Raw genomic sequence first — 126,101 nt, forward strand, 5'->3', positions numbered from 1 at the left:
GTAGAAATGGATCGCCGCCATATTGGACGCCATCTTGAAAAATACAAGTTCGCAATTCTATAAAGTATAATATATAATAAGTAACTACCTAAAACAGTCATTATCTTTATTTACTACCAGCTGAGCAATTGAGTTCTCTTTGCCCTGCTTTTTTGAATGGCGTGCTTTATTTGTAGTTATTTATGACATCTATCTTAAGATTTGAAGCCTTATGGATCATTAAAATGTATGGTCGGCACTACCTTCGATATTATCCACTTTGAGGTACACGCCAATACAAGCTTATCAATAGTTTACTTTTTGAATTGTAATGTGAACGACAGTGTGAAAATGTAAAAAAGTGGAAGTTGTCAAGTTTATGGTGTCTCAGGTTTGTTTGTCATTTTACAGTTTTTATTGTAGATTATAATATAACATTGTAGTAACATCAGCTTATTAGTACGCCTCCTGGCATAGGATCTTTTATTTCAAAGTTGAAAAAGTATTTCATTTGTAAGTAATTGTAAAATCAATCCAAGAGTATCAAAAATAAGGTTCAAAGCAGTTTTATAAACAAACTCCTGCAGTCCATAAAATATATAGAAAAACGTTTTTGCTGACTAGGCCACACATTAAAATTTGATTGATGCTGTGCCGACAACAACATTGTTTTATTTTATATGTATAATTATGTAAGTCAGGAGGAAGATCATAAAAGTAAACGTGTTTAATACTTTCACATTAACTTATCTTAGTGTTTATAATTTTATTTTAATTGAGAAATAGTCAAACAGGAGGATCACACTGTTTGCTTTATTACTGTCTGTAACCATACAGTACAGTCTTCTTAACCTTTAGCCTGCTAAATTTCTAATATGAACTGGTGCATCATTCAATTTGGACAGTACCATTTATTGTTCAAAGAGGTCTTCGCTGAAAATTTACTGACTGAATAGCGACCAGTGCAGACCAAGATCAGCCTGCACATCCGCTAACAGTGCAGACCATGATCAGCCTGCACGGATATGCAGGCTGATCTTGGTCTGCACTGGTCGCAAAGGCAGAATCACTTGCCGCCAGCAGGCTAAAGGTTAAGTATATTTCTCTTTTCATGTCACATGTATGCTGCATGACGGGTAGGCTACAGTGAAACTCTGGTATTAAAAAAAATAAACAACTGGTTTGGGTCAACTTGACCGTAATAGCTGGATGGCCTTAAAGGGACACATTAAGTTTTTACTAATACTTTGACGTGTTAATATATCCGGTGTCCGCCCGTGATGAAATCATAACCAGAGGGGCACCTGGGGTCTTCTTATATCATCAAAAGCTAGAAAGTCAGCCCATGAACTTTACCTGGGTCGATGTGATGTTAAACTAAAACAAACAAACAACAACAACAACAACAGCAACAACTCAACTGCAACAAAATAACAACAAATAAACAGATAATTATTATTGTTATAATAAAACAAACGAATATTATAATTCGATTTCACCATAAAGCATTATATACATATATACGAGTTAAAATAACCGACACCAAACGATTTATGAGAACCCTCTAATATCCTTGAAGTTGATTTTTATCGATAAGGTTTGTAAATCTCCAACATTTACATCATAGTTATATAAAGAACTAGAAAGTTGTGTGTAAAAATATAAAACGTAGACACAATAGAAAAAACGTATTTGTAGCTTAATATGATAATGTATGTCCATGAAAATTGTCAGCTGGAGCAGTTCTAGAAAACACAGAGTACAAGGTAGCTGGTATTGCCACAGTCGCGTATGTGTTGCAATACGATTATACATTAGCCACTTTAACCTTTTTAGTTATTTTTGCTGCATGTCCATTGAGATTTATTTAAACAAATGGATTGCTGAAAGCTTCTACACCTTCTGTCCAAATATTCATGTGATGAAATGGCATTTGGAAGGCTAATATTATAATCAGCCTGATTGTGCGCAAAATACATAGCGGTCACATGTTCGCCAGTCTTAAAAACTGTATTTCATCCTTCAGTTAAAACAAAATATCGTCGAATAATGTTTAAAAGCCTTCAGAAAGTTATAGAATAAGAGTCTGCAACTGCCTTTGATATAATTCATGTAATAAATCAACAGTTCCATATTTTGCACTTCGGCAATTCAACACTTGGATATTCAGTCGAGGTCATCAACAACACCGCGGGCTTCTGCAGACGTTAATACACAAATCATATATGAATTGTCGCTATTCGTGCATAAAACATGAAATGAAGACTAATTGCATTCATTGTTTTCCTAGCAGGTCCGGTAATTATTTCGATTATCACTCTGTTGTTCTTGGAAACGGTCCGCATTTTTTAAATAGCAGAGGCGAACAATTCAACAAAACTATCAAAATCATGCATTCAAGATTTAAAAACGATCATTTTTACTTTACGTTATGAAAACCATAACTTTGTCTAACATTTTGCAAATCATTGGAAATTTCGGTAAACAGGAACACAAACTTATATTAGTTATCAATACGAGGGTGTTGACCTGCTTCCAAGCATTGTATGTACTTTGTTGTACTGTGAGATATAAAATAAAAGCATACTCGTTGTACTTCCCAAAATCACTGATATGATTATGGTTATCGAAGAACTTTCCCTAACACCCAAATCAGAAGAGATGAAAGAGGGGGAGTAAGCTAGCCTCCCTTGTGCTTCTGAATAAATATTCGGCTCGGACAGAGCATTTCATAACAATAAGAATTTGGCATTAAAGCATCTGATCTGCATTGTTACTGCGATTTTCCCCTTCATACATGCCTGGAACCAGGGACAAGGGCATTCGAAAGTAATGCAACATATGATAATGAAAAACATATTAATTTTTAACGGTTTATATACTGTATACAACATATAAACCTTCGTAGAGCATACACAAACAGCAAGAGACTTTGAAGTTTAAAACAGTAATTGGGCAAATATGAAACTCAAACTAAGAACCAACAAATCTCCGGTAAATAAGATCTACATATATATCTGTTTCATAAGATTCTATCATGTTAATGCGGTTAACTGTATCATTTTGCTAAAAGATAAACATTATGTGCAGAAAAGTTGATTTACGCAAAATTCATTCATCGCACAAATAAGTCCTGCTGGCTGCACTTTGCGATTGGTTTACATTGATATGTCTAAAGAACACTATTTATTACGCTTAAATATTGTCTCTTTATTTTCAGATAAATCAAGATAAATCAATTGGCCACAATCATGAGATATATTTATTTCGTCACAGTGTTACTAGCAAATGCTCACTATTCTGAAGGTACTTTGCTGTAAATATATAATCATCTTTATGTCAGCTTTGATGTATAAATATCTTGATTTCCAGAACGGGGAATATACCGATTAATTTGACATCCCAAATATTTTTACATACTTTATTGCAAAATAATTTTACAAATTTTTACACATTCCAGGGAAAATATATTGATCTACAAATACACTTACTGTATTCTGATTTCGATTTGTCTGTTGGTAAAACGCATTCATATAACATGCAGAAATCATAATAGCCGTTTAAAGTTATTGTTGATACTCCGACATTTAGACCATACTCACCTTTCTGAGCACTGTAGTTTCCTAGCTTACCGCTCACCATTAAAAGGATAGTACTAGGAGGCAGCAGCACTATAAAGTTGAGCACTGAGTTCACTGCTACAAGTTTACACGTCGTTGTTATGACCTGAAAAATTGTTGAAAAAGGGTTCGAACCCGAATGCTCTCACTGAGTAGGTCGTATGAGACAAAATGAGACATACATTTCTGACATTGCTACTGTTACACACTTGATGTTGTTTACTTTTCTCATCAAATGTGTGTACATAAAAACAGCACACATATGCATAAACAGAACACTGTGTGTGTGTGTGTGTTCGGGTTTAACGTCTTTTTCAACAATTTTTCAGTCATATAAACGACGGTGTCTACTTGTAGCAGTGAGCACAATGCCCAACTTTATAGTGCTGCCTCACTGGAATATCACGCCGTAGACACGTGGCATGATACCCCACACAGTCACATTATACTGACACCGGGTGACCAGTCCTAGCACTATCCCCTTAATGCTGAGCGCCAAGCGAGGAAGCTGCTAGTACCATTTTTTACGTCTTTGGTATGACGCGGCCGGGGATCGAACCCACGACCTCCCGCACTCGAAGCGGACTAGGACACTGTGTGACAGAATATGTTTTTTCTTTAGGGTTCCCGATACGGTTGTGGCCAACTAATGCACGTGGCACGGAAGGATTTGTTGAGGCTTTTTACAATGGTTATTGGGGCTTTGTTGGTAATCCAACGCTAAAATTTACCGATAAAACGGCAACATTCTTATGCAAAACACTGGGTTTGAGGTATCTATGGTTATTAGTACTTTTTAGTATGTACATGTACAGTGTTCATAATTTTTAATCAAATATAAATTTAAAAGAGCAACACTGCTAACACTGACAAGTTATATTGTATATCGATTGTGTCTACGTAGTTACTATAACTTATTGTTTAACATTTCAGATTACTGTAGACTAACATTGTTTGACATATACATATATACTGACAATCAGTTAGTTATTGTAATCAAAAATCTGATAGATGTAAACTTTACCTTTTCCCCTAATATTTAAGAAGCTTGTATAACAACCCATATATGATAAACACATGTGAGCAAAATATAGATACGCACCGCTCTGGCAATTAAGAATTCGGTTTTCATGCAAGATATGAAACAATCTTTTCTAAAATGTATACATTTCATTTGGCATCAGTTGTTGCAATAAAACTCCATGGGCGTTAGGAAACTGACTATGTAAGACATCTTTTGATTGCACGACATCACATGAAAAAGGTCAATGAAATATTTTTTTTCAGGCTTTGATGAAAAGTGCTACCTGTCGCGCAGTGACAAGGTGAGCATTTGTGACCGCTTGATGTCCATCGTCCGTCGTCTGTCAATAATTTATAAAAAAAAATCTTCTTCTTTAGAACCACTTGACCAATTTACACCAAACTTCACAGGAATAATCCTTGGATAGCCTCCTTTCAAAATTGCCCAAAAAATTAATTCCATGCAGAACTCTGGTTGCCATGGCAATCGAAATGAAAAACTTTGAAAATCTTCTCGTCAGAAACTGTTAGCCGGATTTCAAAAATATTTTGTAGAAATGATCTCTAGGTGACCCTCTACCAAAATTGACTAAGCCATTCTGTTTCGGTAAAAAAAAACATGGCCACCAGGGGCGGGGATTTTTTCCTTATTATGGCTATATTGTAAATTTCAAAAATCTTCTTCAAAACCACTGGGCAGATTTACACTAAGTCCACAGAAATTATCTTTCGGTGACCCCCCCCCCCTCCTCCCCGGGGTCAAATTAATGGTTTATAAAGACTTAAATAGGGAAAAGGTTTGATAATCTTCTTGTTCAAAACCATATGGTCTAGAGCTTTGATATTTGGTATGTAGCATCATCAAACAGTCCTCTACGAAGTCTGTTAATGTTTAATTTAGTCTTATATAGTGAACAACTTTGAAAATCTTCTTGTTCAAAACCGCAGGGCCTAGGACTTTGATGTTTGGTATGTAGCATCCTCTATTGGTCCTTTACCAAGTTTGTTCAATTCATCCCCCTAAGGTCAAATATTGCCCCGCCCAGGCCGGGGCCACATGATTTAAAGGAAAAGACTTTAAAAATCTTCTTGTTTGAAACCACAAGACCTAGGCCTTTGATGTAATGTATGTAGTATTGCCTTATGGTCCTCTACAAAAATTGCTCAAATTATTAACCTGAGATGAAAAGAGGCCCTTCCTTGGGGTCCATAGTTTTACATTATATTTATATAGGAAAAACTTTAAAAATATTCTTATATGAAACTGAAAAGCCCAGGCTTTTGATATTTGGTATGTTGCATTGCTTTGTGGTCCTCTATACCAAGATTATTCAAATTATGCCCCTTAGTGGAAAAGAGGCCCCGTCCAGGGTGTCCCAAGTTTAATATAGACTTATATAGGAAAAAAATAAAAAAATCTTGTCGAAGGCCTTTGATATTTGGTATGTATCATTGTCTAGTTGATTTCTTATAATATTGTTTCAATTATGCCCCTGGAGTGAAAAGAGGCCCTACCCCAACCTACTTCCTAGTTTTTTTTAAGATACAGCCTTGAAATTTAGGTTACATATACAGTTTTGCACACTGATCTTAAAACTGACTTTCAGTGACCATGAATGTGACATACTGACCTACTTTCTAAATATTTTAGCTTCGGTTGATATTTGATATATGTAGCTCATTTTACTCAGGTGAGCGATGCAGGGTCATAATGACACTCTTGTATTACGAAAACAGCCCATTAACATCTACACTATTTATTTGGTCTCCAAGCTGATATCGTCGAGGTTCCAGTAAAAGCTTTTTTCAATGTTTTCAAATTGTGTCACAGTAGACAAACTTAGCATGAAGTCTCGTTCATAACAGTATAAGAATAAATCAGCAATGAGTGGGGCCTAAGAGCTTTACAAACCAAATCACAACTCCATAGGGTGTATCTCTTAAATTGTTAAAAAGTTTGCTCTTGTTTCATTACAAGCCTTTTCACTTCTCTTAAAAATGTTTTCTCAATTAAAGCTAGCAAGATTAGGTGGTAAATAAGTATAAAGTGTAGAATATAGTCGAACATTTGAAGTGTTTGTCTATTAATGTTTTGAAAACATCTCCAGAGTTCTTGATGGACCAAAACAGATTAACCCCGAGTTCTTATATACGTTGGAATAATACTTCTTCACGTGGTCTTTCAAAAGTAGAGAACTAATTTTGTAGTGAATAAGCTTGGATTTGCAATGAATCGAGCTTTGTATGGAGTATTGTGTAGTTTCCAATAAAGAGTGGGGAGCTTCATCTGATTGTCGTCAAGTGTAGCATTAAAATTCAAACATTGATCCGCATGACATTTTACAATATTATTCTCATCTTGTAACAATAACTGATACGTTTTCGTATGTTTATATATTATGTTCATTTGTAATATTTCCGTGTAGTAAATGTGTCATATAATAATAATGATTATATTTGAGGCTTTGTCTGCAGAAGTTAAGACAAAATACGTATGTAGCTTAGATAAAGCTTTCTGTAAATTTCGAAATGAAAACTTGGGTTTAGGAGGTAATAAGAAAGGGTTTGGTTTACAAAATTTTACTCGAGTTTTTATGGCTTTAAAAATATTCTTTTTTTCCATTCAGTAAGAGCATTCGGGTCTGCATTTTCTTTCCGACACCATTTTAGCATAGACATCAATAGAGTTATTTCAGAGAGAAAAATTTCAAAGTTAAAAGACGAAGAAATTCTATATTTTTAACCTTTTATCATCAAAAATCTTTATATTACCCGCCATGATATGACCGTCTGGTTGATAACAGTATTAGAGTCTCCACAGTTACAACTGTCTGGAATATTAAGCTCTATGTCTAGATCCGAGATAATTTTATTTTAAATAAACAACGTTTCTAACTGGTTTATTATACTTGTAACAGAAAATAGGTGATTCCGAATTCTTGAAATATTTAGGAATAGAATTAACTACAGATTTTTCTCTAAAATACTTGGTAAATGAGTAAACTCAATTCCTTTATTTTTGAAAGATAAATGTAGATTGTTTCGTTTATGATCGGATTTTGAATCAATATGAGATCAAAGAAAGTGCTGCGAAAGACGCAGCTTCAAGAACTGAGTACGTATATTAATATTATCAGCTTCTTGATTAATTTGCCTCAGCGAACAAACAGGTAATGAGGTTAAACATGATAACTTAGCATATATACCAGAGTGTTTTAGTATCATATTGCAATCAGCAACGGACATTCGTTTGCGCAATTTACGTTTGATATTCCCATTTTGTCGAACACCATGAGAATGAGTTTTGCGTCTTCTTGGGGAATACAGAGCAAATATATCAATCCGAAATATTTTGAGATATTTCCCTTTTGATAAATGTTATCATTTAAACCTAATAGAAAGGGTGTTTGTAGAATGTTAATCCATTTAAGTTCATACACATGTTTAAGTTTAGCCTTGAAATCAGAAATCAGAAGTTAACTTCATTTCTTCGTTGTTCAACAGCTTGAACAGAAATATTTTTAACCGAATGTCCAGTTTTACAAAAAAGAAATTTCGAAATTTTTATTCTTACGAATTTTGTAAGTGTTCCTGAAATCTGGTTTTAAGAGGTCGTTTCGTTTGCCCAACATACTATATACCACAACTATGGGCATTTCATTTACGAACACAAATAACATCATAGGAATTTCAAGAAATGTCTGAAAGCTTTATTACACCAGTGTAAAATGGCTTTATTTTACACCTGCGACGTCAAACATGTGATAACCTGTATATAGTTTTGTTGTCACATATTAACGACAGTAAATTCCTCGGCATCAACAGAATGTGTTCGTATTATTCTTACTTTGTTATGAACGTACAGGGAACACAATTTGAATAACAAACTGATCTATGTAACGAACTGACTAAAAGCGAACATAAAAATATTTTAATTTTCTTTCTATTCTTTAAATGTGTAAATGATAAAATGTATTATTTTCGATAAATGTATGATTTGTTAGTTTCTTCTGTAATAAACATGAGCGAGAGAAATCTTAACATTTTCTGATGGGTTAAAGATACCTATTCCCAAAATCTTTAAACATAGCTTATGCCATGAAGCTTTTGAATGGGATGGGAGGTCTATGATGTAGAACAACGTAGGCTTAATCTATATTACATAATTATAATATTCAGATGTCATTGATGTGTTTTATATTTGTGTATTATCTCCACTAAATGCTGTCTACACTTGTATTTAAAATGTGCTCGGATATAGCATATAAAATCCAATTTCGATGATTGAAACTCAATAGTATACTACAGAAACCATGATGCGTCACTGAAACAGAATGTCTACTGATGAGACAGTGATGACAGTTCAAACAATGGAAGTTTCTGCAAAGCGGGAAAATTTTCAAATTCACCTGAGACTGTTGATGTGAGTAGTTTTATAGGTCAAACCAATTCAATACTGTATGAAAATGATGATCTGAGTTTGAATTTAGATGATCTATTTAGCTTAGAAGCCATTCGTAATTGTGACGGAAACGGTAACGGTACAAACATGGACGCAGACAAAGGAACCCATACAGAGCTAGCAGGTAGTCAGCCTTCAAATTCTGATATTATGGCTGTTTTACAGTCAATCACCAACAAACTCATAAATGTTGATAAACGCCTCACCACTCTAGAAAGACAAATCAGTGCGGACGGACAAAAGGATGGACTCGTTAGAAGAGAAATTCGAATCAACAGATTTTTCTTTGGGTTTAGTTAGTGACAAAGTTGTTCATTTAGAACAAGAGCGCAACAGTCTACAAAACGAGATTGTGTATTTACAATCACAGTCAATGAGAAACAATTTAGTGTTCGGGAATATGAATTAAAACAGTTTATGGTCAAGGAAATGGAACTAGCACAGGATCTAGCCGATCAAATGCAATTCGAAAGGGTGCATAGAATGGGCCCAAAAATGGGCGACGGCAGGCACAGAAAAATAGTTGCGAAATTTACACTTTTTAAAGAACCTGAATTTGTGCGAAAACAGTGGAAAACTTTACAGGGAAAACCGTACCACATAACCAAACAGTTCTCTAAAGAAGTAAACGATAAGAGACGTAAACTTCTCCCGCAACTCAAAGAAGCCAAAAAAGAGGGGAAACGTGTCTGGCTGGGGTACGATACGCTTTACGTTGACGGAAAACCTGTGGCAGCCGAAAAATAGGGATGCACCGGGGATGCGCTGAATATCATTTCATGGAATGTTAATGGACTGACTGCTGCAAAGAAATGTTCCGATGACTTTCTTAAATTAACTACCAAAGAAAAAAAAAAGATTTAATTTTTCTTGAAACTTGAAACTTGAGAATTTTCTTAAACGCCTATTTCAACACACAAAGCATCTTCAATGGCGTTGTACACTCATGCATTAAAAACAGTAAAAACAATTCATCAGTATTAACACAAAGTCTTGATTTGCTTCAATGTAATTGCTGTAGTATGAATTTTAGAACAATGAATAGTAGTCTTTGAAGAAGTGAGTTTTCAACTGCTTTTTGAAGATTTTAACTGATTCACTTTGTCTGAGATTTAATGGCAGTTCGTTCCAAAGTTTTGGTCCAACCGTACTGAAGCTTCTGTCACTGAATGTTTTTTTCTTGTTATAAGGGACAACGTAGCATCCTACTGATGATTCTGACGAACGTAGTGTACGTTTTGAAATTTTACTAGACAAAAGTTCTATGAGATATTGAGGAGCATTACCAACAAAGCAGTTGTACATATAAGTAAGGATCTTAAAATTGATTATTGCCTTCACAGGTAGCCAGTGCAAGTCATATAATGCCTGTTTTGAACTATCACGCATCTTACGGCTGAGAACAAGTTTGGCGCACATATTCTGAATACGTTGTAATTTACCTACTTCACAATTAGCAACACCATAAAGAATAACATTACAGTAATCCAAGTGAGAAATTACTAATGACAAAACCAATATTTCAGTGGCTTCTTTGGTTAGGTATTCACGGATACTTTTGATCTTGAAATAATTCAACATTGCAGTTTTACATTTCCTTTTTATATGCTCATTGAAATTAAGTGTGTCATCTAGAAAAGCGCCTAAGTATCTAATACAACTCTGCACTTTGATTTTATCACTGCATATTTCAATGTCTGTGGTGGAACACTTATTCAACTGTTGGCGACTACCAAACATTATAAATTCTGTTTTAGATATGTTCATTTTTAGTTTGTTACTGTTCATCCAATCATTAATAACAGTAGCACAATTTTGAAGGTCTTGAATTGCAGTCTTTTCTGCGATGATTGTTGGCTGAAAACGAACGTTCGCAGTATGGTCATCTGCAAATCCAAACACGGAAATAGATGGGGGTACAATGTCAAAGAGCGTCCCGGCATAGGTCAAATAGAGACAGGGGCCCAAACAACTTCCTTGCGGAACACTACATGTTAGATCACGCCGAGATGATGATGTTTTATCAACCCTCACACTACAGCTACGAGGTCGTAGGTACGAATCCACCCATTCCAGTGCTGAACCACACACACCATATTGATTTTTCAGTACGTCGACTAGGATGTCATGATCATTAGTATCAAATGCCGCACTAAGGTCTATAGCTATTAAAGCTGTTACCTCCTGATGTTCCATCCCATCGAGCAAATCATTCACAAGTCGGAGCAAAGCAGACTCACACGAGTGAAACTGTCTATAAGCAGACTGGTTCTTTGGGAGGAGGTTATGCTTATTGACATGATGATTTAGTCTATAAAGTGCTGCTTTTTCAATTAATTTTGATAAGAATGACAAGTTGCTGGCTGACAGGGCGATAATTGGCAAATTTCAGTTCAAGGCAAGACTTTTTCAAAAGTGGTCTGACAGTCGCCTGTTTCCATTTTATCGGAAACACTCCTTGTGTCAAGGAAAGATTCACAAGCCTAGTGATTGAAGGCAACAGCTCATTATGGAATGACTTGAAAACATTCGTAGGGAGAATGTCAAGTTCTGATGATTTTGTTTGTAATTGATTGATAAGTTTTCTAACTTCCTCATTTGTGAGTTCTTCAAAGTTTTCAAAAGTTGGCACATTTTTCACAACCGGACTGAAGTTTTCAAAATCTTTCAAAGACTCTCGTATTTTCTCTATTTTATCCATAAAATAATCAGCAAACTTATCAGCTAAGTTACTACCGTCCTCCACAGTTGGCATGGGGTTCTCAGACTTGCTTTCCAGTTAAGTCTTTTACAAAGCGGTAGAGTTTCTTTGAGTCTCCCTTGGACTCGAGTACTTTCTGGCTTATAGTTAACTCCTTTTCTCGTTTTAGAGCATAGTGATAGTTATTTAGGTCTGCTTTGAAAGTTTCATAGTCTTTGGGTTGGCGGTATTTTCTCCACAATTTCTCAGATCTACGGACCAGTCGTTTCATGGAATGAATATCCTCAGTGAACCAGGGTTTTGGAGCTCTATAAATTTGCATTTTTTCTTTTTTCGGAGGATGTTTATCAAGAAGTATATTAATTTCATCTTCAAATTGCTCTACGTACTGATCGACGGATTCGCTACAAATGGACATATCTGCGAGATCCTTAGCAAACTCAGATTCATCCATGTCTTTAAAGTTCCGAAAATCAACAGATTGCTGACAATATTTTCCTTTCCCACCTTAGTTACGATTTTGACAGCACAATGGTCGGACAAGAAAGGACCCGGTTCACATGAAAGTATATCAATGCCATTGGCAACTTCGGGGATTACTAGGTCAAGACTGTGACCGTGGACATGGCTGGGAAAATCCACATGCTGCGTCAAACCAAGAGCAAATAATGAATTTTTGAATTCCGCTATAGCATTACTATCATCCTGAATATGTAGGTTAAAATCACCCATGAACATGAGATTGGAATACTTTGGAACCACATCTTCTACATACTGGAAAAGGTCCGCCACAAACTGGTTGGTCGTAGCCAACGCAGGAGGCCTATATATACCCACACAGTGCATGGTGATGTTTTTGAAAATAAGTTGCCATACTCCGCACTCAAAACTTTGAGTCACACCGGTTGACATTCTACGCATGTTAATACCACTTCGACAAGTCAATGCAACACCCCCGCCAAGCCTGTTTTTACGGTTTGATACACTAATTTTATAACCATTTTGGTTAAGGTCTGAGGATTCAAATTGGTGTTGTTTCTCATCTGAATACTAAGTTTCTGTTAATATTGCAAAGTCAATATTTTCTTCGCGGAGCAATTGTCCAACAAGCACATGTTTCCTGATTAAGGACCGGCAATTTAAAGTCATACATATAACATTCTGTTTATAACTGCCTAAGGTGTTACAACGTTTTGGATACACAAAGTTATTTAGATTTACACCATTTTGTTTCTTAGTCCTTGGGCGACCTGCTTTTTTCCTTCTAAAGTTCAATATCCCCAGGCTTTTTAATCTAGTCAATACATTCTGATCAGGTTTAATCCATTGTCTAGGCACTGAAGACAATCTCACCAATTGGTCAACACTATACTTTATAACGGTAAATGTGATTTGGATCATCCATTATCATCACAGAGATGGAGTTCACAAAATTTAGGTCACTATTTCTATATGAGACTTGGACAAACAAAGATAGTTATATTTAATTAACTGAATATACCGGTCACAACTTTTACAGGAAATTTCAGAATCGCAACGCCAGGAGAGGTATGGTTATATATTTCAAAAACTCATTAAAAAAGGGGGTGTAAAAATTATTAGAACACATTACGACACAATAGTGTGGTTAAAACTGGACCATAACTTCTTTAATTTTGATGAAGATGTTTACATCTGTGCAACCTAAATCTAGGGCGAGGAATCGCCCCCTTATGCTATCGCCAATGTCAACTTATTCGAAATTATACAAGAGAAAATATTTCTAATACCGTGGTAAATTATATTTAGTAGGTGACTGGAACAGTAGAGTTGAAACCAAACCAGATTTTGTTATATGTGACTCTGTAGATAATTATGTAGATGGAGATGATTATATACCGGATTCATATATGTCCCGGGCCTCTTAAAGTATATAATGCGTTCGGTGTTAAATTGTTAGACTTATGTGAGTTTTGAAGGAGTTACATTGGAAATAATTAACTTTAAATAATTAGGTTTGATAAAATAATTAAAGAAATATATTGAAAATATAAGACAATTAACTGAAATATTAAAAATATAAAAAATAGATAGAATGTCCTTAGTATTAAAATATAATATAATAGAAAATCTCAGTAACTCTTTTAAAAATCATAGTAAGAAAAGAGAGAGCAATAAATCCTTACCTCTGGTCATAATAAAAGAAGGTTTTTAATTAAAAATACAATAAAGAAAAATTAAACAATTAATATCCGTCACGTATATTTTATTTAAAATAACCAACATGCTTTGTATATTCAATTTGCCATTAAAATAAAAAAAAGAAATACTTCAAAAGTAGGGAGACAGTGGTTTCTAAAAAAATGTAGAATAAGCATATACCTGCATACGAAAGGTGTTAAAGGTTATTAATCACATTAAAAGGCGTTGATTGGGCTCCGCGGAAGGTATTTAATTGCACGAGAAGTTGTTGACTGACCGAATGAAATGTGTGAAAATTTTCCACAACACAAGTAGAATTAAATGTGTTAGTAATTGATTGGAGTGAGGAAATTATTTGTCGTAAAAAAAGTTTAATAAAAAGTTTACTCTTATTCAAGGGTTTGAAAATAACCAGCATCAAATACGGACATTTAAACAGCAATCATGTTGTTCAACATAGCAGACTTACAAAAACAAATAGAAAAAAAAAACAACAGAAAATCTTCCTTGTAAAATCGATCACTTTTAAAGCAAAAAGTTCTCAAAACAAACGAAAACTTACGTATATTTTTAGCATAAAATATACTTATTTGAAAGAAAAAACCGACTTTATTTATCACACTTTGATTTTTTTTTCAAAATACGTTTTAAAAAGGGGGCCGAAAAAGGGGGGACGAAATGACCAATTTGAAATCGCCGAGGGGGACGAAATGATCAAATCGAGGACGAGTTGACTGGGGGACGAGTTGACTAGGGGACGAGTTGACTGTAAATCATTTTAACTCAGGTTTGTTTATTTAAGCGAGCAGTCACGGGGCTTCCGTGATTGACCTATTGTTGAGCAGAGAAAAAGATTTCATGCTATTGTATAAATTTTGTATCGACTCATTTAATGAATGGAGCGATCATGCCCCCATTCGTTTCTCATTGTATTGTAACACTGTTACACCTGTACATTCACAGGTAAACGATGTGTCCTTTAAATGGGACAGTAATAAAAGAAATTTGTTCCGCTCTGGTATTATATCGAATTTGCCAAAATGGAATCAAATTGTTAGTAATATTGAAATTTCTAGTAGAGAGTCTATAAACAATGTTCTGAATAGTTTTACTAACATAAGTAGAGAAACGGCAGATCCGTCTAGGTCATATTTTACTGAAAATGTCAATTGTAAAGAAACAGAATGGTTTGACAATGAATGTACGGAAGCTAGAAAGCGTTATAAGAAAGCATTATCACTCTTTTCAAGACTCAAGTCGAATGAAAGTAGAAAGCATTTTTGTGATTTGAAAATGGCATATGAAAATTAATCTAGAAAAAAAAGTCAGACTTTCTGAGACAAAAATTGATTGATATAGACAATTTGCAAAACGCAAAACCTAGTCCATTTTTGAGGTATTTCAAGAAAAAGAAACTGTTGAATTCAAATGAAATAACTCTTGATGAATTTAAAACTTTTTTTGAAAATATTGGTAATGACAATGATCAGACACGTAATACTGAACTGAGGCTGATGATTTTCGTAACAGTCATGATTTTAATAATACAGATTGTTGTTTTGAGGAATTAGATACAATTATAACTGTTGAAGAAATACTTTGTGCAGTGAAGACCTTAAAAAGAAATAAGGCCATGAGCAATGATTTTATTATGAATGAATATTTGATAGAATGTATAGATATTGTTTCGTCTCACCTTTGTGATATTTTTAATGCGGTATTGAACTCCGGTTTTTTCCTGAAAAGTAGACGGAAGGTGTTATTGTTCCTGTACATAAAAAGGGTGAACGTAATGATGTAAACAATTACATGGGTATTACGTTAATAGGCTGTTTTTCTAAGTTATTTACAATAATATTGAATAAACGAATATGTGCTTTTTGTGAAGATGACGATATTAATTCTGATGCTCAGTTTGGTTTCAGAAAAGGACGATCTACCATTGATGCTTTATATATTTTAATGAGTACTGTTCAAAAATATTCAAATGAGAATAAAAGGTTGTATGGTACTTTTGTGGATTTAATGAAGTGTTTTGAAAGTTAAGTCTTGCATTAGAAATTGTAATACTTTCTCTGAGTTTTTCGAATATGAGGTTGGCTTGAAACAAGGGGAGATAATGTCCTCGATACTTTTTTTATTATTCGAAGAAGATTTAGAACTAAAATTACAAGAAAATATAGAAGCTAGAATACTTATTGATGATGTAGTATTAATATTACTATTATCTGCAGACGACATGGTTATTTTAGCTATATCACCAGATGAACTTCAAAGCAGTATTGATTTATTAAACGGATATTGTTCAACCTGGGGTCTTAAAGTTAATACTGTCAAAACGAAAATTATGGTATTCAGAAAAAGAGGTGGCCTTCTTCCAACAGAGAAATGGACTTTTAATGGGATTACATTAGATGTGGTAAATGATTTTAATTATTTAGGTGTTGTTTTTAACTATACTGGGAATTTTAATCTGAATCAAAAACATCTTTCAAATAAGGCATTGAAAGCTTTAAACTTTTTGTTATGTAACTGCAGAAAATTTAGACCGAAGCCTAAAATATTGTGTAAATTATTTGATGCCTTTGTTGGCTCTGTTCTGAATTATGCGTCTAAAATATGGGGGAATTCTAAATCAAAAGAAATTGAAAGAATTCACTTAAAATTCTGTAAACAGTTGCTAAATGTTAGAGTAAGCACATGTTCAACAGGTATTTATGGCGAGTTGGGTAGGTACCCATTATTTATCAAAAGATATGTTAGAATTGTCAAATACCGGATAAAGTTATTAATTACAGATCATATAATAATGAAAGTTCTTTACTGTGACGCATTAGATGATTATAAAAAAGGATTTAGAAATTGGGTTTCTGGTGTGAAGAATTTACTTTGTAAATACGGTTTTGCCAATGTATGTACAGACTGGTAGATATTCAAGAAACAGAATCCCACGAAATCAATGATAGTTTTATGCTGTAACAGACTGGATTTGGAAGAGGAATATCATTTTTCTTAGTTTGTTCTTGTTTTACAACCTTAAGAATAAAATACATTAAGAAATATTATTAAGTTAGACCGAGCATGTATAAATTTATAGAGTTAATGCAGAAACAAGACAAACGAACTATTTTCAATTTATCTCTTTATATAAAACAAGATTTGAACTGTAGGAACCAAATATTAAATATAATGTAATATAGATAAAGCTAGCAAATATGTAAATATAAACATTGCATATGTACATATATATTTCTGTTTTATGTATGTATAAAAAGTACACTTTATCTGTAATCTGTAAAGTATATTACAGTGAGAGTTCTAAGTAAAATTCATTTGTTAAATGTATGAACGTTTCATATTGATGAAAGTAAATCAAGATATGTGTACATGCATGTATCTGTTTTATGTATGTATGAAAAGGTCATTGTATTTTTAATACTTGTAGACCGTAAAGTATATTGTAGTGGAAGTTTAACGTAAAAACACATTTGTTAAATGTATGTAACTGACGACACTCTTTATAAACTTATATCTGTTAAGACTTTTCTTGTGAACCCTCTATTCTTCTGTTGATAATTATCTTTAAATGTTATGCTGTACATGATATTTAAAATATAACCAAATCACATGTCAGATGTAAAGTACATGTATCACGTGATTACTATATTAGCTGAAATATTATTTGTTATTAAACACCATAAAATGAACATTTTCACCATTTAACATCGTGTTTTCGTTACTGACACATCAGATATTCCTCACGAATAACCAGAAAGAAAAACTATTATATCTAATATTGTCAAACAGGTGAGTTATGTCGGAGGGTGGGAGTCAAGAACTTGCCCATGCGCCGGTGGAGCAACTCAGAGAAGGGCCCGGTAACCAACCCGGGAGGATATCTGAGTCGGCCAACGCCAAGAGTTCTGGAGAAGGACCCGGTAACCATTCCGGGGGATATCCAAACTCTTGGCAACGGGTAATAAGGGCACGAAACGGAAGTTAAACACAATATCCTATGCAGAAAAGTACCAGGCTATTCTTGAGATTGAAAAGGTATATTTTACAAAGCTCTGCCAGACAAAACCCTGGAATAAAAAACCAAAGAATGCCACGGCAGGAAATAAACACAGAAAGATTGACAGCTTTTGTCTGTGCAAACATGTCCTGAACAGAACAGAAAAGCTGCCTTTACTTGTTCTAGGCAAATCAGAAAAGCCTAGATGTTTCAAGCATGTACAGACGCTGCCAACCGGGTACATGGCAAATACGAAAGCCTGGATGACGGCAAAGTTCTTCAAGACATAGGTTAAGAAGCTTGATGGCCGTATGGACAGGCCTTGCCGAAAAATCGCCCTTGTCATTGACAACTGTCCTCATCCAAAGATAAGCAGCTTGAAAGCGATCGAACATGTGTTCCTGCCTCCAAGAACCACAAATGTCACGCAGCCAATGGACCAAGGGGTCATCAAGAACTTGAAAGTTCACTACAGACGCCAAGTTCATGCCAAACAAAAACCAACTCGATGAAAAGATTGAGTTTGCCATCAATGTTTTGGACGCCCTACGTATGATGCGACGTGCCAGGTCACAAGTCAAACCGTCAACCATAGCTAATTGCTACCCATAGGCCGGGTTCGAACTGCCCGAACAGCAAGTGGTCCTCTCAGAAGATGACGTCGATGATGACATTCCGCTCGCTCAGCTCGGGACACACGATTCTGACGACGCTGATGATGACGTTCAAAAAGCTACTGCTGAATCTCCCAAAACTACCAAACGTCAAGCCAAAGTCACTACAAAACTTCCTCGAACAAGAATCCGCCGACGACGCCATTTTCTCAAACTTCGACACCATAGACCGCTACGTGACGAAGAAACTTATGGAAGCCAGGGCAAGAAATCAATCAGACATTCTTTATTATTTCAGTCGAGTATAGAAAATGTGCTCAGTGATATTTACAAGTGACTAGTGTTTATAGTTAGTTTCAGAGTTTCACTATTTCAGTAAAATTCATTCAGTGTCAACCATGATTATCCCACAAGGTTCAGAGCAAAAGCAAATGCCTCCCTTCATGGTACAGGTTTTTCAATGTCAGATAGTAAGAGATATGCTCTCCCAGTGGTCAAAGGTTTTGGGGAAAAACATTTGCTTATAATGGTTGTTGTTTATAGAACAGTTTGCCACAAAATGTTAGGGATGCCACCACCATGTATTCATTTAAATGTAAGGTTAAGGAACATTTTTTAAGCTTAATATGACTTTTAGTTAGATTGAATTATAGATAGATTTTTGCATTATGTTTTTTACTAGTCAATCATTTTTTATACTAGTCAATCATTTTTAAGCATAGGATTTTTATACAAACTTATCTTAAGGCATTTGTTGTGATTATTTTTTTACTGTGATAAATTATTCTTCCTATGTCATATACAATACTATATCTTGAGGACCACAATGGAAATAAGAGTTTATTTTAACTCTTTTTTTGTGTTATCCTTAACATATAATGTTGATTGACATGGCTATATTAATTCATACATGTTTGTTTATTGTTTGATTGTATGTTTTAATTATAAGTCGCCATGTAAATTGTACATTTTATGTTGAAATAAATCTATCTATCTATCTATCTATCTATCTATCTATCTATCTAACTTGTGCTTTCAATAAATACTTTTAATAAATGGGCTTATCAGTAATTATGTGCTTATCTGTAGCAATGTACTATGTACATGTATTTGTTTTGTATTACATTTTGTAACATGTTTTTTTCAAATAAAAGGAATAAAATCATCTTCGTTTTTATTTCTTACATGAATCAGACGAGATGCATCGGTCAAAGGAGGAGAAAATTTAGTTGTTTTCAACCCATGAGCGAGTTTCGCATCATGTGTGCGCATATCACAATATGGTGAAAAGAGGTAATTAGAAACCAGGAAGTCGGCTGCACAAAGGTTAAGATTTATACACAAAAAAAAAGCTTTATGATTAATTTTTGAAAGTAATGATCAATTAATATGTAAAACATGAGTTTGTATAAATATACAGTTTTTTTCTAAACAACAGTGTGTTTTTATCAACACGATACCGGTTTAAGTTGACCTTACTTCAGTTATCTCGATTTTTCGATATGTCGACTTTTTTCCTTGGTCCCGACGAAGTCGAGATATCGAGAGTTGACTGTATTTCATACATCTCTTTGGGAACTAGTTTCACCAATTACCTGGTAGAATAATGCAGGTACTTGGCCGGCCAACCAAGAACTCTTGTGTGACAAAATAGTATAAACCATGTTTTTTTTGTCTCTAAGATGCATCAGAGATGTTCTCCGGACCGTTTAGGTTGGGACTGACCCAATCATCCGGGACGGTTTGCGTGCTGTAATGCATTTAACAGGCATCATACTGGTTATTTCCGTCTGTTCAAAATGTAGGCTATATCTTGTTCTATTCTGTACTAACCTGTAACTTTGATAGATTAGTTAGTTTTACGCTATTATATTCTGTTTCATGTTTTGATCCTACTTATCTTATAAAGTATATTTCAAATTGTGATTCAATATTTTATACTTGGTGTATATTTAACTATTTTGTTGTTGTTGTTGTTTTAATTAGGAGTTTAATCTGCTTGTCTTTAATCTAGAACGCTATGTATCTTATTACCGTAATGTATTTTTGAATTCATTCTGTAATAGCTCAATTTCATCTTTTTCATTCATTGAACATTATATAGATGTTTTAAGTAAAGAATTTTTGAACGTATTTTATATAAAAAGAGTGCTATATAAATGTGGTATTTAATGATAATAATAATTCTGAATTAAAATTATTATCACGGGGTTCGTTTTAACGTGTTTTATTTAAATGTATTTTCTGACATTTAGACAAGAAAAGGTGTTGTGAATATCCGATATTTTGATGAAACCATGCTTGCTATAACCATTTTAATTTACATAGAGCAAAGAATGGCTTAAATCGAGACATTTGAAATTGTTCTGTATAAACGGAAATTCGTTGTAACCGTGTTTTTTTATTATGAAGTTTATTGTTTTACTTAAGTGTTATTTTTACTGCATCAGTTTTCTGACAGCTTTGATTTGAAAACTTTTTATTTTTATGAGGGTACCTTAAGAAATGAAACAATAAAAATCTCCCTCGTGTAACACGGTAGTGTCGTATGATTGGAAATTTGGCCGAAGCGATTGATTACGGTCAACATTCGTCGGCAAATACCCGCCTTTGCCTGAAATAATGTTTTGCAATAGGGATGCTGCACATTACTTTTTGAACATGCTCTGTCTAGTGCACCTTAATGCGCACATGTTTCACATTGTATTATTTTATTCAACTCGTTTAATAAATTCAGCTCCAACACTTGCTGTGAATGTGTATTCGACTTGCATCTAAGTAGATACCATAGTGTTGGTTTTACGGTCACTAAACTGCACAAAATTTGTAGGAAATCACATTTCTCTTACCTTTAATAGAGTTTATCTGAAGACTTTCTATATTCAATTTGGTAGGAATGTTTATTTTACAGTCAATTCGGTTTTGGTACTAGTTATACATCAATGGAAAATTACACAGGGTATTCGTGGCTGTCTAGTTTGGAATGTTTCGGAAATGAGACTACTGTTGATCAATGTAAGAGATCGTCCTGGTATTTGTACAATTACACAAGCAAGCCGTCATGGTATTACAGATACGGCAGCAGACTGTACTGTCCTGGTAAGATTTACATTAACAATCTCATCTAAATTTGGTTCTAAACATCAATCTAGATACGAGACTAATGGTTATGTTAAATCTTAATCCAGATACGAGACTAATGGTTATGTTCAATCTCAATCCAGATACAAAACTAATGGTTATGTTCAACATCAAGCCAGAAACAAAACTAAAATAATGGTTAATTTCAATATAGAGACAAAACTGGCTATGTTCAATCTCAATCCATATACGACACTAATGGTATTGGTCAATCTCAAATCAAATACAAAAAAAATGATTATGTTCAATTTCAATTTAGATACGAAACTAATGGATGGAGAAACGGAGAATACAGGTTTCGTCTATACAACATTTTCAGGGAAGATTTATACTATCTGTTACGATGGCTTTGATATGAATGCAGCTAATGTTGTGTGTAACCATCTTCGATACAAGTATGCTGTTTTTTTCTTTCTTTAAATATGGTTTACTCAGACTGGGCGTTGTTTTAATGTGTGAACAGCTTTGTTTAAACTAATTCGTAAGCCACATGATATTGATAAATTCTTACATATTCTGAACGAAACAGCTAAACTGCCATCTGTTGCTCAGATCTTAAAGACACTCTATGTTGTTATTTTTAAATTTAGCGTCTGCTAAGAACAAATATCAGTCAGGAAAACCAAACAATCTTATAACTTGACTCATTTTACGACTTCAACTCGCTTTCAAAACTTAAAAACGATACGTCAAAATGTCTAGAATGTACGAACCGCTGGCACCAGACCAGAAAGAAAGTACCACTACACATGTTGTACCCTGCCCTAAGGTATACTATATATAAAAACAATTGTCATTAATCGGAAAATGTTAAAACATATTTCAATCGCACATTTCTCACCTAAACGTGCAGTTCGGTAAATGGATACCGTACGTGGTAATTCATTTTCCATCGTGCAAAGTGTCTCAACATTTCATATCGCAGAAATACTCCGCGTGTTTTTGTTAACGTTACAGAAAAACATGGATGAACTTCCGTAATGAACTTCGATCTGGACAACACGGGCGTTTGCACATGTAACAAACAATAACAGAATGTAAAATATTCATATTTATACAATAAAACTCAAAAGATGAATAAATGAAGAAATCATGCAGTGGTATTCATTCGTCTTTTTTTATTCAATTCATTTTGAACATTTATGTTGCATTCTAGTGTACACGTGTAGTTAAACAACGACTGACATACATTTCCATAGCAGCCAGTCAGAATAATTTTATTATCTAGAATTTCAGGAAGAACTTCAGTAGTTTTTGAGAAATTTGCAAAGTAGCAAATGGCGACTTAGCCGTTTTATTCGGTAAAAAAGTATATGTATTAGGAATTATTTTTGTGCGTTTATATGGGAATTCTTGCAAATCCACGAATCTCTCTAGCGATTCTAGAGTGATTTGCAAAAGTCCCAATGTGCTTTAGAACCGTATAAACGCATAAAATAAGAATTCAATTCCTAATTTTCATTTTTACAGAAGCTGGCAACGAAAAGAAGTGGTTTGCTATCCATTAGCACTGGCACCAGACCAGAAAGAAAATGGAACTGTACATGTAATATCATACCCTTATGTATATTTTAAGAACCATGGTCATGAACGAGAAAAAGCAGTAACTCATTTCAATCGTTCATTTATGCAGTTTGATGAATGGATACCAAGCATTAATTTATCTTCCATTGTGCACCAGTCACATTGTCTCAATATTTCATATTGCAGAGATGCCCCATATAATTAATACTTTCGTCAACAATACAGAAAAAAAGCTTGCGTGAACTTCCCTAATAAACATCATGCACTTGTTAGGCGAAATGTGAACGAACAAAAACAGAATGCAAAATATTCACAGTTAGACAATAAAACACGAAATGATGAATGAAATTCATCTTAGAAATGATTATACATTTTGTACTTTAATGCTGCTTATACACATTTTAAATAGTGTACACGTGTAGTTAAACAACGTCTGACATACATTTTCACATCAGCCAATAAGAATAATTTTGTAATCTGGACCGGAACTTCATAAGGGAAGTTCATTCAAGTTTTTTTTGTAACGTTGACGAAACTTATAATAAACTCTGAGATAAGAAATATTGAAGGAACTTGACCGGTACACAATTGAAGATAAATTACCACTCGTTCAATATCTATAGTACACATTTACCGAACTGCGCGTTTTAGATGAGAAATGCGCAAATGAAATTGGTCAGTGTATCTCCCGTCCATGACCCTGTGTCTTAAAATAGTATACCCATGTGGTAGAGTAAACCATGTACAGAGGCATTTTCTTTCTGGTATGGTTCCAGTGTCTATAATCATCAGATTATCAAAATACAGAATATCGATCATTTAAACATCTTAATAGTACAACCAGAAAGACCCCACCAAACTCAACTAATTAAAAATACACTTCCTGGTTTTAACTTGAAATGGTTAAACCTAGTGAAAAGTTTATATTGTTGTGTTGATTCAGTTTTGGTCTTTGCCGTCTGAAAATATACTGACGAGATAAAGAAACGCCTCATTGAAAGTTAGCATTATTTTCGTTACATAGCTTGATTATGTTTGGCAATGTCATTTCAGCCTGTTAAATTCATGTACCTGCTCATGTTTCCTCGTGCAGCCCGTGTGTGTCAACCATGTGGTTTTATTGAGTGGATTTTTACATACTAGGTACATTTGTTATTTGATATACGACCATATTTTCAGTGATTTTCTTACAATTAGTCAGTTGTGATAATGCCGAGGCTAGAGTTCGAAGAGAGGGTACAAGTTTTGGCCATGCTCGAACGAGCAAGTCTAATAAGGCGTAAGACGTTTTAACATCTCTCCATTGACAAAACTGCGTCATGTTCGACGTGTCAGAGACACGGGAACGCTTTTTTATAGACCTCGTTTCATTTAGGAAGTGTCAGTAACGCAGGACAATTATATCTTTCAATGCCTTTTTACAGATTTGTGAAGGCTGAATCCACAGCACGTTTATTGTTAATTAACCGTAGACGTTCTTTAAGTCGACATACAGTGAGAAATCGTTAATGTCAGGGTTTGGTCTTTCAGCATTGCAACGCGCGACCTCATGTTACACGTATCACCAGGAACTTTTTCAAATACGAGCAACATTGGCGTTTTGCCCTGGCCGGTGTGCTCACCGGACTACAGTTTATTGAACACTCCTGAGATTACATTTGACGGCGGTTAGTAACAAGTAAACGTTAACCACAGCCTGACAACGTCCAGGACCTGATACAAGCGCTCCATCAGGAGTGGGCCAGAATACCACTTTCTCTGCTGCGTAACTGGTGCGGATCAATGAGGCGACGTTTGGTGCTGTGGTTATCAGTAGAGGTGGCCGCACGCGCTTATGATTGCATCAGTTAAATTCCTCTCACCAGTCTATTCAAGATTTGAAACATAATGCGACCATGAATGCTGTATAGTTAACCATAAATTCTTGTAAATCATTGAATTTGCGAATAATTTGTTCTTTTCTTATTTTGAATCACGGTTAACAAAGCACTGTACAACGAGTTTGAATGAGGCGTTTTATTTTCTCGTCAGTGTACTATTGTTTTTGAAATTTTGGAATCAAATCTTGAAAGATTTGTTTTTCAAATGACACTTCTTTTTGCATGTACACTATCCTATCATGACGTAAAATTGCGCGCTGTCTCGTGGAAATGTCTAGCCTTGATATCATTACGCCTATGTTGTTTATATTGATATATATCTATCTCAAAAGTGATATAAAAATCAATCGGACGGAATTGATTTGTAAGTTTGACATGACGTCAGATTGTACGCGCAATCTCCCGGTAAGTGTTACCCTTGATATCATAACGTCAATGTTGTTTATAAATCTTTGATTCAACCGGACACAAATTTCCAGCTGAAATAAAATTTATTATGACCAAACATTTGTGTTGTGTAAACAATTGAAAAAAATGATATAAATAAAGTTCTGTTTGCTTATACACTAATTTGTTAGTGGGGCAGTGAATTTTAGTAGTGGTGAACCTGGCTCAACTCAAATATATTACAAAAAACTAATCTGTGAAGGAAATGAAAGTTCATTAACAGAGTGCGACACAGCCGATGATATCAACTGTTCCAAAGCTGTTTATATCACATGCAGAGGTCAGTGTTGTATTCTACTTTAAACTTGATTTTTTACTTTTAAGGTTCAGTTTTGCATTTCTTTTGAGTTGTTGAATACGATCATATCATATTAATTTTATTAATGTCGATTGTGACGTCACTCATGACAAATTATTCCTGATGGAATCCATCGCCACGAAGGTATGGGTGAAGAGAAGCCAGTTTCCCTACTTTAATGTTTAACGCAAAAAAGGGAGTTACTGGTACCATTTCTCGCTTCTTTGGTACATGCATAACGCGACCGTGGATCGAACCCACAACCACTTGCAATCCAAACGGACGCTCAAGCATTAGGCTAAAGAGGAGGTTAAAGTTGTAAGTCAAGATGGCATTTACTAATAAAGCTTAATAATGAACCAAAAGTTTAAAAACGTGGTCTATAAATGTCATATAGATGCTTATAAACTGATATTAGTATTAGCCATGTTGTCCCCTCTGTATGTCTTAACTGCTGTAGAAGTCATAATTGTAAAATAATCATGCATAGAAATAGCCTTGTCCTTCTCGAGACTTAGTACTATTGTATCCTCTAGCCGTACGTTTCACCCACTGGAATGAGTACAATGACGAAGGAGCAGTCGAAATTTACCTCAATGGATCTTGGGGATTCGTTGGTACTCCTGGATATATTTTTGATGAAGTAACGACTACATACCTGTGCGAGATATTTGGTTTTGAGTATGTTAACATTTGTTTCAAGTATAGACATTTTCACTCGATATTTTTAAGACAATAGTAAATTATGAACGTTGTTATCAGGAAAAGTTTTTCTAAATTTACGTGCAGTTAACGTGCAGTTAACGAAGCAAAGCATTCAGAAAAAAAATATTCGCAGAGGTATATATAAAGCAGCCTATCATTTAATCAAATCCTCTCTATATATATATCAGATCAGCTCTCGCGGAAAACCTATTCTACTCGATCCTCGGAGGATGGCCAAAACGAATACTAAGACTAAGACTCGAAGTTTCTTCGAGTCAGCCATCTTCCGTCAAGGAATTTCGCTATCTGACTCCGAGGATTTATGCGAAGTCACTCGAAGGAAATCCTCGGAGTGACTCGGGATGAAATCCAATTAGCGGAATACACACCTGGATTGGTTTCTTTTGTTCCCGAGTCACTTGACGGAATTCCTTCGAGTGACTCCAAGACAAATTAATAATTGCCTGTAAAATTTAACTGTGTCTCCGAGTAACTTCGACGACAGATTTAACATTTGTTGGAGCGGATAATTATATCTTACGTAGTGATACGCGAGAAAAAAACACAGTATTTGTGAATAATATTTATGGTATCTTTTAATTAAAAATAAAACTATTATATACACGATTTATCTGTTCACTTATTATTTCATAACTTTATAAGTAGTTGAGGCAGTAATTTCTGTCTCTTTTTTGTAATTCCTTCTAGATAAATTATCAAATGAACAACAACAAAAACATTTCAGTAATATTATTACATATTTGGTTTGTTAATACAATAAAGATACTAAAATTCTTCTATGAAAATACAAGTTTTTTTGACCCAATAACGTTCGCCAGAAATCCTTTAGTGTACACAAACAAATTAAGTGGCATTCGTTCTAATTAGTAAACGATCACCGTTCGATCAAACAGTATCAAATATGTTACGCTAAATGACGTTTTCAAATAAATCAATTAAGATAATTTAACTACTTAACATCAAAGGAATGGGATAGTTAATTGTCTTCTATTAAGCCCCTACTAATCTTATGGTTAAACAATGAGCAGAGGCTGTTAGCAAATTTGTACTTGACTTGAAAATATGTTCCCTTAACGTAAATGGTCTCAAAAAGCATTGGACTACCCGGACTTTGTTGACTTTATTAAAATGTATGATATTTGTTGTGCTATCGAAACCCATACTGATAACTTTGATTTGGTTGAGATTGATGATTATGTTTACTTGGCAAAAAATAGAGAACAGAGTTACAAACGTAAATCTCGAGGTATAGGTGTATATGTCCGCAAGAATATTTCTGGATATGTTAGAATTGTACCAAACAACAATGAATACGTTCTTTGGTTGTCCGTTGATAAACAACTGTTACGTACTAGTGAAAATGCTATTCTAGGCGTCATCTACCTGCCCCCAGAAAACTCACGTTTCTTAAATGACTTTGACTTAAACACTTTTGAAAATGAAATAACCACATTTTGTAGCCAAAATAGATTCGTGTTTTTAACTGGCGACTTTAACGCCAGAGTATCACAGTTAACCGGTTTTATAACTTCAGATCCGTACCATAATGAAGTTTTCCACATTGATCAAGATTTGCAGACTCATTTTAATAAATATACTGCCTTGGAAGAGTTAGGAATCCCCTTGTCACGTGAATCTCGAGATAAGAAAACAAATGCTCATGGACTAATGTTGATTGAAATGTGCCGAAATAATAACTTATTTGTCGTTAATGGTAGATTTGGGAAAGATTCGAACCAGGGTGCCTATACTTTTAGAGATAAGTCCATTATTGATTATGTTATTACAAGTGCGGAAGGGTTTAATAGTCTAAACGAATTTGAAATAATTGAAACTGATTCACTCTTTTCGGATGGCCATAACGCATTTATCTGGTCGCTAAAAATACATATGAAAGAGTAAAGTACTCGGGTGAACAGTCCGTTTACTGGGTCGAAACCAAAATGGAACACAAATAAATGTAACGAATTTATTCAGAATATTTATATAAAGCAGGTAAACGATATTCTAGAAATGTTCAATGCACCGCCAACCGAACAGTCTATAGAAAAAATTACTTACGAAATAAAGACACTGTTTAGCATTCAATATAACATTTAATTGCGCGGATAACAGGTATTTCAGAAAATTTAATGGTAAAAATAAACCTTGGTTTGGGTCAAAATGCCATAGAGCAAGAAATAATTACCATGATGCCAAGTCAACTTACAGAGATAACCCAACACGAGATAATAAATTAAGACTTAAAAACGGCATATAAAAGATCTATGGACTTTTATATTGGTAAATATAAATTTTCAAAAGCTCAAAAATTAAGATCTATTAGTTCGAAAAATCCTAAAAAATACTGAGTTTCCTAAAAAGTTTAAAACCAAAACGAAAAGAAGATAAAACGCCATCTATTCAAGAGTTTTATGAATATTTCAAGAAAATAAATACCAATTTGCATGACGATCAAGGATATGATCCGTTAGATGAACAAAATTTTCTCGATAACACGAATGAATTTCTTAATTCACCGATTAACGACATCGAAAAAATTGCATGTATTAACAAGCTTAACAATGGAAAAGCATCAAGTCAATCGGACAATATCATTTATGAATACATAAAGAGCACGAAACGTATCTTAATGCCAATATATGTCAGGTTATTTAATAGCATGCTTGATACTGGATATGCCCCTTCTTCCTGGCTTGAGGGAACCATTATACCTATTTTTAAAAATAAAGGAAACTCGGAGCAACCTAATAATTATAGGCTAATCACAATATTAAGCTGTTTTGGCAAACATTTTACCGCAGTTCTAAATTATCGTCTCACAAAATATGTCGAAACGTTCAATTTGTTAGATGAAAATCAGGCTGGGTTTAGAAAGGGCTTTTTTTTGCTCAGATCACATTTTAACACTTCATGCCCTTATTGAAATTTTAAAGAAAAAGAAGCAAAATCTTTTCTGTTCATATGTGGATTTTCCCAGTGCTTTGATAAAATCTGGCGCTATGAGTTGTGGTATAAACTGTCACAGAATTTAATACATGGGAAGTGTTTTAAAGTAATATTTAATATGTATCAGAATATCAAATCCTGTATTTCCCAAAACAGTATTAAATCGTTAGTCTTCCAGTCTGAAATCGGCTTGCGTCAGGGAGAAAATTTGAGTCCCATACATTTTTCCCTGTATCTTACTGATTTGCAATCTTTTCTGGAGGCAAATGGTGCTATAGGCATATAGTTATTTAGTCCCAATGATGAGATCTGGCTTAAACTTTTACTATTACTCTATGCTGATGACACTGTTATTGTTTCTTCTAATGTGTCTGATTTTCAGAACTCTTTAGACCAATTTAATACATACTGTGAAAACTGGAAATTAAAAGTTAATTTACAAAAAAAAAAAAAAAAAAAAAAATTGTCTTCGGTGCAAGAAACACCAATAATTTTAACTTTACACTCGGAACACAGCAAGTTGAAATTACGAATAAATATCATTATCTAGGTGTTAACTTTTTAAGTAATGGTTCGTTCCTGAACACCTGGAAACATGTAGTCCAGCAAGCAAATAAAGCTATGTACCTTTTATTTTCAAGGGAACCCCGCCCGCTTAGCTCAGTAGGTAAGAGCGTTGGTCTACGGATCGCGGGGTCGTGAGTTCGATCCTCGGGCGGGGCGTATGTTCTCCGTGACTATTTGATAAACGACATTGTGTCTGAAATCATTAGTCCTCTACCTCTGATTCATGTGGGGAAGTTGGCAGTTACTTGCGGAGAACAGGTTTGTACTGGTACAGAATCCAGGAACACTGGTTAGGTTAACTGCCCGCCGTTACATGACTTAAATACTGTTGAAAAACGGCGTTAAACCCAACCCCGCCCTCAAAAAAAAAAAAAAAAAAAAAAAAAATTCAAGGGCAAATAATGCTGATCTCCCTGTCGATCTCATTTTAAAACTTTTCGACCATACAGTTTTACCAATACTGACATACGGATCGGAAATATTTGGTTTTAAAAATATTGATCATCTGCATAAGCAAATTAAACAAACTCTCAATAACCAATTTCAACAAGAATGGCACACCCAGATGCAACAGTCTAATAAAGGAATGATATATAATAGTTTTAAAAATAACTTAGAGTATGAAAATTATTTCCGAATTCTTTCGAAGAATAATTACCTTACTTTTTTCAAATTCCGCATATGTAATCACAGACTGCCGGTTGAAACCGGGAGGTATGATGGCACACATTTTCTGGATCGAACATGTTCAAAATGCAATAGCGGAGCTGTAGGCACTGAGCTGCACTATTTGCATGACAGTAAAGTTGGTAGGCAGTTGGTAGTTGGTAGCTGAACATTCGAATAACCAACTACTTACTAGTCGCAGTTGGTTATTCAAAATGTATAAGCAAGTCTGATTACCTTTTAAAACATAATGATAAAAAATCATTCTTATCTATGTTTTGTTCTTTAATATTAATCTTCATTTCTTAAAATGCATTCAGCAGTCTTAAAAAGTACCTGGAGTGCCAGTTGACAATTCGCGATATGTTTCAGAAAAGCTTCTTTTTTCAGTCACAAATGGATAAAATCATTCAATATGACATTTTATATGGTATTTCATATCAATATCTGACACTTTCAACATAAAGATCAGTCTTGAAAACACTCAGGAGAGACAATTGCCAATTCGCGTGTGAATAACCAACTGCCTACTGGTACATACAGTCAGTGTTTTGGTAGAACATGATAAAAAATTTATTCTAACCCATGTTTTATTCTTTAAGGTAGAACACGACACTTTGCGAACTTTCGAGTAGCGTCATGAAATTTTATAATTTGTAATGTTGACCATGTTTCAAACAAGAAACAGATTATTTTATACTGATAGAGCCAACCAGTTTTTGTACACGAGACGTCAAAGTTGACCACCAAAGCCCGTTTTTGCAACTGACGTTGCCGCGTATCATTGGCAACTATTACGGTTACTGCAACGGCACCATCCAACAATTTTCTTAAATTATACATTAATCGACGAGAATGATTTTTTCCTTTATGATGATGTAATAACCATTGTTTTACATCGACAAATATTTGAAAAATGGAAAGAAAGTCGCCGTTTTTAGCTAAAGATTGACATTCAGTTTCGCAGTATATTTCGGCTTTAAATCGTCATATTAAAAATCCCTGAATAAAATTTTTGAATTTTTTAAATAAACGGTGTTTAAAATGTATACCAAGTCCAAATGACAAATAAAACTGGAGGGTCACCGACTTAGTTTTTTCTGTACATGTGATTTTATTTCCCCCACCCCCATGCGTAAATTCTGTACCGTAATTCGACGTCTGCAGGTACGTTTGAGACATCATAATGTTTGCCATTGTGTTTAGCTTATCAGCTGCGCCATTTAGTGTTTTGCTTGTTCTTAAAGACCTTTATACAAAACAAGAACAGAAATTTTGTTCCATGACAAGACGTTTATATATAAACAATGATGAAAGCGTATTAATAAGTGAAATCTTAGTACATTTCAATATATTATATAACGTGCCACTGGTGCAAAAATACCCGAAGCATTTGGTATTTTTAAATGCGTGGACAAAATGTCCTATAATTAAGGTGAAATGCGCCTTAATTCAGAAGTTATTGGGTTCCGTTTCGACATTTTGTTTAATTTAAAATCCAGCATATTCCTTATATAATGCGAATTGTACACTTTTGATATTTCTGTTATTTCTGTAACTTTTTTCTCCGCAAACCTTAGACGTCCAATTTTGATGAAATGTGATTCACGTCCGTCGGACTGTTTTCGTAAATCGTTCTGTTCGGTCAACGAGTATCTGCATTTAAAATGGTATATAATTTGTGGTGATCACTTAACCTTAGACTCGATATTTACGTTAAAGTTACGACAGAGCGACAACTATGACAATGGGTTTTGGATAAAAAATATGAGCCGTGCCATGAGAAAAACAACATAGTGGGTTTGCGACCAGCATGGATCCAGACCAGCCTGCGCATCCGCGCAGTCTGGTCAGGATCTATGCTGTTCGCTTTCAAAGACTATTATTATTAGAGAAACCATTAGCGAACAGCATGGATCCTGACCAGACTGTACGGATGCACAGACTGGTCTAGATCCATGCTGGTCGCAAACCCACTATGTTGATATTCTCATGGCACGGCTCAATTATTATGCTTTAATCTTGTCTAATGTAAAACCAAACAATATAATTTGACTAAAAAGTATATGATGATGAAAACTTTATTTAATCGCAATGAGTATTTGTGTCTGTAAATATTCATTTACAAAAATAATAAGAAAAATAAAATCCCTAATATCGTTATGTCATCATGATTGAATTAAGATCATAAATTTATTTAACTTTATTATAGATTTTACGTTTTGGAAATATTTCGATTTCATTTATTTGGGTTTTACGCGTATAGCGCACCAATACAGTATAGGTTATATGGCGCCAAACAGGATCAAGATTTTGGTTTCACATCTAATATACATCGAAATAAAAACACGAGGTATGAAATCAAAATATGCATACCTGCTGGAATCACAGAGTTACAGCAAAACCAAGTGTTAAGACCCTATTAGTCGTCTCTTACGATCATGCAAGGGTAACGCAGTGTTGCCAATTCTTTTCGAACACAGATTGTCCCAGAACCGCATGGGGCGAAATATTTCGATTGTTTTGAGAGTAGTTAGATACCCTGATTTCAAATAAAGTGCTGCCACGGGGGAACAGAATTTATATTCATTGTACGGAGGCTGTTGCTCTGATAAGGTTAATTTATTAACAGCGCTAGATAGAAGCACCATCCTTTACAAAGAGGTTTTAGCTCTCCATAGATATGTTTTAAGAAAGGTTATTTTTTGTATTCATAGACATATAATAAAAAAAAATATTCCATATATATTATTTTTCTTAATATTAGAGACCTATCAAACATATCAAGTACGAGTAAATACTCTGCTAAAAATGATAAATATTCCATAAAATAAAACAGAAAAAAAACTGTTTGTTTGTTTGTTTGTTTGAGGTTTAGCGCTGTTTTCTGTTACGATAGACGGTTACATGTAACCTAACCAGTGTTCCTCAACAAGTAACTTTCAACTTCACCACATAAAATCGATGGGAATGATTTCGAACAGATACCTTCTACCAAATTGTCATGCCCTACCCAGGGATCGAAATAACGATTCATAGAACTGAGCTAAGCGAATGGGGTAAAAGAAAGAAACACAGAAAACAGTGGTTGTAATGGAAACTCGCTGTAACTCCTCAGCGGTTAAACACGTATAATTCTATGCTGTAATTATCTATATCAGCAACTCAAGAATCGTAACTTTGTACGTAGGACCGACAGCTCCAACTTGTTAGTCTTTGTTTCGTATTTACGAGATACTAGGATTTGTACCAGTATAATTATGTTCATGTGTAAGATTTTATTTTTTATTTCATTTTAATAAGCGTCTGAGATGTCAACATTCAGAATGTAACAATTTTCAAACAATTTAGCAGTTCACTCATTAGAATTTTCTAAAGCTACGCTTATGCGTTAATGTAACTTTAGGATAGTATCCAATGCGAAACCTCTTATTGAGCCGTGCCATGGAAAAACCGACATAGTGCATTTGCAGTCAGCATGGATCCAGACCAGCTTGCGCGTACGCACAGTCTGGTCAAGATCCATGCTGTTCGCTAAGGGTTTCTCTAATTATAAAAAGTGAACAGCACGGATTCTGACCAGACTTCGGGGATGCACAGGCTGGTCTGGATCCATGCTGGTCGCAAACGCACTATGTTGGTTTTCTCATGGCGCGGCTCATATCATGATTGTCCTGGAACCCATATCTCAAACTGTGCCCTTTACTACAAAAATTTCAAAATGCTCTGACTAGTAAAAACCCGCCGTCAAAATACGTGAACATTTGCGTGGAACGGGTAATTAACCGGAAGAGTCTTATTGTCATATGTTACTAGGCTGGAGAACTAAAAAACGAAATAGTAAAAATGTATGACTTTGAGATGTGTGGGCGTGCGTGCGTGTGTGCTTATGGAGGAATAGGGGTAATATCAACAACAACAACAAAAAAAAAAAACAGAAAAAAAAAAACAATTAAGCTTTACTCTCGTGGAGGGCAAACCTAAAAATATATGAAACTGCTGTATAATACTGCTCTATGATATTTTACAATAATTATGCTTTAACTTTTTGTTTCAAATGTGAAATCTCCGAACTATCTAAACAATTGCGTATGTATGAATTCTTCATTTTAGTAGTGTATTACAACGTAAAACTTGTTTACTGGTACTTTGAATAAGTAAAAGATGAAAGAAATAATCAATCAATATCAGACACTTCCAACGTATAGGTCAGTCTTGGAAACAGTCAGGAGAGCCAGTTGCCAATTCGCGCGCGAATAACCAACTGGCTGGCAGTTGGTTATTCGACATTTTACAGACAGTCTGTGTTTAGGTCGAAAATGATAAATAATTCATTCTTATCCTTGTTTTGTTCTTTAATGTTAATTTTTATTCTTTTAAATGCATTCAAAAGTTTCAAGAGAGCCAGTTGCCAATTCCAGTCAGATGTTCAGCCCTGATGAACTCTGCACATTGTTTAAATTCCGATGCGTAATATCCCAATTAGCACAACCGATTTATGACTTAAGACTCCTCGTCCAGCTTGATTTATGACTTGAAACTTCTTGAAACTCGATCTCATGAACGGTGTTATTGAACTTGACCTGCAGCTTTGTTTTCCCGAGGATTTTCATTGGTGACTTGCTGCCATGTGAATATATTTAGTGGTATGCAGTTGGTTATTTTACATTTGTCAAAAATTCACTATTTCGGTCGACAGTCATAGAAGTATTTAATATTAATAGATATATCCATTTAAACATTTAGTTTGTACTTACAAATCAATATCTGACACTTTCATTTTGAAACATTCAGGAGAGCCTTCGGCTTGCAAAAAAACAAAAACAACTACAATGTACCTACTTGTAGTCGGCATTAAATCTCACGCATTGAGTTTACGCATACATTGAATGTATACTAGTAAAACCTATGTTAAACCTAACACTAACCTTTAGTCAATATATAGAACACACAATACGTTCGTATATTAGATAGGGGCGATTTAATGTTGACGCGTACATGTAGCAGTGAGATTGTTGATGCCATTTTCAGAAAGTCATTTTTTCAGTCGAAAATTAAATATAAATATTAATCGGTTTAAATACATTCCCTAGTCTTTGCAAGACCAGGAGAGCAACTTGTCGTTTCATAAACTATTTTTTTCAGACATAAGGCACCATTTTTTTTAATTTTTTTTTTTTGCTTTTTTCTTTTTGTTTTGAATGCATTTGAAGGAATAAAAAATAAAATTAAAGAACAAAACAAGGATAAGAATGAATTATTTATCATTTTCGACCTAAACACAGACTGTCTGTAAAATGTTCAATAACGTTATTCGCACGCGAATTGGCAACTGGCTCTCCTGAGTGTTTCCAAGACTGACCTATACGTTGAAAGTGTCGGATATTGATATGAAAGAACAAAATACCTGTAAAATTGAAATATTTTATGCATATGTGTCTTAAAAAATGCTTTTCTGAAACATATCGCGAATTGGCAACTGGCTCTCCTGGTGCTTTTGAGACTGTTAATTGCATTTAAAAGAATATATATTAACATTAAAGAACAAAACAAGGGTTAGAATTATTTATTTATTATGTTCTACCAAAACACTGACTGTATGTAAAATGTCGAAAAACCAACTGCCTACCAGTAGGCAGTTGGTTATTCGCACGCGATTTGGCAACTGGCTTTCCTGAGGACCTATACGTTGGAAGTGTCGGATATTGATACGAAAGAACAAAACATATGTAAAATTGAATTATTTTAGGTATATGTGTCTGCAAAAATCGGCTTTTCTGAAATATATCGCGAATTGGTAACTGGCTCTCCTGGTGCATTTTGAGACTGTTGATGCATTTAAAAGAATAAATACTAACATAAAACTACAACAAAACAAGGGTTAGAATGAATTTTTTTATCATGTTCTACCAAAACAATGACTGTCAGTAAAATGTCGAATAACCAACTGCCTACCAGTAGGCAGTTGGTTATTCGCACGCGAATTGGCAACTGGATCTCCTGAGTGTTTCCAAAACTGACCTATACGTTGAAAGTGTCGAATATTGATACGAAAAAACAAAATATATGTAAAATTGAATTATTTTATTCATATTTGTCTGAAAAATCGGCTTTTCTGAAATATATCGCGAATTGGCAACTGGCTCTCCTGATGCATTTTGAGACTGTTCAATGCATTTAAAGGAATAAATATTAACATTAAAGAACGAAACAAGGACTAGATTGATATTTTTATCATTTTCGACCAAAACTATGACTGTCTGTAAAATGCCGAATAACCAACTTGCTCTCCTGATGGTTTCCAAGACTGACCTATACGTTGGAAGTGTCGGATATTGATACGACAGAACAAAAGATATGTAAAATTGAATTATTTTATTTATATGTGTCTGAAAAATCGGCTTTTCTGAAACATATCGCGAATTGGCAACTGGCTCTCCTGAGTGTTTCCAAGACGGACCTATACGTTGAAAGTGTCAAATATTGATATGAAAGAACAAAATATATGTAAAATTGAATTATTTTATTCATATGTGTCTGAAAATCGGCTTTTCTGAAACATATCGCGAATTGGCAACTGGCTCTCCTGGTGCATTTTGAGACTGTTGAATGCATTTAAAAGAATAAATACTAACATAAAACAACAACAAAACAAGGGTTTCCACTTTTCTCTAGTTTAGAATAATTTTTTTATCATGTTCTATCAAATCACTGTTATTCGCACGCGGATTGGCAACTGGCTCTCCTTAGTGTTTCCAAGACTGATCTTTATGTTGAAAGTGTCAGATATTGATAAGAAAAATCATATAAAATGTCATATTGAATGATTTTATTTATTTGCGACTGAAAAAAAGCTTTTCTGAAACATATCACGAATTGGCAACTGGCTCTCTAGGTACTTTTTGAGACTGCCGAATGCATTTTAAGAAATGAAGATTAATATTAAAGAACAAAACATGGATTAGAATGATTTTTTATCATTATGTTTTAAAAGGTAATCAGACTTGCTTATACAGTTTGAATAAACAACTGGCAACTAGTAAGTAGTTGGTTATTTGAATGTTCAACTACCAACTACGAACTGCCTACCAACTTTACTGTTATACTATTTGCTCAAATGTAACTTCTTTGAGCAACAACGAAACCATTTCTTAGCGGATATTAATGTTACTGATTCTGAACGTTGCTTTCGAAATTTACTTAACTCAAATTCCCCATGTATTTTGTCAGAAACGTGCAAAATGATTAGAGCAATAATAACTTAGTTCTAATTGAATTAACTGACCTACTTTTACCTTAGTTTATAATTCGCCCACACATGTTTACTCCATTATGAGGTTATAATGCAGTAATTCGGTCCAAAATGTGCTTCCGTGGTGTAGTCCCTAATAAATAGATCCTATTTTTTCCATTTTTCGCGCACTTGCGCGTAAATCGGGGGCCAGATGGGCATTATTTCACTCGTGGAATGAATTTTACATAACATAAGACACGTTTTATGCTAATACTCGCATGTTTTCGAGTTGTTTACTTGAAAACAAAAGTAGGGTGTTTATTCTGCGGACCGCTTTCTGAAATACGGCAATATGAGGGTACCTGATTTCAGTTGACTTGCATTTCACTGCATACTATTCAACATCCTTTTTTCTTTTCGTTTTCTTGAAGCAAATGTATGGATATCTTGTGGAAAATAGGTCTACGACGGAGTGAAAAGAAACTCTAGAAACTGTAACAAAATTGTTCTGAAGTAGCTGAATTTTATATGAAACAAAGAACAATTTCTTTTAGTGATATATAGCCCATGAATCAATAATATGCTTGAGTAATTATTATAACCGCACTCCTATCATAGTAAAACTTAGTGCGCGTTAAAAATAGTGCGATGTAGCCGCTATTATTAGAATAAGTCCCACGCGTTAGTGACTCATCTTTTGACCACATTACCCAAACAGAATTTAAAACGACCGCATGATATTCATGACGACCTTTTTGTTGATTCGTTCTTTAATTACTTGCAGGGATTCCTTTTTATTTTTATTTTTTTTGCCTACAATTTAAATTAATGTTTGTAAAGTATAAAGACAACTTGCAGTCTCTGTATTTTTATATGTTATTATGTACTGTCATTATGTTTAATCCCCATATTGTATAATTACTTGGGTGAAATAAAGATCATGTTCTGTTCTGTTCTGTAATTCCCTCTGCTCTACACTTAGTCGGCCCTTATTTCATTTTAACAGTTTGTAAACATGTGGAAATAATTGCTGTTCTTTATTAGGGCAAAAGCCTCTAAGCGTTATCATGTCTGTGCGTCAACGCTCTAAGGAGGATAATTCTTTTCTTGTGAAATACTCCGAAGACGGCGAATATCAGGTCCGTTCACGTGGACATTTCAAAACATTTCAAAACATCTGACAAGGTAATTATCTGTTTTATATTTCATTTTATTTTCATATCAACTTATTTTTTTAACTGACGTCATTTATTAAAGGACAATGAAATGAACCGTTTTTAATGACTGATTAAAGACAACAACCTTAAAGTACTGTTTCGGTATGTAGAGTTAAGATATAAACTATTTGAATTTCAGTTTTAATTCGATGACTATTTGTTAACAACACGTCGAAACAATTAAAGTTAATGATAACATTTAGAAGCAGAAACCATTAGAAGCAACTTGAAAATGGAAGCGTGTACGCAGCTTACTATAATTTGAGGTTATACAGTTTACGTAGCTAGACGTTCTATTAAACTAGGCTAGATAAATTAAAAAAGAAAACACCTGAATGCTAGCCTCAAAATTAGTTATTGCTTAATTACTTGCGAGATGAAGAATTATTCATTATTTATGTACATCAACTAAATTAAAAAGAGTACACAGTTACGTTCATTATCTGTTAAAACAATAAAGATTTTTTTTTCTAAATCTGGCACAAATGCTCTTGCAAACTAAGTTTGGATATTTTATGTTTTAAACACATTTGTATAAACTGTTATATTATAATCATATACCGAAACATCAGGCGCATCTTATGTAAAAAAAAATGTATTTATAAGCAATTTATTACATATTTTCATTGCTTCGTTCACAAAAAAAAATCTTTTAGCTATATTGCAATACACTGTTATCAATGGTCATAAATCTACCTTTTTGTTTTGATAACGTATTTCAATCCTCGTGTACTGCAGTTAGAGGTATCATGAAAGTGTAAAATGTTACACAACTGGGATTTTATTATCTTTTCTACCCTAAGGGTCATTATAGACGGCAATGTATTCCTTTGTTTTGTATGTTTTTTCGATAATTTATTTTGGTCTTAATATTCTGTAGAAAAATCTAATAATTATTAATCCCCCCCCCCCCCCCCCCCCCCCCCCCCAAAAAAAAAAAAAAAAAAAAAAAAAAAAAAAAAAAAAAAAAAAAAAAAAAAAAAAAAAAAAACAGCAATAGTTACTGTACAAGAAAAATACATTGTGTGAAAATCTGTAAAAAGATGCAAACTCATTAAAGGCGGTCAGTCACATTTGAGCAACATTTTATGATACTTATTCAGTTTTCATTTATTTTGTTAAGATATTTACATAAGCCACAGGAAGATCTACTACATAGAGTTAGATATCAATTAGAAATATACTTTTTTATGAAATTTTGTAATTACCCCACTCTTATATAAAATATTTAACTCTTACCACGCTAAATTTCTACAATGAAATTGTCCGTCTTCAAATTTGGACAGTAACATTAACAGTTTTAAAAAGGGTGCTTTCCAATAAGATACTGAGTGGCGAACAGTGCAGATCATGATCAGACTGCACGGATGTGCAGGCTGATCATAATCTACACTGAGAGCAAAGGCAGACTCAGTCGCGCTCGGCATGATAAGGGTTAAAAAGTGGTCTGTTTCTTTTGATTTTTATTATAATTTCAAACAAAAGGCAAGTTTCAAGAAAATGTTTTGTGTATTAGGAACTCAGTTAACATAAAAAACTGTAACTGATATTTTTAAATTTGTGAACAAATGTGTTAATTTACCACATTCTGATTAACCACCTATTCAAAAGTGTTGATGCTCTGGTTTTGTTTATTATAAAAGGAGATAATCACTTTGAAGTAAAATTATATAAAAAAAAAAACAATACAAGTAAGATCCTTTTAAAAGACATATTTAATATCTCATTTCAGTTGACTGTGGGTCAGTGTTACAATGGGGACGGGCAACGCAGATTGCCGAGGCAGAGGTTATCAACTCTGGCTCGGAAGCTGCAATGCAAAAAGCCAAACTGAATGCAATTTCAGCTCCTCTACGCAAACCGACAGTACCAGGTGCAAAGCGTTCAAGACAAAATACAGAAAAGGTAAGCATTATATTGATAGATCTACATTTGAAAAATAAAAGAGACAATGTGTCCGCCTTGGTCAAACTGAGCAGAGGTTGTGTCCGGCGGGGTAGGGATGATGGGAATAGATTTATGTCCGTTTTCAGTTAAGATATACACATGAGAATCGAGTTACGATGAATTTTTACTTTGTTCCTCCATACATGCATACCTTGTTAAATTCCCTTTATAAGTGATTTCAACATTCAACAAAACTGTTAAATAAAATCAGTTACGTTGCTTTTTCAACAATTAAACATTCTAAACGAAAAGTATCTAGAAAAAGAATTAGTTGATACATTAACTGTATTTATATGGGCAATCAGATTTAAAAATGTATGTGCGACACACTTCCTAATTTCATTAATTTACCCGAGCTAGGATGATCATAATGAACAATGTCTAAACCAAACACATATAATTTATTTGACATTAAATGTTTTATTCGAAATAACGTCTTTCAAATATTTTCTTTGTCTGTTTGTTATTTCGTATAAAATCGAGAATATCTTTAAATCAATCGATACCGAAGTTATTACCGGGTTATGCTATTGGAACGAAGTGTAAGATTATAAGAAATGTAAAAATAAAATATTTACTGCTCTGGTAATCTTATCCTAGGCGAAAAAATATGAGCGAATAACGTTACCGCTCGGCCAACTTTGAATCATAAACGTAGGAATTTTATGTTAATTTGTTTGTTTTTACTTCAAAACATCAATATACTGTGCGATACCTATACCCAAACGACAATAATATATAATGAGCCACACCATGGGAAAACCAACATAATGACTTTGCGACCAGCATGGATTCAGACCAGCCTACACATCCGCAATCCATGCTGCCCGCTAACGGTTTCTCTAACTGCAATAGGCTTTGAAAGCGAACAGCATAGATCCTGACCAGTCTGTGCGGATGCGTAGGCTGGTCTGGATTCATGCTGGTCTCAAAGTCACTATGCAGGTTTTCCCATGGTGCGGCTCAAATATTTCTTCCTGAGTGAATGAAATACTTCAATAAGCTTCAAGTTTAAAGACAAATAATGCGAATAATATTTGATTCAGTTCTAAACAAGTTTTTTTCTAATTTCAGATTTAGGCCGGGAAGAAAATGGCTACTTTTCTTAATGTTGGTTCTCCGCCATCCTACGATACTCCACCCGCTTCTGCGCAACAAAGTATTGATGTATCGTCATCAGTCACCACAGAAACGACAGACACCAGCCAGATACCAACTTCTGCAACATCAAACCAGAACCTCCTCTAACAAGCCGGATTATAACGAACAATCTATTTAAGGACCAGCCACGCCTTCCACACACACGGTACCAGAAAATGGTAAAACACCAGTCACTGAAACAGAAACATCGAGATCGGCTTCTCTGACACGTACTCCATTTAGACCAGTCCGTCCGGTGCAGCCTTCTCCGCAAATGAATCAAACTTTGACTTTGTTGAATGTGCTTACAGATCAAGTGCGAGACCTATCAAAGGAAGTAATTGAGAGTAAAAAGGGACAGGCCGCGTACAATAAAAGATTAACAGACATTGAAGCTACTCAGGCAGTGATTATGAGTAAACTTGATGTTTTGATTAATTAAAAGCAACTCCAGTCTTCACCTGTAGAGAACTGTGCCTCGCATGATACCGAGGAAGCTCCTGATATTGATGAACAGTATGTGTTAAGTGAGTCGCTGTTAAGAACTCTAAGACATGAAGCAAACAACGCGCAGCATTTCGCATGTTTACTCTTTCCGCATGTTTTTCCAGAGCTGTTCAGTGTAGACAAATTACGTGTATTCTATAACTGGAGTGGGAATGCTCACGGGAAGCAAGAGTTGGATCCAGGCAGAAAAGCTGTAGTAAAGAAATATACAAACCTTTACTATCCAGAAACGAAAAATCCTACATGTTGGGTCCAGATTGTTACACGTGTAAATGAACGTCTTAGAAGAAAGGACAAACTACCGAAAGTTCAACGCCAAACTGAAAATGAAGGAGCTCAAGATTTCCAAACTCTTGAGAACATTTGCCCCCTGTCTGACTTGGGTGTCAGTTTCACCCGGCACTTGAACTCTGTGTGAAATACAATGCCCTTTTAAAAGAGAAAACTATAACCAGCTCATCAAATGTTGCATTTACCAACAGATTGTAGGTTAAGTAGTAAGAAGTCTTCGGCATGTGTCACGCAATTTGACATTCTTAGATAAACTGAAGTAATACTGTTTTAGTATGTTTACTGTACAAGTATTTTATCATGAATATTACAATTGAATAAAAGTAATTATATACATGAAAACGTTTTGATTGTGTTCAGGATTTAATTTACAGCCGTGTCATGTTGATAAATATTGCATGCATAAGCATGTATAAATAACAGCGTTTGATGTAAATAAATGTGAAATCACAAGATAATGCAGTTTTGTTATATCAAGTAAATATCACATTAAAATACTGTACTGTGTATATCATTAGTTTATCAATTCCAATCATATTAATAATTCTCAACTATTCTTTAACGGCAGTTATTTCGTATGTGTCCAGTTTTATACAATTCTTAAATTAAATTACTTTTACATGAATTCAGTTCTAATTCGAATAGCAAAGTAAAACCTATTTCAACATCATAACTATTTTCTTCTGTTTTTCGTTTAGGCCGTTTTTCAACAGTTTTCAGTCATGTAACGGGGGGGGGGGGGGGGGGGCAGTAAACCTAACCAGTGTTTCTAGATTCTGTACCAGTACAAACCTGTAAGTAATTGCAAACTTCCCCACATGAATCAGAGGTGGAGGACGCATGATTTCAGGCACAATGTCTTCTATCAAATCTACACGAAGAACATACGCCCCTCCCGGGGATCGAAATCACGTCCCCGCGATCCATAGACCAACGCTCTCTTTTAGAGCTAAGCGGGCGAACCTCTACGTAACATTTAATATTTAAGCTTCTGTTATTTAAGTTTCCCTATGAAACTTTTTTTCAAAATAAAAATTCGCAAATTTTAGACAATGAAAACAAGCTAATCATGTAATATTTCCTCCAGGTAAGCGAATACTGCTTCGGAGTTTCGTGAAATCATCTCGCGGCACTCGAAATGACAGGTTAATTGTTTATTACAGACTCGGAGTCGCGCGGAGTGGCCATAAAATATCAGTACATATCATAGTGTTACCTGTATAATGCCGACTCGGAGTTTCTTGCACTCGAAATGGCCGGTTAATTGTTTATTACAGACTCGGAGTCGCGCGGAGTGGCCATAAAATACCAGTACATATTATAGTGTTACCTGTATAATTTCGACTCGGAGTTTCGTCAAGTACTTCCTCGGAGTGACCCGACGAAATTCCGCTACAGTAATAAAACTGAAAAAGTCGGTACTCCGAGTCAGAATTAGGCAGTACTCGGAGGAATTACTCGCTATGCAAGATTTTCCTGTGAGGAAAAACGAAATGTGGGTTTTCCGCGTGAGCTGATCTGTATATATATATACATACTGATTGAAAAATGACTTTCTATTTCATTACTTCAAACTTTTATCAGGAATAGTGGCTTCAGCACATATGCTCACCCTTTGGAGACGTATTACAGAAAAGCCTGGCTGAGCTCTTTGACATGCAAAGGAAGCGAGACTCATATAATGCAGTGTGATCGTTTTGGATTTAGTTTAGTACCACCTCTTATGCATACATATAGGAGAGGAACATGGCTTTATTGTTTTGGTATGACTTCGATTTCTGTGAACGTTTTCGCAGCCTAAATTTTATGCTCACCGAACATGCCGAAAGGGGCACGGTTCATCCGTCCCGGCATGTTTTGTCCAGAATATTTCCCAGTTACCGCTCTGTGGAATTTAGCGAAATCTCATAGGAAGCTTTATTCTCAAAAGGAAATGCTCATATTGTGTTTCTGTTTCTTTAGGATGATTTTTCACTCAGTTATTGCTCTTTCTTTATTCATCATTGATTTACTGTTGCACTATTTCATATCCGGGTGTCCAATACAAAACATACACATACGCTTGTCTTTCATATAATGTTTTCTTTACTTAATCATAATAGTTTTTTCACTTTTTTAATTTGCGTCGTTGGAACGGTGATGCATTAATAAACTTTGCGTCTGTTTTGTCATATCTTGTCCATTATATCTAGGCAATGTAACAACCCGCCTGTCATTCCAGTTTCACCTGAGAAGTCCATTGCAAAGACTTAAAATGAAAGGAGGATAAGTTCATTTCACTGTTAGATCAGAATACTTTTTACCCTGAACAACAATTACTTTATCATAAACACATTTTAGATTCTCAGTTAAGACCGTTGTTACATATAACCACTCTTTGTGACATTATTTCGTTTTTCATTTTAATGATTTTATTATCAATGTCATATGTAAAGGAGGCGCAGGAACTCAGTTTGAATAATGGTGTCATTAGAATATATTAGAATGGTTGTTACAATAGTAGCTGTATACGGCTTGTGTGGCTCAGACAAGATAACATTCGGCAGATGTGCGTCTCGGTAGCTGCATATGTATATGTATTATCAATACGGTAATTCTACTGTGCTTGACAATTTTAGTCTGGTTTGCTTGTTGCAAAGTCACATTGACAGGCAAAGGGTCATATGCCGAGTTTTCCGCCAACGATTGAAAACTTTTTCAAGTCTATCCGCGCATAATTTCAGGCATTGACTGGCACTCTTTAACAATGCCCTTTAACAACCCAGCTATATCTTTGCGTTACTGAAATCTATCCCTGCCATGAGGTATGCGTTTCAATGCCAGCTAACTGCATTATTTAGGGAAGAAAGCCCAGCATCTTATAATAAGGCATTACTTTTATATTCATTATTCTCGCATAAGACTGCTGTAATTGTCACTTTTCGGGTATGTTTTAACAGAAGAGAAAAACTGTCTTAACAGAGTGATTATAACACTTAAATATATATTCGCATTCCGTGACAAAGCGTAAATGTATAACGGTCCCAAAACGGACAATTTAGAGGAAAATGACGTCAGCGTGAAATTCAACGTAAACTTAACTGCGCATTTCATGGATTCATGGAAAAATTATGACTTGGTTGGAGAATATATACATTTACTTGTTTTTTACGCGTTTTATTGAGTACCAATCCTTCGGGATTCTGCAAATGTTATAACACGAAATAATTCGTTATCCCTACATTTTAATATCTTATGTAATGCATCTATGAGGCCGTATGTGTTTTGTTCTTATGTAGGTATTTGTATACTTCAGACTTTAATATAAAGACCATACGGCTGGTAAATGGGTCAACATTTTATGAAGGCAAAGTGGAGTTAGATGTAAATGGTCGGTGGGGATCAGTTTGTACAAGTCACATGTCATTTTTGCAGAAAGAGTTTGCCGCCGAAGTCGTGTGTAAATACCTAGGTTACTCGTAAGTAAACAAACACGTTTAATCTGGACGAGAAATAATTATGCTCTTCTACGAAAATGGAGGGGTATATTGTTCTGCAGATGTCGGGTGGTCAGTCGATCAGCCTGTCTGTAGATCAATTGGTGTCGGATGTTAACTCAAGAATGCTTTGGCTTAAGACATGTTGATTGGAAGGTTTATCATTGCCAGCAAATGACCTCTATTGATTTTGAGGTCAGTAAGTCAAAGGTCAATGTGATTTGGAACAGTTTCCAGACAGTAATTTGAGAAAGCTTGGTCCTTAATAGAGACGCTGATCATGATCAGCAGATGACCCCAATTGATTTTGATGTCAGTAGGTCATAGGCCATTTTGCCTTTTGATGAAAAATTATTTCAAAAATCACATTGTGTGAGTGAATCGCTTTAACAGCCTGTCGCGATAAAATTATGTAATTCCAGTTAAAAAAAACTTATAACGCCTCAAGGTTAGTTTGGCTTCATCTTTCATATTCATTTATTATGTTTACCTATTAGAAAAATATAATGGAAGTAGTATAAGAAATGGGGCTTTTGGACCGATTTTGACCCAACTTAATTTTAACCTTTGACCTAAACCAAACAATGCCGACCAATTAAAAAACAACAGATTTTTATAATACTATGAAAACCTTTAGTAAATTATAATTAAACACTTCTTTCAAATCTCTGCCAAAATCCTACCACGAAGGCAGCAAAGTGGCAGTCGGTGCCAACTTGGCAAACTTTTGGCAAAACTTCGACAAAGTTATTTAATATATTTAAATTTGATAACAATAATTTCTGCCAAATTTCTGCCACGAAGGCAACAATGTGACAGTGTCTGCCACCTTGGCAAACTTTTGGCAAATTTTTGGCAGATTATTCTAGTTGATAAAATGTAAAGGTAAACTTATACTGAAAAGTAATTTATAATTATTTGTTAATTTTGTTTTACGTTGTTAACTTTTAGTATTTTATACAATAAATCATAAATGTTTATATAATCTTGTATCATTTTCCTGAAAAATAAACAATAATAACCGCATAATACACTTGTTTTGTCTTGATATTGTACATGTATACTGTTATACTTTACTTAAGGTATATATTTGATTACCTCTTTTGGTGGAGGAAGTCCAAATGGATCAAATATATTTTACCAATACAACATACCCAGTGTGTTCCAGACCCAACAGAGTCATCTTAATGGATTATTCCACATTCGACCTTTGATTTTTTTTTGTTTTTGGTAAATTATTTCTATTAATAATCCCCAAAAGTTTTTAATTTTCAATTGTTTTACCCATTGTTCAATTTTAAAGTTAGAAATTGGTTTGTTTATAAATTTTATGTTTTTTACTATAGGAATTCGTCTGTAAGGTCTCCGTTGAGAATCAACCTGTATACCCTGACCTTGTCCCTTACCAATTAAAAAGGATGTAATCAAAGGTATTCCTAGACTAGCAGCCAGCATACCTAAGAACCCGCTGTTTTTGTTTTTGTTTTTGTGTTAATTTAATCACTCCAGATCCCACTAGTTGTTTTCTTTGATTAGGTGTAAGATATGGTGATATCATGTTTCTTTTATCATTAGCTACCGAAATTATACCATTTCCAAGTATTTTACTAACACCAGTACTGGCAATTCCTGACAAAGCTCCGACGCCTAACGGTCCTAATATTTTTGGAGCTATTTTTGCAGCTACCGAAAGTACTGTCCGACCTATCAGACTAGCCAAAGCTCCCAAAAATCCTCCATTTTGACCTTGCCTGGACATTTGTTTTTTCGAAATTGTAATTTCTAATCCCTTCTTATTCCTAATAGACTTTTCAATTTGATTAATTTGTGTTTTTGTTAAAAGCAAAGGAAAGTTACCACGTAATTGTTCATGTTTAATCTAAAAGTATATGGGATCTTATTGTTATAGGCTTGTGCTAATTTCTTTTCTGCCCATCTGTTAAATTTACTTTATTTTCAATATAATTTGATGTCATTATATATTTTATATATATTTCATTTACACAATAACAAGTTCATTACCAATAGTATTTATTTTAACCGTTTCTTCATACAACATTTAATCTAGCTGTTAATGTAATGTGCTTAGGATCTTCTGTTATTCTTTCCTTTTTAAATTCTAAGTTAAAATGAACAAATCCAAACAAACGTTGCAAATTGAATTTATTTAAGATACTTCCAGTAGTTTTATTATTTTGTTTATGAAAATGATTAAGAACATCAGGGTAAATTCTTGACATACTTATATATTCCGTTTCTGGATAAAAGAAACAACACCATTACCAACTTCAAGACGGCAAGATTCCAGCCTACAATCATTATCTGCTGCATTAGCTTTAAAATGTATCTAATAAATGTGGATTATATTCTTGTGAATTATTTTTATCAGGTCGTTGTAAATAAACAAGCACATGTTCAGGTTACACCAGCTGTTATTCTAAAAGTTATATTATTTTGTTGTGTATCTGTGTGTGTGTGTTCGGGTTCAACGTCTTTTTCAACAATTTTTCAGTCATATAAACGACGGTGTCTACTTGTAGCAGTGAGCACAATGTCCAACTTTATAGTGCTGCCTCACTGGAATATCACGCCGTAGACACGTGGCATGATACCCCACCCAGTCACATTATACTGACACCGGGCTGACCAGTCCTAGCACTATCCCCTTAATGCTTTTGTGTATCTGTTGATTGCATTTCACGAAAGCATTTCCAACTTGCATTTGTATATCTTTCAGAAATTAAATTAAATTAAATCTATAATCATTGAAATTTAAACGCGGAACCCACACTATTAATCTAGTTACAATTACCCTACCTGCATCAGCAGCATTGGCTCTATAAATTAATTCATCATCATTTGTTTATTGTATTGTTATTTGAACTTGACTTGTGGGTAACAGGTTTTGTTCCAAACCTTGAAAAAATGAATAATTATTTAACGGAATTTTAGTATTACCTCATTACCACCCTGGATCGATAACTTCCTAGCAGCAAAACCTTTATTATATCCAGCTTGGTCATCCCTACTCTCAGCACTATCGGTATTATCTAAATAAATAAATTCGTTTGTTCCAGTTGATTTTGCATAATCATTAGATAGTTCAACTAAATTTTTTACATTTATTACCTTGTATAAATTATTACAATCATAGACAATTTTTCCATTGTGTTTAATTATTAGCTGATCAATTATTGAAGCTGCATTATTAATTAAAGCAATTTGATCGTCACCGCCATAATTATTACCATTAGCAAGTTTATTAACTTTAAAACTTACTTCAAAATAGCCATTAAACCAATAAAAATATAAACTTCTACCATTAATTGTAAAGTGATAGCCACTTTTTTGTTGTTTAACATTATTTCCCAAGACAGAAATTAAAGGTGTATCTAACTGAATAGGGTTTAGTTCGTATCTTTCACAATACTGTTTGGTTCTAAACATGTAAATTATGTATTATTTTATTTTTTATAAATTAATCTGTTAGTAGGTTTACGCTGAGGTAAAGTCCCAGATCCTGATAATATTCTATTTATTCTTATATCAATATCCTCCTCATTATCATTATTATTTTTACTATTATTTTTTCTTGTAATTTCTTGGCAATTAATTCACCAACAGCAAGTTTCTTAACGTCCACAGCGGTGTTTTTAAAACTTTTTAATTTTTCTGTAATTTTATTAGCAGCTAAATTTCCGACTTCCGTTCCAATCTTTTTTGTTCCACTTTCAAGCGCGGATTTTCCTGGGCGTTTATTCCAGCAGTGCTAATTGAAGATGCAACAGAAGATGAAAACAATTTTGCTAAAGTGTCAAAGATACCTGTACCAACAGGTTTACCTTGTATAATTTCTTCTCCAGTTTGAGCATCAACGTAAATAAATATTCCTTTGTTTTTATCAGAAACTTTTTTGTACATTATATAAAACTAAATTTTATAATTTCATAATTTATATTTCTTTTAAAATTAGTGTAGAACTTGTTTCAACCCCATTAAAATTAATTATTCTACCAAATACGTCTGTAATATATATACTTATTGAATTTATAATATTTTTTATTAATTTCAGAATATCCGACTCTGTTTGGTTCTTTTGTAAATGGATAAGCTCTTGTTAAATCTGCAGTACTTAAAGCATAGATAATATCACTAAAATTACCATCAACAAGTGAATTATCAATAAGATCACAATGAATGTAAATTGTATTCACAGAGTTAGTTATATTTGGTGTTGTATTTCCCCATTCAGTATTTCTCAAAGCTTTTTTCTCAAATCCAAGCAATGTACGAAAATTTGACATTCTTAAATCCAACATAAAATAATCATGAATTGAAATTAATATCTTAAAACTACTTAAATCAAATTCCAAAATTATCGGAGCAATGTCTTATTTATCAAATTCAAAATCACCATTACTTATTAGTGTTTCCCTAATATAATTATTGATGTCCGTATAACTGTAAGAACCATTTTGAAATATAATATCTTTCTATTCTTTACCATTATTATAACGAATTTTTCTATTGCCATATTCATCACTAAAATTATGCCAAGAGTAAGGCATAGTGTTAATACTATCCACACAACAAAGTTATTTACTTAACACTATTAAATGTTGTTATTTTTTATCGTTAAACTATAACTAAATTTTTTGTTCCATTTATATATTCAGAAAAATAATTTTTATATAACATTTCATGTTGTTTTGGTAACAATTTATTCATTTTTAATAGTTCATCTATTATGTTAATACCTTCATTTTTTAGTTCTTCATTATTATTTCCAGCATTAATTGAACCACAAATAAACTCTAAGTTATTAACCAGTTCTTCTGGATTACACGGACAAACGTCATAACCTTGTCCTCTAATTACTTTTTTAAAATTCATAAATCTTTTAGTGCTAGGTAATTCTGATTTTTCTGTTATTTTTTAAAATAGTTTTCTAGAAAGTATTGAATGTTCTTCTATTATTGTTATATCTTTTATTAATCAAATCGATTAAATCATTATCTACCTTAACGTTAATTACTTCTTTTCCAGTTCTTTGATTCTTAGCAATCAATTTGTTTTGGCCATAAAGTTTATTAAGATCAATAATTATATTACTATATTGTCAATTTGGTGAAACTTTATATAGATTTTGATGTCTTATTCCTTTTCCCTTCTTCTTGTACTTTTTTGATTTAATAATATCATCGAGCGAAACTTTATAATTTGCCCTATTTGTTGCTTTATTTTCTAAATTTTCTATTTCTTCCACTTTAGCTTCTGTCTTATTTTTCTTATTTTGTTTTCCATTAGCTATACCTTGTAGTTTTCTTCTTTCTTCTTCTGCTTTTGCTTTAATGTCTTTTATATTTTATTCAGTTATTTCTCCTTTATGAAATAAGTTAAAAACTTTTTGCGGTTTGAGATATTTATTTTCATCTATATCCAACAAATTATCACCTTCGTTTGGGTCCAATTCATATACCCCCAATTCTTCAGGAAAATACTCACCCTGATCCGAACCCTTATGTTCTTTAGATAATAATAATCTAATAGATCCATCTTTCAATTCTTCTACTGGTTTATAGTTTTCTTTTAATATATTAATCTCTTCTTCTGCTAATTTATCAAACTCTTCTTTCGTTATTATTGCTTCTGGTGGTAACGGTTTCTCAGTTATCCTCATCCTTTCTTTTCCGTAATCTTCTAATTTCTTAAGTTCATATTCAGGAACCCATGCAACATGTTCATCTCCCCAATCTATTGGTGTATAAGGAGCTGGTTTTGAAGCTTGTTGTCTTTAAGATTCTTCCTGCATTTCTTTAGATAATTTTGTAATACCTTGTGTCAGATCTTCTGAAGTACTTTTTGGAATTGACGCTAATTGCTCTTTAATTCCAGGTAATGCTTTTAATTCTTTTGACAATTCTTCTTTTTGACTTTCTATTCCTTCTGTAATTGGCTTATGAATTTCACTATACATTTCTCGACCAGTAGCTTTTCTTATTTTTTCTCTTCTTATTTCTTCTCTTTTAGCTCTTACCTTTTGCCCGACTAAGTTTTTTTTCTTATTCTCATTTCTTTAAGTTTTGCTAACATCTATATAATAATGTAAGATAATGTAAGATTATTATATAATGAAAATTCCTAATTATGATACAAAAAGTGATAAATCTAAGAACTTTAAGCAAATTTATCCTTTTATGCCAGATTCCTGTTTTAGAATGTTAATATGTGGATCTTCCGGATCAGGGAAAATAAATACATTAATGCATATGCTTCGAAAACCTCTTATATTTTATGATAAATTATACCTGGATGCTAAAAACCTAGAACAATCTAAATATCAGGATTTAATAAATCATTTAAGTGAAATTGCAGATGAAATTGAATTAGATCCAAATGAAATACTTGAATATTCGGCTGATCCCAGTCAAAATCGAACCTTGTGAGAATCTTGAACCAGAAAAACAAAAAGTAGTTACTGTAATATTTGATGATTTATGTGAAGAAAAAAGTTCAGAATGAAATAACAAAATACTTTTTACAAGGACGTTACAACACCTGTTCTGTTATTTATTTAAGTCAGTCTTACTATAAAACACCAAAAGATATTCGAATTAACTGTTCACATTATATTTTGTTTGAAAGTCCAGGTAAAAAGGAAAATGATATGATTTGTAATGAACTAAATATAGATCGTGATTCTTTTTCTAATGCAACAAAACAAAAATATGATTTCTTATATGTTGACAAACCAAGGAAGTTTTTAAGAAAAAACTTTACTGAATAATATAATGGGAGTTTTTAATGATGTAAAACAAATAAGTGAACCAGACAGTATAAGTAAAGTTAAATTTGATATAGATTTAAGTGATTATGCTACTAACAACAATTCAAAAAGCTTAAAAAGGACATGGACTCATATCTTCATAAAAATAAGGAACTTGATAACACAATGAACAGAGCATTAGATATGGGAGGTAATGAAATAATCAACCTAGGAAATCCAGATAAACGCAATGATGCAGTTCCAAAACGGTTTGTGTTTAAAAAATATCAAAGTGTAATAGAAGACTATAATCTTGAAGATAACAAAAACATTAATAAGACACTAGAAGCAGAAGTAAAGAATATTGAAGAATAAGAAAAAGCTATTATAAAAACCATTCATTATTAATAGTTGAATTACAAGGTAAAATTGAAAAAGAAATGAAAGCTATGGTTGATTCTATTAAAGAACTTGAAAAGAAATCTGATTTGACAGATATTCAGATGAAAGAAGTATTCAGAACCAATTTTGAAATAATATACAATCAATTTCAGGAATTAAAAGATAGTATGATTAAACATGATGAACTAAAAGACAAGATTATTGAAGCCGGGAAAAAGTTACAAAATATGTATCAGTTAGAAATCAGAACAGAAATAAATAAACTTAACACTGACTTTACAAATAAATTTGCAGAATATAAATCTGAATTTGAAAAGGCAGCTTCACAAAGAGGTGATGACCATGACACAGCATTAGATAATCTTAAAAAAGAGCTTAATTCTAACATAGAAAAATTTAAGAAACAACTTCGGGGCTTGATTAGTGTTGTTGACACACATCACAATCTAAAATACGCAGAATTAAGTGCACTTACAGAAATAATACAAAACGATATTAACGAAGTCAATGCTAAAAGAGAAGGAATTAAAACTGAACTGGATTTTGTAGTTGAAAAGTTAGTTAAACAAGGAGAATCAATTACTGCTAATGCTAAAGCAATTTCCACTAATGCAGAAGAAATTACAAAAGTAAAAAGTGCATTCTTAAAACAAGAAACACAATTAGCTAGAACAAAATGTACTGTTGACAATTTATCTGCTTCTGAAGTTGCTACAACAAAACGCGTTGATGATTTAGCTGATGTAATTCTTGAACATGAAAATAAATTTGCAGAATATAAATCTGAACTAGAGAAAGTAAGACGTGAAGTGTTTCTTTTTGAACATTACAGTAGCAGACAACTACATTTAACGGTTGGTCCAAGTTTGTATTTTATTCGAGATAAACAGATAAAAAAGTCATTATATACCCGAGATTTATTTGCATTATTTGGAATACGAGTTTATAAGATTACAGATTATAAAAGTTTTATTAAAAATGATAAAAATGGATATGAATTTGAAATCCAAGAAGATGGGCATTATATAATTGAAATAAATATTATCATTGATCACTACTCTGATCACTCTGATCATGATCGTTTTATTTTTAGCTGGCAAAATGATCACACAAACGGACATGAGCATATATTATCTGAGGCTAAAAATACAATAGAAAAAAGTGGAAACTTCACAGGTCGCTCAACACGACAAAAACGAAAATGTTGCAAGCTCGGTTTGATTGAGCCTGTCCATGGACGGTAGTGGAAATGCATGCTACCGTCCACGCCCTCTAGCCCTGGATTGAGCAGAACTCAACATTTACACATGTTAAAAGTACAAAAAGCAATTTAGAGACATTCGCAGATGTATTCAAACGGCGGTGAACATGAAACTTTCAATGATTCAATGATACACGTGTTTACAACACTGGTTTTCAAGAAAAAGATTGAAATTGATTTAAGCAAAGGAGTGACGTTTAGAATTTATCCGGGACTGTTTAAAAATAATAAATTTACTATAGAACCAGAAAGTTATGTTAGGTTCTATCTAGTTAATTAAAGTTTTTAAACTTTAGTTTTAATTAATTACTGTGTTTTTTATATAATGGGAATATTTAATAATATAAATGAAAAAAGTAAGTAAAACAGAACAGCAAATAATGAGAAAACCTCCTTTGTTTTTAACATCTGCAACAGAAGATACCGATAGTGGATTATTTCAATGGAAAGTTGTAAATGCTAGTCCTGGTTTAGTTCAAAATGGTAATAATGTAACAATCAAACAAAATTGCATTATAATTATTCTTATAGATGCAATTAAATCAGATAAAGGAGAAGCTAAATTGGAATTAATAAAATAAAGAAAATAAAATTCTTCAAAGTTACAATGCAAAAAAAAACAACAGAAAAAATGAATCTATTTTTATTAATTATGCTAATGAATTTAAAATGACTGATGTAATTTATATTAATTCTTTAAACGTTATGAATATTCAATTAACAATTTATGGTTCTGTAATTTAATGATAGGCTAATGTATCAATACCATTATCAAGAATATATCTTTTATCGTCATAACATGATAAAGACGTTTTATTTATAACATAATTGGAAAGATTATGCTTATCATAACTTTAAAGGTATGATTACTTTGGGTTGAATTAAACAAAGTATCTTTGTAATTTTTATGAACTATTGTTTTCTTTACAACATGCTTTTTAATTCCTTTACATTTTTTAGTATTAACTTCATTTTCTAATAAATATGAATAAATTTTACTTCTTAATCCGACAAATTCAACAATGGGAATGCCGGCAGCTTCATCTTTGAATTTTCCAATTACTTTTTTGTTATAATCAAAATAAAACTCTGATTTTGGGTTGTAATCACTATTATCAAATAAATCTTTGTCCTTATAAAAATCCTTATATGCATTTTTAGTATTTATTTCATAACATAATGAATCAGTATCAGTGAATAGTAATTTACAGTTGTCTTTATACTTTTCCTTTATGTAATTATAATGAAAATCATACATTAAATATTTTGATAAATCTAAAATACACATTCCAACATAACAAGGTCTGTTTAATAATAAACTTTCTTTTATTTTATGAATACCAAACAAGTTCTTATTAAACATTGTTGAACTAACAAATGAAGGTTATGCTATATATTTTAATAAAAGATTTTCATCATGTGTCAATTTAATATTAATTCTTTTACGTAAATTCTCCATCGTCTTACCGAATACACTATTATTCATTAACTTAAAAAGTCTTTTTCGAATGAATTTTTTGCTTTAGATCTTTTTTGAGTATTAAATATCAATATATCCTGTTAACCAAGGACTTTCGTCAAAAGTTAATATTCTATGTATTTTTGTTACTTTTAATCCTAATTGTGTATAAAGTTCTAGGTTTTTATAATGAACTACATAATTTTGTTTTTTCATTAAAGTTGGAACTAATTTTTTTACATTACTTTTTCCTATTTGGAACTTACTTTTAATATTTTACTATAATTTGAAAGCCATTTATCTGGTATTTTATTTTTTTCAGGAGCTAAAGGATAATTGTTGTGTACCGTATGTAATTATTTTGGATATTCAAGATCACATTCAATTATAAAGTTAGTTTTACATTTTGTAATTAATTTCTTTTATTGTTTTTCGGATATGAATTTAAAACTTCCAGAGGGTAAAAGACACATAGCCCAACTGTAAAGGTTATTGGCGCCGAGGTACATAATTTTAGTTTCTAATTTAGGATCATAATCTTTCATATATTTATTGTTTGCTTTGCTGTAACGATTAGCTATATAACTTATTCCTCCTCTCAGTCCCTTTTCAATAAAAAGATACATATCAATATCAGTTATTAAATCCAGATTTATTCCAGTCATGTTTAACATTGGATCCGAAGCTAACCCAGGACTACTGAAGTAATGACAAGGGTAAAGTTTATAATATTCCAAACATAGTTTTCTAAAATATTGAAATACATCAGCTAAAAGTAATACGTCCGTTTTTAAATATAAATCATGATATTCTCCCATTGTTTTTATTTTGAATTTATTCCAACAAAATTTAGCATGTTTATATTCATTGTCGCTGATGCGGCTTTCATTTAAAATTGAATAAAACTCTTCTTTAGGAGGTAATTTTGTTTCTTTGAATTTATTAAATGAATCCATGTAATCATATTCAAGTGCAACTAAAGGTTCCAGCTTCGCATTGTTTTATTTTTTAATTCTTGAGATGTGTACTTAAATTCTGGAATATTTTTACTAAGTTATCCAATGGCTGAGACATAAATTGAAAACTATCTATAAAAATCAAGTCACTTACCATAAATGCCATATACCTTTCCATATTGTTAGGAATAACATCTATTTCATTTTTTAAATTTTTTATTTGTTGCATAATAAAATGACTATCATAACCTCTTAAATTATGAAAAATAACAGGAATTTTGTGTGTTAGTCTAAAATTAACATTAAATTCTGAGTGAGCACTTCCTCTAAATGTTCCTGTTATATAACAGTGGTCTCTTACTTTAGTTTCATTTTTCTTATATTCTTTTTCACAGATATGACAAAACTTTTGTTTTTTAAATTCACTTTCATCTTTTTTAGACATTCTTAATTCTTTGTTAAAATGTTCTTTAAATATTTCCTTACAATATTCCTCTTCCTCAAGCATTTTCTCAATAAATTTATAAACTGAATTAGGGCCTCTGTAAACTTGTGTTGGTTTAGTATATTTATCATCATAACAACAAACAACATTATAACCGTAACCACAATCTATATGCTTTTGATATGGTTCAGTAAATGAAGATTCAGGGGATGGTAAAGCAGTTGATATTTTTTCAGTTATTGATTCAAAATCAGCATGAATTACAAAAGGTACTGCTAAACCTTTATGAAAATTTTTATAATAAATCTAACTTTCCTCTTTCGGCAGTTTTACAGCTTGAACACCATTAATAGCTAAACAATTTGGTATATGTTCATTTAATATTCTTTCTTGAGAAAAATTTTGTAAACATGATTTGCATTTTTTTTTCTTTATGTTTTGTTTTGTTAAACATTAATCTATTAAATAAAATCTGGAAAGTAGATCCCTCGGAAGCACCGAGAACAATGCAAACAGTGAAAATTGCAGACTCGGTTTGATTGAGTCTGTTCGTGAGCTGTAATGGAAAATGCAACACTGCCCATGCCCCCTATTTTATCCAAACATAATGCTTTATCTTATCTTTATTAATTAACAACATGTCACAGTGTTCTTCATATTGGTATTTTGAAATGCACAATGAATAAATACCTGTAGGTTCTTCATAACCAAATATATTAAATGAAATGTCATTTTGAATTTCTATTTTAGGTATTTGATTTATTGTAACAGGAAATTTCATTCCTTTATAATTGAGTTCTTCTATATGCTTTTTATATTTTGAAACTTCTTGAGGGTTTTTAACAGGAAATTTGTAAGCTAAATGACACCATCTAAAACATTCATTATCATCGTTCTTTATATTTATTAATCCTTTCATTGGATGTATTTATTATTATTTCATCAAAAGCTTGACGTAAAGTGTTTTTCATTTCGTTTGTGTTAATAATTTCTAAAGCCATTGATTGAAAATAAGCTGATTTATATATTGTATCTGTTTTACTCATTTTCGCAAAAGTAATTTTTAAAACAACATTTATTTTATACCTTTTTAAAGTTTTAAGTTCAGATTTAAGAATACCAAATGAGTCTTCTGTATTTGAATATAATTGACTTTTCGGATCATTTCTATATGTAATTTTAATTTCAAATTTCTTAAAATATTGCTTTGTAGATTTCTCAATTTCTCTAACGGGCATCTTTATATTATATTTAGAAAAAAAATCGTTAAGCAAAAAACATAACATTAAGAAGAAACAAAATATTTAAATCTATATCTTTTTCCATTGGTTTTTGATATTCCACTTTTTACTCTGTTTTTCCCTTCACAGCACATTTTTATTAACCCAGAATTAATATTAAGGTCTTTAGATGCTGCGTAAGTGCTTCTATACATTTTTTCTTCATTAGCATCACAATCGGTTGCAATATTATTTTTTAGGATTGTTTCGATGATTATTTGGTCTTGGACAATCACATAATATTTTATTATTTTCCTCTTCTAACATTAAACAACCACAATCCCATTCAAATAAATTACTCCTAAGGAGATAAGGATCTATAACATTTTGTAATTTATCAGTCACAAGTCTTTTATAATCATCGCTAACTATTTGATGAAGTTTTGATTTAATAACGTTTCTTCTGTTTAGTACTTTTTATATGACTTTATCTTCATTCATTATTTCTCCTAAAGTGCTAGATAATTTTGATATAATAATTCTATCTACCTTTCTATTAACCATCTATATAATATATTTATAGACATAAATCTTTAAGAAACGCACGCAAAGAAATAAATCCAGCAATCAAAATTTAATACAACTCTTCTTTTTTTTTATTTTTATATCCGTTAAGTTTAAATTCCTTCATATGCATTTCAAGAGGCATTGAATAGTCTTTTTCTTTCTGCATTTCTAACAGTATTGTAAAAATATCCTGAATAACTTTATTTGAATCTTCTTTATTTACTTTTCCAATCCGTGCTTTTTGTTATAAGTTGTTTTATTTTGTGATGATGTAATTTTAAAATAGCTTTTATTTCTTCAACTTTTAGTCTATTAATAAACATTGTAATTACTGATGAAACAGCGCCAGCAAATGCTACAAATATAGGAATAGCTGGAAAAAGTGCTAATGCAGCTGAGCAACAAAAGATACCTGCTGTAATATGTAATCCAGTTCTTTCTCTTCCACAAAACTTATAACTTTTTCTGTAAGCAACAGCAAGTTTAGTCAAGTGAATAATTAATTGATCTATTGTTTCTATTCCATTAAAAATTAGATTTTATTACTCATTTATATACTATGAGCCGCGTCATAAGAAAACCAACATAGTGCGTTTGCGACCAGCATGAATCCAGACCAGCCTGCGCAACCGCGCAGTCTGGTCAGGATCCATGCTGTTCTCTAATAGTTACTCCAATTCCAATAGGCTTTGAAAGCGAACAGTATGGATCCTGACCTGGTCTGGCTGGTCTGGATCCATGCTGGTCGCAAACCCACTATGTTGATTTTCTCATGACGCGGTTCATATATTTTTTAAATTAAATTTTTCTCCAATTCACTTAATGGTAGCCAGCTATTAAATTTTTCACTATAACCTTTCCATTTTACTAAAGCTTGTTTTTTCTTATAGATTCGTCTAATAACTTTTTCTATTCTAAACACCTCTTGTTTTGGTAGGTAAAAGTTCTTGCTCATAAAATGAACTCTGAATTATTTCATTATTTAAATCTTTTATAGTGTATGTTCTGGGATTTGTGTTATTAATTCCATAAATTATAAATATTTCCTCTGTCCAGTTTGGTGTATATCCTTTTTCAAAATGCAGTTTAAGTTTGCTTAAGTGAACCCGATCACCAATTTTAAACTTTGGTTTACTCTTTGGTATCTTTAAATTACCATATAAATTAAAGTAAACAGTACCTTTATTTAAGTTTTACTGGCTTCAGTTGGTGTCATTTTTATACTAGAATGTTTTTTTTTTTTGTTATATTTATCAACCATATCCTGCAAATTATCTAAATAAGTGTAAGTATTATTTGCTGTTAAATATTTCCACATTATTCTTTTTAAACTTCTATTAAATCTTTCGATTACTACAGCTTTTCTTCATTAAATGTATGATACATGTTAATCTTATTTTTATTCAAAAATGATTCAAACTTTTTATTATAAAATTATTTTCCTTCATCTACCCATAAATTTGTAGGTGTTCTACCTTCAGAAATTATTTTTTCAAATGCTTCAGTAACAGATTCTCCAGTTTTATTCTTTAATGGGATAACCCAAGCATATTTGCTAAATATATCAATAACGGTTAATAAATACTTTACACCTTTATTATATTTTGAAAAAGCTTGCATATCAACTAAATCAGCAGACCAAGTATCATCAATATCATTAACTATCACCCGTCGTTTCGTAAATTTTCGTTTAATCGGTTTATGTAATTTTTCTGCTAATCATCACTCCATGTTATTTCGGGGGTCTTTTTGAGTAAGCTTGCAGCTTCCGAGGACTTACGTCCAAGTAAATACTCTACCCCCTTTTCCCGTTTTTTGACTTTTGTTTTTATCCAAGCCCGAGTTTGTATTTTGTTTTAATTGCAAGTTTTACAACTAAATGTTTTGCAATCTTTTCTCCAAATGTTTTTGATTTAGTGTGATCTAAGTTGGAAAGCATTTGCTTCTCACATGTACCTTTTCTACACCGCTGTCATAGCAAAAGTCATGGTCCATACATACTGCGTCTTGTCCATTAACATGAGGTCCATTATCTAAAGGATTTCCTGGCCCACAATATTTATATCCCGGAAGTGTCAAACCTTTCTTAGGTAATAAAGGTAACATTGCTTTATGAATATCTAAATTACCCCCTGTACTTTTAACAAACTTTAATTACATTTTTCCACAAGCTGAACAGGTAACCATTATCATTTTTGTCCCGTCGTTTGCTGTAACATAATGAGGATTTATATTATCAGTAAATCTTCTTTCTTTCAAACAAAATGTTTTATTCTGTAAACTCATGTATATATTATATGTTGTTTTTTTTTTTCATTATAAGACTAATAATGTAGTTACTAATTGAAAATAATTTTAAATACCTTTACATTTTATCAATTAAAATAATCTGCCAAAAGTTTGCCAAGGTGGCACACACAGTCACATTGTTGCCTTCGTGGCAGAAACTTGGCAGAAATTTAAATATAAGTATGCTATCAGATTTAAATATATTAAATAACTTTGTCGAAGTTTAGCCAAAAGTTTGCCAAGTTGGCAGCGACTGCCACTTTGCTGCCTTCGTGGCAGGATTTTGGCAGAAATTCGGCAGAAGTGTTTGATTATAATTTACTGAAGGTTCTCATAAAGTACTATGATAATCTGTTGTTTTTTTAATTGGTCGGCATTGGTCGGAATTGGTTGGTTTAGGTCAAAGGTTAGAAATAATTGGGTCAAAATCGGGCCAAAAGCCCCATTTCTTATACTACTAGTGAAAGATTATTTATGTCTACAATGAAAGAAATAGGAACATATCTATCTTTATGAACTATACGAGAGTGTTTAATTTTAGATATGTCCATATTTTAACCATACAAACACATAATTGGTACTGACCAGAAGTGCTTATAAACTTGCAGTTTATTTATCCGGTTGTCAAGCATTTAGACTAGAGAATAAATGCTACAGTGATATCTTTCCAAATAGTTCTTATAGAAACATCTGAGTTGGAATTCAGCAATGAATGTTTAATTTTAACGCTATCCTTATAACAAAATAGTTGTATGAAACTGTATGTAGATGAAGTCCTTTAGTTATTATTAACTTAAGCCAGCTACTTTCCTTCAGCACTTTAGAGGATTTCACAAACATGGCTGGGTTTCAAACCTCGGAATTTAGAACTGACTAATGGAGAAGAAATATTCACTGGATTTGAAAAAGCGCCGATTGTGATTAGCAAGAGCTGAGTACAGAAGAAAGATTTTTCATAGCGTATCCGATTTGAAAGCAAATAGTGTACTGACATCAGATATTATTCACAACTTTTGACTTTTTTCTTTTAAGAAAGGAAAATGGAAATAACAATCAAATGCTAAACCTATTTGATAGGAACGGAATCCCATTCTGAATATGAATAAAACTAAATTTTAAAAATATTTATTATAATAAATAGAATACTTAAAACGTGGTTTTGATTGTCGCTTTTGCAATTTTAAAACCGTTATAATAGCCAAATTGAATGTACTTTTACAGGGGGAAAGACAAACTGCTCGAAGATGAAAACATCGCAAACACTGGTGAATTATTTTGGATGTCGCGGATATCTTGTCATGGAACTGAATCGAGCTTAATGGACTGTACATACACTAAAGGGCCGATTACTTCTTGTTATGACAATCCTGAGTATCTGGCTGTTCAGTGCATTGGTATCATAATTTACTACATAAGGGTGGCCAACCCACGTGACTGTTTGTTATTGTACACACCTGGAAAAACGCTCGATTCATTTAATATTTTTGTCTATATTATCCTTGTGTCTTGATTGATTTGAATAAAGAAAACTGTTATCACACTTACCTCAAATGTTAGTGTGTACCTTCACATTTGGACTGTGATAAAACATTTAGGTAAAATATCAAGAAAACTTTCAAAAATGTCTGGAAGATGCTTTGTACTGCAGAAAGCACAAACTTTCCTGTTTCCGGCGCTTTTTATTTAAGTAGATTAATCATGAGAAAATGATAAGCAAAATGTTACCCGAATCGAGCGATTTTCCCTGTGTATACGATACCGAAAAGTTATGTGAGTTGGCTGGCCTATGTCTTATCTGTTTTCGTTACAAACATATGAAAATATGGCTCAAGGTCTCTGTAAAAAGCTCATGAGTTAATAATATAAAGAACGCTTTTTGTACTTCGGTCTTCCTTCCTAATATAGCTAACTGTCATTAATTCAACAATGCATGATATACTGGTATGATGACGCTTGTCCATTACATAAAATTGTTTAACTAGTTTAAAGTGAAAGTTTAAGACAATTGTCTTAACTGCTGTGACATGTAATCAGTCATTCAGGAGCTAAACTATATGCATTATGCGAAAATCTATTATTACGGTTTTGTTTGAATTTAATTTTTAGATATAGATGAATGTTTATCAAGTCCATGTCTTAATGGAGGTTCATGTGAAAATGGAAATCTATCATACTCATGTCAGTGTCCTGACAAATGGGGCGGTACAAACTGCGAGATAGGTAAACATGGTTCAATTTTCTATTTTGTTATCAGCGATGTATTTTATTCAAATGATTTAGAAGGTGCATTTCTTCATTAAACTAAGATTATATAAATTGACCTTATACATCTCCTTATCACTTATCCACTTGCATAACCGAAAGGAAAGAAATTTGCCACCGGTCCGTTCCCCTGCTGAAACCCTGTTCGATTGTCACTATACTGTAATCTGTCATTTAATCTCTTTTCAAAGTAATGTCAGGTTTCTCGGCGGAGTGTTTGGAGTGGCGTTGCAAAAGCTTGTATTTACTTTATAGAGTTTATTTCAATAAACAAAACACCGAAAACATTAAATAAAAGGTGCTATTTAAAAACTTTTGGCAAAAAGTATTACATGGAGAGGTAGACGGGAATAGATCCTCAGCCATTACACAGAAACATGCAAATTAAACATTTTACATTTTAATAGAAAGAATCTCACTTATACATTTTACATCTCGAGTCTTTCCATATCTCACCAAATATGTGGAGACATCAGGGTCTATGGTAATAAACTCCTGCATACCGCCATTCTTCATTTCTGTAAAAACATAAAAGTGTTACATTTAGTAGAAATTTATTTAATTTTTGTATTATGACTCAATGTCGTTATATTTTCCTGTCCTTTGAAGTCTATTCGAGTGTTTCATAATATAATTATATAATTATTTACTATAATAGAATATTGCTTAAGCCGGTGCTAGGGGCGTAAGTGTTGTTACGTATCTCATGAACAGACTGTCAAACCTAGTCTGCTATTATTTTGCTTAGTTGTCATTTATGATTCCTTGGGATCTTCTTACTGATTTCATGATTATCTGCTGAATATTTCAGACCTAGAATATGATGCCTGTATAGAAACAACGTGTCTCAACAATGGAACTTGCAAAGATTTACTTAAAGGATTTGAATGTGCTTGTTCTATTGGATTCGATGGGGATATTTGTCAAAATAGTATGTTACTAGTCTGTTTCAAGGAAAACAAGTTCATAAACACGGTGATGAATGAAACCTACGTAGTATGTTCAGTAGAAGTGATTTTAACTACCAAATGTCTACTGTATTTATATATTTTATCAATAAAAAAAAAGAATGCCAAAAATTCATTCTTTATCATTAATTATCAGATGACATATTTCAATATATAAGCACAAAATTCCCGGGGGTTCGTTCTGTGCATAAGCTCTATCGTTGATACTTAGCTCCAATGCATAGTACTCAGTTACAAACAGACTGCCTAAAATGCTACGTAGTCATTAGCATACCTCTGATCCTCCTATTTCTGCTACGGCGTTATTAACCGAGATTATTCCGGAGATACGATTGATCATATGGGGGTGACTGTTGTTGGAAATAAAGTAAAACTGAAGTATCTGTAAACTTAGTTAGCAATCAGGTATTTAAAGCCACTGACTGAGAAGGGTTTAATAATTGACTTTTTCTGTTTGTAAATGGTCTTGGCAATAACACATTCTATATTCTTGCCACTTTCCTTTGGATGATTTCATTTCTTTTTTTTTTTTATTAAACAAGTTGAATCTTGTACAATGTTTTACTCAACAGATATCAATGACTGTGAACCGTCACCATGCAGAAACGGGGGCAGTTGTGAGGACAGAGTCAATGGATACAAGTGTTACTGTATAAGTGGTTACGCTGGCATAAATTGTCAGATAGGTAGGTAAATTTAGATAATCTAAGCGAAACTGTATCAACATTTTTCCAGATATTATGTTTAGCTTTAGCTTTTCTCAATGCTTTGTCTTACAGTGTGCGAAAAGAGCCAAACAACAGAAAATATTAGAAAAAAATGTTGTTTCACTCTACATAACATTTATTGTCAGATTACTTATATATACAATGAATTTTGGAAAATGACTGCATAAAAGGGCCTCGCTTTCGACAGCAGAAAATAAATATTTTCAAAGAACTGTTACATATCCTCTTTTATATGCATTTGCATTTGCAATAATGTCCCAGTGTTGAATTTAACAATATTAAATGGAACGTAGTTTTCTGCAATTGTTTATGTTTATTTCTTTACAAGAGGCAGGTACAATTTTTTAAGAATATTTCAAGTATTCATCGTACAGGAGAGTACGGGGAAGAACATGTAATCATTCAAAGTAATTGTCAGATATATTGTTGGTAAAGATGCGATTCGTTTATCAGATATTTCTGTGTTTTAATGGTATACTCCTAAACCTTAAGTTTAAATAAAATTTAGATGACTGTCTTTTTGAAGCAAGAAAAATAGCAGACTCGGTTTTTGAGTCTATTCATGAGAAGCAATGGAAAATGCAACAATTCTCACGCCCCCAAGCCCCGGCTTAAGCGGACATTTATTACATAAATATTGAATATTGAACGGAGTACATGATCCCAAAGCGCTTAAAAATATAACAACAATGAATACACGTTCGGGAAGATCTTTTACTGTCACCGCACGACACTTAAAGGCAAAGTCTCCTATATAAGTGACCCAGAGTGACCCAGACTTTTTAATCCCCGATATACAAGATACTGTCTGGTCCAGTCTGATAAGAGTCCATAAAATTCCTGTAGACTTGACATGTAGCCTAATGGTTATTTCCTGTGTTTTGCATTTTATTGATTGAAATGCCTTTTTTTTTTTTTGGGTGGGTGTGGGGGGTGGGGTCAGAATGTACAAAAAATTATTTATAACTCTTATAGCAAAGCAATTCTCACTCCTTTTAGGAAACTCTCACCTTTTTTTTAATAAACAATAAAATAATTATTTAAAACTGAATAAGAGAAAATTACAAATTTGTTTATTCAATGATTATGATCTTTTTATCAAAAGTAACAAAATAAAACCAGGAAGAAAGATAATTGCTGGATTGTATTAGAAATTAAAGAGAGCGTTAAGTTGCATTTTAATAAATAAAAAAGGAATATGGACAGAAGGATTTTATATATTAAAAATGCATAATTACCCTTGTGTTGTCTAAATAACGTTTCTTTTATGTATAATAAAATCCAGCAATTATAGAGATATCATTGTTCAAAATACACATAATTTATTATTTATAAAAGCTATGTGCCTGAATGCATATTTTTGTATTTTTGATAAAAAAAACAGCAGTGATGAGATGTAATTGTTAAAAAACTTGATTTATTAAAAATATGATAAAAGCACTGTTGTATCTTATCATTTTGTTTATTTAGCCCTAAGCTTTCTAAACTCGTTATAAAGGTGAGAACTGATTTGCTATAAAGGTGAGAAATATCACCTGCAATTTATTTACTGCACAGTAGCTATACAGTAGCTTATTATGATAAACAGAAGCAAGTCTATTAATGGTCCAGACTTGTGTATTGGCCCTTACTGCCAATACGCAGACCTTATCATCACCATAGGCCACATACCTGGCATACTAGAATCAGTGTCTTTAAAGAATACTATAAAATGTAGAAAATAAATGTACGCACTTGTTGATAGTCTTTGTCAAGTAAGGTGAAAATTAGGTTATCAATAAAAATAAGGGGGAAAACCGACGATATTTACAAAAAAATATTTTCAGTGTTAGAAAATGCACACTTCGAATCAGGAAACAGGTGAAAATTAGGTTATCAATAAAAATAAGGGGGAAAACCGACGATATTTACAAAAAAATATTTTCTGTGTTAGAAAATGCACACTTCGAATCAAGAAACAGAAACCCGCGTCATAAAACCATATATCAAGGTACCAAGGTACGGAAACGTGAATTCAGTACCTGTTACAGTAAGCAAACATTATGTACAACTGGAAGAATAACATAGACTTATGTGTCTATTTCTTTTCTTAAAAGATATAGATGAATGCTTGTCTCAACCGTGTGAAAACAACGGTGAATGTTCAGATAGGATGAATGGATACGGTTGCTGGTGTGCTCAAGGATATGGGGGAGACCGGTGCCAAATAGGTAAAACGATTCAAATAAACTGAACGCTTAAAAGAATGATTATGACTGGCTTAAACATATGCAGTAACTTTATGTTGTCAAAATATAAAACAAATTTACTACCGTTTCCACAGAAATATAAAAATATGAGTCATAATATATTGTATATTTACAGATATAGATGAGTGTAGTTCTTCACCTTGTGCAAATGGCGGTATATGTGAAGATTTGGTCAACGAATACAAATGTCACTGTGCAGAAAAGTTTGAAGGAAACCAGTGTGAAAAAAGTAATATTAATTGATAGCGTTCTAATAGCGTCTTAAAATGTATTAATTATGATCATCATTCGGACTGTACCTTATTATTACTAGACTAGATCATTGGGATAATTCATTTGAATCTAAATTTTGTCAAATGTATTAAATGTAATACAGTTGTTTCTAATACTGGCTATTATGGACAAAAATCATTCATTGTTGCTTTAAAATTGTTTCAACATCATTATTTCGCAAAATCGGAGGAGAAACATTCGTTGAACATAATTTATTTGATTATGCTCTGATAATAAGTGAATTAGGGAACGCTGGCTTATTGATTTTGATAATGATGAACTAGCATCACTGTGACTGCAATTATTTTGTAAGAGTGTAGAGCATCGACAGCAGAATGATTAGGTTAGCTTTTCTTAAAATCTAATCAATGGTCTGTGGATCATGCTAACGTTCAACTGACTGAGTATGTACACATACTAGTGTACCATCGAGCAGTTCCATAAAAAGGAAGCAACTGTCTCTTTAGTTAATACATTGCAATAAATGAATCTCAACTTGCAAATGCCTTTGCTCGCACAGAGAGCGAGGTGAGAAAAAAACATCCATGGGATTCGATTGCTTCGGTTATTTTCGTTCTTTTTAATTAAAATATCCTATCACAATACCAACCCGTCGAGACGGGCTGGAATAAGTTACAAATGAGCTCGTTTTGCACTTTTATTTGCAGAAATAGAAAGTCAAATTACGTTGATAGCAGTACTTGTGTCCGCAATTTGTGTGTTACTACTTAGCATTGTTCTGATTGGTTGTCTCTGTCTCAGGTGCAGGAGGAAACAGAAAAAGACAAGTAAGTTGGGTTGGTTATAAGCTGATCTATATAGTAAACTAGTTGTCAAAAAGTGAAGCAAGTGTTCAACGATGACGCAATCTTGTATGCGTCTGTATATATTGATTAATTTCATTGAAAATATACGGCTGAATATGTTGAAAACAGGTTAAGTACGAATTATATTATTTACAGTCAATTGAAATGATCTAAGTAGAGGCGAAAAGCCATTCGGGTAATAACGGACCCGTGTTTGCTTTTATTAGCTCACATGTGCACGAAGTGCTCAAAGGTGATTTTTTTGTGGTCAGTAATTGTCCGGCGACCGTCATCGTCCGTCGTCTGTCGTCCGTTGACACCTCCCGACCAACACCAACAGTCCAATTTTGATGAAACTTCACAGGAATGTTCACTGCATTATCCCCAATAAAAATTAGTCAAAGAAATGAATTCCATACAGAACTCTGGTTGCCACGGCAATCAAAATGATAAAATTTTAAAAATCTTCCTGTCAAAACCACAGTAGCTAGGGATTTGATATTTGTAGTGTGGCATCATGTAATGATCCTCTCAGGTTTGTTCAAATTATTCCCCTATGGTTAGATATGGCCCCGCCCTAGGGAGAGGGTCATATGATTTATGTACATTTATAAAGGGAATTTTGTTTTAAATATTCTTGTCCAAAAACACAGGGCTTAGGGCTTTGCTATTTGGTATGGAGCATTATCTAGTGGTCAATATTGTTCAAATTATTTCCCTAGGGTCAAATATAGCCCCGCCCCGGGGGTCACATTGTTCATATAGACTTATATAAGGGAAAAACTTTGAAAATCTTCTTCTCTAAAACCACAAAGCCTAGGACCGTGATATTTGTAATGTATCATCATTTAATAGTCTTCTACCAAATTTGTCCAAATTATCCCCCTAGGATCAAATATTGCCCCGCCCTGGGGGTCACATGGTAAAATATAGACTAATATAGGGAAAAATTTTGAAAATCTTCTTGTCTTAAATCACAGGGCTTAGAGCTTTGATCTTTTGTATGTAGAATTATCTAGTAGTCGTCTACCAAGATTGTTCTTTTTTTCTAGGGTCAAATATGGCCCCGCCCCGGGGGTCACATTGTTTATATGGACTTATATAGGGAAAACTTTGAAAATCTTCCTTGTTCAAAACCACAGGGCCTAGGGTTTTGATATTTTATATGTAACATCATCTAGAAGTCCTCTACTTAGATTACTCAAAATATACCCCTAGGGTCAAATATGGCCCTTCCCTGGGGTCAAATGGTTTACATAGACCTATATATGGAAAAGCTTTGAAGACCTTCTTGTACAAAACCACAAAGCCTAGGGCTTTCATATTTGTGATGTAGCACCAGCTAGTGATTCTCTACTAAGTTTGTTCAAATTATCCCCTAGGGTCAAATATGGTCCCGCCCCGAGGGTCACATATTTTATGCTCACTTCTATAACGAAAATGTTTGAACATATTCTTGTCCAAATCCACAGGGCGTAGGGCTTCGATATTTGGTATGTAGCATCATTTAATAGTCTTCTACCAAGTTTGTTCAAATCATCTCCCTAGGGTCAAATATTGCCCTACCATGGGGGTCACATGATTAATATAGACTAATATAGCGAAAAATAAACTTAGTAGTCCTCTACTAATATTGTTCAAAACATCCCCTTAGGGTCAAATATAGCCCAACCCAGGCCCGGGTCACATGGTTTATATAGATTTGTATAGGAAAATCTCTAAAACTCTTCTTGTCTGAAACTGGAAGGCCCATGCTTTTGATATTTGGGATGTTGCATTGTCTAGTAGTCCTCTTCCAAGATTTTTGAAATTATGCTCCTGGGGTGAAGAGAGACCCTACCTAGGGGGCCCTAATTTACGCATAGTGTTATATAGAAAAACAAATTTGAAAATCTCCTTTTCTGAATGTTTAAGGTCTAAACCTTTGATATTTGGTATGTATCATTGCCTAGTTGATCTCTAACAAGATTGTTTGAATTATGCCACTAAGATAAAGTGTTGCCGCGCCCCGGGGGTCACTTGTTGTATGTATAAGTCATAAGTTATTTAGGAAAAAATACTTAAAATTATAAGATCATATTTCCTAGACTGTATAATTATAATTACGTGATGATCTAAAGTGATAAGGGGTCACTTGACCTTGACCTACTGACCTACTATCTTAATTTTAAGCTCACTTGAGCCAAAGGCTCAGGGTGAACTATCGTGACCGCTCAACGCCCGGCGTCCGTCCGTCCGGCGTCCGTCTACATTTTTCTCTAAACAACATCTCCTTGTAAACCACCAGGCCAATTTTTATGAAACTTTATAGAGATGTTTCTTGGATGGTATTCTTTGAATATTGTTAACAAATGGAATTCCGTACAGAACTCTGGTTACCACGGCAACCGAAAGGAAAAACTTCAAAAATCTTCTTGTCCAAAACCACAGGACCTAGGGCTTTGATATTTAGTATGTGGTCCTCTACTAAGTTTGTTCAAATTATTCCCTCGCCCACGGGGTCACATAGTTTATATAGACTTGTGCAGGAAATCTTCTTTTGAAACTATAAGACCTAGGCCTTTGATATTTGGTATGTAGCATTGCCGTATGGTCCTCTACCAAGATTGTTCAAATTATTACCCTGGGGCGAAAAGAGGCCCCATTCTGGGGGTCTCAAGTTTTAGATAGTCTTATATAGGAATTGTTTTTGAAAACCATCTTCTTGTCTGAAAGTTCAAGGCCAAGGTATGTAGCATTGCCTAGTGGTTTTCTAACAAGAATGTTCAAATTATGTCCCTGTGGTGAAAAGAGGCCATGCCCCAGGGTCACTTGTTATATGAGTTTGTAGGAAAAGTACTTTAAACATTTTCTGATCATATTTCCTAGACTGTTTTTTATAGTTACATGATGACCCCAAGTAACTAGGGGTCACTTGACTTTGACCTTGACCTACTGGCCTACTTTTTTGTTTTTAAAGATACAACCTTGAAATTTGGATGCCAAATAGAGTTTTGCATACCGATCTTAAAACTGACTTTCAGTGACCATGAATAAGACCTACTGACCTACTTTCTTAATAGTATCAGTCTGACATTTGAAACATGTAGCTCATACTACTCAGGTGAGCGATCCAGGGTCATTATGACCCTCTTGTAGTAATTTCTTGCCGTTTTCAACAGTAAAGTTCTGTGAGGTAGTAAGTTAGAGATTGATCTCAAAACAAGAAAGAGTTTATTTCAAATAACTGACATCTTTACATATCCGCATGCGTCAGGGACGAAAACATTTTGATATTTTCTGAATCATTTGATCTTTATAACAGTGTTTTATTCATTTGTACCTGATTGAATATCCTGTTTTTCATAGTGTTTCTCCGTAGTAAACTTTCTTTGATAAGAGTACCAGTTGCACTAATTAATGGGTACATTATTATAATGTCCCATATACCTCATTTGATGTTTATTCAAAGGAGTAGTTTCAACATTGATCTTTTTCATCCACAATTAAATGTTAAAAGATGCACAACTTGAGCTTACACGATATTGAACTCTATCCTTTTCCGTAAATTGAGTCAATCGTCGAAATTAAATCCTAACTAAGCAGTAAAATTCCCATCCATTTTATGTTTAGATGTTAAAATCTACGAATAGACCTCGAAATTTCGTGCCCACGAAATTAAATGATTTCATGGTATCAATATTTGTAAGACAACGACACATACAATGAATATATAAATGTCTGACATAGCCATTAATGTTTTTCTCTCTCATACCTAAATACAGATATAAATGAAAAGAAACAGATATTTGTAACACGGCCTGATTTGTTTTCCAAAAGAAACCAGCTGAAATCAGGCAAATGTTTAATAACTATAGTCAAGGACGTACATGATAATCGTTTCGTTGATAACGTGTTAGAATCGAAATGATTTATCTCAAACAGTGATTTACTCATGAATAAAATCATTGTCGTTTATATGCGTTTTATTATTTCACTCGGGCTGCACCGTCCTGATTAAATTCCTTCGCATCTAAATTTATTTAGTTACAAATCACTGTTTTGGATACATTATTTCTTAAATAGATATCGCATTCAATACTTCAATGTAACATTTTTGTTTTCAGAATCAAAAGGAGAGCCGTAAGTTAACACTAATTATACGATATATATCTCACATTCTGAAATCAGAAAGTCACCGTATGCAATTCTTGTTCGGTTATTAGTGTACACGCAGATATATTTGATACAATTCTGAGTATAGGTAATCCATTTTTTTTCTTCTCAGCTCTGTCTTGAAAATGGTTTTAGCGATATAATTTTCATGTGATATAACGACTATACACTGAAGAAAACTGAAAGCGCCTCATCTCTCTGTGGCATATATTTTATTCCTGCAACTGGTATATAAATATTTTAATATTAATTTATTTATGTTTTTTAATGTGACATATGTCCGCTGTGCACGTGGAGATTGCCCTGTATTTAATGTCATAAAAAGTTAGCAACATGAAATTCAAACATGTTGAAGCCTATACCATCTGAACATTCTCTTTAAAAAATCCTCGTGTTTTCTGGCATTAAGAATCTTTTTACTAAACGCGTTATATATTTAGTCTTGTTAAAGACAAATGAAACTAAATATCTTTAGTTGAGGCGCTTTATCACGACAGCATCAAGCAACCCTGAGAAATTTAGGTATTTTATAGAAAATATACCGGACAGACTGCAATCTAATGCAGATTTAGGCGTCAAAACCGCACAAACTAGTGTTATAACGTCACCATGGCTCCTGCAGAGGCGTTTATGAGGTGAAATTCTTAGTCATTTCTTTTATTCTTTATCGGCGGATATTCGATATTTTCATGATATCGACTACCGAATCTATGTAAATATAAATCAATTTAATATAAGACAATTAAAAGAATTAAAATCATGAAGACGATTCTTTGGAAGCCTAGAATGCAAGCAAGCAAACTAATAGCAGACTCGGCTTGATTGAGTCCGTTCATGAGCTGTAAATGAAATGTGTAAAGCCCTTCATGCTTCTAGAACCGGCATAAGCAGGACACTATTATATAGAAACATTGAAGTGACTCCATGGCCCCGAAGGACCAGAAAATATAGCAATACTCATAGTATTGGAGAGAAAACTTTTTATATCTGTCACGCAGTACTTAAATATTGTTGACGCTTTGAGCCATTTTATTATGACGTTCTGTTGCAACGATATAACGACAAACCTCATGGCATTCGCCGAACGTCGACGGACTGTACAGTCGCCCGCTAAACGTCGTTTGGCACCCAGCAAAAACGTCGTTATGGCGTTCTGTCTTCCGGGATGACATGCGTTTTATCATTTCAATGCCAGAAGGGGACATACGCCCTGTTCCTAAATCTGTCAGTCCGCCACTCTCACAATATCTTCATTCAAAAGTACAATACTTACTTTTTTATGAAACTTTGTAGTTCATAGAAAGAGTACAGTTTTAGAATACGCACGTCATATAATGTGTAGCCTGGTTGCGGAGAGATTGTGATAGTTCCCTTATTGGTTTTCGGTGTATGTACGTTAGAGCGAGCATGTGTGCATTCGTCCGATTTTGTTCGGCTTTAAACAGTGCATGCATTTTGCAGTTTAATTCATATCTTGCCGAAATCTTTGCTCATCTCAATCACATGTAATTAGGGAGTGGATGCTCAAGGGACATGCCAAATCTTGTCCGAGCAGTAGCTCTGACACGCATAAATTGTTTGCAATAATGAGACGGCTGGTGCTTTGCAAAGCTGATGTCCATATCTCATAAGTTAAAGACTTTATTCTGTAGCCTCTTTCCTACACTGTTGGGTTGATTGACAGTTTCGTCCGATAACATTTAAGGATTTATTTACAAATGACATATCGGAAGGCGAAATTACGACGCTCGGTTTGGCGTTTAGCGGAGCACCAAAACATTCGGGGATACGCCATAATGTTTGGAGGGGCGCCATAACGACGTTCGGCGGGCTTCCACAATTCATATGGCACTGAAGGACTGCTTTTTGAAGACATTTACATCTTAATGCCCGATCAATTATACGTGTTACTTGTATGATGAGTATAACCCATATGGAAAATATTCCAGGAACAGATTTATAAGGCGTTTTGATATTACCTTGTTGTAGCGGCTATAGCGAACTTAAAACAGTCATAAACACGTTTTTTATTTTGTCACTTGCAGTATTTTCGACCCGATATCAGGGTGCCGTATATCTTTTTTGATATACCGTCAGTTGGCACGTGACCAGTGATATACGGTCAGTTGATCATGTGACCTTATGATCGATATTGTTGTCATAAGAAATTTTGCATTGAAACCATCACCATTGTGTTGGAAATGTCCGAACTAAGAAAATGAGTGGTCAAATAATGAGCTTTTATTCAAAAACGAAGAAGTTATTGCGATTTTGTCGGTAATTACGTCATTATATAAGTGACGTCCTTACGAATATGACGTCTTTAAAACGGTTGTCGCACACTATTTTTTGTTAAATTAATTGCCAAATATCGGAAAATGAAGTAATGACAAGATAAATAGAATAATAGGTTAGTGCCTAAGATGGAGAAAGTTTATCTGCCTTCGGCTCACCCGATAACCTCCTCCACCTCGCCAGATAAACTTTCTCATCTACGGCACTAACTTATTATTCTCTATATAATTCTAATTTTGTTTTGTTTTACAGTAAACCAAAAACAGAGGAGGGAGCTTACCAAGAATCAAATACCACAGAACAAGAGGAGTACAAACATATTTACCATTCTGTGAAAGAGAATGCTTTCGGAACAGACCATGGCGAAGTATATGCTGAAATCAAAGAAGGGGATTTGGATGATTATATAACTCCAGCATCAGTTGTTGGACCAGCTAAGGATGCTGATGGCTATCTTACATTCGGAAATGATGAAAACAGAGGAGTATGGTATCATAACCAAAAGGACATAAAACCTGACGGCTATTCAATGCTGTACAGATCTCAAACTTCGTAATAGTAATCTGCTACACAGTTTGCTTCGACGCATTGAATGCAGTTGTGAACATAACGTGATATGTCCTTAAAAACAAGTCCATATTCAATTTGGTGTTTGTCGTGTTGACTTAACGAAGTGTATGTTATTTATTCCACGCATTAACTGTAATATTCTCTATTTCTGTTATTCTGTGTTTTACGATGACGTGAAATTATACGGTAAGGGATAATAATATGGCTGTCTTTGTGTTTAGAAAACACAAATACCGGAAAATGAACATAAAATATACTGAAGACAAGATTTTTTGGCAGATATCTTTTGGTCATAGTCATAGACATTAATATTCTTGACTTTACATGATATCGTTTATTACATAAATCATTACACCAGTCATGTAATTCTAATTTCAATAAGTGTATGAAAAGTTATGTTGTGCTTTTGAAATAGCATCAGTAACTTTATGCTTCTTAATTAAGAATAATATCTAACACATTTCTAAAAGGTCGCCAGCTCATTTTTGATAAATATAGCTTTTCACAGTTCTGTGTATTTTAAATTTTATGCATGCGATGGTTTTCACTTCATTTCCTAGTAATTTGATTTTTCGTCTGCTCGTTGTATGAACGATTAGACAGACGTATGATGTAGACAGAACTTGCAAAAAAAAGCTGTTTAACAAACATAATTACTTGATATTGTAAATTGAAGGTTGTTTGCTTGTGTAGAAAATCACTTTGTTACTAAACCGGAATTAAAACATGGAGTTAAAAGGAAAATTATTAAAATTTCTTATACACGTATAGTTTCTGTTACTATGAGTGATTGCAAAGACTGTTGCTATTTTGAACAGCATGATATATGATCTGTTAAATGTATTGAGCTGCGCAATTATAAAATAATGATGTTCGATTTTTACCGGTTTTATATTTATGATTACTCTGCGTATATCTGGTATCAAATAATATATTTATTTATACTGTATTATCTGAATTTGAGACGAGCAGGTTTGACGTTAAGCCCTCTAGAGCTTTCCTTTGTTGTTGTGTTTACTGTTGATAGAGCTATAAAAGCTTACTGACTGATTGCTATACATACAATGATATCGTTTCAAGTACTTTTGAATAAATGGAGATTTGGCAATAATATGGAAGGATGTGTAAGGGTAAGTAGCCGACCTCATTAGCTCAACTGATTTAAGCCACAAAATTTAAACCCTTATACGGAACAACAGAAATATATACCTTAATATACAATCTGACTAAAGTACATATCCTATTACGCTACGCTTAGGATCTGAACACAAGCTATTGATAGCCTCGTTCTGACGACCCTTCCACTAACCAATCAAAAGCTAACTTACAACATTCTGCAAGCTTAAAAAAGCCTTGGTTTTTGATATCTACAATTCTTATGCCGTAAGAGGTCAGATAGCCGGTTAGCTCAGTCGGTAGGGCACTTGCTCTGTTAGCGAGGGGTCCCGGGTTCGAACCTTGGACTGACTGCAATTTTTTCTTACTCTTTGACAGTCGAACAAGTGGTCTGATTGGTTCAAATAAAAATAGATTTGCGAAAATAAAAATAGCAATATTAGAAATCCAAAATATACAGAAGACGAATGTGACTGGGTCGTTCTCAGGTCTTTGTTTGGAAGATCATGTACTTTAGTCAGATTGAATCAATATACATACTTACTGTAAAAGATGTTTGTCAAGTGTAAGGAATACAAGTTGAGCATATGTATGTACATTTGTACATATACGTGCACGTTTCGTATGTAAACAATCGAATCTTGCAAAAATTAGTATTTCACTAGTAATTTTCATAAATAACCGCTAGTATTAATTCGGTTCGAAATTCAGTATTCTGAATTTTGACACCCAGTGCGCTTTTTGAGAAATACAAGTACTCATACCAGTAGTCCTTAGAAGCTTTAATGTGTCTACTTTTTGCATATTTACATCAAACATTGATGCTAGAAAAGCTAAGTAAGAAAATACTACACTAACGTCCATATCACAGATATGTCAAATTTAACAAAAGAATTCCAGATTCTCAGCTGCATTTGATAAAATTTTGAGAACTTTTAGGTGTATTTTATCTTAGAACAAAGTATTTTGTTCAACCCCGACAATTAAAATGACCGATATAATATATGCTAACATAATTGATATATTCACAAAATTACATTGACAGAGCAAATATGTAGACATAAAGAACAAAGCTAACAAATTACCGAGTACAATTTGAAAGATCAGTGGAAAAAGCAACCACTGGCGGCAAGTAATTCTGCAGTGCAGTGCAGACTAAGACCACAATGCACATTTACGCTTAGCAATCACGCTATCGTGTATCGCCATTGTATATTCGCATATCGTTCCTTGTTATTAAACGGTCAAACATCATTTTGCAGTTTCCTCGATGAATTTCGGCATCTAGTCAAAGCACAAAAACGCGATGACGGTACGCGATGCGTAATGGCGACACGCGAAGAACACGATTCAAATTTTCAAGTTATTTCTTGCTTCGTAATTTTCCTCAACAGACCATAAATGCAAACCAGAGAAAATTGCTCACGTATCCTCTATGCGGCTCAATGATCGTTCTTGGGACTGAACGTTGAATAACAGGGTGCAACGTATTATTGCAGTGCTCGACCTTACCAAATTTGATTACACAATGTACAAAAGCACTCTCAATTATTAACGATGAATCCTTATTCGATGCTCTCATTTACAAGAAATTTACAGAAAAAAAAAACAATGTGTATGGCGGGAGGTTCAAGTGTTCTAAAGAAATAATTATTGGCAATGAAAAACGGTTTGTTGGGGGCGTGGTTGAATGCGCCCTAAAGATATCATTCTATTCTATTCTATTCAGAACTGTTCTGTTCTGTTCTGTTTCTTTCTATTTTGTTCTGTGGTGTTGTATTTTGTGTGAAGGATAACGCTTTTTACTCTACATGTACATTTTTCTCAATAGTGGTACAAATGCGAAACGTAAATATTTACCTCGTAATGAAATAGTATCTGAGGTTGGCACAGAAATCACTTCATTTTAACGAAGCCATTATGTTTAAAGTATACTAAGACAAAACAATAATTTGTATTGTGTGTTGCAACATGATAGAAAAGCGACAAGTCATTATACCAACATTGTGAAAAAACTCCAAAATACATTTACATAGTAGAATATTTTGGATCATTTTCCACGAAATTAAATAGGTACTGAAAGCCTAGGCGATGCTAATGGAAAAAAAGAACGTTTTAAAAATTTGAATTCAAAATTTACATTAAGTGTTTTATAATAGCGTTTGAATTGTACAGTAATTATAGTGACTTTTTATTTGATATGGTAAAATGCGTTAAATGACTGTAGTGTGTACACATAATACATCTATGACATCTCTTGAGGGTTTGTTAACGTAAACCACCTGAGCAGTGGACTATAGTGAAACATGTAAATTATGTTAAATGTAATTCTTATGGAAGGAAAACAACGGAGAAGGAAGGTTTAATGTTTCGTCAATACAGTATTCTTACGACATCTCAACATTTCCTAAAATGTACACAAAACTGAATATTATAAAATAAAAACCACTGTAATACTGTATCTATAGAAATGAAAATAGTAATTTTCCTCAAACCGTGTCCAATATCTTGCCTTAAAAGTTTGGCATAACCTTTTATAGACAATCGTGATATTGAAGACCGTAATGTTATGATTTTTAATATAACATTTTTATTCCGTTTACAAAAGTTTTAACAGGTCTGTTACTTTAACGTGTTTTACTTTTGATAATTTAATGACGTCTGTTGTTATTTGTATATTTCTTTAAGAAATCGAGAAATATGGTAGAAACAGATCATGAACTAAATATCTAGTTTGACAAATGTGTAAAAATTTGGCAATTATTTACCTTGAGATGTGGTCTTGCGAATGCTGTGTTTAAGAGAGTCTTTGTTTTCTCTATAAGAAATCAAGAAATATCGTAGAAACAGATCATGGACTAAATATGTAATTTGTGTATGGGTAAAACACTGTAAAAATTTGGCATTTTTATCTGGAGATTTGGCTTTGCGTATGTTGTGTTTAAGAGAGTCTATGTTATCCATGTCTTGATAACTATAAGAAATATCGTCAGTTAAGAAATCAAACAATGACGTCAACTTTTAATTAGTTCAAATCACGTCTTTGTTTTTTTTTTAAGGTAAAACCTTGTTATTGTTGTGCTACATGGTGCCGTTGGTCTTCTCTCTTCCGCACGGTTCCGAGTACAGACCCAGCGACGGTATTACTTCTTTATAGATACAAATATGACACTTTAAACAATCGAAACTCATAACAATGTTTCTTTTCAAGGCCAAACGTGAAAGTCCTGATGTGTAGTCATTTGTCTGGAAATCAATAGTCTGGATCGTGAAGAAAGTCATTTCAGATTTGCCGAATTTCATAGTCTCAACGCAAAAATCCTTTACTTAGGTGGCCGACCCAAGCGCTCGTTTCTATATTTCTAAAGTTTTGTTAAATAGGGACAGCCATCTTCAAAGTTATGTTATTCATCATCATTCTTTAAGCTCTATTATGAAATAGTATCTGTTAGTCAACACTATTTATGCATATCTTCTGGTAGTTGTGAATCGCCATCTGGATGTGAGAGAGCTTGATGGCCAGATAAGAACAATAACACAGCAACCAGCAGGGTCACACAACGACCTTCTGCACGATCTGCTTCTTTTCTGGAAAGGAAAATAACAACGGTGTACTGAAATGCTTATAAAGGGGCTGGACAGAAGTTTCGTATGTTTTTTAAAAAACGCCGTTTTTAAACAAATGTAAACAGTTCTTATAGATTGTACGAGTGTATCTGATTTATGACCTTCCAATACGTCAGGCTTAGTGTGTAAGCGAAATTTCATTGTCGTACATAAAAAAACGTGACTTCAACGTAGAACTTGCTGATGGTAAACGACGTTTAAACAGACTACCCAATATCTACCTTTATTGATTAAAGGAATTGTTACACTCGATAAAAGTTATTCTTATTACTACTTTTAGATGAATAGTCATCTTCTTCAAATGTCAAACAGAAATTGTTTTATATTTCAAATACTAAATTAATTTCTTTGAGTGAAGTAAGAACTGACTTAAGTTTTTGGATATCCTTGCTGGAACTGAAGCCAGCTAATGATAAATACAGGTCTGATACGAAAAGTGTAGATCATGAAAAATAACTGAACTTATAGCTAAGATGTCTTTGAACTTCAATAGATAATTGTTCTCCTTGAAAATAAAACTTGATTAGGAGTCTGTAGTGTGTGGAAAACGATTTGATTCTAGTATTCGTGGAAAACTCTTACATAAATTGAATGCAAAGGCAAACACTCTTCAATTCATAAAAAGTACCAGAGCCTTAATTTGCTATATTTAACATGATGTGGCCCAAAAACGCATGTGTGTCTCTTAATGTATAAGATGTCGTTGGAAAGAGCATAGAGTAAGCTAAACGGATATACCTTTGATTTGTCGCTAAGCAAAACGTAAAGGCTATGGCACTCTTATCAGAACAACTCTCTCACAATCATGCCCGTAAATTGATGATTGTAATTTGTCAGAAGATGGAGGAATTTCTTTCAATTGACACCGTCATGCGGCCCTACTACTTGACCGAATTGTCAGCAAAAGCCCTCAAGGTTTAGTTAAGAGTCTAAATAATACTGAAGCGTTATTTTCATTGCAACAGAACAACAAACACCCTGTGCTGTTCTCACTTACGTCGAACTATGCTTGTATAAAATATCACATGCTTCACCAATATGTTTTACACTTGTGTACCTTTAAGGAGCAGGGGAAACCAATTGAATCATGAGAGTTTCTTTTGTTTTGTGTGTGTGTGTGTGGTTTTTTCTTTATACAGCGATCAGTTACCAGTAGTTAATGCGAGCAAAGCGAACTTTAACAGTTATGAATATTTGTTTCAGAGTATTGGGTTATTTATCTTCATTCAAAGTTAGGCAATATACTTTTTATGCCAACCTTATATTAGCCTTTTTTATTTTTCTTCTGTTCATTTTCGACGGAGGTATTTAGTAGATATATATGATCTACAATAACACGACACTGTACTGTAATATCTGAATGTAGCCTAAACTTGAACTTTGTTATACCATGCAGTTCGTATATGTACTTTTTGAAACATTATCAACATTTTAAACACACACGCCATTTGAGAAATAAAAGGATGGACTCGGAGGTAAGTTTAACAAATTTTGTTTTACCTTTTTCTATATAATCTGACTCTAACATGTAAACACTCCATCGATTGTATGTAAACTTTGATACCAAGTTGTGTCATGATTATGATATTATGGTTTAACGATCCGTCAGTACTTCATAATAGAAGTATAAGTTGGTTATAAACGCATATTGTTGCTATAGTACATCCCGGAGTCTGTTTACATTATATTATGCTTGTTCATTATTTGGCCATACCTAATTCTAGCTACCATAACTTAACTGACGATATTTCTATTTTCTGATGGTGGCGTCCATTAAGTTATGGTGTAACCACATTGGTTGACTAACCGAATTGAATATGGATTCGCAACATCTCGTACAGCCTCTCGTGAGAAACTAATGACGTCATGAGATGTTCAGAGCATGTGGTTATTTTTGAAAATCAAGATCAACATTAGATTTAAATATAAATATAATCATTTTCAACAAAGTTCATGAAAACATACATTAAAAGATTTATGTTCACAGAAAAGGTTCACAAATAACGATTCTGTACCGCCTATATATAAATTTGTTTTCAAAATGAGGAGTACCCTGATCAGGTGACATCTGCAATGGCGGATAAAATATTGCAAACCGCAGTAACTATTTGAAACGTGTGTGTAGAACTTGTGTTCAGATTATGTTGGATTTATCAATTTTTGTCAGATCAAAAAGAAAATGGATTAAAATATTTTAAAGTAGAACGCTGAGTCCATTGTGTTTCATTTGAATAAATTACAGACTTCTGGTACGATTTCTGGTAAGGTTTCAATACGGGATTCGTTTCAGTTTAAAAATCTGTAACAGCATATAAACATCTCTGACGCTAGAATTTATAGCTAATTAGATTTATGTTTATCGTCCAAACCCACCTACTAGCTTTTGAAACCATAAAAATATACCGGAGCAACGCTACGTCACATTTCTGTATTTAAACTAAATGCAGATCTGATAATTCTGTAGAGCATAAAACTGGCCAGTAGTTTCACACTTTTTTCAGAAATGTTTTTGATTGATTGATTGATTCATTGATTGATTGATTATTTATGACATGAAATAACAAATTGTATTTACATATTCTTGAGCAGACCATTAAACCTTAAATGAAATGTAATCATCTTATTTACAAAATATCACTTACTTTGCCAAATAACTAACTTTTTCAGACGTCTAAGAACGCTGTTAATCTAGAGTCCGGTTGATGTCTACCTGTTGTCACTAGACCATGTTATGCTAACTTTGTGATAGTGCTTATTACCTGATATAACATGCTTGAATAAAAAATAATACCATCAGCTAAAGAATTTTATAAATGCTGATTTATTTACTAAAACAAACAACACAAGTTAGCATGTAAAATGGTCCAAACTGGCTTCTTGTATTTCAAATGAATATTTAGAACTGAGGCACAATGTTTAGAAAACAATAATAGAACAGAGTAGAAAAAATATAGTTATTCGAATGCCCCTCTATTTTAATTTAGAAATATAATTAAAAATCTCGACCGATTGATTTTGTTGATATTTGTTTAAATCTGTATTATCATAAATCATATCGAATGTCAGTAAACACCATAACACAAATTTTCAAAAATCAGAATTCATTTATGTACAAAACAAAATACCTTTCTCACATTAATAATTGCAACAAGTGAGGATTCGAACCCACAACGGTTAGGGAGGGGCAAGCGATTCGAAGAGAGGCCATAGAGGCCCTCTTTACATTGTACTTGATTGAAAAATAGGTATATGTAAACCCTACGGTTGTTTAAAGTCTACAGTTGATTAACTTTATTTTTTTCTTTTTACATAAAAAGAAACACTTCGTCAGGGCATGTGTTGTTATTAGCAGTAAAATATTTAGAGTGACCCGCATTTTTTACTCTTGGTAATACCCTACAAATGTCCCACACGCACCATTACTTACACTGTTACCCATAAACTGAAAATTTTGCAACGTCCTTTCTGCTATCCTATCAAATCCTACAACAAGTCGAACTTCGTTTGCTCGACCTCTGATAATTCCAACACTGTCCTTTGCTCGAAATCGTCGTCAGATCCCAGACAAAATATTTGTATATATTGTTTTAGTTGCTCTAACAGCCAATACCTCAAATAAATATTTCCGTTGGCGTCGAGTTGTAACCAATGAAATTCGACTGTATGTGCATATACCATAAATCTGTTATTTTTGTCTACTGCTTGACTCACTTTTGAGGAGTAACCATACTTGGCGGAATCCTCAAGAAGTGCTGTTTAAAGTTAATGTTTCATTAAAATATATTCATTTCAGTCCCCTGGAGTGGCGGACCTAAATGTGTCGGGCACGCATTATCGTATGTTGTTGTCAACCCTGACAAAAGACAAGGACAGTTCGTTGGCGGTAATGTTCACCGAACGACTTCCTGTATATAAGGAAAAAGGTGGCAGCTATATCGTAGAATCTGACTGGCTCACATTTAAAGCAATTTTGCATTTCTTGCAATACGATGAATTACCGTTTCAAGAAACAACTTTGGGCTGTGGATTTGATACTGTAGTAAAAGTTCCTTTCAAACTGAACCTAACAGTCCTTTAAGCTCATACTTTCGACCTTCAAAAACGAGGATATATTGTTAAAAGTAAAGTGACAATTAGTGCATTTGTATGTAAAAATAGTAGTGAAGCTATGTATTGTGTTTGGTGAACAGTGAAGGAATTGCCGTGCAAAGGAGTTGTTTTTGTTGAGTTTCAAGTGGGACACAGAAGCTCATGTGGTGACATATCCAGGTACTTTTGGGAAAAACATACGAAAGTGTGACAGCAAGGGCAAGGTAGTTTGTTCGGCCAAAAACAAAATACAGGATTTTCATTTGAAGCCACACGACAGAACCAAACAGGATCCAGGTTTTCGGCGGTAGTCAGCAGGGAAATTTGGATCAGAATCAGGCATTTGGGTTCTGTGCTACGCAACAGCCGGGTAGCAATCATCAGGGTAGAGGACTTCCCTTTGTACAACAAAAAACAGGATTTGTTTCTATGCAACAGCAAGCCTCTTTGACGAAGGGAGATACTTTTAGCTTTGGTGGAGGTCAAATGGGAAGTGGAGACCTTTTGCTCAGGGGAATAGTTTTGGCACAAATACAAGACAACAGCAGCAGTCAGTTTTTGGTCAACCACCCCAGCAAAATGATTCGTCATGGGGATCGTCACAAATTCAAAAGCAACAAGGAGCAAGTCTATTTGGCTCGTCAGTATTTAGCAAACAGCGAAGTGTGACATCAAATTAAAATGTATTTGGTGCAAACCAGAGCATTTTTAGTGATAAACCAAACAAGTCCTTTGGCCAGGCGCAGAACGTGCAACAGAAAGGAGGTACAGGGGTGATTTCATTCAGTTATCCACAGAAACAACAGACCGCTTCGTTCGCAGCAAAAGCTTCAGAGTTCCAGCAAAGCTCTCAGTCATTGTTCGGCTCACCACCTAACAAAGCCCAACATGTATTTGGTGGAAAACCATCATTTGAAAGCAAATTCGGTACTCTAAATCTACAGCAAACCACGGTAACTGTGAAGCCTGATAAAAGTAGCGGTACAGAAAGTTCAGCAGACGACAAAAATAAAATGATGTTCGGAAAGCCAGTTGCTACGGCAGGTGTATTTAAAACAGAAGACAACAAAGAGCCTTCAGAAGCCGTAAAACAGGAACAAGTTTAAAAAAGGGACTGTGCTAAATTTATCCATAGTTCACCGCTAGTTATTTTGGTCGAAAGATATATGGACCGTAACAACCGCCGTCTGGTTGGAAACGTGTTTTTTTTTTCCTGAAAGAAGTTTCTTAAACATGACTGATAATTTCTTACCTTCGCGCGGGTCTGAAAGCTGGTCTACGTTTTACGTGTCGAGAGAGTTTCATATACTTACCTGTTTGTTCCATAGAGTAATGAGAGATATCAATGTTTTGTGAAGGTTTTTAGATAGTTCTTGCATGCAAAGGAGTTACATACTGATACACAATTATCGTCTGTACTGGGACCATGCCATTGTGAATAAAGACCATATATACATTACTTTTTGCTCACAAATTCAAGGCATACGAAGGAATAATTTAAATGATCTTTCTGTTAATGTTGTTCACTTTATAGATGTCATACATTTTCACGACAATGACAGTATGTTTTGTATGTAAATAATTGATACAACTGTTATGTTTTTAAAATTACATGTAATCTCCTCCCTTTTTTTAAATATCAAGGGATGTGCTTCTTGTAGAATGATTTGCTAAATGATTGAAATATCACTGTTTATCATATAGTATAGACTTATTGAATACTTTTCCTGTCAATAGTCAAAATTATTTACCCGAGGTGCAAACGACCGAGGGTGGATTTATTTTTTTACTATTGACCATCAAGCCATTCGGCTATGGCATCAGAAATCGAACTCGCAAGTTTTTACTTTATCCAGGCAAATAGAACTATAGCAAGAAGTATTGTCAAGCTATTAATATAAAGAGTTTTGTAATTATGTAATAAATGTTTGTATTTTCTTTTGAGGTTTAAAGTCTAATACATTGCTACCAGTCGTTTTGAACAAATTACATTTTATATTCTAAATAAAATCAAAGTATTATAGCTCTTTGCTTTGAATTTTTAATCACTTTCTGTAGAAATATTGTCAAAATAATATTTAAAAAATGTATAATGCAGCTTAAAATTTGACGTAGTAATTCCATCAAGTTTGTAGAACTATTAAATAGTCGAGGGCGATACTCTTTTACTTCAAGTAATGGAAGCTATTCAAGACAATTTAATATCCCCATCAAGTTGTACCTAAAAGCATACAGGGGTCTGTATAAGCACCTTACATGCTATACAGTTTGTATTGCGCATGGCCATTATAATGTCGTGTGTTTATGATTGATGTTTAAGGAATACACAGGTACTGGTTCTGAGATGAAGGAATGAAGATGGGGATGGGGTGGTGGGGCTTGGGGAGGGGGCATATAGTGTTGCTGCGTTCGTCCGTACCTCCCGAAATCTTGTGTATCCAACTACTTCCTCCCACATTATTAGCCTAATTTGCTTGAATACATTCAACGTTGCTCAGATGCACAACCTTATCTGAATACAATTTGCTTTAAACTAATAATAATTAGTAGAAAATCTATCTTCTGAAGTTCGCGTAATGTCTATGAATATTAGATAATAAAAGGTACGTTAAAATTTACCAGTGAATTAGATAATTGTCGCGGTACGAGCAAAAGAAAAAACAACAACTTAAAACAAAACAAAAAAAAAAATCGCAAAGAAACGAAACAAAACAAGATTGATAAACAAACACAAAACAAAGATCCATCATTTCTGTAGATAAATGATACTTTAAAATTTGGCTGTCAAGTAAAAGTCAGAAACAAAATTCAGCATCACATTAGATAAAAGGTACTTTAAAAAGTACCACTGAATTAAGTGGCTAAATATTGTGTTTTGAGCAGAATGGAAACTATGGAATACTGAAAAAAAAACCTTCGCTTTGTTTTTAGCTTTAAGGTCAAAATCGAAAATGGGTCATCTGGGGTCAAAAACTAGGCCACTAGGTCAAATCAAAGAAAAACCTTTTGTATGCGATACAGGCTGTATTTTTCAACTGATCTTCATGAAATTTTGTCAGAATAATTATATTCATAAAATCTAGGCCAAGTTTGAAAATGGGTCATCAGGGGTCAAAAACTAGGTAACTATCAAATCAAAGAAAAAGATTGTGTATGCGATAGAAGCTGTATTTTTTCATTTGATCTTCATGAATTTTGTTCAGAATGATTGCCTTGATAAAATCTAGGATAAGCTAGAATATGGGTCATCCTTGGTCAAAAACTAGGTCACTAGGTCATATCAAAGAAAAAGCTTGTGTATGAAATAGGGACTGTATTTTACACCAAAACGTCATGAAATTTGATCGGAATGTTTGTCTGGATAAAATCTAGGTCAAGTTTTCATGTGGGTCATCTGGGGATAAAAACTAAGTCACCCGGTCAAATTAAAGAAAAACCTTGTGTACACAATATGGGGTGCATTTTACACTGGGTATTCATAAAATTTAGTCAGAATGATTGCCTTGATAAAATCAAGCAGGGGTTCGAATATTGGTTATCTGGGATAAAAAACTAGGTCACTAGGCCAAATCAAAGAAAAACGTTGTGTAGGCGATAGAGGCTGTATTTTACAACTGATCTTCATGAAATTTTGTCAGAATTGTCACCTTGATAAAGTCTAAACCAAGTTTGAAAATGGGTCATCTGGGGTCAAAAGCTAAGTCAAATCAAAGAAAACCCTGTGTATGCGATAGAGGCTGTATTTTTCAATTAATCTTCATGAAATTTGGTCAGAATGATTGCCTTCAATTTTGAAGAAATCCAGGTAAAGTTCGAATATGGGTCATCTTGGGTCAAAAACTAGGTCAAAGCAAAGAAAAACATTATGTATGCAATAAGGGCTGCATTTTACACCGGATCTTCATGAAATTTGATCAGAATGTTTGTTTGGATGAAATCAAGGTCGAATTTGAATATGGGTAATCTAAAATTAAAACTAGGTCACCCGGTTAAATTAAAGAAAAACCATGTGTACGAAATAGGGGCTGCATTTTACACTGGATATTCATAAAATTAGTCAGAATGATTGCCTTGATGAAATCTGGGCCAAGTTCAAATTCCTTGCAAGAATGAACATTGAACATATCAATAGCTATGAATTAAGCTCTTCAAGTGTCCATCCTTGCAAGAAAGAACACTGAATATATCAACAGGTATGAATTGACCTCTTCCATTCCTGTCTTTGCAAGAAAGAACACTGAATATATAAAGCTATGAATTGAGCTCTTCCAAGAAAGAAAACTGAAGAAATAAGCAGCTATGAACTGGGATCTCCCAGTGCCTTCCCTTGCAAGAAATAACACGGAATATATAAACAACAACAAATTGCAAGAAAAACACTGAACATATGAATGGCTATGGATTGAGTTCATGTGCTGCTCTTGCAAGAAAGAATAGTCAATATATAAATAGCTTTGTATTGGGCTTTTCAAGTGCCTGTCCTTGCAAGAAAGAACACTGAACATATAAACAGCTATAAATTGAGCTCTTCAAGTGCCTGCACTTGCAAGAGGGAACACTGAACATATAAACAGCTATGAATTGAATTCTTCCAGTTCCTATCAATGTAAGAAGGAACACTGAATATATAAACAGCTATGAATTGAGCTCTTCTAGAGCCTGTTCGTGCAAGAAAGAACACTGAATATATAAAAAAGCTATGAATTGAGCTTTTCCAGTGCTTGTCCTTGCAAGAAAGAAAACTGAAGAAATAAACAGCTACGAATTGAGCTCTTCAAGTGCCCATCCTTGCAAGAAAGAACACTGAATATATCAACAGGTATAAATTGACCTCTTCCATTCCTGTCTTTGCAAGAAAGAACACTGAATATATAAAGCTATGAATTGAGCTCTTCCAAGAAAGAAAACTGAAGAAATAAGCAGCTATGAACTGGGATCTCCCAGTGCCTTCCCTTGCAAGAAATAACACGGAATATATAAACAACAACAAATTGCAAGAAAAACACTGAACATATGAATGGCTATGGATTGAGTTCATGTGCTGCTCTTGCAAGAAAGAATAGTCAATATATAAATAGCTTTGTATTGGGCTTTTCAAGTGCCTGTCCTTGCAAGAAAGAACGCTGAACATAATATAAACAGCTATAAACTGAGCTCTTCAAGTGCCTGCACTTGCAAGAGGGAACACTGAACATATAAACAGCTATGAATTGAATTCTTCCAGTTCCTATCAATGTAAGAAGGAACACTGAATATATAAACAGCTATGAATTGAGCTCTTCTAGAGCCTGTTCGTGCAAGAAAGAACACTGAATATATAAAAAAGCTATGAATTGAGCTTTTCCAGTGCTTGTCCTTGCAAGAAAGAAAACTGAAGAAATAAACAGCTACGAATTGAGCTCTTCCAGTGCCTTCCCTTGCAAGAAAAAGCACGGAATATATAAACAGCAATGAACATATAATGGCTATGGACTGAGCTCTTCAAGTGCCTGTTGTTGCAAGAACAATACTGAACATATAAACAGCTATAAATTGAGCTCTTCAAGTGCCTGCACTTGCAAGAAGGAACACTGAACATATAAACAACTATGAATTGAACTCTTCCAGTTCCTTGCCCGCCCGCCTAGCTCAGTAGGTAGAGCGTTGGTCTACGGATCGCGGATTTTTGAGTTCGATCCTCGGGCGGGGCGTATGTTCTCCGTGACTATTTGATAAACGACATTGTGTCTGAAATCATTAGTCCTCTACCTCTGAGTCATGTTGGGAAGTTGGCAGTTACTTGCGGAGAACAGGTTTGTACTGGTACAAATCCAGGAACACTGGTTAGGTTAACTGCCCGCCGTTACATGACTGAAATACTGTTGAAAAACGGCGTTAAACCCAAAACAAACCTTCCAGTTCCTATCAATATATGAAAGAACACTGAATATATAAACGGCTATGAATTAAACTCTTCCAGTTCCTATCAATGTAAGAAAGAACACTGGACATTAAAAACAGCTCTGCCAGGACCTGTTCTTGCTAGAAAGAACACTGTACATATAAACAGGTATAAATTGACCTCTTCCAGTGCCTTCCCTTGCAAGAAAGAACACTGAACATATAAACAACATTGTATTGAGCTCTTCCAGTGCCTGCCCTTGCAAGAAAAATAACTGAACGTATAAATAGCTATAAATTACTTTAAAAATATTTCATATAAACTGATGAAACCTTGCATGAGTCGTTATCATGATATGACCTTGTGCACCTCCTATATTTCCTCTGGCTCCGCTCCCACTATTTCCAGAGTTACAGCCCCTGAAATAGTCAAAAATGCACATTTTCACCTTTTGACGCGCCCAGCTAAAAAGGATTTGATATGAATTGATGAAAACTTGCATGAGACTTTATAATGATATACACTTTGGCACCTCCTATTTTTTGTCTTGCTCCATCTCCTATTTCCAAAGTTATGTCCCATGATGTGTTCTTGCACATTTGGCATTCTTCTTGAAATTCTAGAGCTAATTATAGAGTTACGGCCCTTGAAATAGTGGATTTTTTGTGACAAATGTACCAGTGGGGGCACATTCTGTGTCCTACAGAAACATTCTAGTTAATGTGTAGAATGTGCAAGAAAATTGACCCAGCTGTTATGACAACTGACTGTATGTAGAGTGCAAAGCTATAGAAATCTTTAATCTTTAACAAAGCATTACATGACTTGTACTTCCGTGAATCTACTGTACAAACACCAGACGTTATAGGGAAAATAAAATAGAATGTATTCTAAAAATGTTGAGATATACCGGTACTTTTTCTTATTTCTATCATCTCACAACTTCTAAGTCAGGGATAGGTTCATTAATTTTAACACAACTTATTCATTTATGACAGAAGTATAAATGAATATTTTACATTAAAATTATAATAGGAGCCATTGGTTGCATGTTACTTGCCTGATCCCTCACAGTACACCCAAAATATGTTACATTTTCTTTGTGATCTTAACGTAAACTGAACCAACTTCCTGGCTGTAGTGGGGTAGATGAACATGTTGAGCACTTATTCATTTATGACAGAAGTATAAATGAATATTTTACATTAAAATTATAGTAGGAGCCATTGGTTGCATGTTACTTGCCTGATCCCTCACAGTACACCCAAAATTTGTTACATTTTCTTTGGGATCTTAACGTAAACTGGACCAGCTTCCTGGCTGTAGTGGGGTAGATGAACATGTTGAGCACAGTCCCAGATGTAGTGGAATGAACCATCAAAGGAAAAGGGTAACTATATTATCTGAAAGAAGATACATTACATGTACTGCAAACATCACTAAAAATCAAAAACTGAATATTAAATTAATAATGTGAAAGGTTTCATTAACTACTTTTAAAGTTATCATGGAATCCATTTTTTAAAAGATCATATTTTTCACACAGCGAGGCTAAAAATTTGCAAAAATAAGAAGATTTTTCATTATATCCTAAATTCCCACTATCCAAATACAAACATCCTGTTACAAAACATTCTGAATCAACAATACTGTCAAGAGAGTTGTCCACAGACAGAAATTACATGACTAATAAGATACCCGCAGCAAAAACAGTTACATGTTATAAATACCTTGGCTTCGCTACTATTACGAGAGGGGACTTTTCTAGAAATGATGTGATGTAGGCAAGTTGCATCTTGATAATTAATTATCATAGCTATATTGAAAATGCTGACAATTGACAATGAAATAATTAGATGAATCCTGGTCACCTGAAATAAATAACCGCATGCCTTCAGTAATCTTTGTTATAACCTAAATGGCCATTTTATATTAGGCCTAAACAAATTCTTTGTTTCCGGTAACATGCTCAAAAATATTAGGGTAGGTAGGTCGAATTTTTTAAAAAAAAATTGTATTATCTTTTTTTTTTTTAAGGAAGACCTTTCGGAAATTATTTCTGTGTCAAAAAAATGAATACAAATAAGGTGGTTATGCCTTTGGATATCAGTAAGTTGATTCTTAACATCACTGACCATGTTTAAAGCGTAAAAAGTGCTGTTTTGCAACTTTTTGTGAAAAAGTTGAATAAAATATTCTCCAAGGCCATAAAAACATTTAGGGTCGAGCCAAAAATTTAGGGTAGGTCGGGATACCGGAATCAAAGAATTTTTTACGCCTTAAGTACACAGGCATACTGCAATGATCAGTGTTGAGTGACAATACTTGGTTTATTCTCCGCGCCCACAGGCAAAGTTTCAAATATCTATTTTTTAATGTCTGACATGGCCCATAATAATGACATCAACATTGATTTTAAAACACACACGAGAAAAGTAAGTTTCACTAGCAGAAAAGAACCAGGAAAGAAATCGAAGAGTAGAAAAGAAATCAGGTTTTGCCGGACATCACGTGGAATGATTCTTTTTGTTTTAGTCTGATGAATGCGCCAGAAAGGAACAGTTTTGATGATCGTGTTTTTTCCCCCATAAACTCTAAGACATGCATTTCTCAAGCACATATGGATGGCTTACCAATATTATTTTAGATGTAACCTTGCACGTTTGGTTAATCAGATTTGGCTAAAGACATAGCGATTTTATATTCTGAGAAAATTCCATAAGAAGGCTGTTTATACAAAATTGTTTAATGATAAAAATGACAAAAACAGAAATGCTTGAAGGCGTGAATTGTCCGAGCTGTTCTGTTTTACGTGCACGTTATATTAGATAATAAAAAGGTGATACAAATATTTAATATGCAGTAATTTTACGTCCTTGATAATTTACATAGCTTTTTTTTTTACATGTATTTCTTTAACACTTACTATTATCAACTTTTTAATGCTTATATAGTTTAACGTTTTAACGGAGTTCAAAAAATCCGTACAACGCTCGTAATAGTCACCGATGTCCGTATGGCCGCCGTACGAACTTGCCAAAATTCGACTGAAAACCTACTCGTACGGAATTCATGCTACCCTCCTGATATTATTGTAGTAAATTGTGGTGGCAATTCAGTTCTTAAGGTAAACAAAGGCATTTTATCTTCAATAATGAAAAAACGACCTTTCACAATTTTTTTACTTGACTGGCCAGATCACATTCAATAGTTTGGTTGAACATATTGCCCAGACTGGACTGGCAGTCTAATTGCATGTTATCTTCGATCGAGAAGATTCGAAAGTGCATTAACAGGTCTGTAGGTCGCCAGGTACTGGTGATGGGCGGCCATTGGGTAAAACCAGATACGCCAGACTTGTGTCTTAAAGACAGTGTTCACTTGTCACCTATTGGTCTTGATATTTTTTGATATCAACTTTACAGGAAGTAATTGAAACTATGGTTTCCGGCAACCTTAATGGGGTTTTTGATTAGAATACAGCCTTTTCATTTTTTTTTTTGGGGGGGGGGGGGGGGGGGGGGGGGTTTACTATTCATGCATTGTTGCCTGTAATATTCTCTTTGTTGCTTTGAGCTTGATACTCAACAAGAAAAGTTGTTTTTTTCCTGTCCTGTTCGTGGGGAGGGGGCGGCAAATTTTATTTTCTTAAAATATTTAGTGGCCCTCAATACACGTGAAATTCAAATTTTAGAGCATTTCGGTAGGGCATATTGCAAGTTTTCTTTTTCTATGTTGGCAAGGTTACGTGCATTTTATCATTCATAAAATGTAATTCAAAATTTTTTAAGAGACCTCTTGGTATGGTGGCCGGTAGCGTCCATTTTAAAGCCGCAAGAAATTTTACTCGGGTTTAAAATGGCCGCAGCCGGCCACCATATCTTGGAGCATTTTCGCCCCGTTTTCTCTTTGGCTTGAGGTTTTCTAGTACCTAAGGTCCCGCTAGGTCTAGCTTTTTCCTCGCCTATTACCATAGTTTTCTGCATCATCGCGCTGCTATGTTTGTTTCTACGCATCTTAGCTTGAGCACATCTTTCATGTTTTTCCATTAGATTTACTTTATATTAAATTTGACCGTTTCAATATGCCATGATCATTTGAAATTAAAGTCACGACCTTATCCCAACATGAACTAGTTTGTTGTTATCGAATTATCTGTTATAAATCCAAACGAGGTGTGTTGTGATGTAATTTGATTTCGTGGGCGTGTAGTTTCGTGGAAAACAACTTCTGTGGCGACATGTATTCGTGGAATATGAATATTAAATAGAAAATGTGCCTATTCATCAGTTTTAATTTCCACTGTTTAACACTACCACGAATTCACGAGATTGTGCCCCATGATCTCAAATTATAGTATCTGCGTTATGCACAATTCAGAATTCTGACCAATATGACGGTGTAACTTGAAGAGATTAAACATATTTCCGATAGTCCGTTAATAAGATATCTCTGTGGGATGCACTGGCAATGTGTCTGTATTATCTGCCGCTCGTGGATAAATTAAAGCATTTAGGGAGTGTGTCCGGCGATTACTACTGTCCGGGGTCTACTCATGTGCCAGTACTTGTTCAGTGTTTTGCTGCAACACAGTCGAAAAACTGAACAATTCCAGTCATAAATGTGCTGCATTTGAAAATTTAATTACTGTAATAGGGACCGCAGGTTTTTTGTGAACAGTATAAAAATAATAAGAGAGAGAAAACTAAACATCTACACCAGACAGAGCACTGTTATTATATAATATTATATTATGAGCACGCCAGTGGCAATTGTATCTGCCTTTGCACACCAGTGCAGATCCGTGCAGTCTGATCATGATCTGCACTGTTCGCTATTCAGTCAGTAAATTTTTAATGAATACCGCTATGAACTATAAATGGAAGTGTCCAAATTGAAAGATGGGAGCAGCAGTCCATTTTAGAAACTTAGCAGGGTAAGAGAATTGATATTTGGTTTAATATGCTATTACATTTTTCAAAACTACATTTTCAGTGTACGGTAAAATTATGCATCTCACCATCACTTTTGTATTCCGAAGACAAGAGACTGTAGTTAAGTTTACTATCCATGCATTGTTGCCTGTAATATTCTCTCTGTTGCTTTGAGCTTGATACTCAACAAGAAAAGTTTTTTTTTCCTGTTCTGGCAAATTCCAACTATTACTTACAAGATAACATTTGACATTGCTGACATATAATCATGTTTAAATAGTCGTATTTTAAAGGTCAAACTTTTGCTAATTGAAACAAACGTGGCACAACTTTAAATTAAACGTCGTTTGTCGATATAACGTCATGCCGCATCTAGACCGGTTTTCAAAGACGATGTCAAATTTAAACAATATCATCTGAATGAGATTATCAATTCGCTTTTGTTAAATATAAGACTGATTTGTGTTTTAATAATCGGGAATATAGAAAAAAGGTAAGTGTTGATATCCTGGAAGCGTAGAGCACAGAAACACAGCAAGTGACACAGATCACCAAATAGGCCTGCCACAAACAGAAACGCGCACGCATGCACGCACCCACGCACGCATAACGCACGCACAAGTACATAAACTGACAGCGATGACTAAACGAACGGATAAAGGAACACATTGGGCACTTGTGCTAAATATAACACTCTTAGCGTGATATTGAAGATTTTTGAATGGTTGAACTTAAATCTAACTATTTATATCCAAATATGATTACCTAAATACAGATCAGCTCACGCGGAAAGCCCACTTTCCGTTTTTCCTCGAAGGAAAAATCTTGCATAGCGAGGAATTTCTCCGAGTACTGCCTAATTCTGACTCGGAGTACCGACTGTTATAGTTTTATTACTTTAGCGGAATTTCGTCGAGTCACTCCGAGAAATTACTTGACGGAACTCCGAGTCCAAATACACAGGTAACACTTTAATGATTTCCGGTATTTTATGGCCACTCCGCGCGACTCCGAGTCTGTAATAAACAATAAATCGGTCATTTCGAGTGCCGCGAGATGATTTGACGAAACTTCGAGGCAGCATTTCCTTACTTAAGGATTGTTTTTACATAATTAGCTTATTTTTTGTTCTTTCTTTTTTTTTATTTAAATGTATGAAACTGTTGTAAATTTTGATATTTAAATAGTTTCTGACCATGCGAGTTAGATTAAGAAGTATATTCATTTATAATAAACTAAATTATCAATCACACGACATTAAACAAACTTTGAAATCACCGCCGTTAAAGGAAAGTGATTTGTTAAATTTTGATATTTAAATAATTTCTGACTTTGCGAATTAAATTTATGAAAAAAATCGTGTTATTATTTATAATTGATGCACTTAATTAAAAATAATTTATACTAGATAAACTTTAAAATAACACTTATCTAAAAGTAAATTAATAAGTAAATTGTTTAGTATGATATTGAAATACATGCAAATTAGATTTAGAAGTAAATTTATGTAGAACGGAATAAACTATTAATCATATATAATTAAACAAATTTCCAAATGAGCGCCGTTAAAGGAAACTGCTTTGTTGTATGATGATATAGAAATAATTTTTGACTTTGCGAATATAATTTAGAAATAAAGTCATAAAAATGCACTAAAATATGAATACTTTATAACTAGATAAACTTTAAAATTACACCCGCTAGAAAAGTAAATTAAAAGTAAACAGAATTTCAAATAACTGCCGTTAAAGAATAGTGATTTAAATATAATATTGAAATAGTTTCTGACAGTGCAAATTAAATTTAAAAATAAATTGATGTAAAATGGTCTAAATTAGAAACTGTATGATACTAGATAAACGTTAAGATAATGGCCGTGAAAGAAAAGTGACTTTTATTAAGTAATGAAAATTATAGGAGAAATGATTAATTTTATCATGAAAGTGGTCTTTCTTTTAATCAGTTGGAAGGAATTATAAATAAGATAAAAATACTACTGCCGCATCCACTCAAAAAGAAATAAAATATCATTAGTAAACAGAAAAATTTGGTTTATCTTAAAGTAAGATAAAATACTTCAGTATTATTTTTATTTACAAATATTGTGTTATTTCGCGTAGCACTATGTAAAATATAATCATCCTGCTCCAAGTAATCTGAAATCTGTCCTCGAAGTTACTCGAAGGCTCATTTAAATTTGTATAGGTAATTAATTATTCGTCTCGGAGTCACTCGAAGGAATTTCGTCAAGTGATTCGGAAACAAAAGAAACCAATATACAAATGTAGGTGTGTATTCCGCTAATTGGATTTCATCTCGAGTCACTTCGAGGATTTCCTTCGAGTGACTTCGCATAAATCCTCGGAGTCAGATAGCGAAATTCCTTGATGGAAAATGGCTGACTCGAAGAAACTTCGAGTCGGAGCCTTGGTACTCGTTTTGGCCATCCTCCGAGGATCGAGTAGAATGGGTTTTCCGCGTGAGCTGATCTGTACATTGAGTACTAATTGAGCAATTTACGCGGTTTGAATTCGCGTTTGCGGTTTACGTTAACTAGAAAATAAATAACGTTTCGGGTGAGAAAACTTGAAATATTTGCAATGTGTGCGTAGATACATTGAAATTTTATATAAAAAAACTGTCAAAATGCGGATGCAGAAATCATGCATTAAATTCAACTTTGACGTAGATTTCAAAAACGATAACAACAAAAAACTAGTATATCCTTAATGCAATTTTCACATTGTAGAGGATGTTAAATAAACAAATAAACAAATAAATAACGATAATACTAGTAACAGCTTTGCACGTATTCGAATATGCCATTTCATCTTCACGAGTTTAGATGCAGATACCCTAACACTGCGCGGGTCTTGGTAGTTGCACAATAAAATATATATCATAGAATGACGCAATGTTTCAGTGACGCAAATATTTTGAAACATAAATATATATCTACTGTTACTGTTGATTTAAAGTTGTTGCAATTCAAAGAACTCTGACTTTTCAACATTCTAAGTCTAGCATAATTCATCATCAGTTTGTTATTTATCGTTGTATCAAAATAATTCAAGGAAAATCTACGAAATAGATAATAAACATTTTAAAATCACACACTTTCCAAGGAAAGTTACTCAGGACTCTATGCGAAAAATAGTTATATTCTTCAAAATATCCGGGGCTGTTCCAGCACTGTCACGATCCCTGTCATTAAGCATGAGCGGTGTGATAAACTATGAATTTACATGACTATCTTTGTAATATGTATTATGACTAAACTTTACAATAATACACACTGTATTAGATCAGTTGCGCACATCATATGAACCAGGTAGAGCTAATATAAAGCATAACTGAGCCAGTATGAGAAAAGCAGGCCCAAAAATTCAATGCGCCGGGAGATGAAGACCCCCTACCTTACCTACCCCACACGCAGCATCTCTGCTTGGTTCGTCTAGGTTTACCCTGCACATATTCACAGAAAACATCCGTCCGTTATCCAGCCCTGACAACACAGGATCTGATTCAGCTGTATTTTGTTTATATCGTCTGCAATTATATGATAAGGTACACATCATGCTTCCCGGACCTTTCATATGCTGTATACGTTTTTTTTTTAAATGAAAAAAATGATAAACGAAGTAAAAAAAAGCAATGTTCTCTTTGCCGTGAACTTACTGCAGTTTTGCCACGAATACTTACGTTTCTCCTTAAAGTTTGCTTTAATATATATGCATTTTCATCTTCATTTGTTCTTTTTTTTTTTGCAAAAATAAAGGGTGTTGGGAGTAGGACACGGCCATTGGGCTAAGGGCAAAACATACACACTGAAATCAACCGTTTTATCTTCATGTCCTTTCGACTGCCGCTGTCATATACCGATGCGCTACCAGAGCAGCCTTAAGACTATCTTTTCTCTACTATTTTGCTAAGGGCTACCAGAGACGACTTTTGCGTACCAGAAAAACGGGGTTACCTATTTCCCTAGTCGAGTAATGCAGGTTCTTGGTGAAAATTAGTTTATTTCTCAATTGAACAAAGAAGACAATCCCTTAAATATACTACATTTTTATGCTGTGGTTAGTAAGTTTTATGTAAAACAGTCGATACAATATAGTTGTCATCTCCATTGTATGTTAAAAACATAAATGATGTCTATACTTGTAAGCTTTTTGTTAAACGCATCGGTCCACTATGGCACTTATAATTGAATTAACCGTAGTGCCGTAGTGTAAGTGATCGATATACAATGTATAATCTACAAAACACATCGGTTTTCAGAATCTAAGAATCTAAGCCGCATAATGCAGACCGTGATAGCAATCTTTGTTATAGCGCCGAAATTAATTGATTTTTTAAAAGTGAGTTTGTTAGTTACCAAAACGAACAACCTCTAAAACTAATTTGTCTTTCTGAAGAATAATCATCCCTGATTAGCCTGAAATGCATTGTCTTATTTACAGTTAGCGATAACAAGAATATACAGTATTGGATACAAGGTGATTCATTTTCATCTAAAATGCACATCACACCTGTGATTTATTGCGCAATATAATGCAATATATCATGTAAATGATTCAGATGAATAACTCAGATCACTGTATACATACGAATATGGTGGCAATATTAGTGAAAGTTTATACTTCATAGTAAATTCTGTAGAAAAATAAGACATATTAAATAAAAAAGACATTATAGTTTCTAGAAAAATCTAAAAAGCACGCCCCCTCCCCCCTCATTTTTATGGTACGCATTAGGCTGCTATGGGGGCCGAAAGGATATACTATCTACGGCACTGTTATGTAATATCTAAATATAGACTAACCTTGAACTTTGTTATACCATGCAGCTCGTATGTACTTTTTAAAAGATTATCCGCCATTTGTGAAATGAAAGGATGGACTCGGAGGTTAGTTTAAATATATTTGTTTTATGTTTTTCTATATAATCTTACCTTAGCATGTAAACACTTGATCGATTGTATGTAAACTTTGATACCAAGTTGTGTCATGATTATGATATTATGGCTTAACGATCCGTCAGTATTTCATAAAGTATTAGTTGGTTATAAACGCATATTGTTGCGATGGTACATGTAAGTCGTTGCCTCCCGTAGTCTGTTTACAAACTAAACTGACGCTATTTTTATTTTCTGATGGTTGCATCCATTAAGTTATGGCGTGACCTCATTTGGTTGATTCGCAACATCTCGTACAGCCTCTTGTGAGAAACTGATGACGTCATGCGAAGTTCAGAGCATGTGGTTATCTTTGGAAATCAAGATCAACATTTTGCATGTTTATGAATTGAATTGAATTATAAATATAAGCATTTTCAACCAAGTTCATGAAAAACATATATATGATTTAAATTCACAGAAAAGGTCAATAAGTAACGATTCTATACCGCTTAAATATAGATCTGCTTTCAAAATGAAGAGTATCCTGATCTGGTGACAACTGCAATGGCGGATAAAATATTGAAGACAGCAGTAACTATTTGAAACATGTGTGTACATGTAGGCTTCTTTCAAAAAAGAAACGTAGGAGAGGTCCAGGGTTGCTCCTTTTAAAGCTACATCAGAGAAATAGATAACAATTGGTATCTATTTCTCTGGTTATATGATAGGTTGTGCTATAGACGAAAAACAGTTTCCTATTGTCAGGGGTCATAGTCACTGTAACCATGACCTAATGACCTCAAAGTCAATAAGTCATCTTCAGGTTATGATTTACCTCTGCCAATCCGTGGACTGCAGGCCCAAGCATTTTCTACCTACTGAATTTCATTTAAAATGTTCAAAAGCTACCACTGCAATAATTGTACACTGAACTTGGCCCTGGTAAAAACTGCCAAATATGCATTTTATCACTTTTACGAGAACCTCACCTGACAGGCTTGTTTGTAAACTGCCCCTTCGTTTGGGCCTCAGAGAATAGCTTCCGAGAAGCATTAGAAAGCTTAGAAGAAAATCCCATTCGAACGGACGTCTGCCGGAAGTGAAAAAAATATATCGTTCTTTTTTTTTTAAATGTATTTTTTTCAGAGATTTTTATTGTTAATGTGCTTTTTGAAATAGAAATTCTAAACATTTTATTTATCCTAGTTTATTACTCAGTTTGTAAGGTTTATATGTCGAATTGTCGCCTTGTTTTGATCACGTGATTAACATCTCCGACTATCGAAGCTCGGAAGAAAATTTCCGTCAGATCTTCCGAAAGGGGCAAACGAACCCGCCAGTTAAACAACAAGCTCCTCACAGCGTTTACCTTCCCTTGCGTTCATTAAAAAGTACCGTAAGGGGAATTAATCGCTGCGGGGAGTATGGTTAAACAATAAATTCATTTAATTAAACGAAAGACATTTTTAACGTGATTCAATTCACATACATATCTTTGGATACTGCGAACTAAGAATTGTTAAATCTATATATTATTTTGTTAATATCTGAACCGTTTCCAACATTTGTAACAATAATATTACACTATATTTCTTTATTTTAAACGAACAATTATTTTCGTCATTGAGGATTTCAAAACTTACTTATGCGCAAGCACATTGGGCCATTTCAGACTGGCTCACCGTAATTTGCGTTAGAAAGTGAAATCTAACGTCGTAAAATTAGTAGAGTAGTCTAAATCCTCCTAGTTTGAAAGCCAACACTATGGAGAGATCTTTATAAACCTCTCCAATAGTCTTGATAGACCTGTCCAATAACATATGTTCAGATTATGTTGCATAAATTATTTTATGTCAGATAAAAAAAAAAATGGATAAGATATATTTTAAAGTAAAAGTTGAGTCCATTGCGTTTCATGTGAATAAATTACAGCGTGACAGACTTCTGGCACATTTTCTGGTTTGGTTTCAATACGGGATTCGTTTCAGCTCAGAGATCCGTAACAGCATATATAAACATCTCTGACGCTGAAATTATTTAGCTAATTAGATCTAAGTTTAGCGTCCAAACCTACCTACTAGCTTTTGAAATAATGAAATTCTGTTTTTCAACTAAATGTAGATCTAGTAATTCTGTAATGTATATAACTGGCCAGTAGTTTCACACTTTTTTCAGAAATGTTTCTTTCATTTGTTTATGAAATGACACTTTAAACACAGATCCAATTCGATATGGCCTAAATCAATAATTTGTGAATTTGACGATACACACTATCTGCATTAACAGCTGTTTATGTATTAGTAAGAGTAGCATCTTGCTTATTTCCCCTGAAAATGAATAACAAATCGTATTTACATATTTTTGAGCAGACCACTAAACTTTAAATGAAAAGTAATAATCTTATTTACAAAATATCACCTACTTTGCCAAATACCTAACTTTTTCAGACGCCCATCCAAGAACGCGTCTGTTCAACCTAAAGTCATTTTGGGGTATTCCCGTTGATGTCTACTTACTATCACTGGATCATGTAATGCTAACTTTGTGCTAGTTCTAATCACATGATATAACATGCTTGAATAAAAAATATCAGTTAAAAAGTTTTATAAATGTAAATTTCTTCATTGAAACAAATAACACATGTTAACATGTAAAATAGTCCAAATTGGCTGCTTACATTTCAAATGAATATTGAGAACTGAGGCACAACGTTTAAAAAACCCCAACTATTTGGTATAGAATAGAACATGGCAGAAAAAGTATGCTAATTCGGATTACACTCTATTTTAATTTAGAAATATAAGAAAAAAACTCGACCATTTGATTTTCTTGATATTTGTTTTAATCTATATTAACATATAAATGCTATTGAATGTCAGTGAACACCATAACATACATTTTCAAAAATCATTCATATATGCGCAAAACGAAATGACTTCTCCACATGAATAAATGCAACAAGTGAGTTACCGAACCCACAGCGGTTAGGGAGGGGCAAGCGATTCAAAGAGAGGCCACGGACGCCCTCTTTACATTGTGTTTGATTGAACAAATAGGTATATGTTACAACCTACGGTTGTTTAAAGTTCACTAATAGTTAAATTATCATTTTACAAAAAAGCAACACTTTGTCAGGATAGGTGTTTTTTATCAGCAGTAAAACGTTCAGTGTGATCCGCATTTCAGACTCTTTGGAATACCCTACAAATGACCCATAGGCACAATAGCTTATACTGTTACGCAAGAATTGAATATTCTGAAACGCCCTTTCTGCTATACTTACAAATCCTACAATAAGTCGAACTTCGTTTGCTCGAACTCTGATAATTCAAACACTGTCCTTCGTTCGAACTCATCGTCAGATTCCAGAAAAACATCTTTGTGTATATTCTTTGACTGCTCTGGTTGCCAATACCTCGAACAAATATTGCCGGTCTCGTCGAGTTCGAGCAAATGAAGTTCGACTGTATGTGCATATATAAAAAAAATCTTTTTTTCTCACTGCTTGACTCACTTTTGAGGAGTAAACATGTTTGCTGGAATCATCACGATGTACTTTTTAAAATTAATGTTTCATTTAAACATCATGTTCATTTCAGTTCCCTGGAGTGGTGGACCTAAGTGTGTCCTGAACGCATTATCGTACGTTGTTGTCAACTCTGACAAAAGACGAGGAAAGTTCTTTGGCGGCGATGTTTACCGGACAACTTCCTTAAAAAATTTATATAAAGACAAAGATTGCAGATATTTCGTAGAAGCTTACGATCTCACATTCAAAGCAATTTTGCATTTCTTGCAATACGACGAGCTACCGCTTCAAGAAACAAGTGAAACTGTAGGCGTTCTTTTTTTGGCTTTTTCGCTCGCTTATTTGGTGATAGTACAAGTCGATATTCAGCTAAAGAGATCGAGTTGCTGTATAGAGATTCAAAAACTCTGGGTCTGAAAAGTCTTACCCGAGCATTAGAAAAATTTCAGCCAATTGTTGTCATCAGTAAAATGGACAAATACCGGAAGTCGATCCGAGATTACAATGACGCAATGGCTGTCATACTCGATATAATTCCTGCTGAGTCATTGTTCCATAAAACGAACCTTACTCTGAGAATAAAACAAGCTTTACAGACCACAGATGAGGAAAAATGTTGCGAGCACGAATGTAGAATAATACACTGGGCTTCTTTTCAACAACCGTATTACCTTTCTATAGAGGCTATAGTAAAAGTTCCTTTCGAAGTTAACCCAACTGTCCTTTCAGCTCTTACTATTGACCTTCAAAAACGAGGATTTATTGTTCAAGGGCAAATGACAATTTGTGGATTTGAATGTAAAAAAGAAGTAAAGCAGTCCAAGTTTATCGTGTTTGGTGGACAGAGGAATAATTGCTGTGCAGAGGAGCTGTTTCTGTTGACTTTTAAGTGGGACACAGAAGCTGATGTTGTGACACATCCGGGTCTTTTCGGGACAAAACATACGAAAGTTGGCCAGCAAGCTAGTCTGTTCGGCGAACAACAAAATACAGGATTTTCACTTGGGGCCGCACCACAGAACCAAACAGGATCCGGGCTTTTCGGTGGTAATCAGCAAGGACATTTTGGACAACATCAGGCATTTGGGTTTGGTGCTCCGCAACAGGCGGAAAGCAATGTTCAGGGTAGCACATTTCCCTTTGTACAACAAGAAACAGGATTTGGTTCTACACAACAGCAATTCCCTTTGACAAAGAGAGGTAGTTTTGGCTTTGGTGGAGGGCAAATGGGAAGTGGATTTGATGCTGGGCAGCAGTCGGGACCTTTCGCTCAGGGGAATAGTTTTGGCACAAATACAGGACAACAGCAGCAGTCAGTTTTTGGTCAACCACTCCAGCAAAATGATTCGTTATGGGGATCATCACAAATTCAAACGCAACAAGGCTCAAACCTATTTGGCTTGTCAGCATTTAGCAAACAGCAAAGTGTGACATCAAATCAAAATGTGTTTAGTGCAAACCATAGCATTTTCTGTGGTAAACCAAAGTCCTTTGGCCAGGCGCAGAACATGCAACAGAAAGTGGGTACAGGGGTGTTTCATTCAGTTCTCCACAGAAACAACAGACCACTTCGTTTGCAGCAAAAGCTTCGGAGTTCCAGCAAAACTCTCAGTCATTGTTTGGCTCACCACCTAACAAAACCCAACGTGTATTTGGTGGAAAATCATCGTCTGAAAGCAAATTCGATACTCTAAACGACAAACCACAGTTATTGTGAAACCTGGTACAGAAAGTTCAGCAGACGACAAAAATAAAATGATGTTCGGAAAGTCAGTTGCTACGGAAGGTGTGTTTAAAACAAAAGACAACAAAGAGTCTTCAGAAGCTGTAAAACAGGAGCAAGTTTAAAAAAGGGACTGTGCTAATTTATCCATAATTCACCGCTAGTTATTTGGTCGAAAGATATATGGACCGTAACAACCGCCGTCTGGTGGGAAACGTGTTTTTATTCCTACAAGAAGGTTCTTAAACATGACTGATAATTTCTTACCTTCAAGCGGGTCTGAAAGCTGGTCTATTTTTTTTTACGTGCCGAGAGGGTTTCATATACTTACCAGTTTGTTCTATAGAGTAATGAGAGATTTCATCCGCGCAGTCTGGTCAGGATCCATGCTGTCCATTTTTCAATGCCTATTGCATTTAGAGAAACTGTTAGCGAACAGCATGGATCCTGACCAGACTGCGCGGATGCGCAGGCTGGTCTGAATCCATGCTGGTCGCAAACGCACTTTGTTGGTTTTCCCATAGCACGGCTTATATATACATTTGTTTTTGCTCTCATTAAATGCATACTAAGGAATAGTTTGAATTATTTTTCTGATTAATGTTGTTCACTATATACATGTCATACTTGTTAACGAGTATGACAGTATGTTTTGTATGTAAATAATTGATACAAATGTTATGTTTTTAAAATTACATGTAATCTCCTCCGGTTTTTTTTAATATCAAGGGATGTGCTTCTTGTAGAATAATGTGCTAAATGATTGAAATATTACCTGTCATCATATAGTATAGACTTATTGAGGGGGCCTCCGTGGTCTCACAGCTATAACAAGAAGTATTGTCAAGCTATTAAAATAGTTTGGTAATTATGTAATAAATGTACATGTATGTACTTTAATTTGAGGTATAAAGCATAATATATTGCTACTAGTCGTTTTAAACAAATTGCATTTTATATTCTAAATAAAATCAAAGTATTATAGCTCTTTCCTTTGATTTTTAATCACTTTCTGTAGAAATATGAACAAAATGATATTCAAAACACGTGTGATGCAGCTTAAAGTTTGACGTTGTAATTCCGCCATAATTGTAGAACTATCAAATAGTCGAGGGCGATAGTATTTTACTTTTGTCTTCGTCACTCAAGAAAAGGAAGCTCTACCAGAAAATTTAATATTCTAAGAGTTTGTAGCTAAGAACACACAGGGATATCTATATGCACCTTATATGCTATACAGTTTGTACTGCTCAGTGCCATAATGATATCTAGTAATAATCATTGACTTTCTAGGAATCCTCTACAGTCGGGAAGTATTTGAGGATAAAGCAAAAACAACCTAGCCTCTGCCTCAGACGAATTACAGTTATTTTATTTAGATGTCATCAATGTTTTTTTTAAAAGGCATGTTGATCTTTTTTCATTTATCCATGTTATGACTACAAATATTAGATTATAAAATGTACAGTAAAATTTACCAGTGAAGTAGATGAATGTCACGCTATGAGGAAAGAACGAAATTAGCATTCCTTTTGATAAAAGGTACGTTGAAATTTGCCAGTGAATAAGAATACTGAATGTTTTTGAGCTGTTCCAGTGTTATATCCTTGTAAAAAAGAATACTGGAGGTACTGAGCTGTTCCAGGGCCATGTTCTTGCAACAAAGAAAACTAAACGGTATTGAGCTGTTCCAGAGTCATGTCCTTACAAGAAAAAAAAAAACGTATTGAGCTGTTACAGTGTTATGTCCTTTCAAGATAAAATAGTAAACGTTATTGAGCTGTTCAAATATCACGGCCTTGCAAGTAAAAATTATGAAAGTTATATACCTTTTCTAATGCCTTGCAATAGCAAGAAAGTTTATTGAACGTTATTTAGCTTTTCTAATGCCATGTCCTTGCATATAAAACACAGAACGTTATTGAGCTGTTCAAGTGTCATGTCCTTGTAAGAAAGAATACTGAATGTTACTGAGCTGTTCCAGTGCCATGTCAATGTAAGAAATAATACTGAACGTTATTGAGCTGTCTCTGTGCCATGTCCTTGCAAGAACGAATATTGAAGGATATTGAGTTGTTCCAGTGCAATGTCCTTGTAAGAAAGAATACTGAACGTTATTGAGCTGTTCCAGTGCCTGTCCTTGTAAGAAAGAATACTGAAGGTTATTGAGCTGTTCTAGTGCCATATCCTTGTAAGAAAGAATATTGAAGGTTATTGAGCAGTCTCTGTGCCACGACCTTACAAGAAAGAATACTGAAGGTTATCGAGCTGTTCTAGTGCCATATCCTTGTAAGAAAGAACACTGAACGTTACTGAGCTGTCTCAGTACCATGTCCTTGCAAGAAATAATACTGAAGGTTGTTGAGCTGTCTCTGTGCCATGTCCATGCAAGAAATAATTCTGAACGTTACAGAGCTTTTCCAGAGTCATGCCTTTGCAAATAAGAATACCGAACGTTATTGAGCTGTTCCAGTGCCATGTCCTTGTAAGAAAGAATACTGAATGTTATTGAACTGTTCCAGTGCCATGTCCTTGTAAGAAGGAATACTGAATGTTATTGAACTGTTCCAGTGCCATGTCCTTGTACGAAAGAATACTGAATGTTATTGAACTGTTCCAGTGCCATGTCCTTGTAAGAAAGAATACTGAATGTTATTGAACTGTTCCAGTGCCTGTCCTTGTAAGAAAGAATACTGAACGTTATTGAGCTGTTCCAGTGCCATGTCCTTGTAAGAAAGAATACTGTACGTTACTGAACGGTTCCAGTGCCTGTCCTTGTAAGAAAGAATACTGAATGTTATTGAACTGTTCCAGTGCCATGTCCTTGTAAGAACGAATACCGTACATTATTGAACTGTTCCAGTGCCTGTCCTTGTAAGAAAGAATACCGAACGTTATTGAGCTGTTCCAGTGCCATGTCCTTGTAAGAAAGAATACTGAATGTTATTGAACTGTTCCAGTGCCATGTCCTTGTAAGAAAGAATACTGAATGTTATTGAACTGTTCCAGTGCCTGCCCTTGTAAGAAAGAATACTGAATGTTATTGAACTGTTCCAGTGCCTGTCCTTGTAAGAAAGAATACTGAATGTTATTGAACTGTTCCAGTGCCATGTCCTTGTAAGAAAGAATACCGAACGTTATTGAGCTGTTCCAGTGCCATGTCCTTGTAAGAAAGAATACTGAATGTTATTGAACTGTTCCAGTGCCATGTCCTTGTAAGAAAGAATACCGAACGTTATTGAGCTGTTCTAGTGCCATGTCCTTGTAAGAAAGAATGCCGAACGTTATTGAGCTGTTCCAGTGCCTGTCCTTGTAAGAAAGAATACTGAACGTTATTGAACTGTTCCAGTGCCATATCCTTGTAAGAAAGAACACTGAACGTTACTGAGCTGTCTCAGTACCATGTCCTTGCAAGAAATAATACTGAAGGTTGTTGAGCTGTCTCTGTGCCATGTCCATGCAAGAAATAATTCTGAACGTTACAGAGCTTTTCCAGAGCCATGCCTTTGCAAATAAGAATACCGAACGTTATTGAGCTGTTCCAGTGCCATGTCCATGTAAGAAAGAATACTTGAGTTATTGAGCCGTTCCAGTACCATGTCCTTGTAAGAAAGAATACCGAACGTTTTTGAGCTGTTCCAGTACCATGTCCTTGTAAGAAAGAATACTTGAGTTATTGAGCTGTTCCAGTGCCTGTCCTTGTAAGAAAGAATATTGAAGGTATAGAGCTGTTCCAGTGCCATGCCCTTGTATGAAAGAGTACCGAACAGTGCCATGTCCTTGTACGAAAGAATACTGAACGTTATTTAGCTGTTCAAGTGCCATGTCCTTGCAAGAACGAATCAGAAATGTGATTGAGATGTTCTAGTGTCATGTCCTTGTAAGAAATAATACTGAACGTTTCTGATCTTTCCTGGTACCAAGTCCTTGTAAGAAAAAATACCGAACGTTTCTGAGCTGTTCTGGTGTATGTCCTTATAAGAAAGAATACTGAAGGTATCGGGCTGTTCCAGTGGCATGTTTTTGCAAGATAAAATTCTGAACGTAACTGCGCTGTTGAAATATCATGTCCTTGCAAGAAAAATGTATGAACGTTATTAAGCTTTTTTAATGTCTTGCCCGTGCAAGAAATAATACGATACGTCATTTAGCTTTTCTAATGTCATGTCCTTGCAAGAAAAATACTGAACGGTATTTAGCTGGTCCAGCGCAATGTCTTTGAAAGAAAGAATACTGAAGGTTATTGAGCTGTCTCAGTGCCATGTCCTTGTAAGAAATAATACTGAACGTTACTGAGCTTTTCCGATGCCATGTATTTGCAAGAAAGATTATGAACTTTATTAAACTGTCATAGTGCCATGACCTTGCAAGAAAAAATACTGAACGGTATTGAGCTTTTCCAGTGCAATGTCCTTGTAAGAAAGAATACTGAAGGTATTGAGCTGTTCCAGTGCAATGTCCTTGTAAGAAAGAATACTGAACGGTTTTGAGTTGTTCCAGTGCAGTGTCAGGTTATGCATATTAACGACAGTAGTCCGGCAGCATACAATACGGTAAGATACAATACGGAATTTAAAATGTACAATACGGGTTTTTTCTGTTTGTTAATATTTACTTGTGAAATACAAGCCGGATGTCTTACAGAAATAATATAGGAATATAATAAAATTTTCTACATTTTGAACAAAGGCACTCATGGGTGGTAAACGCGCAATCAAATTCTCGCTGGGTATACGCTTAAAATGGGTTACGCAACGTCCAGTGCTGGTGTTGTGCGTCAAAATATACATTATCGAGGTAGACGGGTTTTCGTTTTTCTGTAAATATTGACACATTGAAGAGTTTATTACAGTAAGTTTAACATTAGAAGCGTCAGATGTCCTTATATAAGCTATAAGGATCCTCCGTGGCCGAGTGGTTAAGGTCGCTGACTTCAAATCACTTGCCTCTCATCGATGTAGGTGCGAGCCTCACTTGGGATTCTTCATGTGAGGAAGCCATCCAGCTGGTTTACGGAAGGTCGTTGGTTTTACCCAGGTACCCGCTCGTGATGAAATAATGCACGGAGGGTCACCTGGGGTCTTCCTCAACCATCAAAGCTGGAAGGTCACCATAATTTATGGCCTATAATTGTGTCGGTGCGACGTTAAATCCAACAAAATAAATAAATAAATTTGGCATAGGAGGTCAGAAATTGCCATTTTTGTTGATTTCATACTTTACTCACGCTTCGTGTCGCCAAAGCATTTGTGACAATAGATCCGAGTCATAAATTACAAACCAGATATTTTACATATAAAAAGAATACGATAACGAATACGCTATCGGAAAATGTCTATTATTAATTCAATGTTTACTTCATGGTAAATCAGGGTTTTCTTTAATATTATATAGTAGTCGCAACTTGACCGCGATGGTTGACCTTCGGCTGATTATTCATATCGGTTATTTCATTGTAGAAATAAAGGGTGATTAGGGTAGTCATGTATATTTATATGGAATTAGTTTGTTTACAGTGCTGTATCAAAGTATGTATACTTACATTTGATCAGTTAAAACTTTCCAATACACTAATTTATAATTACACAAATTCATATTTCCACTTTCTCATGCAGCTCGTGTTTTACGTACACTCCTTTTCAATAATAGGTTGTGCCTCATTATGTATTGTAATACAAAGGTCAACCATCGGGGTCAAGTTACGTCCACTATAGTTAAGTCCAGTTCAATTACTAGGTCATACGTATTTACACAATTTCAAACCAAAATAGCTCACAAAACGCAATAAAACATGATGTTATGATGTTTACAAAACCTATTTTGTCACGGATATTGGTTTCAGTATAGATCGCCCTCGTTGTTTTTAGCCGTGACTAATTTATGCAGGACAGTTGATTCGCTAAAAATGGGTATGAACGTATATGTACATGTAATACATAGTAAAGAGGTATAAGTTATCGAGATGGATGTTAAAGTATGCATGGCCCAAAGAATATGGCTTTGGCTTAAAATACTTGCTTTTCGAGGATGGTAAGGTTAAATTGTTTAATCGTTTATTTTAATAAAGGCCTTATTACGGAGGGTTTGTGAAATAGTTTCATCTTTAGATTGGTCTAGGTGTATTGACCATGTTCTGTCAGTTGAACAGAAATGCTGGGAATTAGATATTGCTATCGACGATCTCCCAACACCGGTGATGATCGAGCTTAACTCGGATTCCGATATATCATCTGTTTCAGAGACTGAAACTACTTAAGTGTCCTTCAACAGACACAGCAGGTGATGTTGTAATTATGAATTTAAAGGTGCAAAATAAAGACAAATGAATAGACATAAATCTTAAAAATAGACTACACATTTTGTAATATAGTACTAAACATTATGATAGCCGTGCAATATTCCCTTGAAATCAACACAAGAACAGAGAAACAAATGATTGTTTCTGTATTTTCTTAGACTGACATGGGGGGTCATTTTGTCCTACTTTCATGTTTGTCGTTTTTCCGTAATCGGTCGGAAATTCTTCGGGATCACGTGATTTTAAAATTGTTTCAAACGAATATCCGTTTAAAGACGCGCGACAAAATAACTGTATTTCCATGATGGTAATTATACACGACTTGCACGAAAAATATGAAATGTACAAAATTTATGTTTAAAATTGACAGTGACATATATTAGGCCAAGACAATGTGTTTAATGTCTAAAATCTTATTAAATTAATGTAGCCATATGTACATAAATCAGTGTATTTAGGTAAATTTCAATCACATTTTGTTTCGGAAGTGTAAGACAGTTATTCTTTTATATTCTTAAAACTATACTGAAAATATATTAACTGAAAAAGTTTGCAGACGAAGTTGTAAAAACACTTTTATTCGGGAAGGGCCTGAATTGTTCTCCCGCAAACTTGTAGTATAGCTGTTTATTACCTGTATTATAAGAATGATTTTCATGAAGGTTTTGTGAGTTACAAAATTGTTGAATTCCATGTGCTAAGTTTGTAAAAATCACGTTATCGTTTGGGCATATAATATATTTTGCATCTATTATAAATTATAGCCTCGTTTCGGAGGATTCTTCCGAAAAAATCCGAAGATGCTCGACGGGTTCGTAAGCAGTCGGAAAACATACTTTCGGTTTGACATAGGCAACATTTTTTGTTTATTTGTTAGTTATTCTTGAACATATTCATGACTATTTGGTCAGATCTGATGCAGTGAGCCATATTTTCAGCAATCTGACTTAAGTACTTGATCTTCTAAACGAAGATCTGAAAACGACCCATTCACATTCGTCTTCTGTATATTTTGGATTTCCAGTATTGCTATTTTTATTTTATCCAATCAGACGACTTGTTCGAATGTCAAAGAGTAAGAAAAATGTGCAATCATTCCAGGGCTCGAACCCGGGACCCCTCTCTTACAAAGCAAGTGGCCTACCGACTGAGCTAACCGGCTATCTGATACATTATGATATAAGAATTGTAAATATCAAAAGTCAAGGCTACAGGTAGATTTGCAAGATGTTGTAAGTTAGGCTCTGATTGGTTAGCGAAAGGGTCGTCAGAACGAGGCAATGAATAGGTCGTTCTCAGATCCTATGCGTAGCGTTATAGGATATGTACTTTAGTCAGATTGTATTTTCAGTAAATAGGAAGTCTCAGCTACAAACTCTGGTTTTCATATAATACTCGTTCGGGTTTTAGTAATGGACCTTTAATTGAAATAAAAGTTGCAAAATATATTAAAAATATAGAAACAATGAAAAGCAAATAAGCCAAACATTATCATTAAAATAATATAAAATAGTTCTTGAAAAGAGTTTCCAAAGATTCTATACTAAAATAAAATAAAGTGAGTGAGTGAGTGAGTGAGTGAGTGAGTTGGGTTTTACGGCGAATCGACACAAAAAGGTCATATATCGCCGAGAAAAAGTTAAGTGGATTACATTAATTGCAAAGCATATATAAACTTATTAAAGTAAAATTGCATATACATATATAGTGTAAAAATCAATTGCAAAAACATTAAAAAGTACGTAAGTTGTGAATAAAAATCAAGTAAGGTTCAGATTTTATGATACATACCTATTTGTTTCAAAAATTGTAAAATTTTGTCGGCTGAAATTTGCTCGAACAGCTCTTTTAACGATTCAACATTATAGTATGAATTGCACTGTGGATCGACAACTATACAGTAGATTAAAGTATGTTAAATAGTAAGCAGTGTTTGACATGGTACAAATTCAGGTTGATATTCATTGTTCAGCAGATACGAATTAGTCAAACGAGTATGACCTATTCGACAACGAGAAAGAACAACTTCCTCCCTGCGAACAGATCTATTTCATTGGTGCCATTCACCTAAAGTAGGTTTAATTTCACGAAGTTTATTGAACGAAGCATTGTTCCATGAGGACTGCCATTTAGTTAAAATGTTTTTGTTGATATTTGACCTAAAATCAGTATATGGTAATTACAATTTAGATTGATTTAATGAAAGTGATTTCTTTGCTGCAGTATCAGCATCTTCATTTCCATAAATACCAACATTACTAGGAATCCAACAGAATATGATGGACTTTTTAAAAGATAGTTCATGAACCCTGAGAAGAATGTTTTGAATGAGAGGATTTCCTGTATTACGGTTGTGTATTGATTGTAATACAGAAAGTGAGTCGGAAAAGATGATCAACTTTTCTTCATTATATTCTGAAATAAAATTAAGGGCCAAATCAATAGCTTTTGCTTCTGCTGAAAAAATTGTAGCGTTATTTGGCAAACGTAATGTTGATTGATGCAGATGGCTAACGGCGGTACATCTAACCTTTGAATCATCTTTTGAACCATCTGTATAAATTAGAAAATGATCTTTGTAAGTCGACCTGATTTCGTTATATTTGGACTTGTACATTTCAGACTTTGGTTCAGCCTTTTTCAAAAAGGACTGTTGGCGAATTAAGCGTCCATGGTGGTGTATTCAGAACTAAGTTTTCTTTTATATCATCAAATTCAAAATCAGTTTCCTTCATAGAATTGCTGATGCGAAATCCAAAAGGTTTAATTTGTTTTGGCTTTCTGTCATACGAATCGTGGTACTTGGGTTAAAATATGATTTTATGAGCAGGGTTGGATTTGTTGGCAGCTACCCTCAGAGCATATTGCAATGACAGTTTTTCACGTCTCGTGTAAAGGGAGGGTTCGTTTGCTTCAACATACAAGCTTTCAACAGGCGATGTTCTAAATGCGCCAAGAGCAATACGAAGACCTTGATTATGGATAGTATCCAATATTTGTAAATAAGATTTTCTGGCTGAACCATAAACAACACAACCGTAATCTAGCTTGGATCTAATCAAAGCTCTATACAGTCTTAACAAAACCTTGCGATCTGCTCCCCAATCAGTATTTGAAATTACCTTTAAAAGATTCAACGATTTCAAACATTTGGCTTTCAGGTATTTTTTGTGCGGTGTAAAAGAAAGCTTAGTTACCAAATATAACACCAAGAAATTTTGCTTCGTCAACAACGGATATTTTTATACCATTTAGAAAAAGCTCAGGGTCAAAATGTTGTTTCCGTAATTGACAAAAGCAGACACACTGAGTTTTTGATTGGGAAAATTTAAAACCATTTTCCATGGCCCAAGAATGAACTTTATTCAAACACTGTTGTAACTGGCGTTCAACCGTACGCATATTTTTTGAACGATAACATATGAGAAAATCATCAACATATAATAAACTAGAATGTGTCTGTAGGACACAGAGTGTGCCCCCCACTGATACATTTGTCACATATAAGGGGCAATAATTCAAATGTTTGCAGTCTTAATGGGGTAAAGCCTCAACAAACATTTTATGAAAAAGATTCATTATTATAGGCCATATACTTTTCGAGCTATGAGCATCACAAACAAAAAATCCACTATTTTGTCTAAATCAAGGGCCGTAACTCTGTAATAAGGAATAAGATTCTCAAGAAGAATGCCAAATGTGCAAGGTCACATCATGATAAAGACTCAAGCAAGGTTTCTTGAATTTACATCAAATACTTTTTGAGCTAGGCACATACTTAGGTGAAAATGTGCATTTTTTTACTCTTTCAGGAACCATAACTTTTAAAATAGATGGAGGAACCAGCCAAAAGAGGTGTGCAAGTTTATATCATGATAAAGACTTGTGCAAGTTTTCAACAATTTATATATCATACTTTTTGAGCTAGGTGCCTCACAAGGTGAAAATGTGCATTTTTGAATATTTCAGGGGCCATAACTCTTAAAATAGGGGGCAGACCCAAATGAAAAATAGGAGGTGTGCAAGTTCGTATCATGATTAAGACTCAAGCAAAGTTTCATGAATTTATATCAAATACTTTTTGAGCTAGGGGTGTCAATAGGTGAAAATGTGCATTTTTGACTTTTTTAGGGGCCATAACTTTGAAAATAGGGGCCGGAGCCAGACGAAAAATAGGAGGTGCGCAAGTTCATATCATGATTAATACACATGCAAAGTTTCATGAATCTATATCAAACACTTTTTGAGCTAGACGCGTCACAAGGTGAAAATGTGCATTTTTGACTATTTCAGGGGCCATAACTCTAAAACTAGGGGGCATAGCCAGATGAAAAATAGGAGGTGCGCAAGTTCCTATCTTGATATAGACTCGTGCAAGGTTTCATCAATTTATATGAAATACTTTTTTAGCTAGGCGCGTCACAAGGTGAAAATGTGCATTTTTGACTATTTCAGGGGCCATAACTCAAAAAAAAAGAACGGGCGGAGCCTAAGAAAAATTGGAGGTGCGCAAGTTCTTATCATGATTAATACACATGCAAGGTTTCATGAATCTATATCAAATACTTTTTGAGCTAGGCGCGTCATAAGGTGAAAATGTGCATTTTTGACTATTTCAGGGGCCATAACTAAAAAAATAGCGGGCGGAGCCAAATGAAAAATAGGAGGTGCGCAAGTTCATATCATGATAAACACTCGTGCAAGGTTTCATCAATTTATATGAAATACTTTTTGAGCTAGGCGTGTCACAAGGTGAAAATGTGCATTTTTGACTATTTCAGGGGCCATAACTCTGAAAATAGGGGGCGGACCTAAATGAAAAGTAAGAAGTGCGCAAGTTCATATCAGGATTAATACACATGCAAGGTTTCATGAATCTATATCAAATACTTTTTGAGCTAGGCGTGTCACAAGGTGAAAATATGCATTTTTGACTATTTCAGGGGCCATAACTCTAAAAATATTGGGCGGAGCCAGATGAAAAATAGAAGGTGCGCAAGTTCATATCATGATAAAGACTCATGCAAGGTTTCATTAATTTATATGAAATACTTTTGAGCTAGGCGTGTCACAAGGTGAAAATGTGAATTTTGACTATTTCAGGGGCCATAACTCTGAAAATGGGGGGCGGACCCAAATGAAAAATAGGAGGTGCGCAAGTTCATATCATGATTAATACACATGCAAGGTATCATGAATCTATATCAAATAGTTTTTGAGCTAGGCGCGTCACAAGGTGATAATGTGCATTTTTGACTATTTCAGGGGCCATAACTCTAAAAATAGGGGGAGGAGCCAGACGAAAAATAGGAGGTGCGCAAGTTCATATCATGATAAAGACTCATGCAAGGTTTCATGAATTTATATCAAATACTTTTTGAGCTAGGTGTGTCACGAACTTCGGACGGACGGACGGACGCACGCACGCACGCACGCACGCACGCACGGACGGACGGACGGACGCACGGATGCACGGACAAGACCAAATCTATATGCCCCCACCACTCATGGGGGGCACAACAATCTGTCCCTGGTGACAAACATTTCACAATATTATTAATTTTGATGCTAAGAAGTGTGACAGATAAAATAGAACCTTGTGGGACTCCCTGTTCTTGCTCAAAAGAGTCAGAAAGGGTAGAACCAACTCGTACTTTAAAATTGCGATCTGATAAAAATTGCGATATAAATGTTGGAAGACGACCTTTTAAACCTAAGTCGTTAATATCATTTATAATACCATATTTCCATGTAGTGTCATAGGTTTTTTCTAAATCGAATCTTTTTTAACAAATGCATCACGAATAAAATTTTCCAGTCGAACAAGATGATCAGTTGTGCTGCGCTGCTTGCGAAAACCGCTTTGAAAGTTTGTAATTAGGCTTTGAGATTCAAGATACCAAACTAGTCTAAAATTGATCATACGTTCTAGAGTTTTACATAAACAACTAGTAAGGGCAATCGGTCTATAATTACTGGGGTTAATGCTATCTTTCCCGGGTTTTGGTATTGGAATAACTATAGTTTCTCTCCAGGAATCTGGAAAAATTCCAGTTTCCCATGTAATATTATAAATTTCAAGTAGGCGGTCTAATGATTCTTGTGGTAAATGTTTTAAAAGTTGATAATGAATTCTGGTCTGGGCCAGCTGCAGTATCGTGACATTTGTCTAAAGAGTCAAGTAATTCTGTGAGTGAAAAAGGTTTATTATAATCTTCATCATTATTTGAATCAAAATTTAAAGGTTTATTTTCTTTAGTTGATTTTATGTTTTGAAATATTTTATCATAATTGTTTGATGAAGAGATTTTTTAAAACGTTTCACCAAGTGTATTGGCAATGTCCTCCTTGCTAGATGCAGTAGACCGGTTTGATTTTGTTAGATGGGAAACATTTGAAGTTTTTCCTTTTCCACTTATTTTACGAATCATTTCCCAGACCTTTTTTAACCGATGACCTAGAATTAAGTTTTGAAACGTTTGAATACCATGATCTTTTCTTTGCTTGTTTTATTGTTCTGCGAGCTTTTGCTCTCAGAATCTTAACAGCTTGTAGATTTTCTTTTGTCGGCCGTATACTGATTTTTTTTAATGGCCGCTCTACATTTTCGAACAGCGGTCTTACAGTCATCATTATACCAAGGCTTATTTTTATGCCCCCGAAGGGAGGCATATTAGTTTTCAACTGTCCGTCCGTTAGTTCATTCGTTCGTTCGTTAGTCACAACGTTAACTTTTTGCATGAAGGCACTTTACTCGCGAATCACTGCACCCAGGACCTTCAAACTTCACATGCTGATAGTACTTATTGAATGCACCATCCCTACTGACTTTGGAGTCACCAGGTCAAAGGTCAAGGTCACAGGGGCCAACGTTAACTTTTTGCATGAAGGCATTTTACTCGCGAACCACTGCACCCAGGACCTTTAAACTTCACATACTGATAGTACTTATTGAGTATACCATCCCTACTGACTTTGGGGTCACCAGGTCAAAGGTCAAGGTCACAGGGGCCAACGTTAACTTTTTGCATGAAGGCACTTTACTCGCGAACCACTGCACCCAGGACCTTCAAACTTCACATGCTGATAGTACTTATTAAGTACACCAATTCTACTGACTTTGGGGTCACCAGGTCAAAAGTCAAGGTCACAGGGGCCAACGTTAACTTTTTGCATGAAGGCACTTTACTCGCGAACCACTGCACCCAGGACCTTCAAACTTCACACGCTGATAGTACTTATTAAGTACACCAATTCTACTGACTTTGGGGTCACCAGGTCAAAAGTCAAGGTCACAGGGGCCAACGTTAACTTTTTGCATGAAGGCACTTTACTCGCGAACCACTGCACCCAGGACCTTCAAACTTCACACGCTGATAGCACTTATTGAGTACACCACTCCTACTAACTTTGGGGTCACCAGGTCAAAGGTCAAGGTCACAGGGACCAACGTTAATTTTTTGCATGAAGGCACTTTTCTTGCGAACCACTTCACCCAGGACCTTCAAACTTTACATGCTGATAGTACTTTATGAGTACACCAACCCTACTGACTTTGGGATCACCAGGTCAAAGGTCAAGGTCACAGGGGCCAACGTTAACTTTTTGCATGAAGGCACTTTACATGCAAACCACTTCATTCAGGACCTTCAAACTTCACATGCTGATAGTACTTATTGAGTACACCACCCCTACTGACTTTGGGGTCACCAGGTCAAAGGTCAAGGTGCTGCGGGGGCATTTGTCGCCATTAGTGACATCTCTTGTTATGTTTAGTATTTCTTGAAGTTTTAGGAATGGACTTGTCAGCAATATCGGACAGAAGAACCGAAAACCGATCAATAGGATCATAAAAATTTGTAAAATTCTCCAAAGTCAAATCATTTTTACATAACGTTTGAAACTGCTTCCAATCAGCTTTATTAAACTTGAAATATGAAGGGTGGTCTGGAGGCAGATTAGAAGTATTTGAAATAAAAATTGGAAAATGGTCATTCAAAATACAGAAAAATGTTCTGTTGACAAATTGTCAAATCAAGCGAAGAAAGGTTACCTGTTGCAGGATGAAGATATGTTTTTGATTTATCATTTAGTAAATAGAGGGCATTTCTTACAATAAAAGTTTCAATAATTTGACCTCTAGTGTTGCTGTCAGAACAGCCCCAAAATTCATGATGACCATTAAAATCTCCCATAAGCATAAAAGGTTGTGGTAATTGTTTTATAAGATCATCAAGATCTTCAAAATTTAGTTTAACTTTTGGAGGTATATAAATCGAACAGACAGTAATTGGTCGATGCAATGTAACATTAATTGCAACTGACTGATTACTTGTATTTAGAACAATTTGCCTGTGCGGATATGCATTATTAATAATAATAGATGTACCACCAGAAGCTCTATCAGTGTTAGTATTTATGAATTTATACACTGAATAATTTTTGAAAGCTACTTTGTCCGTTTCCTTTAAAAAAGTTTCACCAAGGCACATAAGTGAAGGATTGTATTTTGATAAGAGAAGGAGAATTTCATTATAATCTGCTTTAAGTCCACGGCAATTCCACTAGATAATTTTACTTTCCATTTACACTGGTAAACAAACATTGTACGACTGGAAATTTGAAGTATTAGTGTGCATTGACTCAGGAGGTTGGAACCTTTTGATTTTCCCCTACTTGGTGCTAGTTACACTGGACGGAGCAGATAATGGCGGATCGTCATCATCCTCCCCCGTCAACCGGTTCATATCAAGAGGGAACCGGTTATGGGTTTGTATGGGATCATTAGATCCCTTTCCAAACCCATCTGTTTTCAAGTCAATTTTCTGTCTGGGTGTTTGACTCACCCCACGTTGATTAGAATTTGATTTAACATTTTGTTTTGTCGATTGCGAATTTGCGTAGTTGGGAACATTTTGTACAGCTGGTGTCAGCCTTGGTTTAGCAGCTGCATTTTGAGCTACTGGTGTCTGAACAGGTTTTGCTGCAACTTTTGGCTTTTCGTTTTGAGAATTTGGAACGGGCACAGAATCAGTTTGCGTAGACGCATCAATACATTGAGTTGATTTGTTTGAGTTATATTTTGTTATGGAAGAATATGTCGATGTCAGTGATGGAGATACGAATTTAGCATTTGCAATTTGCTTCAGGACATCTAATGCCCTGTGTGAATTTGACATGGAGAACTTCCTTTTCAATCCTCCATGTCTTTCATTCTCGAGACCGAGCTGAATGCGGCTCGCCGCAATTCACACAACGCATTGGATACTTGCAGGTGTCATGTTCGTGAGAATATCCATTTTGGCAGCATTTTGGACAAATATGTTCAGCTTTACAGGTCTTTTCGTTGTGGCCAAACTTGAAACAGTTGTAACACTGAAGAGGATTTGGTATGTAAGTAGTAACTTTTGTACGTAGATAGCCAATGTTTATAAAAGAAGGTAGGAACGGAATGCCAAATTTTAGAATGATAGTGTTGGTGTGGATTTCTTTTCCTACTTTTTTTTATTATGATGCGTCTCGCAGCTGTCACGTGTTGAGCAGTAAGTTCTTTCACAATCTCCGCCTCTGATACCCCAGCAAGATCGGGACATCGAATGACTCCCCTTGAGAAGTTCAAAGTACGGTGCGGTATACATTTACACGCATGGTTAAAGAAGGATGTAATGCCAAGTAGATTTTTTAGCGTGTGCTGCTCTGTAAACGAGAAGATCACCAGTACGCAACTTTTTAACTGATTTAGGAACACCAGCTATACTTTCTATAGTTTTCTCAATTGCAAACGGTGAGATACTTGTCATTTTGAAATCTTCGATATTTGATTGATTGAGAAGGAATCTTGGAAAAGCCATATTTGATGTGAGAAGTTGATGAGAATTTTCACCTTCCATGCCGTCAGAATCCGTTTCGGTATGCGGTCGTTTTTTATTTTGATTTTCCATACTGAAATATTAAAATTCGTCACTCGCAGCCCCCACCCGCCGCGGAGTCCAACAAGGGAACATGAAAACAGAGCGGATACCCAGCTCATACATGTTAGGGATACTGTAGTGATATGCTCGGCCAGGTATTTTACAATCTTGTTCATATCACCAGCTGTATTGCAGAAAAGCAAACATGGGATTCAAGGGATTGTTACTCTACCCAACCGACTGGCCCTAAGCCACCGCCTTCTAGGAAACATAGATTGAAGTACATATGAAAATATATTGTTAAATAAATTTGTGTGAACGTAATATGAAGTTTGTTGAGCGCAGTAAAATGTGACAGTAGAGCAGAGTAAAAACAGGTTTTGTTTAACGTATTTTGTTCCAAAATTATGTTGGTGAAAATATAAAAATGATCACATGAAGATGCAGTTTGAAATAAACAATAGAAAATGTAAACGTAAATGTGAGATTTCCTAGGGCTTGGCATGACTAGCCGATTGATCGTATCGGGCCAGTACGACCGCCAGAACGTCTACACCGAATTAGAGGCCAAAGATGTGTATTGGCATCCACATCCCGGGAAGAAGATGCGCACATGAAAACAAGTACGCATCATCTCCCCGGGATGCTATGGGGCATCTCAACATCTAGGACCCTCCTCTCCGGCTTACGGATCGCCACTCACGGCAAACAGGTGGCTCCATTTTCGGGGAAGTCGTACCCTTCTGCCTGGTGATACAGCCAGCATTTTCTATCCCCCGCCGGCAAGGGGCGAAAATAAAATAAAATAAAAAAAAAAATAATGAATACATTTGTTTGTCCTAAAGAAAAATACGGCCTTAATCTGGGCTCGAAATCTCTCTTCAAGGTTTATGATCATTAGCTCTACCGATTGCGCCAGTAGTATAATCAAGTTCATGATAAACAAAACATACATATCAACTTACTCTTACAGATTGTTCATGAAACGATATTACCCAATTGAAAAAGTGTATCATTCCGTCACGGCTGAAAACACGCGGTCGAACCAAACCCGATCACCCTTATCTCAATATAACATAAACATGTTATCGTTACAAATACCTGGCGCGAGTGAACGCAATATGACCCCGATGGTTTACCTTTGCATTATAATAACATAATGAGACACAAACTATTATTGAAAAAGAGTGTACGTAAAACGCTTCATCTCTTTGCATTTATAAAATTAAAACTGACGTAGATTTATCGTGATATAGGTTTTCTGCAGTAGTGCAAGCGCTTGAATTCACCCAGCACGCAAGCCTATATGGGGCCCATATGGGCTATATCTGGGCAAATGTACCATATGGGTCCCACATGGGACCCTTATTGTAAGTATTGGCCCATACTGGTCCCATATGGGACCCATATATAATGTCCCAGTGATGTAAATTACAAATGTATTCATTTTAAGCTTATATGTGGTGTCACCAGTATATAAGTTCATATTTTAAGTTTTCTTCGAAAATTTGTATATTTTTTGAAGTATCAGAAGAAACATGTTTCCAAGAAGGGTCCCATCTGGGTCCCATATTGTAAGTATTTGCCCACATTGGACCCATATGGGACCCATATACAATAACTCAGCGATGGATATACCAATGCATTTCATTTTAAGTTTAAAAGTGATGTATCTAGCACAGAAAATAGTTTTTTATGGTTTCTCTGAATGTCTCTACGTTTTCTTTTCTCTCAAAAAGAAACACGTTTCCCAGAATGGTCCCATATTGTAAGTATTTGCACACATCAGAGCCATATGGGACCCATTGAAGTGATACAGCAACGTCTTGACTTTAAGACCATAAGTGTTGTCACTAGTATAACAATCCTTTTTTCTATGTTTTCTTTGAATTCTAATACATGTACATTTCTTTGGTCTCAAAAAATATGTTTCCCAGAAGGGTCCCATATGGGTCCCATCCCAGCAAACAAAAGACGTCTTGAAGACGTCTTTATTTGGTTGTTTTATGGTCATGTCATCTGTGAACAGAAAAAAAGACGTTCTTTTCCGTTGTTTTACCTACGAAATAAAGACGACTTTTAAAAGACGTTTTAAAGCCGTCTCTGTCTATAAGAAAATGCAAGGTTTCGTTCTTCTTAGCTGAAATAACATTTACAATATAAACTGTTAGGAAAAAAACTATCCTATTAGACATACCGGAATGTTGGATCGAAAGTTTGATAATTTTCTTACTTCATAATAGAAAGGACGGGTATAGCATTTTTATTGTATTTTCAAAATAAAATTACTAGGGTTACAAAATCATGATAATGGACTAATACTAGTAAATGATTTTTTGCACTTCCGAAATTATTCCTAATTGTTATTACAATTCGACTGTTGTATGAGCTATTTCGAAATTGTGTAATTACTTTTTAATAATAACATTCATTCATTTTAAAATATTCAGGAAAGCTATACTGGACATTGGGAACATTTATAATACATGTTTGTAACCATGGTAACTAAGGGTCCATCTCTCTCTACACATGTTATCTATTAGTCACGCCAATGGTTTACACACTATTCAGTTAATTGGATGGAGGTTTAAGCTGCAATACAGAACAAGCTTATTCATTATGTACAGAAGGGACCGATGCAGAAAAAGTGAGTACAATACTTTAAACATTATTATAACATAATAATTATACAATTATTCGTCAATAACTTGACGTACTTATAAGATATCTATTTTAACATCATTAGCTTTTTTTTAATCTGCATTCTATTTCCTTAAAAATATCTCATACTATAAACTTAGAGAGGACATCTCAGAAAATGTTGATAATAGTTTAAATGCTTCCATTAAATGTTTAATCAGTACCTTATTTATCAAAACTGTTTTTGCATTTCTATTTAATTTACGGGAAAATGATGAATGATAATTATAAAAAAACTCGAATTTAATATATTTCAGGTGATATTAAAGCTATAAATTACGATTTACTTTTTTGCAAATAGTCTTAATTTTCATGGACAAATGCTCAGACTGACATTATTTTTTCTACTTTACAGAATGCCTTTACAAAGAATCTGATGAAGTGAGTTGGAAATGCAATAGATCAAGATAAAAAGGTCCACAATCATTCTGAAACAACTACATGGGCAGCTACAATGTTTCGGACAGTTGACAATTTCAATCAGTCAATAAGACCCATACAATTCCAGAACGCCCCTAAATGGCCCATACTATATATACGACATGGGACCCAGAAAGGTCCCACATGGGTTATAAGATCTGGGACCCATAAGGGGCCCACATTGGTCCCATATAGTATATCCCATATGGGACCCATGCCAAAATGGTTTGCAAAACCCATCTGGGTCCCATATGGGTAGCCCATATAGGTCCCATATGGGAACCCATATGGGTCCCACATGGGTCCCATGTATGTTTGCTAGCTGGGCAAGTACTTGTTTTTTTTATATTATCTCTTTCAGCCTTTTTCCTTTATTTAGTAACATTTGAAATGAATTTTCAGGCATATAAGAAAAAAGCCGTCTTCAAATGACTGTTATGTGCGCTAACGCTACTTATATAAACAGTATTGTAAATGTCAACGAAATTTCGTTGATGAAACACGAGCTGCACGAGAAAATGGAAATATAAATTTGTGTGAATATAATTTAATTAGTGTATTAAAAAGTTTCAACTGATCAAATGTAAGTTTACATACTTTGATGCTGTAAAGTCATTCCATGTAAATACACACGGCTACCATAATAATCCCGCATTTTTACGATGAAATAATCAATATAAATAATCAGCCTAAGTTC

The 126,101-nt window shown here is 34.3% G+C and overlaps 2 protein-coding genes and 1 long non-coding RNA gene across 6 annotated transcripts; all 3 read left to right on the forward strand.

Annotated features, from left to right (window-relative positions):
- The first annotated feature begins 297 nt into the window (after window positions 1-297).
- Window positions 298-77,159, forward strand: LOC123554870 (scavenger receptor cysteine-rich type 1 protein M160-like). 4 transcript variants are annotated; one of them, XM_053547624.1, is made up of 18 exons: window positions 298-370; window positions 3,200-3,285; window positions 4,222-4,372; window positions 21,507-21,694; window positions 21,996-22,131; window positions 25,719-25,867; window positions 26,422-26,566; window positions 44,714-44,892; window positions 46,425-46,587; window positions 63,192-63,364; window positions 64,077-64,190; window positions 65,044-65,163; window positions 65,773-65,886; window positions 68,025-68,138; window positions 68,293-68,406; window positions 69,119-69,238; window positions 73,363-73,378; window positions 75,959-77,159. In XM_053547624.1, the coding sequence occupies exons 2-18, from the start codon at window positions 3,231-3,233 to the stop codon at window positions 76,260-76,262; spliced, it is 2,355 nt and encodes a 784-aa protein (XP_053403599.1). In that variant the 5' UTR covers window positions 298-370; window positions 3,200-3,230; the 3' UTR covers window positions 76,263-77,159. The 4 variants fall into 4 exon arrangements, with proteins under 4 accessions (XP_053403599.1, XP_045201193.2, XP_053403598.1 ...); XM_053547623.1 differs by having other exon boundaries at window positions 301-370; window positions 3,210-3,285; window positions 25,737-25,867; XM_053547622.1 differs by having other exon boundaries at window positions 302-370; window positions 3,210-3,285.
- Window positions 38,485-43,484, forward strand: LOC123554871 (uncharacterized). Its single transcript, XR_008371601.1, has 3 exons — window positions 38,485-39,212; window positions 40,977-41,149; window positions 42,266-43,484. It is a non-coding gene; the product is annotated as an uncharacterized LOC123554871 (long non-coding RNA).
- A 23,595-nt stretch (window positions 77,160-100,754) lies between the features above and the next one.
- On the forward strand, window positions 100,755-107,059 carry LOC128558774 (uncharacterized). Its single transcript, XM_053548988.1, has 2 exons — window positions 100,755-100,832; window positions 104,423-107,059. The coding sequence occupies exon 2, from the start codon at window positions 104,823-104,825 to the stop codon at window positions 106,044-106,046; it is 1,224 nt and encodes a 407-aa protein (XP_053404963.1). The 5' UTR covers window positions 100,755-100,832; window positions 104,423-104,822; the 3' UTR covers window positions 106,047-107,059.
- Window positions 107,060-126,101: the final 19,042 nt, after the last annotated feature.

Source organism: Mercenaria mercenaria, chromosome 7 (assembly GCF_021730395.1).
Source record: "Mercenaria mercenaria strain notata chromosome 7, MADL_Memer_1, whole genome shotgun sequence".
NCBI lineage: Eukaryota > Metazoa > Mollusca > Bivalvia > Venerida > Veneridae > Mercenaria > Mercenaria mercenaria.

What these genes read in the sequence shown, in the direction of transcription:
- LOC123554870 (XM_053547622.1), top strand. An exon ending in CAGCAGACTGTACTGTCCTG is followed by an intron (nt 21,695 to 21,995) that starts GTAAGATTTACA and finishes ATTTCAATTTAG; the next exon opens with ATACGAAACTAATGGATGGA. An exon ending in GGGAGACCGGTGCCAAATAG is followed by an intron (nt 68,139 to 68,292) that starts GTAAAACGATTC and finishes GTATATTTACAG; the next exon opens with ATATAGATGAGTGTAGTTCT.
- LOC128558774 (XM_053548988.1), top strand. Translation starts at nt 104,823, where the DNA reads ATGGACAAATACCGGAAGTCGATCCGAGATTACAATGACGCAATGGCT.